Source organism: Perissodus microlepis, chromosome 3 (genome assembly GCF_051167445.1).
Source record: "Perissodus microlepis isolate ML-2025 ecotype Zambia chromosome 3, ASM5116744v1, whole genome shotgun sequence".
Classification (NCBI taxonomy): Eukaryota; Metazoa; Chordata; class Actinopteri; order Cichliformes; family Cichlidae; genus Perissodus; species Perissodus microlepis.
Window position 1 is genome coordinate 51,073,659 of NC_140463.1, and position 122,304 is coordinate 51,195,962.

A 122,304-nucleotide genomic window follows, 5' to 3' on the forward strand; every position below is an offset into this window, starting at 1 on the left:
TATAATAGAATCTCTATTCCGAATATATTTCAATAGTGATCAAATTATTATTTACAGTGGTCTAATCGTCTTTTTTTTTAAATTCCATTTTCCCACACACAAAAAAGAAAATCCAACTTCACTTGGAGCTCTCACTCTCCAGACCAAGATCCCTGTCATTAAAGGGAATATTATGGTCAAGGAAAGAATACCAAGGTAGGTTTAATTAATGTTTTTTTTGTTTTGTTTTTTTGTGGGAGAAAAGAAGACCAACTGAAAAAGATCACTACCAAATTATTTACATAAGAGGACCCACAGAGGCTTCCATTCAGCAAGACTAGAATAAATACAAAGTAACTTAAACACTCCTTTCACAAATCCTGCAGTATCAATAACTTTATTATCACACAATAGACAAGAGATAACATATTAATATCAATATGACATTAGTACTATCTAAAATTTAGCCCATAAGGAGTTCTGGTGTTCAATCTTTCGATCCACAGGTCCTCATTTCTCCTCCTCTGTCCCTCCATCCACGCTGCACAGGATTGCAATCCCAGGATGCCCAGAAAATTCGGTGGATGTGTTTGAAAATGTTGGACCAAGGGAGTTTTAAATCTGCCTTACCCAGTGCTATACAGATATTGTTTTAATCTGTCTGCAAGAGTCTTGCCCGCTTCTCCCTCATACATTGGAGAACACCTTTTGCAGATGATAGATCGCACTACATGGCTACTGGTAAGTGCGGTCTTCTCCAAAATTTGAGTTCTGGCTCCCTCGTGTGGATCAAAAAAGGTACTATCCTTTTTTTAAGAAGTAATAATTTAAACCTTGCTTCCTCTTATCCTGTTGTTCACAATACATTCTGCTTTAATCAACATAAATTAGAATTCTTATTCTGTATGCTGACCGCTGTAGCTTTAAGGTTTTAAGGCATTTTGGTTTAGAATTTTAGCCATAACTGGTCACACCAATTTGCAAATATACATTTCGCTGTATCTTGTGTCCAGTGAATATTGTCCCCAGTCGTTTTAAAATGGTCCCCGGAAAGCGGGTTCAGGACCAAAAACCGTTTTGCAGCGAAGTTATTGATGAGAGTCAGATTTCTTTGTTCTTCTTTTGGGAGGGAAGATGAAAAATTGTGATGGGAAAACTACATCAGCATTTGGGAAGACAGATTTTGCATTTTTGTATAGCATTCTTAACTGTTTGAAACTGCGTCCTGATCCGTATTGTTTATACCCACTGACAAAGCTACAAATTTGGTGTGTGGATTAACAGGCATCTTCTCCAATACCTGGAGAAAATGATAGAAAGAAGCCCCCGGATAGCTGTTGATTTGAATATGGTCATTATTGTAGGCCGGTATACGGTTTAAATTAGAGTCACGCAAAAACCAAATTGGCTTATTACCACAGAATGCCCAATCTGCAATTTTTCTGCCCTTTCTGGCTGTATGATAACTAGGACGACACCCATTTAGCGTCTGTTATTTTTCTATACCTTTTTGTCTCTCTCTCTCTCGTTCTCTACCGTATCAGGAGCGAGCCCCTGAGGGGAGGTGGATCTAACTAGAGGTGCGGCAAGGTGGCTATTTTTGGGGTCAGATGAGGTCTCCACACTTTGGTGTTCGGCCACACTGTGGTCTTCAGACCTTTTCATCATCATGTTGTTGGTTTTATTCCCCACCAGCTTTGCCTGGCCACTTGCCCTCCTTTCTCCTTTCGAGCTTTAATCCCAACCTCCATTCCCCCAGGGGGCGCCCCTGCACCGTCAGTCAGAGCTCTGGCAGCAGAAGAATGGGTCTGATTGGTGTTTTGGGGCCCGTCATTACAGGCTTGTATCTCCGGACTAACCTGGAACACTGACACATTAGAGTTACAGTTTTTCGTCTGGTGAAATGAATGACTCTTAGTCATAGTCTGCTGTCCTCTCTGTGCCTCAGGTCTAATTTGTATCTCGCTCCTATTTGCTGTATCTGTAGGTTTTCTCCAGTTTGTTCTAGAGGGAACAAAATCATCATCTATCTGAGGGATCGGAGGCCTAACTTTACCTACCCCTTGGTCTCTCCCCCTCCCCCTGTCTCAACACGGGGTGGGAGGTCAAGGAGGGACAAAGAGGAGCACGAGGGGGGCACGATGGTGAGGAGGACCTTACACCTGTCCGCTGTGGATCCCGAGCAGACCCGGTCACCTGTTCGCTGTTTCCAGGGACGATAGGAGAAATAACCCGGCTTGGTAAGTCATCTCTGACCTTATTAAACTGTGGTATTGGCGCGGGGTCATCTATCAAAGGGGTAAATTGTGAGTCCTGAGTGGTAGGGTTTTTTGTAATCTGAACTTCAGGGTATAACGATGTCTGTTTTAGTCTGTTTATTTCACTCAGAGGTGGAAATTCCTCCTCGCTTTCTAGATTTAATTCATCTGTCGTCTCTTCGTCAAAGGATTCTACAGATGCGAGGGAGCAGAGATGTGTGAGCCCTCCAAGTTTTCAGTGAGTAGAGATCTGACTGCCTCCATCGTACCTTCGGCTAACCTGGCTTTGTAACGCTTTGTCATCCAGTTTGCCGTGACCTGAAAAGCTGTATCACCCCATGTTATGTGACTGTGATGTGCCATAATCTTAGTGTAGTGTTCCTGCAGTATAGAAAGGCTATTTTGCAACCATGTCTGTGTATTTCTAGCCACTGCCTCCCCAAGTTCCTCCGTGGGGGAGGAGGGTCTGATAAATGCTGTGAGTTTTAATATCTGTCTCCTCATTCCCGTAGGGGGGATTTCGGTCAAAATAGCTTTATCAATGATGTTTTTGTGGTGTATAGCCTGCATTAATTCAAAGGGTTAGGGTTAGGGCAGGGTTAGGGTTAGGGAGGGTAAGGGGGAGGAAAAAGGAGAGGAAAAGTGTTCCGGTGTTGTGCCAAAGTAGTTACCCCCATCAAAAATTGTTTCCCCATTCACGGGAGCGCGCAAAGTAGGAGGAGCCACTTGCCCAGCTCCGTTCTGTACGCTACTTGTCACTGATCTGCAGTCGACGCAATAAAGAGTAAAAGGTGGAAAACAGCAGACTCGATGAATTTAATATTAGTTTCGTGACATTGTAATGTGCCGTGTGGAAGACAATTTACCTTAAACTGTACACTGAAATAACCTGCTGGGAATACTTTGTCTAGAAAAAGACTTTGATACTATAATACTGTAAAACCAGATGCGATCATGGAAACACGTCGCTCTCCAGTGAATTTACACTCAGTTTACACTTTGTAGCGAAGCTATCACGAATGAGTTTGTTTGCAAAATCAATCTCAGTATAACCAATAAGTACAGTAACTTTGGAGACGATTTCTTCTTCACAGCAAAAGTTATGGAGGGATACAGATTTTATCAGGCTGTGTGCCATCGGCTGCCAAAATGTGTGCCCCCCCTATCTGTAATCCATATTGTCTTTGCTATCACAAAGGGTATATTTGCCAAATAAGTCACAGTATAACCAATAAGTACAGTAACTTTGGAGACGATGTCTTATTCACAGCAAAAGTTATTGAGGGATACAGATTTTATCAGGCTGTGTGGCATCGGCTGCCAAAATGTGCCCCCCCCATCAATAATGCACCTTGGCGTTGGTATCACGAAAGAGTTTATTTGCAAAATAAATCACAGTGTAACTAATAACTACAGTAACTTTGGAGACCATTTGGTTTTTTTAGACTTCTTAATTTAACATCTACATCTATATATGTAGATATGTGTTCTCAACAATGTGTGCCATAAGAACACTAGCTGTGGACCTTTAGTGTCAATTATGTACAAGCAAAACAAATAAACACATCTTCTGGTGGTGGGCTTTTCACGCAGAGCTGGTGGAACCACCGCAAACACATCTCACACTGAATCTGTAAAAAAATACATAATTACAAATCCCAATGTTAAAATTTCATTTATGGGAATTGATCATAACATTTAGCAGTCTTTCTTGATGTCATTACCCATTTGTTGTCAGTTTCATGCTCTTCTTCCCCGCAGAAATGACAGATGTTTGTCAAGTCATCTGTTTTAAAAAGTGAAAAAATAGCACATAGAGTATACTACCTACTGCACTTATTACTTCATTCAAACAACTATATGGTTTGTTTCTACAGCCATCATGATGAAAATATTCATGATCTGAGAACGTTGAATGGTGGAAAATGAGTTGCCTGTCTCTAGGAGAAGAGTGGTGGCAATTTGCAGCCTGTGTGTGCTTATGGCCTTTTTTGTAGACGGAAAGTCTATTGACTCTTTTCGCAAGATCTTTTCAGCAAACTGAAAAAGAGATTCTAAGATGACTAAATAGGCTAATATCGTAAATGTTATTTTATAGTAATTTGTTTTCTGTGAATCAATTTCTTTCTTTTATTGTGTAATTATCTTGTATTCCTTTTCCTGTCATTAACATTTATTACAACACAACATTTCCAATATTCTCGTATATATGTATGTATTACGGTTAAGACTTGTACTTTCAATGCAAAGACTCCACATGAGGTAGCGTCCACTTGTTTTGGGTGTTTGACTGTGTCACAAGTCCATCTTGAGACTTTGCATCCTTTTTTTCGCATGAATGCCCTGAAAGACAAGTACAATAAAAACAAATAACATGTTTTAAAATTTTGGTGACACAAAAAGGTGAACAGTATGGAGAGCTTAAGTGTCTGTTGAACATCAAGTTAAGAACACTGACCACACTGTTTTGTTAAAATCATTACTTTTTAAAAGTCTACAACGCATTTCCGTGGACAATTACTTGTGCTTTTTTCCCCGTTTCCGCCCATGATATAGAAATCAATCACTTACACAGTACACTTTGAAGAGATGTGGAGGAGGAGCAAAGATGAAATTCACACATGTATAACCTATGTGAAATTATTTTAGACATTTGTCTGATGTTTTAGTGCTAAACCTCCGCAACACTTTATGCAACTACTAAACATTATTCTCCCCGTGCTGTATTTTCTAATGTAAAAACATCATCTCATACAGACATCAGGTCCTCAAATAAACATTGAAACATGGGGAGACTTCTCTTTAAAGGCAAAATTAACCCATAACACCACAATATCAGAAGGCCAACACAAAAATTTAAACCTGTTGCTGCTAGTTTTTTAATTGTGAGTACCAATTGTTTTTTAAAAAATTTTTGGATTGACATCATACTTATAATTGTCATAATAAACACAAAAATAACAACAGCAACAAAGAGTTTAATAAAGGGTCAAAATAAATTTCAACATTTATCCTTACCTTGTTGATTCCAAACAATTTTGGATACCTTGTTTAGTTTCTCCGAGTGGATCAAGATACAGTGACTTCTTTTCTTGTGGGTAAATGACCTACAGTAAAATTATGTGGAGAATTACATGTAATAATTCAAGACTTAAGATTATCTGCATGCCATGCATTTGTCTTATAAAACTGATTTGATGAATATTGTAAATGCAATTATTTTTTTACCACTAATGTCCAGTGATGATGTTCATTTACAATTCCCAGAATGACTTCATGCTCCATGGGTTTGATCTTAAATTGAAACAAAACAATAAAAATATTCACTTCAGACATAAAAAAAAGAAATGCAATAACATGTTGTTTAGAGTCCTTTTTTATTAAAGCAATTTATGATATATTATATATCATCCACTTATAAAGTACTCTGCGACAGCCATGTTTCACCCCTCATTTCTTTAACCTGTGCAAGAAGCAGGACTATCTTATATTTTTTATAAGTGGTTTTGCACATTACTTCCTCCAAGACTAATAAAGGTCTTTCTAAGGATTGTTTTTGGACATGGAGTTCATTTTCAATCATTTTCAATGCGATCCTTGTACCATCTGCAGAATAACGTTTAATGCTTTCTTAAGCCTGTTTAACAGTGACGTACTCTAATGATAAAAATTTTATTTGTGAAGAAGTTCATGAAGTCATTACTGGTTAACGTTAAAGGGATGGTTGGCTCAAAAGAGCTCTGACTGTCAGGCTGGCTACAGTGTTGAAGAGAAACCTGGGGTTGTTCTTATTTTCTTCAATCAGTGATGAATAGTAAGATGTTCTGGCTTTGCGGAGGGCTTTCTTATAAAGCAGCAAACTATTTCTCCAGGCTAAATGATGATCCTCTAAATTTGTGACACGCCATTTCCTCTCCAGATTACGAGTCATCTGCTCTAGGCTACGTGTTTGAGAATTATACCACGGAGTCAGGTACTTCTGATTTGAGACCTTAGTTTTCACAGGAGCTACAGTATCCAGACTCGTACGCAGTGAGGAGGTAAAATTATTAACAAGATAATCGACCTCTGTTGGGGTAGCGTTCAGATAGCTGCTCTGCTCTGTGTTGGTACAGGGCATTGAAGATGATAACAGTGGGTGGATTATATTCTTAAACTTAGTTACAGCGCTTTCAGAAAGACATCTACTGTGATAAAGTCTACTCTCCACCGCTGTGTAATCAATTATTGTAAATGTAAATGTTATCAGGAAATGATCAGACAGGAGAGGGTTTTCAGGAAGCACTGTTAAATGTTCATTTTCTATGCCATATGTTAAAACAAGATCTAGATTGTGATTAAAGTGGTGGGTGGGTTCTTTTACATTTTGAGTTAAACCAATTGAGTCTAATAACAGATTAAATGCCATGTTGAGGCTGTCATTTTTAGCATCTACATGGATGTTAAAATCACCCACAATAATTATTTTATCTGAGCTCAGAACTAAATCAGATAAAAAGTCTGAGAAATCAGACAGAAACTGTGTGTAAGGCCCAGGTGGATGATAGATGATAACAAGTAAGACTGGTTTCTGAGTTTCACAGCTGGGGTGGACAATGTTAAGCATCAGGCTTTCAAATGAATTAAAAGTCTGTCTTGGTCTTTCATTAATTAATAGGCTGGTGTGAAAAATTGCTGCCACACCGCCCCCTCGGCCTGTGCTTCAAGGTTTCTGGTAGTTAGAATGACTCGGGGGTGTTGATTCATTTAAACTAACATAATCATCCTGCTGCAACCAGGTTTCTGTAAGGCAGAGTAAATCGATTTGTTGATCAATTATTAAGTCATGTACTAACAGAGACTTGGAGGAGAGAGACCTAATATTTAATAATCCACATTTCACTGTTTTACTCTTTGGTTCAGATGTGGATACTGTACTGTTCTTTCTTTGTAATTGTTTATGTTTAAGTTGTTTGTTGCTGGTTTTTAGTTTGTTTTTTGTCTTTTGGAAGCTGACACAGTCACTATGGAGATGGGTTTTTGGGGGGGTAGCAGGAGGAGAGAAGCTGCAGAGAGGCGTGTAAGACTGCAACTCTGCTTCCTGGTCCCAACTCTGGATAGTCATATTTTGGGGGGTTTAATAAATTTGTCCATATTTCTAGAAATGAGAGCTGCTCCATCCAAAGTGGGATGGATGCCGTCTCTCCTAACAAGGCCAGGTTTCCTCCAGAAGGTTTGCCAATTATCTATGAAGCCCACATCGTTTCTGGGACACCACTCAGACAGCCAGCAATTTAAGGAGAACATGCGGCTAAACGTGTCACTCCTGGTCTGATTGGGGAGGGGACCAGAGAAAACTACAGAGTCCGACATTGTTTTGGCAAAGTTGCACATCGATTCAATATTGATTTTAGTGACCTCCGATTGGCGTAACCGGGTGTCATTACTGCCGACGTGAATTATGATTTTACTGAATTTACGTTTACCCTTAGCCAGCAGTTTTAAATTTCCTTCAATGTCGCCTGCTCTGGCCCCTGGAAGACAATTGACTATGGTTGCCGGTGTCTCTAGCTTCACATGTCTGAGAACAGAATCACCAATTGCCAGAGTTTGACCCCCGGCGGGTGTGTCGCCGAGTGGGGAAAAACGGTTAGACACATGAACGGGTTGGTGGTGTACCTGGGGCTTCTGTTTAGGACTATGCTTCCTCCTCACCGTCACCCAGCCGCCCTCTTTCCCCAGCTGCTTGGGGTCTGCCGGGGAACAGCTAGCGGGGCCTACGCTATCTTCGGCTGCACCAGCTACAGGGGCCTGGCTAGCTACGGGTGAATGAAGGGTGCGAAGCCGAGTCTCCAATTCAGTAATCCTGGCCTCCAGAGCTGCAAATATGCTACATTTGTTACAGATATCATTACTGCTAAAGGAGGCCGAGGAGTAACTAAACATCTGACACAATGAGCAAGAAAGTGCAGGAGGGACAGGTGAAGTAGCCATGGTGCTAACGAGTCAGCTACGAGCTAAGCTAAGCTAGCGAAACAGTACAGAGACAGTGAGTGAATACTTTGGCTATAAATTAGGTAGTGAGTACACAGAAAGTGTGCTTCGGATGAAGCACGTGAAGATTATACTATGAAAACAGAATGTATGTAAAAGTTGTTAATTTAAATTACTAAGCAAATAAGCTGAGCGAGGGAACACCAAGTGACAGCGCCACCAAGAGTGCAAAATGTTGATGAATGAATCAAGATGTTGATTCATTCAATCCTGAATCAATTTTTAATATAAATGTATTTTGCCAGAATCTCAGGTTAAAGCTTCCAAAAGTATTTCAACAACAACCAACCAGATAAAACAGTAAATGAGAGCAGCTAAACACACAAAGATGAAAACACAGAGCGTGGATCGTTCACTCGACGGCACGTACACGGACACGCCGTCGGGGCTGAAAGTGGACAGCTCACAGATCCTGAAGCTGCAGGTTTCATCTGTCTCCAACCAAAACTGACTGAACCAGCAGCAAAAGAAGATCCAAACTACGCTTTACGTTTGATGAACATCGTCATGAATTCTCTCTGACTTTGACGTTTACTTCCTGCACAGCTCTCTCTCTCTCAGTGTACTTCAAGAACAGTTTACCTTCAAAAATCTGTTTCCTGCATTGTTCACTGCTTATTACGCACCAGTCTGCTGTTGTGTTCACTGCTGTCGGCCTCCGAAAACAAAGCCTCATTTCTGCTGTTCAATACTGAAGAAATTTAAACCTTTTAAAATGATGACAGATTACAAACTCTCAGCTGTGTCTGTAATCAAACCTCTGTAACTTTGCTTCACTTCAGTAGCATCAGGTCATGTTCACATGTTGATTCATGGTTTGCTTCAGTTTTTGATCGACTGCAGAATATTTTGAAGGTTATCTGCTATAAAAAGCCAGAACAGGAAAATCTGCTTCATGTGTTTCTGTTTGATCCTCAGTGACTTTGACACAAAGGCCTCTGCTGTGATGATCACACCTCTGATCAAGTCTCACAGTGTCAGCTTTGTTTTTATACATATGGATATGTGCTGATAAATGATCAGAATTATAATATTTCCCACTGTCTGCTGTGTGCCGTGACCTTTGACCTGCTAAAGACAGTCAGCTGTGGATTATTCATTGTTGTGTCTGATACTTAGAACTGTGAGGAAGAACACTACACAGTTAATCAGGGTCCCCTCTCTCTGAATCAGGGAAGGTGGGCAGGCCGCGTGTGGGCCGCAGGCCATACGTTGAGTATCACTGTTTGAAATGTGAACATTGTTCTGGTACAGTCAATGGACTAAACCAGAGAAGAAGAAAACAGACTTTACCATGAAGATCCTCAGTGTGGATCAGTATAATATCAGCCTGATGTCTGCAGTTTAGTGTCAGGACAACTTTCACATCATATTCATCTCAGCACAACTAAAACATGCTGACTGACCTCAGAGTTTCAAGTCCACATCCTGGACTCTCCAGGAAACCACACAGATGCTTCACTCCTGAATCCTGCAGCTTGTAGTTGTTTCTCAGGTCCAGCTGTCTCAGATGGGAGGGGTTGGACTTCAGTGCTGCTGCCAGATAATCACAGCTGATCTCTGACAAACCACAGTTCATCAATCTGTATAAAGAATGAAAGGTAACATCATTTTGACTTGCTGTCACCTGGATCTGGACTAATAAACACTGAAGCTCTGAAAAGGAATACAAATCATTTTCTGCCAACTAGCGACACACCAGCAGATAATGGCTCAGAAAGCTAAAATGAGCCAATCATTTCTGTGTTTAGTTCCCCTGAAAAACAGATCTGATATCAGCAGCTCTGAGTTCATTCATCATTATTGTCCAGTGATGAGATTTCTGCTCCGTTTGGTAACAGTCAGCCAGAGGTGGGTAGTAACGAGTTACTTGAGTACGTTTTTGAAAAAAACGTACTTTTAAAGTACCTTTTTTGCACGATACTTTTTACTTTTACTTGAGTACATTTGTGAAGAAGAAACGGTACTTTTACTCCGCTACATTTGCAAAATTCGACTCGTTACTTTTAAAAAAAAAAAATTAGTTTAATGCATTAGATAAAATGCCGCCAGTGGAGTTTCCGGTAACTTTTTTACCAATGAGATGTGGCCGTACAGTCACATGACCAGTTTGAAATTGTGGCGAGCAGAGCGGCCCAAGCGTTTCAAAGTAGCGGACACACAGTAAGAAGAAACATGAAAAATGGCAGAGTCTACGCTAGAGCTGAAGAGGATGAACAGCCTTGGCCTCATATACAAAGAATGTGTCTGTGAAGGTTCTCAGTCATCCAGGTCATCGTAGTCAAAGGAGCTTGCAAAGAAAAGCGTCTGGACTTCTTTAAGTTACTTGAAGACGTTTCACCTCTCATCCGAGAAGCTTCTTCAGTTCTAAGGTCAAATGGTGGAGAGTCCCAGATATAAACCTAGTGGGAGTATCCCCCCACAGAGGGACAAAAGGACCCCCTGATGATCCTCTAATCGCCTGAGCCAAGGTGTGAAACTGGGTGTGGGTCCCAATCAGCCAGAGTTTCGGGTGTGTTCATTGTGAAAACTGGCCCCACCTTATCATGCGAATTCCTGAGGTCAGATGGCCCAGGATGTGAGTGGGCGTTAAGGCGTCTGGAAAGGGATCTCAAAACTGGATTATAGATGGCAGAGAGTTGGTGTCGTAAACCCCCGCCTCTGTTCAAAGATGGTCGCTCACAGTGGACATAGATGGCTTCTTTCACTCCTCTTTCAAACCATCTGTCCTCTCTGTCCAAAGTCAGCAAAGAGGCACAGAAAAGAAGACCAGACACCAGCGAGGGAGGATAAGAAGGACAGACGCAACAACATTGTCATCCCCTATGTAGCCGGTGTATCAGAAAAACTTAGGAGAGTTTTCTCCAAGCATGACATCCCGGTGCATTTCAGACCCAGCAACACGCTCAGACAAAAACTGGTTCACCCGAAAGACAAAACGCCAAAACACAGACTTAACAATGTGGTGTATGCTGTACAGTGCAGCGAGGAATGCCCAGACCTCTACATTGGAGAGACCAAACAGCCACTTCACAAGCGCATGGCACAACACAGAAGAGCCACCTCCACAGGACAAGACTCAGCTCAGCAGTCCATCTGCATCTTAAGGATAAAGGTCACTCTTTCGAGGATGCCAATGTTCACATTTTGGACAGAGAGGACAGATGGTTTGAAAGAGGAGTGAAAGAAGCCATCTATGTCCACTGTGAGCGACCATCTTTGAACAGAGGCGGGGGTTTACGACACCAACTCTCTGCCATCTATAATCCAGTTTTGAGATCCCTTCCCAGACGCCTTAACGCCCACTCACATCCTGGGCCATCTGACCTCAGGAATTCGCACGATAAGGTGGGGCCAGGTTTCACAATGAACACACCCGAAACTCTGGCTGATTGGGACCCACACCCAGTTTCACACCTTGGCTCAGGCGATTAGAGGATCATCAGGGGGTCCTTTTGTCCCTCTGTGGGGGGAAACTCCCACTAGGTTTATATCTGGGACTCTCCACCATTTGACCTTAGAACCGAAGAAGCTTCTCGGATGAGAGGTGAAACGTCTTCAAGTAACTTAAAGAAGTCCAGACGCTTTTCTTTGCAAGCTCCTTTGACTATACAAAGAATGTTTCGCTTAAAAGCAGTACAAAAGAACAGCTATGTCTTCAGCGTCGGTGTCTTCAGTGAGAGCCAAAACAACAACTTTTCAGCATGAAACAACTCAACTCGTGTAACCTGAGGAAACGGTAAGTTTTCTGTAAATATCTTTTTAGCTGTGGTTAGCTGGATTTCAGTCTTATGTTACAGCAGCTGTGTCAAGCTCGAGCTGCAAGTCATATTTTCGGCGCTACGTTGTAGTGAGATAAGTTTGTGGGTGTTTTGTGCAGCTTCGGCTGTCCCTTTAACTGCTCGCTGGTTAGCTAGCGTGAGCTATAAGCTAACAGCTAGCCTGGTTAATGACGCTAGAGTTCCATGCACATGCAAACAGCTCGTCTCTACTGCTTTAACTGTTAAAACAGAAGGCAATACTGCGGGTGACAGGGTTTATTATGTGAAACAGCAGCTTGTTTCGTTTAAACAGTCTGCATTAAGCCGGGCAAACACTGCGATATTATTTTATTTTTTCAGTCACGTTATTCAGCTCCTGCTCAAACTGTACAATTAAATCGCAGAGGTTAGAAGTTCATAGGTCACGATGCAGGGTCTCACACTATACGGCCTGATGCTCTGATGCGACCTGAGTGCTCAAACTGTGCGTCCATAACATGAAGCTTATCATACAAAATCTGTCCCTCGCTCTCCCTCTTTGTGTCTTTCACTCACTCACTCACACAGACACGCACACACACCATCAACTTTGCTAAATTACTAATGGAAAACATTGACCAGGCAGCTGTGATTGAGCAGCAATGTCCATCCAACTCTTTTCATGGTTGTTGTAGTCGTGATAATTTTGTGAGGCCACATTTAAAAGCCTCGGATACGGAAGCGTAGAGCTGCCTCATGTTAGTACATTATACCTTTCACGTTTGAACAATATAATATCACATTCGTACAATATACATAATTATCACGTTCGTACAATATACATATTGTTCAAACGTGAAAGGTATATTGCACGAACATGAAAAGTATATTGTTATGACAATAAACTTTTCACGTTGTAACGTGATATAGCTCTATTTTTCTTTTGCCTGGGTGGCAGCTCTACGCTTACGTACTCAGATGAGCTTGCCTCATCCTACAAGTTGTGCCTCCATCTCTTGTGTCCAGATCACACGCTGCACTGCCGTGCTGCTCCACCTTTTCTCTTTGATTTCTGTATTTGTGCGTGCGCAGTGTGAGAGGCTGCGTTGAGGGGCGACAGGATTTCAAACAGGTTTGATTATCTTGCGACCATACGATTGTTGATTGGGAGCTGGTCGTGAGGTGTTAACTGCTTTTCGTTACCCCATGTATACTATACGATGCACACATGATTAAGGCAAAACTCGGGCCGATCCCCAAAACGGTTGCACGACTGAAATCGGCTCAAAATGGGCCAAAAATCGTACAGTGTATGGCCAGCTTTTGGAGGCTAGCTCCAAACAAACATCTGCAGCTTGGCAGTGTATACAGCACTATAATGACCAGACCTAATTCTTTTGAAAACCTTACATCTTTCCACAGGTCTCCACTTCATCAGACATCACCTAGACACAGAGCTGGATGAGGCCAGCACAAACAGCGGCCTATTCGACGAAGATGATGGATCCATGGGGTCAGGAAAGCCAGAAGCAGGGGAGCTGGAGAGGTACCTTTCATGTCCATTCACTGGAAGTGTGGATCTATTGCATGGCTTTCGTCACATCAAGAAGCTGTCGATCAAAGTCAATACAGTTCTTCCTGCATCTGGAGCTTGTGAAGGACTTCTTAGTCATGCAGGACTCATGTTCACTGCTAAACAGTTACAGCTTCACAGCAAGAACCTTGAGAGCAAACTGCTGCTGAAGCTTAACTGTTATGACATGCATAGGTTCTTTCTCTTCAGCACCCTCTGCTGGTCATAGTGGGAATACTCACCAGCTTATATTTTGGTAGGATTTTTCTTTGTTCCTGTGGGTAGAGGAAACAGGAGGCTGGTCGCTTGTTAGGCTGCAGAATATGCTGTTGCTCTTTAAAACGTTTCTGCCTTGGAGAGTTATTGCTTGTGAGTATTAATGTACAACATGTTTACAAGTTTATTTGGTGCATTTCTATTACAGAGATTTGTTTAGAAACCAGTTATTTCATCTGCTATGTTTATCTTTGAGGAAGCTAAACTCGCTAAGTTGTATTGTGATCAATACTGAGTCGCTGTTGATTACACATACTATATAACAGTATAGTTCATATCCTAGAAGTGTGAGTAAAAAGGAAAAGACATCTTGTAACATTTACTTTGTGTTTGTTTTTAGTTTTACGGGAAGAAAAGGATGTCAATCATTGAACTACTGATGAAGTAAAAAGCCTTAAACTTACTTCCGCCTCCAATGTTCATTGAAACCGTTAGCTGTCTGTCAAGTTGGGTAAAGGGACGCACAATAAGGACAGAACATTAACCATCACCTCACTGAGTGAAGAAATGGCACATTTTTGCTAAAAATGCAGAAATAAATGCACACCCATACAATTTATGGTAAACTGAGCTGCCTTGTATGAACATATGTTGAAGATGCCTCGCTCTGTTTTCTCTGAGGCTGTTGTGCCATTTGGAGCAAAAATGAATATAAAGTTTACAGCATATCTTGTCACTGGAAATTGTTTGCACTGTTTATATATTTATATTATTTACTGTAGGTATTGGTGAAAAAAGCTTTATGTTGTGAAAAACTGAAATCTGGAAATTAGAATTGTTGTGCCTTATTTTGATGTCTTTACATATATTCCTTTTGAAAATAGTAAAATTTGTATATTTATTTATTTTTGTTTGTCTGATAACATTTATTTAAGAAATAAATCGGACATTTAAAACAGTTACTCGCTACTTGAGTAGTCTTTTCGCCAAGTACTTTTTTACTCTTACTTGAGTAACTTTTTTGACGACTACTTTTCACTTTTACTTGAGTAATAATATTTTAAAGTAATGCTACTCTTACTTGAGTACAATTTTTGGATACTCGACCCACCTCTGCAGTCAGCAGATTTTTTCCTGCATGTGGACGTGAACAGTCGTACCTGACAGCAGCAGGTAGCAAACAGAGATCATCTTTCCAGCTGGAACTCTTCACTGAGCTGACCTCATTCAAAATGTTCTGGAGTCAGATTCAAAATAGGAAACAGTCCAAATGTGTGTCTTCACTCTGACTCTGGATCAGATCTCACTGACAGACTGTGGACATTATGGAAGCCTAAATGTGACACCATCTTCCTCCTTCATCTGCAGATTAAAGCCAAACAAAGATTCTCATTAAAAGTCTGCAGGTCTGTATTCTCTCTCAAGTGATGTATTCTCTCTACCTGTCTAAGCGACACACACAGCATACATCCCTAGTTATACACAGACATCTATGGGTGCACTAAGGTTCGTTACATGGAATATAAATGGAGCTGGCTCCAGAGAAAAGAGGTTAAAAATATTTAACCAACTCAAAAAACTACAGGCAGATGTCCTTTTACAAGAGACCCACAGACCTCTTAGAGGTTCGAGTGAACTTAAAACACCTGAGTTTCCTAATGTGTTCTCAGCTTGTTATAATTCTAGACAAAGGGGAGTAGCAATTTTAATACATAAAAATATTAATTTCACAGTACTCGATACAGTTATAGATCCAGAGGGCAGATTCTTAATCATTAAACTATCTATACGTGATAAAAACATATGTATTGTAAGTGTATATGGTCCAAATGTTGATGATCCCTCATTCTTTCACGGTTTTTTTAGTACACTCTCTGAACACTTAGATGGCACACTTGTTCTTGGAGGCGACCTCAACCTTGGACTAAATGAAGACATGGATAGGCTCAATACAGCAGGAACTCAGCGTAATTGGCAATCCACAAATATAATCAAACAGTATATGAGCGACTTTGGTCTTTGCGATGCATGGCGCTCCCTTCACCCCACCAGTAAGGAATATACTTTTTTCTCACGTCCATCACTCCTACTCTCGTCTGGATTATTTTTTGGTCAGCTGCTCACTGCTGAGCGACATTTCAGACACTGAGATTCACCCTATAGCTGTCAGCGATCATGCTCCTGTATCTTTAACACTAATGCACAAGAATAATACTACGCCAAGTAAAAACTGGAGATTTAATACATCACTGCTTAAAGATGAAGACTTTATTAAATATTTTAAAAAAGAGTGGACTTCATATTTAGACTATAATGACACTCCCGGAACATCAGCTTCTGTTCTATGGGAAGCAAGGAAAGCTGTGATGAGAGGTAAAATAATTTCTTTCTCATCACATAAAAAGAAAAAAGAAAACAAAAATATTCAGGAATTAGAAAAAACCGTCAAATCACTAGAAGAAGCCTACGCGTCCCACCAAGATCAGGAAACATTGAACAAAATACGCAAAACAAAACTAGAATTAAATGAGATAATTGATAAAAAAAAAAAAAAAATTCTTAGTACAAAGACTACGCTTACAAAATTATGAACATGGTAATAAATCCGGTCAATTTCTAGCAAACCAGCTAAAAATAAATAAAGAAAAAACAACTATATGTGCTGTTCAAGATTCATCTGGGAACACAATATATGAACCGAAACAAATAAACAACATTTTCAGGGATTTCTATAAAACGTTGTATTCACCACAAATAAACCCATCTAAAAAGGAAATTGATCAGTTTTTGGACAACATAACGTTTCCAAAATTATTAGACACCCAAGCAACGGCACTGGATTTGCCACTGACATCAGGTGAACTCCAGGAAGCCCTGATAAGTATGCCCAATAATAAGGCTCCAGGTCCAGACGGCTTTCCTGCAGAATTCTACAAAGAATTCTGGACGATTCTAGCACCAGTTTTCTACAGAACATTGTTGGAAATCAAAGAAAAGGGCAGACTTCCATCAAATATGAATTCTACAAACATTAATCTCCTGCTAAAACCAGGCAAAGACCCTTTATATCCCTCAAGCTATCGTCCAATATCCCTTATAAATGTAGACCTTAAAATAATCTGCAAAGCTCTCTCAAAGAGATTAGAGAAAATAACCCCCCTTTTAATTCATCCTGACCAAACTGGTTTCATAAAAGGTAGGCACTCATCAACAAATACACGCAGATTACTTAATTTGATAGACTACTCATGCAGTAAAAACCTTGAAACTACAATATTTTCTTTAGATGCAGAAAAGGCATTTGACAGAGTTAACTGGAAATTTCTATTTGCAATTTTACACAAATTTGGTTTTGGATCCTCTTTCATTAACTGGTTAAAAATATTATATAATTCCCCAACAGCTTGTGTCAGAACAAATGACCAGACATCCTCCAGCTTCTGTCTCCTGAGGGGCACCAGGCAGGGATGCCCACTCTCCCCTTCACTGTTTGCAATTTTTATTGACCCACTAGCAGCAGCAATTAGACAGAATTCAGAAATTAAGGGCATAAAATGCAAGAACGTGGAACATAAAATCAGCCTTTATGCGGATGATGTGTTACTCTTTCTCCAAAATTCACAAACCAATATCTCTGGGGTGATTGAATTGATAAACTCTTTTGCAAGAATATCAGATTACTCAATTAACTGGTCAAAATCTACAGTCCTTCCAATTAATTGCTCCTTCCATAATTCCTCTTCTACACCACTGCAATAGGGAAATATAAAATATTTAGGTATTAATGTTTCTCCCAAGCTTGCAGATCTAACTAAATTAAACCATATCCCACTTTTAAAGAAAGTAGAAGGTGATCTGGCTAGGTGGAAATGTCTACCCATATCACTTATGGGAAGGGTTGCCGCTATAAAAATGATGGTTTTACCAAAAATAAATTATTTATTCTCAATGATCCCAACTAAACCGCCACAAGATTGGTACAGATCTCTAGATTCATGTATGTCCAAATTCCTTTGGAAAAATAAACCCCCACATATAAGCTTAATCAGAATCAGAATCAGAATACTTTATTAATCCCTGGGGGAAATTATTTTTTGTTACAGTGCTCCATTATAAACCAACATTAAGACAAGACAGACAATACGCTAACTAAGAATAGTACAATATATACATATATATACATACATAAGTCACTCATAAATAAATAGCTGGAAAAGAAACGTGTAGTTGTAGCAGTAACCAGTGTGTTAAGTGGATGCGTTGTACAGGGAGATGGCCACAGGCAGGAAAGATTTCCTGTGTCGTTCAGTGGTGCTTTTCGGTAGTCTCAGTCTCTCACTGAACGTGCTCCTGTGACTGACCAGCATGTCATGGAGTGGGTGGGAGGTGTTATCCAACATTGTCTTTATCTTGGACAGCATCCGCCTCTCCGACACCACCCTCAGTCGCCTCAAAAAATAGAGACGACTCTGGCCCTTCCTGTAAAGTGCTGTGGTGTTTTTAGCCCAGTCCAGTTTATTGTCAATGTGTACTCCAAGGTATTTATAGTCCTCCACAATGTCAACACTGACCCCCTGGATTGAAACAGGGGTCAAGTGTTTCCTGGTCTTCCTGAAGTCCACGATCAGTTCCTTGGTCTTTGCCACGTTGAGCTGCAGATGATTCTGCTCACACCACGTGACAAAGGAGTCGACCACAGCCCGGTACTCTGTCTCATCATCCCTGCTGATGCATCCAACCACCGCAGAGTCATCAGAAAACTTCTGAAGATGGCAGGTCTCTGTGCAGTGGCTGAAATCTGTGGTGTAGAGGGTGAAGAGGAAGGGGGAGAGGACAGTCCCCTGTGGTGCCCCTGTGTTAAAAACACTACAAAAGACCAAGGATAAAGGAGGATTAGAACTACCTAACTTTCAGCACTACTTCTTAGCCAACTGGCTTCAGTTTATCTCAGGATGGCTAAAACATACCCTCTTAGATGAACCTTGGCTAGATGTAGAGCAAGCACTTTGCAATAATCTAGAGATTTCAGATCTACCATTTATCAGCTCAAACATCCAACGACATGAATGCTTCAAAAGCATCAGCATCAGCTCTTCTCTGACAGCATGGTGGGAGTTTCTATAGTTTGAAGTTCTTAGGCACATCTGATCCGTAGATTGGGTCATGTGGCAATACTTTAGCGACTTCAGCGACTTCACGCTTTGCTCTTGATGTGCGTGTGTGTGTCTCTGCTGTGATCTTGAAGGTGTGGTCTGAAATTAGTACTGGTGCACACAGATCGTCCTCCACTCCTTGTTCCCTTGGGTGGGAGCTGGAAAAAACATGCTCAGGATCGAGACACTTGACTACCGATTTGGATTGTTCCTCAATGAAAATCAACAAGGCGCAAAATGAAGAAATCGACGCAATACACATTGTAGTGATGCAACACAGAGTCGCACTGGACATGATTCTAGCTGAAAAAGGAGGTTTGTGCGTATTGTTTAACACCACATGCTGTACATACATCCCAGACAATGTGCATTCACAAAACATGACTGACGCTCTGAACGCCTTGAGAAAGATTAAGGACGCTCAACAACAAGACTATGTCACAAGCACTGAAGATTGGTTGACATGGTTGCTAGGTGGTCCATGGAAGTCCCTACTGATTAAAGGACTTGTTTGTATTGGATTTTTGCTTTTACTATTATGTGTTTTCACAACATGTGTAATACCCTGTCTGAAGAAAATGGTGTCAAACATGGTGACGACCTCTATCAACGCTTATGTAACACTGTCTCAAATGGAAGAAGTTTTGAAAGATGATTCATATAGTGATGTCTAGTCTAATTGAACACAGGACTGTTTCATGACGTTCAAACCGAAAATGTTCAGACATGAGGTTATGAACTGAAAAATATAACAGTACTGTCATAAAAGAAATCTAAACAACAGGAGGGAATGTCAAAGGATTTTTGCTTTTAAAGGTTTTATTATTCATATAATAATCAGCTAAGAGTGTTTATATTTCTGTTTGTACTCAACCAGCTGCACAATTAACCGCTGGCTCTTTGCTCTATAACGGAAACTGTTTGCCGTCACATTATCTGTCAGCAACAGGAAACCACCACCCAAGAATAAGAAACGACCTTGTAGAGAACACAACGTTTTGAGAAGTCACACCTGCCTGGTTGACTAGATAAGCATGTTATTTTCTTTTTTGTATGCTTCATGCTGTGTATAAATAAAGGCAGAGAGCTGCTGCAGGGTGTGAGTCTCCGTTGAGCTCTCACCCGTGCACGTTAAACTGCTGAAGTGTCTGAGTGTTATTTCATTATATCTGAGTCCTTGATAAAAGAATATCTCTAACAGTAACTTACCCAACACTCATTATGATAAGATATGGTTAATTATATGACAGTTGATTGGTATATTTGGAACAATGGGACCTTGAAAAAAACCTTTTGTTAAATTCTAAGCTACCATTTGCTTTCTTTCTGCTACATCTCCTGCATCTGATCTCACCTGCAGCATGAGTCACTTACCTTTTCCGTCACCAGTGAAGCTAGTTTTTTTTACTTTTGTATTGGCGGCATTCTGGCTCTGTTTTACTCTTCTGTACCACCTTTAGGAGCCAACAACAGGTAAACACGAGCAAGACCAGGTACTTTTCTTTCAAAAAAGATGTCTAATGAAAATTTAAGTTACGGCAAGACTGTCAAAAAACTGTCTTATCCTGGCTTATCCAACTCCCCCATTGCATAAGAACATAATTACAGTGCGCCAGAAGCACAAAATACCAAAAAGTGCACTCTTATCCTCAAGAGCCTGAGTCTGCGCCTGAGTCCATTCTGTTTGACATGGAAAGAGTGGAAAACACACACAATCACACACACACAAGACAACACAGGCTGGCAGTGGGTCACAACGACTTCTGCGTGCAGCAGAGAAACGCTAAGACCACGGAATGGTTCATATGTTCTATTTGAAATCATCAACGATAAGTATGGGCAAAACAAAAACAATCTTTATAAATATCTTGCCTTTCTTTTAGCTTGTTCTCCAGGTGTTGTTTTTCTTTGATACGATGCTGAAAATGCTCTTGTGAGAAGTTTAAATGTTAATTGCTTATATTTAATTATTTTTAACAGTTCTAAATACAACCAAGTATAAAGTCCCTGCTATTTATTAATATAAATCATGAAAGCTATGCACCAGCCACGCCCAAGTCATACAGACTTCATATTTGAAAAACAGCTGTACAAATTCAAATAGCTTAAATTCATCATTCATTACTCAACATTTTCTTCCATATGACATAATTCAACTTATGAATTTATTTCTCGTTTTAACTTGATTTGAGTCATAGGGGCTATAACCTTATTGAAGTCTCATTCCAAACATTCCGGAACCATGGTGCATTCTGGAATTCCGAACATTCCGGAATTATGGCGCATTCCGGAATTCCGAACATTCCGGAACCATGGTGCATTCCGGAATTCCGAACATTCCGGAACTATGGCGCATTCCGGAATTCCGAACATTCCGGAACTATGGCGCATTCCAGAATTCCGAACATTCCGAACATTCCAGAACCATGGTGCATTCCGGAATTCCGAACATTCCGAAATTCCAGAATTCCGAACATTCCGGAACCTTGGCGCAAATAGTTACGGAATGTTCGGAATTCCGGAATGCGTTCCGGAATGTTCGGAATTCCGGGATGCGCCATAGTTCATAGTGTCACAGTTCATGTTTTTTGCCACTTCCCTCTTAGCTCTGAGTCCCCTAGTTCATAGTTGCTGCTCTGTTTTCAGCCTCTCATAGTTCATGCTCTTAGCTCCTGCTCAGCTTTTATTGATATTAACTCTCCTACAGTCCCTCTTCCCCTCCTTCTCATTTGGTACCACCACCTTGACCTTTCCGGAATGTTCGGAATTCCGGGATGCGCCAAGGTTCCGGAATGTTCGGAACTGTGACACTATGAATTATGGCACATCCCGGAATTCAGAACATTCCGGCACCTTGGCGCATCCCGGAATTCCGAACATTCCGGAACGCATTCCGGAATTCCGAACATTCCGGAACCTTGGCGCATTCCGGAATTCCGAACATTCCGGAACCATGGCGCATTCCGGAATTCCGAACATTCCGGAACGCATTCCGGAATTCCGAACATTCCGTAACTATGGCGCATCCCGGAATTCCGAACATTCCGGAACGCATTCCGGAATTCCGAACATTCCGTAACTATGGCGCATCCCGGAATTCCGAACATTCCGGAAAGGTCAAGGCCCAGCCAACATGTATATATGGGCCCCACCTGGTATTTGGGTTCTTCACATTAAACCCATATGGGCCATCCCAAGTGAGCACTTTTAGTAGGTCCTAGCTGGGTCAAACATGGGAAACACTTAACTTGGTCCAAAATGGGAAAGACATGTAGGACCCACTTGGGTTTTCCACCTGGGATAGACATGGGCAAACACAGTCATTTAAGGATAGGCTGTTGTTATGTGCCCCAGGTGGGGCAAAGTTATGTAATCAATATATGTTTTAGTATCGATGACACAGGTGGGGCCTACCTGGCCAAACTATATGGGTCACACATGGGCAAATGCAAGTCAGACCCTGAAAACATGTCTATGTGGGCCCCAAATGGGATATGTTAAATTAATATGGGCATATATTTTACATGGGCTCAAGATTGTTTAGTATATATGGGACCCACTTGGGTTTCTAACATCAAATCCATATGGGTGGGCATCCAATGTAGGTCCTAGTTGGGTCAGTGATGGTAAATGTGTACATTGGTTCAAAATGGTAGCACATGCTTATGTGAGGATTCTTCTTCTGTGAAGAGCCTGAGAAAGTGTTATTTGAATAAAGGAGGATTTATTCCAAACAAGCCCATCACAGATTGCACACAACCCAGGGAGTTCTGAAAGTCAAATTGTAAAACGAATCTCAAAAGAACGTATGAACATAACTCTCTTTTATAACCTGCAGACGGCACCCATGGGGTACCATTCTCTAACAAATCACCCTAACTTTAACATATTTGGCACAACCTCAGTCTATCACTTTTGCTACCCTTACGTACAGTCAGATGTTCTTTACCCTTCATTTTTGACCCTCTCAGTATTTAGCCTTGGCTAGCAAATGTACTCAAAGTCCACATTGAGACCTCAAGATGTTATGTGTTATCAGACACTACAACCCCGCTGTCAAGTGAGACTATAGGAACTTTAGTCTTAATTGTTTGAACAACCAGTAATCCTTAATTTGCAAATGCCAAATCTGGATTTTGTCTGTGTAATTCACTTTTATCTTCGGTTTTTTATTTGTATTTTTTGCTTTTCTTTTTTTCTACTCTTGTGTCTGTTTTAAGCACTTATTATTGCTACTGTGACAAGTGAATTTACCTAAGAAGAATCATGAAGTCCTTATTTTATCTTATCTGAGCCTCACCATGCAGCCTACCATGCAGAGCGCTGAAAGTTCACATTAAGTACTTAAAATGAAATCTAAAATTAAAAAGTAACCAGTTTCAAACCAGTTATTTGGAATAGTGTGCAGAGTGTTTTGAGTAACATTGAATGTTCAAAAACACATGTGTGTTCTAAGGTGCATTTAAAACCCAGGAGGGCATGGAGCTACCTGCCAGAGAGCAGCAGGTAAGCGCATAGCCCCTCCTGATAGCCCTCAATGTCTACGTGTATTTAAAATTGAGAGGTGGGCAACGATGCCAGGGGTGAGGTGTACACCCTGATGGTCTTTTGGAGTCCGTGTAGCGTGCCCACCCCCAAGATCCTACATGTATGTGTTACGAGAGTGTGAGTAATGTGAATGTCTAAGTTGTTAGATAAAATTGAGGCACAAGAAGCCAGAAGGGGACAGAGGGGGGGATGCCTCCCCTGCACCCTGGTGACACACCTTTACCCCAAGGCCCTGCATGTGTGGGTGATTGTGGTGGAGCGGGAAGAGGGAGGCAGCTGGAGATGGGGAGGGAAGGAAGGGAGAGGCCAGTAGCCGTAGCCAGTCTTGTTAATGATCTCACTGAGGGGATTCAGGCCTATGCAGAACAGCAGTGGAGACAGAGCATCTCCTCAATAGATCCCACACTTACTGGTGACTTGTGCTACAGGGTAGAAGTTGGCAAGTTGTGTTGTATGCCACATTCCCATTGAGTTCCTGATGAAAGCTTTTAGGGTCCCTGAAAGCCACTCCCTGTGTTTCCTCCCTGAAGTTTCTCTCTCCGTGTCTCCCTATGGATTCAGGTTTCAGTTCAGTCTCTTAGTTTTCCCAGTGTAGAGTTTCCTGAGTTTCTGCATATGCCATCTCGGCTCCTATTGTATTCTGCACTTCCTGTGAATAAATAAAGCTTGCCCTCATCACAACCTCTTCCTGCATTTGGGGTTTTACCTCCACACGGCTTGCCACGCCAGCATTGACACCTTGAGGAATCATAGCCAAAACAGTTCCTCCAGTTCTTAGATCTACTGCAGCCAGTCTTCCCAAAAAAGAGTAATCTGACTTAGTAGTATACAAAGTTTTATATGACAATGTGCATCTATTTGACTGGTTAAAAGTGATGGGCAGGAAATATAAGATAAGATATAATAACCGTTATTAGATAACCTTAATCTGTCCATGAAGCCAGATAACACACACCAATTAGTTAAACTGCAGGAATGTCTTAAAGACATAAAGACCTGGATGGCCACTAACTTTCTGCTTCTTAATTCAGATAAAACTGAGGTTATTGTACTCGGCCCTGAAAATCTTAGAAATATGGTATCTAAGCAGATTCTTACTCTGGATGGCATTACCTTGGCCTCCAGTAACGCTGTGAGGAACCTTGGAGTCATTTTTGACCAGGACATGTCCTTCAATGCACATATTAAACAAATATGTAAGACTGCTTTCTTCCATTTGTGCAACATCTCTAAAGTTAGAAATATCCTGTCTCAGAGTGACACTGAAAAACTAGTTCATGCATTTATTACTTCCAGGCTGGACGACTGTAATTCATTATTATCAGGATGTCCAAAAAACTCACTGAAAAGTCTTCAGCTAATCCAAAATGCTGCAGCAAGAGTCCTGACAGGGACTAGAAAGAGAGAGCAGATTTCTCCTGTTTTGGCTTCCCTTCATTGACTTCATGTTAAATCCAGAATTCAAAATCCTGCTGCTCACATACAAGGTTTTAAATTATCACTACTTCCTACAAATTAATAAACATGCGTGAGAACAAAAGGGACATCAAAATTAAGTGATATGAACCCATAAAAAATATAATAATTAATTAATTAATAATTGAATATAATACTGACAGCTAATTTAATTTTGAAAAACGAAATCTGTTATTTTCCTTGATTTTATTTTCAGACTTTTTAATAACCTACAGAAACCCTGGTGTATTTCTGAATAACAAATCTACTGCTTTATGCTGATGATTTTGAATAATCAAGTGTGACTTACAGAGCCTTTCTGCAGTTCCTCACAGCTGGAATCAGTCTCAGTCGTCCCCGCTCTGATGTGTTGTACTTCTGCAGGTCCAACTCATCCAGAACTTCCTCTGACATCTGCAGCATGAAGGCCAGAGCTGAGCACTGGATCTCAGAGAGTTCCTTCTCTGATCTGTTCTCTGACTTCAGGAACTCTTGGATCTCCTGAAATAATGAGAGATCGTTCATCTCCATCAGACAGTGGAAGATGTTGATGCTTCTGTCAGGAGAGATTTCATCACTGTTCATCTCCTTCAGGTTGTTGATGACTCTCTGGATGGTTCCTGGACTGATCTCTGTCTGACCCAGCAGACCTACTAAGAGTCTGTGGTTGGACTCCAGACAGAGGCCATGAAGGAAGCGAACAAACAGGTCCAGGTGCCCATTTTTACTCTGGAGGGATTTCTCCATGATTGTCTTTATGAAACCATTCAGACCAGACTCATTGTAGTCTTTACCCAAGCACTCTTGCACCACCTCTGTCTTCCTGTTGGTGAAGCAGCGGAACATGTAGACTGCAGCCAGAAACTCCAGAAGGCTCAGATGAACAAAGCAGTAGACTGGTTTCTGGAAGATCACACACTCTCTTTTGAAGATCTCTGTACAAACCCCTGAGTACACCGAGGCCTCTGTCACACCCAGACCACACTGCTCCAGGTCTTCTTGGTAGAACATGATGCTTCCTTTCTCCAGATGTTCAAACGCCAGCCTCCCCAGCTTCAGAAGAACTTCCCTGTCAGCCTCCGTCAGCTCCTGTGGACTCGTCTCATGTCCCTCATGGTACTTGTTCTTCTTCCTCTTTGTCTGAACCAGCAGGAAGTGTGAGTACATGTCAGTCAGGGTCTTGGGCAGCTCTCCTCTCTGCTCTGTAGTCAACATGTGCTCCAGAACAGTAGCAGTGATCCAGCAGAAGACTGGGATACTACACATGATGTGGAGGCTCCTGGATGTCTTCATGTGGGAGATGATTCTGCTGGACAGCTCTTCATCACTGAATCTCCTCCTGAAGTACTCCTTCTTCTGGGCGTCAGTGAAGCCTCGTACTTCTGTTAGCCTGTCAACACATGTAGGAGGGATCTGATTGGCCGCTGCAGGTCGGGAAGTTATCCAGACGAGAGCCGAGGGAAGCAGATTCCCCTGGATGAGGTTTGTCAGCAGCTGGCTGACTGATGACTTCTGTGTGACATCAGACAGCAGCTTCCTGTTGGTGAAATCCAATGAAAGTCTGCTTTCATCCAGGCCGTCAAAGATGAACAAAAGCTGAGAGACAGCCAGCTTCTCTGCTGTGACCTTCTGTAATGTTGGATGGAAAACATGGAGCAGCTCCAGAAGACTGTACTGCTCATCTCTGATCAGGTTCAGCTCCCTGAATGAAAGCAGAACCACCACACTGACATGTTGGTTCTCCAAGCCCTCTGCCCAGTCCAGAGTGAACTTCTGCACTGAGAAGGTTTTTCCAACACCAGCCACGCCGTTGGTCAGAACCACTCTGATGGGTCTCTGTTGGTCAGGTAAGGCTTTAAAGATGTCCTGGCACCTGATTGGAGCTTCATGGAGGGCGTCCATCTTGGAAGCTGTCTGCAGCTGCCTCACCTCATGTTGGGTTTGAACCTCTTCACTCTGTCCCTCTGTGATGTAGAGCTCAGTGTAGATGGTGTTGAGGAGGGTTCTACTTCCTGTTTCATCACTTCCTTCAGTCACACGTTCACATCTCCTCCTCAGACTGATCTTATGTTCATCTAAAGCCTCCTGCAGACCAACATCTGCTGAAAGAAAGAAAAACAATGAGACTAAAGAGAAAGAAAACTCTTCAATGTCTGAACAACACAAGAAGTCCAGTTTTCAAAAATGAGTCCATCAGCAGACAGATGTTCAGTCTTACTTTGTACACAGCTGCTCTGACTGGCTGTCTGCAGTCCAGCTCTGCTTCTGGATCTTTCTCCACACTGGGGACAGGAGGAGTCTCCTGATGAAGCAGACTGGTCCCAGTATGAGGAGATGCACTGTCTGCAGAACCAGTATCCACAGCTGGTAGAGACTGGATCCTTCAGATCCACAGGACAGCTGCTCCTCCTCACAGACACCGCTCCTCTTCCTCTTCCTCTCTCTGTGAACACATTTCTTTATCACTAAAATCATTTACTGACTGTTTCTATAATATCAAAATGTAAAAGATTGTGCAGAAGTTCTGATGGTCACAGAGTAAAGTGGAGATACTTTTCTGTTTGAAGGCAGCGTTCAGTCTGGAAGCAAAGTGATGCTTCATTTGATTTCATCAACACTAATGAGCTGCTTTTCCTGTCTGCCTGCCTCATTAAACACTCAGTGATCTGCCAACAGTTTTCTGTGAATACAAACTTCCTGCAAAGACTTTACAGTAAAAGCCTTCCATCAGAGGGCATCCTGAATGTTTTCCAGTCAGTGTGCAGATTAGCTTGGTTTAGTTCATTTTCATTACTTTACAGAAGTAGCTGATTAGTTACAGAAACACATCCAAGATGAGCAGGTTCCCCTCCAGCATAAACTAAGCAGCTAAAACAAAAGTGTCCCAGCTGTCAGTCAGACTGTACTCGGTGCCACATTACAGATGTGGTTTCTGACAGCTGCTCCAGCTGCAGGATCAAACACATACAAGTCCAAACATCTTTGCTGGTTCTTTATTATTGAACAACACAAGATGTAGTTCTTGTCCCAGCTGAGCATCTGTTATGAAGTCTTTAGCATTAGCATTGGAAGCATATCTGCAACAGAAAATCTTTTTTTTGGTCTTTTTTTTCTAACTTTTGAGAGGGGCCGATGAGGGAGCGAGAGGAGAAGATCGGTGTTCCCACTCTTAGTTATTACAATGAACCCACCATTGACTCTGTCACAGTCAGGGGGTCATGCAGTGGGCCAGCCCACTCCCACTCAGTCTGAGGGGAACCCACACTGTACACTGGTCCTAATGTCAAATCAAACAACAACTACAAGGAAGGAGGAGAGGTAAGAAGGACTAAGGAAAGGAAAAAAGGGAACGCTAACAAATCACCTTCTGTTCATCTCTGGGTTCTCCTGGTGACTCTATATGTCCACACTGGATCCAGCAGTTCCTTTTTATATATTTATTCATTATTTATTTATGTGCGAGATTCTTCTATTCTCATTGTCTTTATCACATCTGTATTTTCAGACTTCCTCCCTCCTTGCCTATATAAACATGGACCCTCCCCTGACCCCTCCTCTTTTAATAATACAAACCAAAGGAATAAATGGCTTTTATATAGAGATATATAACTGTGTGTCATGTTTGCCTTTATTTATGCAGACCCACTCTGAGCTGAACTGGGGGATTATTCCCATCATTCTCCAATGTAGAAAAATATCTGTGCCAGACTTTGGTAAAGTTGGAAAAATATTCACACATTAGTTTGTTCCTCGCAGGCTGTTTTGGACATTAAACAGAATTCATTTGTGGTCAGAGACACTGATAACTTTGCATGTGTCTCAGACAAGACTGAATAAAAAGCTGTTAGGATTTGGCTCCCTGAGCAGTTGGGATGGACTCTGTGGGTTTAGGGGAAAGGAATAAACAGATTCAGTGTCAATAAAACCAGTTTTAACAACTCTGTAATCTGGAGTTGGGTGCTGAGGCTAATCAGTCACCTTGCACCAGAAACAGCTCTGAGACTTGTGAGTGGGGACTACAACGTCAGCCCAGGACCACTGATGTGGTCTGATATATGTGGAGCAGGAGGAGGGCGAGGACAGGTGGAAGGAACCAAACTGACATCAAAGGGTTCATTATGCTTTTCTATGCAATTCTCTCGCTTTTGTGTTTTAATGTCAACCTGCTAGCATGTTTTGGTACCTTGCCATAGCCCTCATCCTTCCCTGTTACTTCATCCTACTCTCTTGCATGTTAAGCACTTTGGTACACCACTGGTTTTTAAATGTGCTATATAAATAAAGTTTGTTGTTGTTGTTGTTCATCTTACTAACAGCTCACCTCTCTGCAGCAGACACAGGCTGGGATTTAAAATAAATGAAGCGCTCTTCAGACCAGTCACTCCTTAAGGACACACAGCTGGGTCCAGGTTAATGTTTACGTTTAGTTCCTTGTTTCTTCCTGTGAATAATGATGGAGCAGTGATGTGAGTGCTGAGCTGTGACATGGAGAAGAGTCATGGACAGTTAGAGATGGTCATCTCACCTCTGAGCTTTGGTCTGGCTCTCATGTTCCCCACACAGAGTGGTTTTAGAGGGAGGGACTCTCTCCTCTCTGTCCTCACACTGATCCATGCTGCTCAATTCACATCAGCTCACACACACTTTCTACCTTCACCTGCAGAGGAAACACAAATCATTCATGTGCACATCAACTGAAATCCTCCTTTCCATCATGTGTGCTGTCCAAATATCAGCTGCTTCTTTCCTGCTTCATCTCAGTGTCAGCTGAATGCAGTCAGACAGCAGTGTGAGGCAGAGGAAGCTGCCATCAGCTGCTCTACTATCAGTCCACTAGATGGAGCCTGAAGCACACACGATGCATTCACTGACACACACTGATTCACTGTGACTGGAGGCTTCAGTCAGTTCAACACGTGTGAACAACATTTTAAACATTTCAGCTGATCCAGGATTCAAAGAGGATCAGCAGAGTTAAAGCTTCACACTAATTATTCCTGCTGAGTTTGCAGAGAACTGCACACACACTGATTCACTGCTAATGAGAAGCTTCTTCCATCCAGTAATTCATCATCCATCAGCTCTGCTGCTGCTCTCAGTCCTGGATTCTGATTACACACTAAAAGCAGCTTTTTAACTCCTGTCTGTAGGAACTCTTACGGTGTGTTCACACCGAACGCGATGGACGCGAACAAAAACGCCCCAAACGCCCCTAATTTGACGCGTGCACATTCGCGTCTCAACGCGTGTCCAAGAAAAATCCATCGCGTGTCAAAATATTTGACGCGCGTGAACCAGAAATGTGGGAGGAAGTTGTGCCAGACGGTATCTTTGCAAGATGGCAGCTGTCGAGCTAGCGCTTGAAGAGAGAGTCTCCATTCTCTATGTACTGTGGAGAGCAGAGCAGTGGCGTAAAAGACGTCCTCGCCGTACCTGGGTCCATCAGGTCCTCCAGAGGCGTGAGCAGTTTGGTGAGTTTCACCGTTTGCTCCAGGAGCTGCGCCTGGATGACGGCCGATTCCAGCGATATCACCGGCCAGTTTGAGGACCTGCTTTCCCGCGTCGGTCCCAGAATCGCCCGCCTAGACACCAACTACAGCCGCTCAATCCCACCTGCAGAGCGCCTGTCCATCTGCCTGAGGTTAGTAAAAGTATTTAATACGGTAGTCCTTTATTGATACCTGTGGTAATATATGCTAAACCATCCATTTATACACTGCTAACATGGATGTGCTATGCTAACAGTGAATGCTCTCGGTGTTTACTGATAGCAAACTGTGCTACGGAGACGACTGTTTATAATATTTCTAGTGATACTCAGGTCTCATCAAGTCCCGATTTAATTCGATTTATGCTGTTATCAGTGTTTGCAATGATAGCATGGCTGTGGTGTCATATCAATGTATGCGCTCGGTGTTTGCTGATATCAAACTGGTATTAGGACCACTGAGTTAACCTTTGTAGTGATACTCACTCCTTTTTATTTAGACCTGGTTTAATTCTGGTATAGTTGAATATTTGTATATAATCCCTGCAGCTGTCAGACTCTATAACAGGGGTCACCAGCCTTTATTAAAACAGTTAGATAAAACTGAACAGTTTGGTTCATCTTTAGTTACATGGTTATTTCTTTTACTAACATGGCGGCGCGTGCACACGCAGCGGCTTCTCTCTCTCCCAAACAAACTACTTTTTTGTGTCTTTCGTCCTGTAAGTTGCAGTGTTTTTGTAAGTCTCTGTCGCGTCTATCTGTGTGCAAGCGAGGATATGCCCGAACATTTCTTCTCGACATCGGCAGAAACAAACTTTTTAAGTTAAACTCTGTGGACATCGAGGAGCTGAAAGATCTGGGTCTGCTCCGAAGGCCTACTCAATCACCGACCCCCACTCCTGCACCTCGCCCACAATGGATGCGCCTCAAGCGGTGTGAGAGGAAGCAGAAGAGGGGTAAGCGCGGCGGCATCCGAGCTAGGCTAGCGGCTAGCCCACACAAACCCGCCATCCCCTCTATCGTTCTGGCCAACGTACGCTCGCTAGAAAATAAACTGGACGACATCCGACTGCTACGTTCATCTCAAAGGAATGTAAAGGACTGCTGTGCTTTTGTGTTCACGGAAACATGGCTTAGCGACAGTGTCCCGGACCGCGCCATTCAGCTCGACCAGCTAACATGCTACCGTGCTGACAGAGTCATCGTCGCGGGAGGTAAGACCCGCGGGGGAGGACTTTGTGTTTACATCAATGATGCCTGGTGTCGCGATGCTGTTGCGGTCTGTAAACACTGCTCACCAGTGCTGGAGTTTATGGTTATTAAGTGCCGGCCATTCTATCTACCGAGGGAATATACAGCCATATTACTGTGTGCTGTGTACATCCCTCCCTCCTCCAATGTCAACAACAGGAGTGAGGCACTGAATGAACTGTACCAGCACATCAGTGAGCAGCAGACAGCCCATCCTGATGCTTTTCTCATCTTGGCTGGGGATTTCAATCATGCAGACTTAAAGTGCGTATTTCCAAAAATACAACAACACATAGACTTTCCAACAAGGGGAAATAACACACTGGACTTTGTTTACACCACCGAGAGAGGAGCTTACAAAGCTTTTCCCCTCCCCCACCTTGGCGCCTCAGACCATATCACTGTCATGCTAATGCCTGCTTACAGACCGCTCGTTAAAACCACCAAACCGGTTCGTAAGCGGATACAAGTGTGGCCAGAAGAGTCTTCAGAGGCTTTACAGGACTGCTTTAACACCACAGATTGGAACATGTTTAAGCAGGCTGCCACCTATAACAACACCACTGACCTCCAGGAGTACGCGGAGACTGTTACTGCCTACATCAACAAGTGTATTGAGGATGTAACAGTCACGAAAACCATAACTGTCCGGGCAAATCAAAAACCATGGATGACAGGAGAGGTCTACAGGCTGCTGAAAGCTAGGAATGTTGCCTTCAGAGATGGAGACGAGGCGAGCCTGAGGACAGCTAGGGCCAACCTTTCCCGTGGCATCAGAGAAGCTAAGAGACAGTACTCTAGGAAAATATCTCATCACTTCAAAGACAGCAGAGACTCACGGAGCCTGTGGCGGGGCATTCAGACCATCACAGATTACAAGCCCCCACCACAGACCTGTGATAGCACTATCCCCCTGCTGAACGAGCTGAATACTTTCTTTGCTCGCTTTGAAGCCCAAAACAGCACCACTGCACAGAAGACCCCACCCCCTCCTGGTGACCAGGTGATGACTCTGTCCCCGGACAGCGTGAGGAGATCCCTCAGCAGGATCAATGCACGTAAAGCTCCGGGTCCTGACAACATTCCTGGTCGTGTACTGAGAGACTGTGCAGTGGAACTCACTGATGTCTTCACAGACATCTTCAACATATCACTCATCCAGGCTGTCGTCCCCACATGTTTTAAAGCCACCACAATCATTCCGGTTCCAAAAAAGTCATCTCCCTCCTGCTTTAATGACTACCGTCCTGTTGCACTCACTCCCATCCTGATGAAGTGCTTCGAACGACTAGTCATGCAACACATCAAGACTGTCCTGCCCCCCTCCCTGGATCCCTTCCAGTTTGCGTATCGGCCCAACCGCTCAACCGATGATGCCATCTCCACTGCACTCCACTCAGCACTCACACACCTGGAAAAAAAAGACTCATATGTTCGAATGCTGTTCATAGATTTCAGTTCAGCATTTAACACTATAATCCCCCAACAGCTCACTCAAAAACTGGTCCAGCTGGGGCTCAACATCTCACTGTGCAACTGGCTGTTGGATTTCCTCACCGGAAGACCTCAAGCAGTACGGGTCGGCAGTAATACATCCAGCACCATCATTTTAAACACGGGGGCCCCGCAGGGATGTGTGCTGAGCCCCCTCCTCTTCACTCTGCTGACCCATGACTGCACTCCATCATATAGCTCCAACCTCTTCATCAAGTTTGCGGATGACACAACGGTGGTGGGTCTCATTAGCAACAGGGATGAGACCGACTACAGAAGTGAGGTGAGACGCCTGGCCACGTGGTGTGTTGACAACAATCTCTCTCTGAATGTGGAGAAGACGAAGGAGATTGTCGTGGACTTCAGGAGAATGCACACCCAACATGCTCCTCTGACCATCGACGGAGCGTCTGTGGAGAGAGTGAGCAGCACCAAGTTCTTGGGTGTGCATATCACAGAGGATCTCTCCTGGACGCACAACACCACAGCACTGGCCAAGAAATCACAGCAGCGTCTCTTCTTTCTCCGCAAACTAAGAAGAGCAGGAGCACCAGCCCCCATCATGTACACTTTCTACAGAGGCACCATCGAGAGCATCCTGTCGAGCTGCATCACTGTGTGGTTTGGAGCCTGCAATGCGTCCTGTCATAGAACCCTCCAACGCATAGTGAGGGCTGCAGAGAGGATCATTGGTGTCTCTCTCCCTTCCCTCCAGGACATTTACAGCACCCGTCTCACTAAAAAAGCCCTTTGCATAGCGGCTGATCCCACGCACCCGATGCAAAGCTTCTTCAAGCTGCTGCCGTCAGGGAGGAGACTGCGGAGTCTCCAGGCCAGGACCAGCAGACTGAAGGACAGCTTCATCCATCAGGCTGTCAGGAAGCTTAACTCCCTTCCGATTCTGCCTCCTCTCCCCTCTTCTCCTTCATGGTCTCACTGAACTCTGTCACACACACTCACACACACACACACACACACACACTCTCTGACTTCACTCACTGGCCTGCACCAGTTACCAGTCACTTTGTGGAGCGTTGGACTGCCAGTACCTCATAAGACTTTGTTGTCATACCATCTCTTACCGTATATTACTAATCTCCATTTGCACTATTTGCTTATTTGCACTACTCTGCCTGGTTTACACTCATGGTCATTTATCCTTACTTGAATATTGTATATTGTATATTGCATAGCTTTCTTGTTATATGTAAAATTGTATTGTATTTATTTAAATTTTTATTTTTAATTATTTTATTTGCATTTTTTAATCTAGGGTTTGAGAGTAACGAAATTTCTATTCTCTGTATGTCCTGTACATGTGGCAGAATTGACAAATAAAGTTGACTTGACTTGACTTGACTATCTTGATAAGCTGTCTTATCACAGGTTAATTTTTATTAAAATATTAATGATTTAAGCAAGAAAAGGGCTACATGTCAACATCCAACTCTTTATTTCTATTAATGTCTTACTTCATTCCTACCTGATTGACATGTTTAGGAATTATGAGTGATTGGCACACTGTAGTGGAAAAAGTTGCTACCAATCAAATTATGATATGTTAAAGTTAAAACAAAACACAACTGTTTTAGATATTATCTAATATACATTTTGTAATTATCCTTATAATTACAAAATGTTTTATGTAAGATTTAAGTTTTGTGATTTAAATCTGACATCACAAAAGTATTTTGGAATTTGAATAATGTATTTTGTAACTGCAGTACACATAATACTAATTTTGAACAATTTTGTCCAGGTTCCTTGCCACCGGGGACTCCTTCAGGACCAAGCGTTCAGTTACAGAGTCGGCGTGTCCACGGTGTGCCAGATCACCCCCCAGGTAGCGACGGCCATCTGGGACTGTCTAGTGGACGACCTCATGGCTGTGCCTTCACCTGGAGACTGGCGGTCCATCACAGAGGGATTCCAGGAGCGCTGGAACTTCCCTCTCTGCTGTGGAGCTCTGGATGGGAAGCACGTCCAGACGAAGGCACCCCATATATCATATAGGAGACACACACATTGATATACACTAAATATTTATTTCTTTTTTTGTGGTGCCCAAATTTATGCACCTGCTTGATTTTGTTTAAACAATTATTGCACACTTTCTGTAAATCCAGTAAACTTCTTTTCACTTCTCAAATATCACTGTGTGTCTCCTGTATGATATATTTAACTGACATTTTTTATTGTAACAACCAACGATTTATACAGGAAAATAATGTCTATTAACAAGGTTGCCCAAACTTTTGCATCCCACTGTATTAGTATATTTTGTCATTAGTATAATATGAAATAAATTCTACATGTGTCAAGTCTAGTAGAACTGAGACATTAGTCATTATAAAAATTTATTTGAAATAATATTAAAATTCTCAAACAGAAAAACATTAAACATAAATATATAAAATATAAGTATTTACAGAGAGACAGGAATAAAAAGGACCCAGCTGCTTTCCAGAGCAGGAACAAGGCTGAGGAGGAAATGCTCCATTGGAGACTGGTGTGGACTCTTCAGGGACACCAGGATGGCCAGCTCCACCGCCGATGGACCGTCCTGGGACCCATCCCTCATCTGCCTCGGAGCTGTCCTCCTCTGTGGGCCTGTAAAACAGCACAAAACAAAGAAATGAGAAGGCTGCTACTAGATTTTAATTTCAACATTGAAAAAAACAAAAAACAAAAACAGGATATAATCAGATTGGTTGTAGATATTTAGTAAAGGTGATCACAAGGCAATCCCACCGACTAAAAAGGTATCAGTGCTGCTGTACATACCTGTGGGTGCAGCAGCAGGAGCTCAGAGACTGGGGAGCCAGGAGAAGCAACAGGGGATGCTCTGCTGCAGAATCAGTTGGCTCTATCAATACAGTATTAAATGTTAACAGGTTGAATATAATAATCAGAGAAAGTATATACAGTGGTCCCTCATTTGTTGCAGCAGGGGTTCTCAGAATAACTAGCCCCTCGCCACGCACTTTATACACTGTTTTCCCCACACACATGAACATTGGTCACAGTTCTCACAATTGATTCTCAAAGTGCAAACCTTTGTAGATTGCAAAACGTAAAAGTATTATTATGCCGCGTTTTGTCTTCATCTGCCTGCCACTTTTGTGCGCCTTTTTCCTCGCGGTGCAGGTGTGTATTTCCGAATGAGGGTCATAGTTATGGGTGTTTTTGTGCTGTTTTTTCTATTGGACGTGATGGTTATCAAAACCAAACATGATAAATTTGCCAAGCGCAGGAGACACAACACGGGGGAGATTTGTCAATCAGGCTGCAGAATGCAATGCTGTACGGTGCAAAAAAAAGAAAAGAAAAAGAAAATAAGCGAAAAAGCGAAGCAGTGACGGATGAACAGCGGGACCACTGTGTGCTGTTTATTAATAAACAAAATATATTCCTATATGACAACATGCATAAAAGCAGAACGGTATTTGTAGTCAGTGGGAAAATAGCGGTGGCTTGCTAGCTTTTGTGCGGCTTCCCCGGGTCAGAGAAAACTTTCAAAAGAGAAATGAATGAACTTACCAGGTTGCCGGATCTCTTCACATATCTTCCTCCAAGCTCGGTCCTTTATATTCCTGTCTGTACAGAAAGCAGCTGGTGTCGTACGGCTCCAGGTTGTTTGCTACAGCACTGATTAGCCTTCCCTCCATTGAAGAATGAAGGGCTTTGGCTGGATCTGCCCCTTTGACCTAGGTCACAGCCACGTCACCAGGCTCCTGATTGGTTATCGCGGCGCGATTTGACGCTGGAGTTCAGATTTTTCCAACTCGAGCGGTAGACGCAAAACGCAACACAAAAACTCACGCGCGTGGTCAAACGCGCCAGACGCGCTACACTGACGCGCGTTTCACGCGTTTTGGTGTTTTCGCGATGCAAATCTGCTTCCGAATTTTTGCGGGACCCGCAATCGCGTGTCATTGCGCTTTTCCATTGACTTTACATGTAAACCTTATGCTCTATTCGCGTCCATCGCGTTCGGTGTGAACACACCGTTAGTGTTAGCTTAGTGTTAGCTTAGCCTTAGCATGTGTGGCTAGCTGTGTGGCTAGCTTAGCGTCAGAGCTCTGCAGGTGTCTCCTGTGTAAATATTAATCACAGTGACAGTAAAGGAGGTAAAGGGCTGTGACGTCATCACGTACGCTGCGTCCTCTGTGGGCTCTGAGTGAACTCACAAAGTACAAACTCCAAGTACACAAACACGAACGTAGCTCAGAGTGGGGGCCACACTCGGCCTCGTTGGTCCAGCTGTGAGTCCGTCACCGTGAACTATGGAGCGGCAGATTTGTGCTGGAACTAAGCTGCACACAGCTGATGTTAGCCAGGAAAACATTACACACTGACTTTAATGGAGAGACCGGAAATACAAACACACACAGTTTGTTGTGTGAAGAAATCAAACATGAGCTGAACAAACAGTAAAGTTCGTAAAGACAAACTGTTAAAGGAGGAAACAAAGCAAACTTACAGTTTCTTCACACACCAACAACAAGCTCCACTCCACACCTGGACACTAAACACGGACACACAGGTGAGCTGCTTCCTGGAAGGAGGCGGGACTCCACCTGAAACTCAGCACAGGTGGGAGGGGCTCAGCTCTGTGTGTGCTGATGTGTTAACTTTAAAAATATGCCGTCTGACTGCTCAGACTGAGTCAGAGTAAAGTTCACATGATGACGTGTGGAGACATGAAACCTTGTTGTAGCTGCAGGTGTGAACACACTGATCCCAGATCAGCTCTGCTGTATTTGTAACATGAACATTTCTGCTGCAAAGCTTCAAATGTTCAGCATGTTTCTCTGTTTCCAGTCTATAGATCCAGTCACACTTTCTACCTTCACCTGTGCAGTAAAGACTGAGAGCAGAGCTGAAACCAACCGTCCAATCAGTGAGCAGCATCAACACCTGAGCTTCATTCAGACTCTGTTATTGAAGATGTTGTTGGTACAAAGTTCATCTGCTGCTCACGTGAATCCATGAAAGATTTATTTCACTGAATGTTTCTTCAAAGCTCATTTCAACCTGTTGAAGTCATGAATGAAAGTGCAGACTGAGAGTGGATCACATGATGTTTAAGGTGTGTCATGTGACATGTTCAGTATTGTCACACATGTCTAGATTGTCCCTGATATCATAACTGCTCAAACACTGATGATTATATTTGAAGAATTATTACTGATGGCAGCAAAGTTTGAATGGAGCTCTCTGTCTGTGCTGATTTGTCGCCCTCTGGAGGTCAAAGCACAAACTGCATGATGTCACTGCATGATGGAGCGGGGGGGTGGCTTACTTGGCTTAAGCCCGGGTTGTTTTTTCAGAAGCCCGGGGTCTTTTGGAGTGTAATATTTAGTTAGATGCCTGGCTGACAACTGTATAAAACAAAAAACTACACACAATATTCGAAGCACATAGTGCACACTGTGGGAATTTACGACTGTGCGTAAATCCCCCCTAATATTGGTATGATCCGAGCTCAGGCACTAAGCGGGGCGGGGCAGCTGCTGCCTGCGAGTGCGCTGTTGGAGAAACGCAGCCAGGCAGACAGAGGAGAACTGAAGTTCGAGCAGGTACCAAAGCAAATCATTCGTACTGTACAAATAATGTAAATATGATGGTGTATCACGAAAGATTGATATCAAACTGATCACTTGACCCATATTACGTTACTTGCTCTTCAAGTGAATCAACAAATGGCGAAATGAAAAGCCAAAAAACAACAATGCTGTTTCTTTAGAGAGTCTTAGCTTACATGTGTGTTTATTTCATATTTTCAGCTGTTTCCCTCCACGGCTAAATAAATTGGTTTCAGTAATGTACTGATATACAAGAATGGACATAAGGAGCTTCTTTCAAAGGAAAAACTCTGGTAGTATTTTATATATTATGCTTCGGGGTTTATGCTTCGGGGTTTGAAAGTATATTCCTTTGGATAACGCCTAATAAGAAAGTTGACCGCATTAACTATGTTCATTATAACTTGCTGAGACTCTCTAACCTTACCAGGGATGCCATGGAAGGGTTTGCAGAATAATCCGACTTCGCTGATGGGAGTGCAGAATCGAATGGCCCTTGACCTGTTGTTGGCAGAGAAAGGGGGCGTCTGTGCCATGTTCGGAGACCTATGCTGTACCTTTATCCCCAATAATACTGCCCCAGATGGCTCAGTAACCCGAGCTCTGGAGGGCCTGAAAATTTGTCTAAAACGAGGTATGAGCACTCAGGTATCGGAAACCCAGTGGAGTCCTGGGTGGCATCCGTGTTTGGATGGTGGAAAGGTTTGGCCATGTCAGCACTTTTTTCCTTGGCCATACTTTTAGGGATACTGGTCACCTGTGGTTGTTGTATCATTCCCTGTGTCAAAGGATTCTTGGTAAAAATGATGGCTAGGGTTGCGGACCCTGGACAGGTGGATTCAATCTACCTGATGAACTTGGAGGCCAGACTGTGGGCCGAGGAGTGATACGACACGAGGTGTGGTAACATTCCTTTTTTGGAATGTCAAAAGAGGGAATGTGGAGATACAGAAATTCTTTTATTGCTGCCATATAACTTGCATCATTATAATTGCATTAATAACATTCTTTACAGCATCATTTCATTTAAGAATATTTCTTACAGTATTGATATTGCATCAAAGTTGTTGATTGAAGATGTCCATTTGAGCTTCCTTACATTATGTTAACTTTTATTACAAGTACGGTTGGAAGTATTTTATACACATTGCATATCTGTGCTTATTTTGAGTTGATGTTCGGTTCATTAAGGGTCTTAAGCTTCACTGGCGTGACTGTCCAGGTGATACATGCTGAGGGAAACTAGAACATAGAAGGATAACTGCAATGCATGCTTACAACACATATAATCTTGGAATGTGTCAGGCCTGAGGCCTTAAATCATTTGGAGTCTCACTATATTTTACTCTACTTGGCAACAGATGACCAGAGTCAATAATTAGCCTCAGAGACCCTGAGGGCTTGAAGTTTATTACCTTGTATGGAAGCTGTTATAGAAAAGAGAAGGTCTATGTCTGTTTATAGCTATTAAAGATGTACAAGATGTACGATTAACTGTGACTAATGTCTGGAACCTATTTTAATCTGTCATTGACGCCATGGGGCGGGGGCGTGTACCCCACTGCTTTATAAGTATCCACAACATGTAATTTGGTCAGAAGACATATGTTGATGTTTTCTCCGGGCTGTTAATAAACTCAACGTTTGATTGCACTTTTCTGGGGCCTCTGTGGTTTGTGACACTGCTCTACATTGATCGATTTCGCGACACAATTAAGAAATACAGATAGTTTCTCTCTTTACTCTTAAAGTTAACAAATATGTTTTTTTATATTTATTAATCTAAAAAAATAAACATTTAGTCTGATTTGATGTTACAATTAAAGAAGTGTTTGTGTTTTGATCTGAAGAGTGTGTAAATATCTGGTTTTAACTGTATATTTGATGATTGTCAGCACAAAGAGGGAGAGAGAGGAACAGACAGGGAGAGAGAGGAACAGAGAGGGAGATGGCGAACGAGGACAGGTGAGACACACATGTTATGACCTTTCCGGAATGTTCGGAATTCCGGGATGCGCCATAGTTCCGGAATGTTCGGAATTCCGGAATGCGTTCCGGAATGTTCGGAATTCCGGGATGCGCCAAGGTTCCGGAATGTTCGGAATTCCGGAATGCGCCAAGGTTCCGGAATGTTCGGCATTCCGGGAAGCGCCAAGGTTCCGGAATGTTCGGAATTCCGGAATGCGTTCCGGAATGTTCGGAATTCCGGGATGCGCCATAGTTCATAGTGTCACAGTTCATGTTTTTTGCCACTTCCCTCCTAGCTGTGAGTCCCCTAGTTCATAGTTGCTGCTCTGTTTTCAGCCTCTCATAGTTCATGCTCTTAGCTCCTGCTCAGCTTTTATTGATATTAACTCTCCTACAGTCCCTCTTCCCCTCCTTCTCATTTGGTACCACCACCTTGACCTTTCCGGAATGTTCGGAATTCCGGAATGCGTTCCGGAATGTTCGGAATTCCGGGATGCGCCATAGTTCATAGTGTCACAGTTCATGTTTTTTGCCACTTCCCTCTTAGCTCTGAGTCCCCTAGTTCATAGTTGCTGCTCTGTTTTCAGCCTGTCATAGTTCATGCTCTTAGCTCCTGCTCAGCTTTTATTGATATTAACTCTCCTACAGTCCCTCTTCCCCTCCTTCTCATTTGGTACCACCACCTTGACCTTTCCGGAATGTTCGGAATTCCGGGATGCGCCATAGTTCCGGAATGTTCGGAATTCCGGAATGCGTTCCGGAATGTTTGGAATTCCGGGATGCGCCATAGTTACGGAATGTTCGGAGTTCCGGAATGCGCCAAGGTTCCGGAATGTTCGGAATTCCGGGATGCGCCATAGTTCATAGTGTCACAGTTCATGTTTTTTGCCACTTCCCTCCTAGCTCTGAGTCCCCTAGTTCATAGTTGCTGCTCTGTTTTCAGCCTCTCATAGTTCATGCTCTTAGCTCCTGCTCAGCTTTTATTGATATTAACTCTCCTACAGTCCCTCTTCCCCTCCTTCTCATTTGGTACCACCACCTTGACCTTTCCGGAATGTTCGGAATTCCGGAATGCGTTCCGGAATGTTCGGAATTCCGGGATGCGCCATAGTTCATAGTGTCACAGTTCATGTTTTTTGCCACTTCCCTCTTAGCTCTGAGTCCCCTAGTTCATAGTTGCTGCTCTGTTTTCAGCCTGTCATAGTTCATGCTCTTAGCTCCTGCTCAGCTTTTATTGATATTAACTCTCCTACAGTCCCTCTTCCCCTCCTTCTCATTTGGTACCACCACCTTGACCTTTCCGGAATGTTCGGAATTCCGGGATGCGCCATAGTTCCGGAATGTTCGGAATTCCGGAATGCGTTCCGGAATGTTTTGAATTCCGGGATGCGCCATAGTTACGGAATGTTCGGAGTTCCGGAATGCGCCAAGGTTCCGGAATGTTCGGAATTCCGGGATGCGCCAAGGTTCCGGAATGTTCGGAATTCCGGAATGCGTTCCGGAATGTTCGGAATTCCGGGATGCGCCATAGTTCATAGTGTCACAGTTCATGTTTTTTGCCACTTCCCTCCTAGCTCTGAGTCCCCTAGTTCATAGTTGCTGCTCTGTTTTCAGCCTGTCATAGTTCATGCTCTTAGCTCCTGCTCAGCTTTTATTGATATTAACTCTCCTACAGTCCCTCTTCCCCTCCTTCTCATTTGGTACCACCACCTTGACCTTTCCGGAATGTTCGGAATTCCGGGATGCGCCATAGTTCCGGAATGTTCGGAATTCCGGAATGCGTTCCGGAATGTTTTGAATTCCGGGATGCGCCATAGTTACGGAATGTTCGGAGTTCCGGAATGCGCCAAGGTTCCGGAATGTTCGGAATTCCGGGATGCGCCAAGGTTCCGGAATGTTCGGAATTCCGGAATGCGTTCCGGAATGTTCGGAATTCCGGGATGCGCCATAGTTCATAGTGTCACAGTTCATGTTCTTTGCCACTTCCCTCCTAGCTGTGAGTCCCCTAGTTCATAGTTGCTGCTCTGTTTTCAGCCTCTCATAGTTCATGCTCTTAGCTCCTGCTCAGCTTTTATTGATATTAACTCTCCTACAGTCCCTCTTCCCCTCCTTCTCATTTGGTACCACCACCTTGACCTTTCCGGAATGTTCGGAATTCCGGAATGCGTTCCGGAATGTTCGGAATTCCGGGATGCGCCATAGTTCATAGTGTCACAGTTCATGTTTTTTGCCACTTCCCTCTTAGCTCTGAGTCCCCTAGTTCATAGTTGCTGCTCTGTTTTCAGCCTGTCATAGTTCATGCTCTTAGCTCCTGCTCAGCTTTTATTGATATTAACTCTCCTACAGTCCCTCTTCCCCTCCTTCTCATTTGGTACCACCACCTTGACCTTTCCGGAATGTTCGGAATTCTGGGATGCGCCATAGTTCCGGAATGTTCGGAATTCCGGAATGCGTTCCGGAATGTTTGGAATTCCGGGATGCGCCATAGTTACGGAATGTTCGGAGTTCCGGAATGCGCCAAGGTTCCAGAATGTTCGGAATTCCGGGATGCGCCAAGGTTCCGGAATGTTCGGAATTCCGGAATGCGCCATAGTTCATAGTGTCACAGTTTATGTTTTTTGCCACTTCCCTCTTAGCTCTGAGTCCCCTAGTTCATAGTTGCTGCTCTGTTTTCAGCCTCTCATAGTTCATGCTCTTAGCTCCTGCTCAGCTTTTATTGATATTAACTCTCCTACAGTCCCTCTTCCCCTCCTTCTCATTTGGTACCACCACCTTGACCTTTCCGGAATGTTCGGAATTCCGGGATGCGCCATAGTTACGGAATGTTCCTAATTCCGGAATGCGTTCCGGAATGTTCGGAATTCCGGAATGCGCCATATTTACGGAATGTTCAGAATTCCGGAATGCGCCAAGGTTCCGGAATGTTCGGAATTCCGGAATGCGCCATAGTTCATAGTGTCACAGTTCATGTTTTTTGCCACTTCCCTCTTAGCTCTGAGTCCCCTAGTTCATAGTTGCTACTCTGTTTTCAGCCTCTCATAGTTCATGCTCTTAGCTCCTGCTCAGCTTTTATTGATATTAACTCTCCTACAGTCCCTCTTCCCCTCCTTCTCATTTGGTACCACCACCTTGACCTTTCCGGAATGTTCGGAATTCCGGGATGCGCCATAGTTACGGAATGTTCCTAATTCCGGAATGCGTTCCGGAATGTTCGGAATTCCGGAATGCGCCATATTTACGGAATGTTCAGAATTCCGGAATGCGCCAAGGTTCCGGAATGTTCGGAATTCCGGGATGCGCCAAGGTTCCGAAATGTTCGGAATTCCGGAATGCGCCAAGGTTCCGGAATGTTCGGAATTCCGGGATGCGCCATAGTTCCGGAATGTTCGGAATTCCGGGATGCGCCAAGGTTCCGGAATGTTCAGAATTCCGGAATGCGTTCCGGAATGTTCGGAATTCCGGGATGTGCCATAGTTCATAGTGTCACAGTTCATGTTTTTTGCCACTTCCCTCTTAGCTCTGAGTCCCCTAGTTCATAGTTGCTGCTCTGTTTTCAGCCTCTCATAGTTCATGCTCTTAGCTCCTGCTCAGCTTTTATTGATATTAACTCTCCTACAGTCCCTCTTCCCCTCCTTCTCATTTGGTACCACCACCCCCAGCCAACATTTATATGTGGGGCCCATATGGTTTGGAAATGGGCTGAAAAATGGGCCCCATATAGGATTGTCCGCGGGTTCCGTAATGGCCCCATATTAAATGCCCATATAGGTGTTATGTTAGGAAAATCTGGGAACTAAATGGGCCCCAACTGGGAAAAGTACACAGAAACCCACCTGGGCCCCATATTTCAAGTTTTTTGTGGGGACCATGTGGGTACCACATAGGCTAAAAAGTGGGTTTTAAGTGGGATTGTCCGCGGGTTCCATAATGGCCCCATTTTATAAGCCCATCTCGGTGTTATATTGGTAAAATCTGGGAACTAAATGTGCCCCAACTGGGCAAAGTACACAGAAACCCACCCGGGCCCCATCTTTCAAGTTTTTGTGGGTACCATGTGGGTACCACAAAGGCTAAAAAGTGGGTTTTAAGTGGGATTGTCCGCGGGCTCCATAATGGCCCCATTTTAAATGCCCATCTCGGTGTTATATTGGTAAAATCTGGGAACTAAATGTGCCCCAACTGGGCAAAGTACACAGAAACCCACCTGGGCCCCATCTTTCAAGTTTTTTGTGGGTACCATGTGGGCACCACATAGGCTAAAAAGTGGGTTTTAAGTGGGATTGTCCGCGGGTTCCATAATGGCCCCATTTAATAAGCCCATCTCGGTGTTATATTGGTAAAATCTGGGAAATAGATGGACCCCAACTGGGCAAAGTACACAGAAACCCACCCGGGCCCCACCTTTCAAGTTGTTTTGTGGGTACCATGTGGGCACCACATAGGCTAAAAAGTGGGTTTTAAGTGGGATTGTCCGCGGGTTCCATAATGGCCCCATTTAATAAGCCCATCTCGGTGTTATATTGGTAAAATCTGGGAAATAGATGGACCCCAACTGGGAAAAGTACACAGAAACCCACCCGGGCCCCACCTTTCAAGTTGTTTTGTGGGTACCATGTGGGCACCACATAGGCTAAAAAGTGGGTTTTAAGTGGGATTGTCCGCGGGTTCCATAATGGCCCCATTTTATAAGCCCATCTCGGTGTTATATTGGTAAAATCTGGGAAATAGATGGACCCCAACTGGGCAAAGTACACTGAAACCCACCTAGGCCCCCATTTTTCAAGTTCTTAGTGGGTACAACATGAGGAAAACATGAGCTAAAAAGTTGGAATGGCATTAGCAGTGGGTTCTGTATTTGCATCTTACTTCTAGTTTGAATTGACTAAGTTCTGGCACTGAGTGGGCCCCATGTAGTAAAACAGTCACAAAATCAATTTTTCAGACGGCTAATACGGGTTCTGTGACACAAACACACCAAATATATTAAAGCTGACCGCAAACAAAATCTAGTTTGTAAATAAAACCATTTCAAAAATCACGAGGGTACACAAAACAACATTTTTCACATTTATTTTGTCCAACAACTGTGATTTTACGTAACTGTATTCCAAAGTGTGTAAACGTTTAAAAACTAGAAATGTCAAACTACAGCAAAATTCCTTAGATATTTGGAACTGTAGCAACATGGGGAAAAAGTCAGATGGAAAACTCAAAAGCTTATCTTGAATCAGCAGGGTTTCTTTTTTGGTTTTTTTACAGAGCCGTAAGTCTATTTTGTACCCTTGCAGCCCTCGGTCCTCCTCTGTCTTTAGCTCCAGTGAACCACTTGGACAGAGCCTTCTCTGCTTCTTGCAAGTTGACTTTTGATGTTAAATAATTCTTCAGTGTCTCTGCAAATGAAGAAGAAGAAAAATGGGCAAGCCAAAGTAAAGTTAATCTTAGCTTACTTCATTTGGTGATGATTTGCAAAGAACAATGTTTATTTCACTTTATTGCCTCAAAAAATATATACAAATTGCATGATAACCAATCTCAGTTACACTTTATTAAAAAAGTTTAGTTTTCTAAAGTTCAAATGTCTCAAGTGAAACTAACTTACCATACACAACATTAAAAAGACGCAAATCTCTGAACGGCCAAGCATGTTGTACTCCACAGCCAGCTCAGGTGATATGAGGAATTTCATCATCCTTCCTGTGGCATCGTCTACACTTGTTTCCCCTGTATCTGCTACCATGGCAACCTGAGGGGAACATACAAAAAGGACAGATTAGATACTGGCATCTGGTTAGGATGCCTCCCTGGTGAGGTGTTTTGGGCACGTCCCACCAGGAAGAGACCCAGAACACCCAGGATATGCTGGAGGGACTATGTTTTTCGGCTGGCCTGGGAATGCCTTGGGATTCCCCCGGAAGAGCTGGGCCAAGTGCCTTGAGAGAGTGAAGTCTGGGCCTCTCTACTTAGTACCGGATTGGGTCGAGGGGCAGCAGCCTAAGCTTAAGATAATGAACCGGAATGGAGGATAAATGGATGCTTTACATATTACTTAATGTTTACTGTGTGGTGATAAAAAAAAAATATGGTAGTAAACACAAGCTAAACTAAAAAAAATTAATTGCGGTTCCTTAACCCTTTATCCCCAATAATGTTACGCAGGATAACTGGTAGGTCTGGTAGGTTTTTTCCTCTACTGTATACTATATGAATGTAATCAAGGATTAATAACAGAAAAAAAAAAAGAAATTGAAATTTTGCCATTTTTACTAAAGGCAATCAAAATGTACATGAATAAAATATTTAAATTAGTCAATTCAAATTAATAACTCTAAAACACTGAACAAAATCAAGTATTTGACCCTGTGGTTTATTTTCGGACATCTCTTTTCTTCTAAAAGTCCAGGCGTGTTGGGCCCCTGGCAGAGCTCAGGTTTGACGAGACAGGTTTGGAAAAAACCTGTCGCTGGTGACTTTTTGGGGGCTAAAGGGTTAAAATAAATAGGAATTGGCCAAAATTTGTATAAACTATGAAATAGCAGAACAAAAGTAAAAAAAAATCTTTATCTGTTATCAGAATCAAATATTTGATTAGAATAAAAAATTTAACTTTCTGGAAGATTTCTCGTTACATCTGTCATAAAAGTAACAACATCTCAGAAAAGAAACATGATAGCAACAAAAAAATATGATAGCAGTGTGATGTGATGGTCCCTGGCCAGATTTTTACACATATAAGCCCTGTGACACAAAAACCACTGAACTCTGACACGCACAGACTGTTTTCCTTTGTGCTAATGAAGAAAAATGCTGGTCTGGTATGTAAAAGGGAATTTATTCTTGCAGGACCTGAAGCTCCGTAATGCAGCCGTCCAACAGCCAAACCTATCTGTTCTCTGATTGTCTTGATGCATGCTCAATCATCCAGGTAAGTAAATCTCCAAAAGTTGATTCTGTTCATCTGGACGTAGCGCTTGCAGCATTTTCTCCCACTGAAAATGCTACGTCCAGATGAACAGAATCAACTTCTGGAGATGTTCTCTGATTGGATTGTTTAATTGGTGATTGACATGAAATTGACCAATCAGCTGAAAGGAAGAAAAATCGGGTCAAAATTTGGATGTGTAAGTATAAATCCACACACAGCCAGGAAAGCCGAGCGCAGAGTTGTTTGTAACACCAATTCAGCCAGAGTGGAGCCAGATGGATTTTCCATCCATCCACACTGTAAAGTCTATAGACCAGCAAGTGATAAATTAACAGTGTTGTTGATATTTTCTAAAACAGTTGTATGCAATAGGAATTGCTGTTTATAGTCCTCCTGTATATCTGCATGTTGCCTCCCAATTAAAACCTGTGATAATGGAGATTCAAATTCATGTCATACCTATACCAACAGTTATCAAGTATCCGGATCGACCTTTACTGATGTGCTTAAAGGAAAATTGTTATTTCCATGTATTTTCCTGTTCTGCCTTCAATTTTGAGGACTTCCCCCCACATTTCTAGTTGTGACAGTGCACCTACAACAAAAAAAATCTGCTGTGATTTACATTTGTTGAAAGAGCAATTTTGTAAAATAGTCTATTTTTGTATGCACAGTTTACAAATCTGTCCTGTACAGCATGGACTGATTGCATGCTAAAAAGTTGTTGCTTAAAAATAAAACAATAAATTTTAATTAATAACATCAGCAGAAAGCCTTGTTATTAATTAGATGTACAATTTCTATAGAATACGAAACAACTCAGTTCATTTTTGATCATATCAATACCAGCATATTACACAACTAGTGATGTTTCTTTTTAGAAAGCCGGCTCCCAACCGGCTCTTCAGGTTGTTTTGTTGCTTTAATTAATTTATTATTAACAACAATATAAAATTATGCACAGAAGGAATTACTAATGTAAAAAAAGAAACGTGGTTTTATTTATATATGTTTATATATAAATATATATGGTGGCCCCTAGAGACAAAGCATGTACAAACTCCAAAACCCATTTCTAGCGTTAACTGAACTTCCAAAACAGAGCTATCCAGATCACTTAATTTACACAATTGAAATCATATGTGTATTGTTTGTGTATTTATACACAAGCACTCATATATATTCATAAAAAATTCCAAAAAATGTTCATTTACCTGTTACTACCACACACCAAATCCGGTCGTTGGTACTTCCTGGCTTGTGTAGTGTTACGGATTCAAATATTGGGGATGGATACAAGAGGACAAACCACAATAACAACACTGGTCCGGCCGGGTTGAGTCAAACGATGATTTTAATGATCACACGCGTGGGAGATGGACACCGTACGCAGACAGCATCAGATCTCAAAATGGTGGAGCATTGATCAAACTCTTATAGCCTCTAGTGGCCCCCGCCTAATCATAAAAGCCTAAACATTCACATTCTTTCTCTCACACAGTGCCTAAGCTACAACCTTGGCTCCCTGTTTATCTGCTCCTGCTGAGATGGGGCAGAAAACTCCAGTATGTTCTGTTCTCTTCTAATCAGACAAATAAGGCGATGACTTCCTGCGAACAGTATTTCTTATAACTCAGCAGCATAATGCATCATAAAACAATATCATTCATTCACAATCAACCAGCAGTCTAATGTAATGCAAATCAGCTTAACAAATGCAATAGTTATCACCTTCTTCTAATTCAGGAGAATAATGCAAACTAAAACTACATAATAATTCACCATCTTTAATTAAGGGTCTAACATGGCATAAAATAATATTATAATCCGACACTCCCCCTTTTGTGCTCTTTAGAATAGAGAGCACACCTACACCCTGTAGTCCAATGCGGCCGGGTTCATTTCTTCTTACGCCCGAGGCCCTTTGTCCCCCTGTTGGGCGAACCATATGTGAGATGACCTCTGTGTTTGCGCAGTCCAGATGCAAGAAGAACTATTATTCCAACAGTAGCAGGTACAGATGACACTCCCCAGTTCTCCCACAGCTTTATTTTGGTGCTACCTTATACCCTTCAGACGTACTCAGACTAGAACCTCTGTCCGAGGAGCTTTTAGCCTTTCTCTTATTGCTGCAGCCACCAGTGTCTTCCAGTTGGGTGATCCACTGCTCTTCTTTCTTCAACCTCAGGGGTTAGACAACCCTTCAGTCGTTGCACAGATCAGGGGATTATTCTGCCCCGATGTCAAACAACAATCTGTGTATCCTCGGGTCCTGTGTATCCCGTGTATTCCCCAGAAAAAGGAACAGGAACGTGTCCCCCTTTTGCCCAAGAGCCTCTCGAACCTCGTTGGTCTGGTGTTCCTGGATCTCCGCCAACCCATTCATGGTTATTGCTGTGTTTATGGGATCCATCCTTTTGAGGTGACTAATCAGAGCCCAAACGCCATGATACTTGGACCCAGTTGGTGTCTCGGCAGTCACTGTGTCTGCCTCTGCTGCGAAGGATCCTCGTATATCTGTGACCTCGTCTGGTGTCTGTTCCTTTCTCTGTAAGAGACAGAAAACCAAAACACCTCTCTGCCTGGCCCTAATAATCTACTGTTGTTATCTACTGACCTTCTGGTGATTCAGAATTGGTTTAGAATATTCAGAATGTCCCAGGGACTTATTCTAATCATATCCTATGTGTGTGTAAGCGTGTTTGCATTTAGCCCTCTGCACTCAAAGTCAATACCTGCAATATATCAGTCCGGACCATCACGCCGGACGAAGCTTATGACCTTCAAAAGACCAAGTGCCAACTCATTATAAGCACATTTGCAAGGTGTGTAAGAAAATTATTAAAACCACTCATGTGTTTCCTTCCGCCCACTGTCCCACGGTTTCCTCTCCAGTGTGGTACTCAGCTTCTCGTGAACACAGGCATTTTATCTTCTAAACGCTATTCAATTCATTTCAATGATTAATGCTTAAACATGGAAAAAATGATTTATGCTTCTCACTGGTTCTCTAAAAAAAGGTCCGGAGACCTCTTGGGTCACTATTAGCTTAAGCTTTACCATACCTAAGTTATTAAAACAAATGTAGTCATAAAAATGTTCATATAACCCTTGTTTGATGTTAAAACCCAACTTCCCCCCCTTTTTTGACACATTCCAATGTGTCAAATCAACGGAGCTAGAAAATTAAAAGAAAAGGTTAGTGACCTCATCCCTCAGAAAGTATCAGACTTTCTCCTATCCAGTGTCGTAGCTCCAGTAGGCTCCGCCCGGAGCCAAGAAAAGCATGATATTTGTGTTGTGTAAGCGCGTGCGGCCTTCTATGCTCAAAGTCACTCCAGTCCATAGATCAGCCAGACATCGCGCTGACTGTAGCTTTTAACCCTTATTAACTTGAGCACAACTCTATAATGAGCAACAAACTGCAATATGTATAAAAATGATCATTTTTATACACCTGCAATGAAAGATCATACGATTATCCTGACACCTGTAAATAGAAGATTAACCTGAGGTTATGACAATCACCGGAACACAAATGTTAATATAATGTCAAAAGCTTCAATAAATCATTAATGCAATGCTTGTTATATGATTCTGATCCAATAATAATGCTGATGCTAAAATAACAGTAAAACACCCCCTTTTATCCCGTTTACCAACTTCACAAATAAACGTGTATCCATGCCTCTTTTAATTTTATTTCCCCCTGTTTTTCCCTCACTGACCACAGCAGGGGAACCTATGTTTTGATTCAGCCATGAATCCAGCTCACCTGATTCATCACTGAGCCCCATCGTCACTGGCGTCTGACAGGGTGGCGCTGCATATTCTTCCTTTAATGTCTCTATTTTCAATCTGTTAATTAGAGTGCTTAAACATGAAGTAGACTACGTCCACAACAAGTCAATACACCTGTAAATGTGGCCAATTATCAATCTATAACCAAGCAATAACGAAAAATAGCTTTTATGTTATGCATGCTTTTAGTCAACCACTCACCCAGAGGATCTTCAATCCCAGAAAATTCCTTCTCCTCATTTAATAAGTCTGTCCTCCTTCCACGCCCTGGTAACTGGTCCATCCAGAGCCATATCATCTCGAAATATACATACACCAAGCCAACCCACACCTTGGTCACACCAACCCTCTTCCGCCCTGAAGATGTCCAACGCCATCTTAGTCTGGATCAGGGTTTTAATAGATTTGCAATTTAATTAGTTTCTATTTAGTTTCGACTTCAGATTTTCAATTTTATGTCAGTTGTAATTAGTTTTTACCAATTGTTTGCTAGTTCAGCCTAGTTTTTATTTTTTTTTTAAATCCTTAGTTTCAGTTTAGTTTTGATCAGTTTCAGTTATAGTTTTAGTTGTGTTTGCAATAATTAAGTGTAACAAAATCCCAGTTTCATCATATCAGTCATGCTCTTCTGCTTATCCTTGGGTATTGAGACTATTAACTCTTGCAGCACCAGGTGTTCGCAATTTTGGTTCAAGTGAATTGATAATCTTTTTGTAGGCAATTGACTCACACAGTTATGTAGATGTCCCAGTCCTGTTGTCTTGGGATGCATCACGCTGCCTTGCATGGGGTTAGCTTCTGTTTTCTGGGGATGAGGGTTGAGTGGGGGGAGCTCTCTGAGGAGGGGGAGTGTGCTCCCCCTTACCTTTTCAAGGTAAGCTAGGTTAGCCTTCTTGTGTGAGCTCCTCAAGTGCATTTTAAGGTCTGTGGGATTTTTTCCCTTTAGAAGTGTCCCTCATAATTTGTCTCTTTTCACTACATGACACTTGCTTTATCCAAAACACAGTCATATTCAAAGTAATTCCAAATTGGACTCTGGCGCTTTCTCCCGACTTTTCCTGACATGATTCTGCGCGTGGACGGAGCAGCAACACAGACGACTCGCCTAACGTACTGCCACCTGCTGGCATAATGAGACACAGCAAGAAAAAATCTGGAAACTAAACTTCATTTTCACCCATGACTATGGTAGGACACGCACACCTCAATGAAAACTAAACACATTTTGCTATAACTTCAGTTAATTTTAGTTAGTTTTGTGAACGCTCATTACAGTTTTAGTTAGTTTTCCTTTTTTGTTCTTATTTTTATTTCTGTTAATGAAAATGTTTTTTTTTTCTTTTCACTTCTAGTTTTCGATATTTCGTTTACATGTACTCTATTTGAACAGGGATTTATCAGTGTCAAATGGGATTTTTTTAGTGTGTGTCTGTAAATGCAAATCAATTTATTTATTTATTTATTTTTCTGAAAGGCAAATATTAAACGGGCTCTAACAAATCCACTTCATTGCGTGCTCATAGATTTTCTTTTGTCAGGGTCGCTCACCCAATGTGCTTTATTTAAGCTTATTAATTCTGTCACGCTTATTAGTGGCTCATGATTGCTTAAGGCCTATGTCTGAACTTGACTACAGAGGCAGAGCATCATTCCATCCTTTCAGGGTGAAGGACTCCACTTTCTTTGTGTCAAGGCAGCTCATAATTATCTTAATAGCTTTACCTAATCAAGTTATGGCTTACCATCACTTGTGTTATAAGTATGAAGTGTCCTAAATTCATTCAAATTTTGTTTCCAATTCACTTGCAGCAGTTTAGACCGAATTATTAACGATAATAACCTTGCTCTGGACTGTCAAAGGTGACTTTAACGCTGACTGTTCCGACAATTCATTTTATAACATTTCCTGGTCAGATTAGGTAATCTCTGCACTCTGGAATCAACATAATCAACATGGTCAATATTTTTCCTGTGTGTTATTTCACCATCTTATCGATTCCAACTCTCCGTCCGCATGTGGTTTGGTACATTATATTTATCTAAAACTCCACTCTGTCTCTAAATGTTTTGAAGAATTTTTCAAGCCGGGGATCAAATTTTGAGAATTTGACCATAAGTGAAAGTTATGGTGTTATCACCCCCTTTTGGGGCTTACCTTTCCCAGTTTTGATGATATTCCTCCCTATTCTTTGCCAGTACCCCCTTTTGGTGGCGAGAAACTGTTGGTGTGGTCAAGTGGGTGCTGTAAAAACAAAAGCTCAGGACAGAACAGTCACCAGTCATGTACTTCATACAAAATTAGCATATATTTGATTTCATATTGATCCTCTGAGTGTAATGGTACATTTTAATTTGAATTTCTCAAAGCTAAACACAAAAATTTTCTTTATTTTGCTCTTGTTCTTGTGCAGCACCACCTCTCAGCACATGCCCCTGTCGGTTATATCTTTACTTTTCTGAATTATTGACTATTTCAATGAAAGGACCTAAAAGATGGGGACCAGTGTTTATCCTTACATATCTCCAGTTTGAATGTGACACGCCTATCATTCCCCTGTTATTCACAGACCTCAATAGAGTGTTTTTTTTGGCTTTTTTCTTTTCTTTTTTCCTCTATAAAAGTTAATTGACTTTAACAGTGGGCTGCTATGGTTAATAATAACATGTTCAGTCATGAGTGAAATCAAACCTTTTCTTCACTTTAGCATTTAACCTTCCCAACAATATAATGTGATACATTAATCGAAACACAGCTACTAAAACACAATTTTCTTAATGCAAACATCAGTAACTCAAAATTAGCCACCAAAGGGTTCAGTCTGCAGTTCACGCTCATGTGAAGCTACAGCCTCCCCCTTTAGTCTCTGTCATCCTTCTGTTCTTGTAAAAACAAATCAAAGCAAGACAAAACATCCACCTTTTTTTTTTATAGGCTGGGTGAATTGTTTGTGGACATTTACTAATCCTAAAGTCGGTACCGTTTTTGTCTCAGTATCAAATCAGTTAAAACTTTTAGTCGTCAGTCCATCACAGTCCAGCCACATGCATACATCCACACACATTCATACCAGAAGTTGCTGATAATGGAGTCTCACGCGCAACCTATTCGAGCCTCCCTCACCAGCAAGATGACGTCATCATTTTAAAGGAAAACAGTTCCTTGTTTTTTGACTGGACTGACTCGCTGCAATCCTTTTAGGCTCAGGACTTCTCATGTGATCAATGTCCCATATAAGTGAATTTCTCCCAAGCCCATTATAATCATGGAGAAAAACACTTTGCGACTGTTTTCAGTAAGAATATTTTATAGCGCTTTAAAGTTCAATCTCTCAGGCCTGGATTAAAGAGCTGATTTGTTAAATCAGGAACTCACAAAATACCAAAATATCACCACCGGTGGATCACACCTCTCAGATGTTCTTATTTCAGTGCACTGTAACAAAAGCAAAAACAAACGTAACCAATAAAATACTCATATAATAACAAATACTGGGGCCCATTGCAAACATGTCCAAGCATAAAACCATCTTTCTCTCTCTTAGAGAAAGAAAACAATCCAAACCTCACTGATGAAATCAACCTAGTGTTAAGCAAAACCCAAAAATCAACTAAAATTCACCAGAAAGTTTTTCTCCCTCCTGGGACAATATTGTGCAGGAATACAGGGACCGTAACTCCTTTTTGCCCTGACAAAAAACGTGTTGGATTTACTTGATTCAATAATGGACACTGGTTGCACACAAATGTTTTGCTCCGACAGAAACTTAAACAACTGAGTTAAATCAACACAACCTTTTCATATTCAGTAAACCTGTGCATTTTGTGTTCATAAAACACGATTGAAACATGTTCAGATGGAGTAAGTTGAGCTCCTGGAATATTTTGATCCTTCAATTCTGTCAGTTTATTTCAACACTATTCAATAACTTTTATTCAAATTCTACTTGGTCACTTAAATACTACATGTTGTCTTCATATTGCATACGGCTCAACAAAGTCTAGATCCTGGTTACCATAAAAATTGAATGGGTCTACAACAACTACCATCCTCCTATCTTTCTCCTGGTTGCACCAGGGCTGGGAAATAACCCTGAAGTGATAGGTTACCAGGCAGGGTACACCCCGGACAGCTGACCAGTCTATCAGATAGAAACAAACAGCCATTCACACTCACATTCATGGATAATTTAGAATCATCAATTAACCTAGCTCTAATAGCTGCATGACTTTTCACTGTGGCAGGAAACCAGAACACTCAGAGAGAAACCACTGCAAACTAGCCAGACTGTGGACCTGCACCCAAGACCTTCTTAATGTGGAGCAACAGCACCAACCAGCATGCCAACAATGTAGGAAATACAGGAAAGCTATGATTTCCGGTATTTGATGCAGAATTCTTTTGTTCTTGTCCTTGACAGGTTAATCCACAATAAATAGCAATAGCATGCATGGGGTGTGTGTGTCGTTGTCTGCCTCTTATAACTCCAGTGATTTTCCTGTAGTTTGAAATCTTATGCGGTGTTGTGGATTCCGTGAGTTCAGCAGCTAACCACTCTTATTAGATCGTATCGTGTCATCTCAATGAGAACAAATTGAGTTGTTGGATTTTATTTATTTATTTATTTTTTTTCAGTGTGTTCCTCCTTCAATTAAATCTCACTCCGTTAATTCATCATTTTCACTCTGTACCACTGCTCCTTATCAGGCTGTGTGAAGCACAGTAAACAATTCAGTCGAGGCCTTGAGCCATAAACAGACATCACGCACAGACATTGTTTTCATAACCAAACTGCTTTAGACCCTGTCCCCCAAATCTACACAAACGCCCTCTGGGTGACATGAAACACATTTAACCAATAAACAATCAATGGCTTCTTGTTGTTGTAACAGATTCTGTATTTGGACGTTTGTGTGCAGCTTTTTGCGTGTCAGCATAAGCATTTGTTAGTAAAGCATTCTTCATTGCAGCAGCGTGTGTGTGTGCATCACTCTTCATTGCACAAGCGTGTGCATGTGTGTGTGTGTGGATCACTTCTCAGTGAACTGAATCAGCATTTCGATTTGTGTGCGTGTGTGTGTGTGTGTGTGTGTGCGTCATTTCTCACTCAATTGACTCAGCGCGTGTGTGTGTGTGTTTGTCAGTGAATCAACGAGTGCATATGTGTTCATATGTGTGTTTCTCTTCATTCTGAGTCAGTGCATGTAGATGTGTGTGTTTGTGTGTGTTTGTGTGTGTTTGTGTTCATCACCTTCCTGTTCTGGTGTTCTGGGTAAACCACGGCCTGAGGCGTGCCCTGGGGTCCTGCCCTCCTCCATTTCAGTCTGTTTGCATCCATTGGTGCTGCTGCTCAAAGTTCTGTCCATACTGGTTCTGGCCCCAATTGAGGCAGTCCTTTTCTCCAGTGTCCTGCATCTTCTCCTTGTCCAGCTCCTCCTTAACTTGACCCTTTTGCTTCTGTAGCTCCTTCAGGGCTTGCTCCTGCTGTAGGAGCTTCTTGTCAGGTTTGGCGACCTCCTGCTCCAGCAAGCTCCGGCCTGGTTTCAAGTCCTGTGTCTGGGACTCTAAGCCTGACTGATGGGTTCGATTAGCAGCCAGCTCCTCCTGAGCCATGCTCAGTTTCTGCTCTGATGCCTTGAGCTCTTACTGAGGGCAGAAACCTCAGAGTCTTTTCCGTACACGTCAGATTAAAGTCCATTGATGTTTTCCTTGCTTTGCTCCACGGCCTTCTGCAGCTCTGCTGTCCGGCTCTTCTCAGAGGTCAGCTCCTGGCCGAGCCCCGACACCTGTGCCTTCAGCTTATTTTCTTCTTGTGCTTTTGTCCATTCTGAGGTGCCTCCTGACCTCAGTTACTCCTCCTGTCTCTGGCACGCCCTTTTTGCTGCCCGATCATCCGTGTTGGTCAGTCACTGTCCTGCACAGTTTTAATGCAGAGTTGTTAAGGTCAGCATTCTTTTGCTCGGCCTCACTTTTCATCTGGGCTTAATGGGCGTCTCGTCAGAGCTCTGTTAGCTGAAGCTGTCTGGAAATCTCCCCCGTGTAGTGAAACGGGCCTTGGGTTTAACGCTCTCCGTCTCCGCTGCATGAGATCGTTTTCCTGCAGCACTGTTGACATTTGCAGGTTGTTGTTGTGGGTCCAGCTGCTGTAGCATTTGGTCAGGGTCACATCAAAGATGGTAGAGGAGTGAGCAAAGACGGTAGAGGGGAGAGCAGGAGTCCAGGTCAGCCTCGGCAAAGCAGCCTGTAATCAAGCATAAAGAGAAAAAACAAAAACAAAACAAAACAAAAACAAAACAAAAACAGACGAACAGGAAAATGATGTTGTGTTGGCTGTGTTATTCAGAGAGGGGAGAAACACCGGGCCAGGCCCTGTGTCAGCCTTCTCTCCCCCTTTCTTTTGTTTTTTTTCTCACTATATAATCAACTCATAACCCACCAAGCTGACAGGACAACACAGGTACATGTTAAAATTGTTAAGATCATGTTTAAAAGCCCAAAAAGGAATTTTCTTTCATTCAGTAATCACTTGTATTAATCAATCAGCAGAAAACATGTCACAATTTGAATCTTTTACCCACTAAATTTGTCGTGTCATCACTGGTTGGTCAGACCAGTGTCTTTTTTTTTTTTTTTTTTGAAGTTAAATTGTTGTCCTGCAACCCAAAAAGTTTATTTGTTAGTAGTGGATAAACTTTATCATTCAACAACAGGTGTATGTTAAGTTTCGCTGCTTTAACCTTGCTGGAAAATCTTCGCGTGTTCATGAATGTAAGCTGTTTCTTCATTGCGTGTGTGTGCGTTTGTAGGTGGGTTATTTTAACTTTTTTCTCAAACAAGGCATTCCTCTAACACGTGCCTTTCTCATACATTTCTCTGGTTGTGTGTGTGTTTTTATTTTGTTTCCCAAATTTTGATTTCCCACCTTAAATAACAGCATTTCATGTCTACAGCCAGGAGTTAGAGCTTGCTTGTGAGATTCAGGGACACATGGTGCCAATAACAATTCAGTCAAAAACTTGCCTGCAAATTTCCAGTGATGGTAACCGATAACTGGAGGAGAAGATGTCCTTTAAGCTTCTTTTCCGGGTGGGGACAGAGTGAGGTCAAGCTGTAAACTTTTGAGCCAAAGCTTGGCCTGTCTGTCGTCCCAATTCTGTTTATGCTTTTGCCGCTGTACTCAGGTTTCCAGGTTGGGAGAAATCCACCTGTATTAACACACTAAAACATTCACTTAGTATTTCTTTTCTGAAAACATCCACTCACTTCATCTGACTAGATTTTACTCTCTCTCTCTCGGTGCATACTTCTCACAGTCCGGCCGTTGCCTTTTATGGGCATGCAGAGTTCCTGTCACACACACAGCTGAACTTCGTGCTTGATCTCACCCTATATTATGATAAAACCAACAGTAAATCAAATGTAACCGCTTATATTATTGAGCTGAACCAAGGGACACTTTAAAAATCTTATAAATCCTGCTTCACACCATAAAACTGAAACAAATCACAGCTGTATTTATCACTCAGTCTTACTCTGCCGACTGAAGTGTCGGTCTAAATCATGCACGATTTGTCTTTTCTATATCAAAACTCAGCCAAACATCAAACATTCACCGTAGTCATTCAAAACCTTATTTGTAATATTATAATCAGCAAAATCAGCATCTTATTTACAGGTCTTTAACAGTATTTGCAAATCATAATTATAACACTCAATAACACGATAAACCGGAAGCAAAACTCCTCTGTGCGCTTCACAGCAGCCACCTCATTTGCATGTTCACACCGTCTAAAAATAGCTCGCAGCGCTGCAGCGCGCTGTCGTCACACACAGCCTCGTCTCACACACAGCTCTATTATTTTATATTACAAAGACGTCTTATATTTACAACCACTGTCAGGCCTGGCAGATTTAGCGCCTACACAATTTTGACAAATTTAAGTTAACGGGTCCAACCGAAAAAGTCCAACTTTTTTGTAATCAATTAACCAGTATCAGCCTCTAACTGTATCTGGCCTAATCTCTAAAGTCCCTAACTCAATTTAACAGTGTCCAAAAAAGCGCAGACACCGTTCCAAACGGTAAAGTGGTGCAACCACTAGTTATTCTGGAGTGCCCCAAGCTCCACAGTGACCAACTGACTATCCCTCAAAGAGGACAAGGCCTAGGCGTCCCCGACCTTGGCAAGCGTTACCTCTGAGCACTGCGCTTCCTAGCAGACTCCAACTGCCGTCCTATAATAATTTATAACACTTTAAAACAACAGTCAACCCCCCAAAACAAGAGTATGACTGAGGCAGGTGCAACCTAGTGGTCAATGGGGACTCCAACCCACAAAATGACCAATTCCCTATCAAACTACTTGGGACTCCAACCCAATTTCTTAGCAGACTCTAACTGCATTTATTTCTCAGCAGACTCTAACTGCATTTATTTCTTAGCAGACTCTAACTGCATTTATTTCTTAGCAGCCTCTAACTGCATTTATTTCTCAGCAGACTCTAACTGCATTTATTTCTTAGCAGACTCTAACTGCATTTATTTCTTAGCAGACTCTAACTGCATTTATTTCTCAGCAGACTCTAACTGCATTTATTTCTCAGCAGACTCTAACTGCATTTATTTCTTAGCAGACTCTAACTGCATTTATTTCTCAGCAGACTCTAACTGCATTTATTTCTTAGCAGACTCTAACTGCATTTATTTCTCAGCAGACTCTAACTGCATTTATTTCTTAGCAGACTCTAACTGCATTTATTTCTTAGCAGACTCTAACTGCATTTATTTCTCAGCAGACTCTAACTGCATTTATTTCTTAGCAGACTCTAACTGCATTTATTTCTTAGCAGACTCTAACTGCATTTATTTCTCAGCAGACTCTAACTGCATTTATTTCTCAGCAGACTCTAACTGCATTTATTTCTTAGCAGACTCTAACTGCATTTATTTCTCAGCAGACTCTAACTGCATTTATTTCTTAGCAGACTCTAACTGCATTTATTTCTCAGCAGACTCTAACTGCATTTATTTCTCAGCAGACTCTAACTGCATTTATTTCTTAGCAGCCTCTAACTGCATTTATTTCTTAGCAGACTCTAACTGCATTTATTTCTTAGCAGACTCTAACTGCATTTATTTCTTAGCAGACTCTAACTGCATTTATTTCTCAGCAGACTCTAACTGCATTTATTTCTTAGCAGACTCTAACTGCATTTATTTCTTAGCAGACTCTAACTGCATTTATTTCTCAGCAGACTCTAACTGCATTTATTTCTTAGCAGACTCTAACTGCTTCAACTCATGAGATTTTTTCATCAAAATTAAAACCGACATTTACCAGTACTTTCAGTGAGTAGACTTCAATTTTGTCATGTCCAATTTGGCACACTTTGGAAATAATTCAACAGGTAGTGCCTTACCTTTGTATAAGCCGGCTTATGCCCACTCACGTCAGACCACTGGCTTGTGCCTGTCCGTTCGACAACCTCGGACCGTCCAAACCTCCAAAATTCCACCCCAATACCACAGGACGAGCCCCCAAACTGTTACGGATTCAAATATTGGGGATGGACACAAGAGGACAAACCACAATAACAACACTGGTCCGGCCGGGTTGAGTCAAACGATGATTTTTAATGATCACACGCGTGGGAGATGGACACCGTACGCAGACAGCATCAGATCTCAAAATGGTGGAGCATTGATCAAACTCTTATAGCCTCTAGTGGCCCCCACCTAATCATAAAAGCCTAAACATTCACATTCTTTCTCTCACACGGCGCCTAAGCTACGACCTTGGCTCCCTGTTTATCTGCTCCCGCTGAGATGGGGCAGAAAACTATAGTGTCCCTTTAATATGGTGAGCAGTTTGCTAAGTGTTAACCCATGTTTAATCTCCAACATGTCTCTTAGGGGTGTTCCTGGACTAATTACTGCTTCCACGATTTCAGTCTCCGAGTGCCCTTTTTCACTCCCATTCTCAATCTGGCGAATCAAGCTGAGATAGGATAGCTTATCCTTCTGCCCATGCTCTCCAATCTGCCCACAGATTTTAAACTCCCTCTTCAGTGTTACCTCTTGAAGAGTTCGCATTGCCTCTGGTCGGGCTCTGGGTGAGTAATCTGCAATATGTACTGGAGTAGCACATGCGGTGTTCTCAAGATCTTTCTTTTGCCCAGACTCTGTGCCATGGGGTTCCCTTTCTGACTGACTCTCCCCTTTGCTTAGTCTCTGGATGTATACAGCAATGTCTTTATAAAACTGTTTTACTTGATCCTCTTCCTCACTTTTCTCCACATCATCAAACATGCCCTCTGCCAACCTGATGAGTGTCCTCTTGGTCTTGCTGTGAGACTCTGCGCTGTCCAGGCCGGAACATTTCAGTCGCCTGCAGACATCCACAAGATGCTCTCTCTCCAACTGCCACAAGGCTGCACTCACTTCGTCACGCAGAGGTTGCAGAGTTTCCATTTCTTTTGATTGAAGGTTCGTCTCTTGGGAAAGAAGGTGGTTGGTGATGGTGTTGACTCACTAGTGCCACCTCCTGGCTGGCTCGCCAAAATATGTTACACTGCTGAAATGATGGGCCAACTCATCTCCCGTGCAACATATTTATTTTTACAGAGAAGCTGTAAAGACAGAAAAATGTCTGATTAATCAGTTCTTTCGGCGCGCGGGCCGTACACTGCCTCTTCACCACTGACACTACTTCTTCTAGTGTAGCATCAGCTACCGATGCGTACAGGACTGAGCGCCCTCTGCTGGTGGAACTTAAACAACAGTAAAACTGACATTACAGTGGCCTTACTAAAAGAAAATGTCTCTGAGCATCAAATAAAATGGGGGGCTACTATTTTCATGTCTCTGTCTTTAACATAGTGCCACACACATACTCATTCAGTGCCATCGACAGCAGGTGGAAGGTTACGAGTTTAATGTTGATTTCCGTTTCCTCAGACGGGTGTGATCCTGCAGAGTCCTGTGAGCATCCTGGAGAGGGGGGCGGAGTCGGTGGGGTCTGGATTAGCAGTGCTGGAGGGGGAGACTCTGAGCGGTCCACAATATGGCAGATGTTGTCTGTAAAAGAAATCCACACATTGCATTTTTTAAAAATATCGGGTATAATGCCAATGTCTCTCACACAGAGACAACCTACCATTTGTTTTTTTTCTTTTTTTCAGTCCTCTGGGTTTTTGATGATTTTTGGCCTGAACAGCTAACAGATCATCTGCAGAGGAATGGTTTATTTGAAGAGTTTCAGTCAGGTTTCAGAGCTCATCACAGCACAGAAACAGCTTTAGTGAAGGTTACAAATGATCTTCTTATGGCCTCTGACAGTGGACTCATCTCTGTGCTCGTCCTGCTAGACCTCAGTGCAGCGTTCGATACTGTTGACCATAATATCCTATTAGAGCGATTAGAACATGCTGTAGGTATTACAGGTACTGCGCTGCAGTGGTTTGTATCATATCTATCTAATAGACTCCAATTTGTGCATGTAAATGGAGAGTCCTCTTCACACACTGAGGTTAATTATGGAGTTCCACAGGGTTCAGTGCTAGGACCAATTCTGTTTACATTATACATGCTTCCCTTAGGCAGCATCATTAGAAGACATAGCATACATTTTCACTGCTATGCCGATGACACCCAGCTCTATCTGTCCATGAAGCCAGATAACACACACCAATGAGTTAAACTGCAGGAATGTCTTAAAGACATAAAGACCTGGATGGCCGCTAACTTTCTGCTTCTTAATTCAGATAAAACTGAGGTTATTGTACTCGGCCCTGAAAATCTTAGAAATATGGTATCTAACCAGATTCTTACTCTGGATGGCATTACCTTGGCCTCCAGTAACGCTGTGAGGAACCTTGGAGTCATTTTTGACCAGGACATGTCCTTCAACGCACATATTAAACAAATATGTAAGACTGCTTTCTTCCATTTGCGCAACATCTCTAAAATTAGAAATATCCTGTCTCAGAGTGACGCTGAAAAACTAGTTCATGCATTTATTACTTCCAGGCTGGACGACTGTAATTCATTATTATCAGGATGTCCAAAAAACTCACTGAAAAGCCTTCAGCTAATCCAAAATGCTGCAGCAAGAGTCCTGACAGGGACTAGAAGGAGAGAGCATATTTCTCCTGTTTTGGCTTCCCTTCATTGGCTTCCTGTTAAATCCAGAATTGAATTCAAAATCCTGCTCCTCACATACAAGGTCTTAAATAATCAGGCCCCATCTTATTTTAATGACCTTGTAGTACCATATCAGCCTATTAGAGCACTTCGCTCTCGCTCTGCAGGCCTACTTGTTGTTCCTAGAGTATTTAAAAGTAGAATGGGAGGCAGAGCCTTCAGTTTTCAGGCCCCTCTTCTGTTGAACCAGCTTCCAGTTTGGATTCGGGAGACAGACACTATCTCTACTTTTAAGATTAGGCTTAAAACTTTCCTTTTTGCTAAAGCATATAGTTAGGGCTGGACCAGGTGACCCTGAATCCTCCCTTAGTTATGCTGCAATAGACGTAGGCTGCCGGGGGATTCCCAAGATGCATTGAGTTTTTCCTTTCCAGTCACCTTTCTCACTCACTATGTATTAATAGACCTCTCTGCATTGAATCATATCTGTTATTAACCTCTGTCTCTCTTCCACAGCATGTCTTTTATCCTGTCTTCCTTCTCTCACCCCAACCGGTCTCAGCAGATGGCCGCCCCTCCCTGAGCCTGGTTCTGCCGGAGGTTTCTTCCTGTTAAAAGGGAGTTTTTCCTTCCCACTGTCGCCAAAGTGCTTGCTCATAGGGGGTCATATGATTGTTGGGTTTTTCTCTGTATCTATGAAGCGCCTTGAGGCGACTTTTGTTGTGATTTGGCGCTATATAAATAAAATTGAATTGAATTGAATTGAACATGGCAGAAGGTAAACCAATCTTCGGGCCATGTGCGAGCTGATCATATACAAGACGCTTCCTAATATTCTCATAAGAAGAGGTGACCTTGTCTCTCTTGATAGTCTTATCGACCTCATTAAACACCCGCTGCAGTGCTCTCCAGTCTGACCACTGAATAAAAAACAAATCCTTAAACCATGATAAACGTTCTTCAAGGGTGAGGGGGTATGGGTTCAACCTCTTTAGAGGCCCCTGTCCGCAATTACACCCTCCCTGTCTTCACACACACTAAGAAAAATGAAGTTGTCACCAGGACGATTGAAACGGTCCACTTCTACACAGTAGAGTTCAGGTCCTGTTGGACTGACCCATTGCGAAACATAAAGCATCTCCGGGAACCCCGGTTGATCCAGGTCCGGACAGACGACTGAGCGAAACGGTTTCCAATTTTTGATAGACATAGAGTGTGTCCTGCCAACTCCCCAAATCTCCCCTCACCAGAATCTACATACAGGGTCACTTTTCCATCACTATATTTAATTGAATAAACATACCCGCACACACCTCTAAACGCAAAATTAAAATCAGTCTCTGTAGACTCTTGATGGAGTGATGAAGATCGGATATCTGCAGACATACCTAGGGGGTCAGAGGCTGCTCGGATGTCTGATGTGAATGCCATAGCTGGAGGTGGAAATTCTTGCTGAAAGTGTGGTGGGTATCCCATGAAAAAGCTATAAAAACCAAACCCTTTTCTCTCCATTATATTGCTTTTTCTTTAAAACACGACCAGTAGGAGACAGAGCATGCGCAGTGGGACCGCATGGCCCGGAAGTGCCCCTTTTTCGGATGAGTGAACGCGCGTGCAAGAGAGTGCATGTGTGCGTGCTCGTACGTGCGAAAGGTGCCAGTTTTAAAGCTCGGCAAAGCTCCTCCCCCACAGAGGTGCCCTATTTATTCTTCTGGAGGGTTTTTGCAGCCTTCATCAGAGTTTCACAAGCCAATAGGTACGGTTTTTAAGTCCTATGCATTTCTTTCTATGTACTATGAGTCTGTGCTGTTATTGTATATTTATTGTGTATCAGTTAATTTCCAATTCTTTTTATATATATTGTGTGTTTTTAATGTTAGTTCGGCTGTTGCCTGTGCAAAGGCCAGACCGTGTGTGTGACTGCCCAGCAGGTAACGTTGAGGTTTCACCCGGTGCAATTGTGGCTCTTGTAACCATAAATGGTAAGTTGCTCTTTTGTCACACAGTACACACACAATAGATGTGTTTGCAGGTTTTAGTGCAAATTGTACATTACTACATTGTTTTGAATTACCCTCGGCCCGCAGTATATGTGGGCACCTGTCAAAGGTCATTTGGATTTACCAGACCGCTTTGAAAACAACATGAAATCTTCACAACATGAAAAAAATGAATGCCTTTGTTGAGCCATGACTGGATTTCTCCTTATCCTTCCTAAAGGCCGTTATAACCTTGCACTGCCAGTGGTGAGCTGCACCAGCTGTGACCTAATGTGGTCCCCCTCAGTTAAGGACTTCCAGGGTAGTGGATATTGGCCTGGCACCTTAAATTTCTGCACCCTGTTTTCAATGGATGTCTTTCAGTCTTTCTATGACATTAAGAAGCTGCACCAGGGATGTCACTTAAGGCATTTGTCAAAGTGCTGGATGAAAGAACAGCCCATTTTGGAAGGGTGAGTTTCTAAATTTGTCAAGTTTAAGGAAATTGTGCAAATCAATGTTTATGATGACTGTCCTTGAATATTCTGTTGTTTGTCCTCTACTTAAAAGACTGGCCGAATATCAGCTGATGCCTTTAGTAAAGGAACAACTGTCACTGTGTTCGTTCAGCACTTCAGAGCAGGCGAACTTTGAAGGTGTCTTCATTGAAAAAGATGAGGAAGTTGCTGAGTTTGTGAAATACATCCAGAGACACACAAATGATGTAAGATACACATATATATCAGTGCTGTTAGCGTTAATCTTGTTAAAATGACCATAACCATATACACATACGTGTGTGTGGATACATATTTGGATGGGTGGATATTTATTTTGTTTTTCTCTTGGTGTTGTCGTAATACTATTTACTTGACTTTATCTTAATGCATACTTCATTTTGTCACCATGTGTATTTAAAAAAATAAAAACATGGTTTTTATGAGGTGTTGTGTGAACGTGACTTAAGGCTAATTCAGCTAATTCTTTTGCATTTGGGAAGTTGGATGAAGAGGGCATGGAAATAGCTGTTTGTTTGCTGTTAGTCCTCCTAGCTGCATTGGACATGTTTCGAGGGGAGATCTTTGCTTACCCCCTTTTTCTCCAGAGGAAGTTGGCAGCTAGCGTCCCAGGACATATTATGTTCCTTTGCTCCGATGTGGCCTGTAAATATTTCCCATATTTAACCAACGTGGCTCAGCAGTGCCCTGAGCTGAGGAACCTCTTGTCAATGCGTCCTTTTCTCTCCGTCATGCATGCTAAAGCTCACACTTGGATATGCGAGGTATACTGCAGCTTGTAGTCTTGGATACGTTTAAGACATTTTGTTATAAGGTTGAATGAATTCAGCAGTCATGTATTGTGACCTCCTTTCTATAGATCAAATGGGGAGGTGCGTTTCAGGATGGGGCCGGTTCTACAGTTGGAGAAGAGGTGGAACAAGTAAACAGTTTCCTGTCTAGGGCGGCCATCACAACGAAGTACATGTCTAAAGCAGGTGTGTGTCTGTGTGTGAGATTCCACTCAGTCTCCTGCTCATTCATTCTTATTTGTATACTAACTGAAATGCAGGGCGAACAGACATGCTGACCCTCCTGGCTTTGGGCTGGAACAAAAGGAAAGTGGAACAACTGGGCCGCACTTTGAGCCAGAGAGATCTAAAGGTCATTTTTTCAACACCCATTTTAATGTGTGTGGTAATGGGGGAAAAACACCAGTACTCTAAAAATGTCCATATGAATGACATTTATTAATGTATTCTTAGATCATAAGGATCCTTAGAGAACAAGTGGAGAGCCTGAATGCGAGCAGAAATGAGCTGGGTGTGGATGACGACACACTGCAGCAATGGGTGGTCGATGTGCAGCAATGGGCTGAAGGTGAGTCTCAATATAATGCAGTCGTGTATAACAACAGGACCCACCATGGCCTCATTAAAGAACTTAGAATTAAGATCTTTCTGACGGTGTCAACAAACAATGAAAAATAAGCCTTGTAAAAGCAGAATTGATGGCAGAGTCGTTGCGTTTGATCAAATTGGATTGGACCTGGGTTGAAATGATGTTGTACTAGTTGGTTTTATAAACCTGAACACCAACATACTTGTTATCTCATGATAATGCAGCACATGAAGGCTCCAGATGTCTTATAATGAATATCATCAAGTCAGTGATTACAGAGTCCACTGTAGTTTGGTGACTGTTACTCATCCTGTATTCTGATTAATATTCCTCTCACTTAGAAAGTGATCAAACTGATGGCAGCCTTGGAGCGTTGCAGGCACCAATAGAGGAGCTTGTCGTCATCATCAGAGTGCGAACACAAAGTCTTTACAGACAAAATGGTGTCCCAGTTTCTTTGAAATGGACCGTTTGATGCTCAGTTTGTACAGCTTGTACAGCTACTTTGTAAACAGAATAAAATCAGATCCAGGTTTGTTTAAGCTGGATGTGATTTGTTCTAGCAAACAAATTGATGAGTGTAGATTAAAATGTAAATATATGCATTATGTGAAGGTGTTCCTTTTTTATGATTATTTACAGATAGCAACAAGAGGCGACACAGAATTCACAGGGTCATCTTAGATGAGAAGAAACGCTTGGCGGCTGCTGTTGTCGACTACAACAAGCTCGCTGAACCAACAAAGCAAATCGTATCCAGTGATGCCCTCATCCAGACCGACGTTTGGCCCTGGCAGAGCACAAGTGAACGTAAGCTCTTGATTTCTAAATATCCTTTTTAAACAAACTCCCAGTATCTGAGCAGTAGTTGAATGTTTTGTTCTTGAATCATAATATGCTACTATGTTTTCACATCTGATGTTGTTAAACTGTAGCTGCTGCTGACCTCCGGACAAAGAGAAAGGTCTTTGAGAAGGTGATGGCTGTGAGGCGCCTGAGAGAGGAGGAGATGATCCTTTGCAGGGAGATGCAGCATCACTGGACAGTGTTGCGAATGCGATCTGTGGTGTTGGGGACAATCTCCTCAGACTGTAAGCACATCTTTTATTTATTTATACATTTGGTGATGAATTGATTGAAAATAATAGCAGATGCTAAAGTCTTACTGGATCTTTTACCTATATTTGGGTTGCTAGCTGACACTGCCTTGTCCCTTAAAAAAAGTTTAATTATGATCCTAATTCCTTGTGTTTATGAGGTGAGGTTTTTGTTTGTTTGTTTGTTTGTTTTACTTATATTTAATAGGTTTGTTGTTTTTACAGCCTCCCTTGTTGGCATGTCGGAGGATGCACAGAAAGGACTCCATAGCCTGGTTTAAAAACAGCAAAGTGAACTGAAAGCTGAAACGCTCAAAGTAAAGGACGTGTACAAGAGAATCCTCAGCCACCAACCACTCCTGGAAATGGACTCAGAGGAGGAGGAGGAGGAGGAGGAGGAGGAGGACATTCCAGACGATGCCGCTGAGAGTGATTTGAGCACTTCTGATGAAGACTGATTGTGTCATCATTGATGTTATGTTTGGTAAAATAAAAAGTTAATCACATCTGTTTAATGTGATTTTTATAATGTCTGTTTTAGAAATTGCTTATCAACAGACATTTTACATGTTGAGAAGAAAAATGTAATTCCCTTGGTGCAGTTGTTTACCCTGAATCATTCTTTCCCATCTAATTTAATGACTAGTTTACATGTTCAGATACAATAACATCATTTAATTCATGGGATGCTTTCTGGGCTGCTCAAATTACCACAACATTTAAAAGCACCAGGCAGCACACTCACAAGGAAATTTTTTGTTCAGTGTTTTGTTGAAGAAATCAACAAGTACAACTGAGATGTTTGCTGTAGTGGTGTGTTTGTTAAGAAGCATGCCAGCACACTGGTGAACTGACAGTCCCAGAATGCACCCGAGCCAGTGACTCGCCCCAGAGCAAATGAAATTAATTATCTAGAAAGACAACCGTGATCAAAGACTAAGTAAAAGAGTAGGAAACAAAAGATAAGGAAAGGTACTGTGGGGTAGGAAAGAAAGGCCAGAGCTGTGCAAAATGACCTCCAGCAGGCCACAAATATGCACGTCTGTTCAAGCGGTCAGATACTGACTCCATGAGGGTGGTATGAGGGCTCGACGTCCACAGGTGGGGGTTGTGCTTACAGCCCAACATCGTGCAGGATGTTTGGCATTTGCCAGAGAACACCAAGATTGGCAACTTTGCCACTGACGCCCTGTGCTCTTCACAGATGAAAGCAAGTTCACACTAAGTACTTGTGACAGAGTCTGGAGACATATTGGAGAACCTTCTGCTGCCTGAAACATCCTCCAGCATAATGGTTGGGCAGTGGGTCACTAATGGTGTGGGGTGGCATTTCTTTGGGGGACCGCACAGCCCTCCATGTGCTCGGCAGAGGTAGCCTGACTGCCATTAGGTGCTGAAATTAGATCCTCAGACCCCTTGTGAGACTATATGCTGGTGCGGGTGGCCCCGGGTTCCTCCTAATGCAAGACAACGCTAGACCTCATGTGGCTGGAGTGTGTCAGCAGTTCCTGCAAGACGAAGGCATTGATGCTGTGGACTGGCCCGCCCATTCCCCAGACCTGAATCCATTTGAGGACATCTGGGTCATCATGTCTCACTCCATCCACCAACTGCACCACAGACTGTCCAGGAGTTGGCAGATGCTTTAGTCCTGGAGTCTGGGAGGAGATCCATCAGGAGACCATCTGCCACTTCATCAGGAGCATGCCCAGGTGTTGTAGGGAGGTCATACAGGCATGTGGAGGCCACACAGACTACAGAGCCTCATTTTGACGTGTTTGAAGGACATTACATCAAACCCGATTAATGATTCTGTATTGCACTGATCAAGGAACCAACCCAATAGGAGCTAAAGGCATCCTCTTCACATTACTTAACATAGTAAGTTTATACTATGTTTAATGTGCATTTTCTTCATCAGTTTAGAACATAACATGTTAGCGCTCCCTGGTCCTTTTTGGAGACAGGTCCTGAGACAGCAGGCAGCTTTGGAGAACTCATGCCAGCTGTGGTAATTAAGGAATACTTTGATTTAATATTGATTTCATGACAACTATCCTCAGGCACATATTCCTGGATATATACAATGACACGAGTAAACTCCCATTTTAGAATCATTGCCTTCTTTGATCTGACTCACTGCCTCAGACTTTGGACCTGTGTCCCCAAAACTACAGAGAATCCATGACACTGGGTAAGAGGCCTTGATCATGTTATAAGTGAGAGAGTTTGGTGTAACAGTGGTTGAACATGCCAAATCAATCCACAACATACTGCCATTCCCCAGCTGTAACCTGCATATGCATCAAACCAAAACCCAGTACCATAGCCACATGATAGACATACAGATGAGGGTAAAGGGCTGTGTCATGTTGCCAGATAGCTTCATCCCAAAAAAGATAAACATTCTTCAAAAACAAAAGTTTGTGAATATTTGCTGTATTGCCAGGCCTGAACCAACCTGTTAAACTTATCAAATTATTGTCATAGATATGAACCTATTGATTGAAACAGAATAATCCATTCAAGCCTCCATCATCATCCAAGATCACTGTTAGTATTCAGATTATTTTATCTCTATTTTCCTCTTTGATGATTTGAAAATCAGTATTTGATCAACAGACTTTTTAAAAGTGTATTTTGATCCTATTGTTTACGCGTGTAATTGCATTTTTATTGACATTATGACAGGAAAACCCTTAATCAAATTGTATCTTTGGTATCTAATAATAATATTAACAATAATGTTACATATGTAATATGTACACAATAATGATTGGCAAACAAACAAGAAAAATAGCAAAAAATGTCAATTTTTTTTCTAATACCCTGTATATATATATATATATATATATATATATATATATATATATATAAAAACCACATATGACCACGACTCCAAATGTGCAATTGTCACTGCATCTAAACATGACAGATGACATATTACAAAAAGGTAGAAACGTATAATATACAACATGTTGTGAAGCTGCTACTGGTGCAGTTAACTTTGCTTTAGGCTCCCATACACAGTACTGCTGACCCTAATCCCCTCATACAAGATGTTACTTACTTTACGTGCAGTGCAGTATTACTTTAACTTGCAACATGTTATAATAGCCAAGTCACTTCTATATTTATGAGCATGTAGACAATAATGTTGGCTGATATGTAAAACTATGAGATATCGAGTGCTGGGAAGATATTATTGATCGATCAGACTCATGAATGTGTTAGGTACTTAAGCCACAATTAGAGAGTGAAACAGAGACTGACACTGGTTAGAATTGTATAGTAAATATTTTATTTTGAACTTTTATGCTGAACTACAAACTGTGAACTGTGCGATCTCTGCGACCTGTGGTGCCTGGTTTACTGTGTGTAAAACTGCGCAGGTTCCCATGTGTCATCCCACACTTTGCCACTGTCAGGAGAAAAACATAACAAACAACAACCACACACACAAACTAGGATAATTTAGGTTGTGACATATGACAATTTTTTAGGACGAAATATCTTCTATATTCATGTCATGCTTTATACACCTTCATTGTAATATAAATTAATCAAATGAAGTCAGAGAGTAATAATATATGAAGCAGACGTCAAGCAGGACCACAGCAGCAGCCACGATGCTTCAGAACCTGCTGGATGAGAGAGCACAGAAACTCCAGGGAAGAAGTTTAGTTAGTAACATGCATGAACTGCATTACTGAGACATGTATGTTTACAGATGGTGGTGAGGGAGAGGGGGAGAGGTTTTAGTAAAAGGAGATGTGACTGCATCTTCAACCAATACTGAGCCTGCATAACCCTGAAAGAGACAGACAGAGAGAGGGGGGGGGGGGACACTAACCCCCAGCAGTCTGGTCCTGTGACAGCATAACTAAGGGCTGACCTGAACCAGCCCTAACTATAAGCTCTATAAAGAAGTAAAGTCTTATGCCAACTCTTAAAAGTGTTGACCACGTCCACCTCCAAAACTCATAATGAACTTTGGAGGTGGACAGCTATCAAGCTCCTCACAGAAGAGCAGCTTGACAGCTAAAAGCTCCCAATTTACTTTAGTCCAAATACATGAATTCAAATTGAGGTGATAACTATTTATCAACAATATGAATGTCTGTTCCCGTCCAACAAAGTTGTTACTACATACCATGTTGAGCAGGGCTTCCACTTGACTTTAACTTCTTCTTTTTCCTGAAAAACATGATATAAACAAACAATTAATTAAGAAAGACATGCAAGTTGCATACAAAAAGGAGCTTATAAACATTTGTGTACTATTGAATGGCTCAATATATTATACAATTAGTTTACAAAAACATAAGAACCACTACAATGCTTGTACTGCCAGCATCGAGTGCATGTCAGCAAAGCAACACTGCTTACATTGTGGCTCACAAGCAAAACTAACTGAAGCAGATGTTACTGAATGGGAAGGAGCACCTCCACATCAATCACTCCTTCTGAGCATGATGTCAGGAGGACTTTAAAGCACGTAAACATCAGGAAGGCAGCACGACCAGGTCGTATCAGGTGGTATGTTCTTATTTAATGTCCTATTTGGAGGAAAATCCTGACTCAGTGGCTGAATTAGTGTCGATTCATCAAATACAAAAGCTTATGGATAGTCAGTCAGGCACAGTTCAAATCCGGGAAGTCCAAAGACGTAAACAAGTCTGCACAGCAGCAGGCTAAATTACTTACATTTACAACTCTCCTGTCTACTATCTCTTCATATTTGAAAATCTTCTGTGTACGGTGTTTTCGGCATTCTGAAAAATAACAAATGAAATATTTACATGAGGTCTGTAAAACTGAAGAAAATGAAAGAATGAAACAAAAATGAAAAAAGAAATCTTATCAAACTTAACGAACCTGTCATGTGTTTTGTACATTTACAATAACATAACGTCTAACCTTTCCTTTTCCTTTTTTTGGTTGGGACATCCGAGGTGTTCGCCGTAGAAATTGAGGGAGATGCAGGAAGTGGAGATGGAGAGGAAGATGCAGGAGGAAGCAGAGATGGAGAGGAGGATGCAGGAGGAAGCAGAGATGAAGAGGAGGATGCAGGAGGAAGCAGAGACGGAGAGGAAGATGCAGGAGGAAGCAGAGATGAAGAGGAGGATGCAGGAGGAAGCAGAGATGAAGAGGAGGATGCAGGAGGAAGCAGAGATGAAGAGGAGGATGCAGGAGGAAGCAGAGATGGAGAGGAAGATGCAGGAGGAAGCAGAGATGAAGAGGAGGATGCAGGAGGAAGCAGAGATGCAGGAGGAGGATGCAGGAGGAAGCAGAGACAGAGAGGAGGATGCAGGAGGAAGCAGAGATGAAGAGGAGGATGCAGGAGGAAGCGGCGATGAAGAGGAGGATGCAGGAGGAAGCAGAGATGAAGAGGAGGATGCAGGAGGAAGCGGCGATGAAGAGGAGGATGCAGGAGGCTGACAGAGGGAAGATGTTGGTTCAGGCTCTAAATGAAGAATAAGTTCCTGGTTTAGAGCCTCTGGGTCTGGGACTGGTCCAGCATCCACATTGTCAGCAGAGGATGGTCCAGCTGCTGGTGTAGAACTTTTAGCAGGAGGTGAAACTTGTAATTCTGCAAAATGTTAAATACTAAATATTCATTAAAAGGGGCTGAAAATGTACAGTACACATAAACACATAATAAGTAGCATAATAAGTGTTTTCAGTTAGGTTTTTACTAAAGTTACAACTTGTAAATATTGGCATCAAATAAGGCATCTCACACCCTCACTGACCCAAATCATTCAGTACAAGTGCCCTCGGGGGTAGTGTGACATCTGTAGTGCTTTTCTACTTTGTACATTAATAAATTAATGAGTGTGACTATAAATCCAGAGAGCTAATGACTTTTATCCTCTGATGACATGACTTTCCTGACTTTGTAGTGCATAACATTTGACACTTCAACCTACTGTGACTTAAGAGTTTTGTACAGTGGTGATGCTAACGACCTCAGGGAGGTAATCAGGTGACCTCTTAAGAAGTATATAAGTGTATAAGAATCTTTGTGTTCATATTGGTAACATGTTTACATATGTATTTGTTATACTAGAAAGTCTCAAAGAGAATTATCAGGTGTGGTGTTCGAGAAGATTTGTACAATTACATTTGTATATACATGAGTGTGAAAGACCATAATATACACACACACACACACATATACAAAATTGTTAAGTCAGGTAACACCAGAGGTTCTCGATGGCTAGCTTTGGTGATGTGAACACCACATGGAGAGGTAATAAGGCAGATATAACACTATTTTCATGTTAGCCACAGGACATGTAGGGCAGCTGTCACCTCACAGCAAGAAGGTTACTGGTCTGAAACTTGGCTGAATAATAGAATAGAACAGAATAGAGTAGAGTAGAATAGAATAGCTGGTGACTCTGAACTATCCTCGTCTTCACCATCTTGTTTGTCTCTATGTACCTCGTGGTGAACTGCCTACTTATCTAGGGTGTACCATGAGTATCACCCAAAGACAGCTAGGATAGGCTACCTGATAAGGAGACCTGGTTACAGATAATGGACAAAGCATATCTTACTTCTCAGAAGGTGTTCATAAAGTTTCCTCATCTTCATGAGGATGTCACGTGCAGCACCTTCCGCTGGTTCGATGTGAGCGATCACGTCCCCTACTATACGGCCCTTACGGTCAAACTGTCCAAGAAACAGAATTGGCTGGTAGCCCAGGGCGTGTAGTTTTGAAACCTGCAAGAACAACAAAGAAAAACATGCAGCCAGTCTTTCATGTAAGCAAACGGATGTATAACAAACCTTTAAGTTTCACATCTTTGTTGTTTTATTGTTGTAGATAGTTAAAAAGTATTTATGGCGACCAAACCTGTAACTGTATGATAAAATCCATCTTGAAATGTTTTCTCTCAGTTAATAGCCGATTAAATTAAAAATCAGAAGTAGCTTAAATTAAAATAGTTGAAGTTTTTTCTAGTTTGATGTCTTTAGTGTGATGATGTTATTCTGATGTGAATAACTTTTTATTTATGCTCTTAGATAAATAAATATTTTATGTGTATATACATGTCTTGTTAGTTTCTTACTTCATGATATACAAGAAAACATTGACAACTGTGATTAATAAAGAATTGTCTAGCAGACCAACCGCTTATTAGATCAGAACTTTTAAACTTACTGACAACTGGGCTGAATTAACCACCCTGCTCACATTTCTGTTGTTTTTAACAGAGGCAGCCCAGTTGCTGTTTTTAAACTGTTCTTGTTTTTTTTCAATCCCTCCTTTACGTTCAGGCTGCCCAGGCATCCACTGCATGTCTTCCTGTTGCAGGTGTTTGGAGCCTGACAGGAAGGGCATGGTTTGGTTTTTGGCTTTGTCATTTCTGCAAATGAAAATGGAACATGTAGGGATTATTTCAGGTCTGTTTTGGTGAGATGATTACAAAAATAATTTCTGACCAAAGAAATAAATAATATAATAATAGGCAGTATTACACCATGTTTAGAAAAAAAATCAATTAAGAGATTACAGTCGTAAATATTGAGTAAATTATGAGAATAGGGTTAAAAATACTGAATTAATTACAGAAAAGATGCATTGCTAAAATAGAGCAGTACTAACGTTAGCTGGGTGGCCAAGCAAGTGACTTACACAGGAGAATATATTACAAAAGGAAACATTAAATAAACTTTTGCAGAAGTAGTTCTCTTGGTACTAGGGATGGGTATCGAAACCGGTTCTTGTTGAGAACCGGTTCCCACTGTTTCAGTTCCTTGGAATTGTTTGCCATTTTTGCAAACGATTCCCTTATCGATTCCAGTCGCCCCGAATGACGTCACCACGTTGCGGAGCGTCATTTACCTGGCAGGAAACCGGGCGCCTAAGCGGCTCAAACGCTCAAAAGTTTGATTATACTTTACGAGAACGGATGACAACAGGGCAACTTGCAATACTTGCAAAGTAGATATTTCATTTAAGGGAGGAAATATGCAAAACCATTTGCTCACAAAACACGCGCCAACCTTAAATAAATGTTGTGTTTTTAACTCGTGAATCTCAACCCAGCAGCAGCGGTAACGTTTGCACGTCCTCTCCCGTTAATGCGGCAGGTAAATAATCAACTAACAGTGCATATTATGTTAGCGCAATCTGCCTTATTACAAAACCTGCCATTACTGTGCATTTAGGTGATCATGATGAGAGAGACAGAGTCTGGCTGGCTCAGATGCTGGCAGTTCTACCAGTAGCGTCTCCTTTCAGGTCAGGATAGACGAATGTCACCGAGCAGTGATTAAGTTTGTGGTAAAAGGCTTGCACCCATTTGCCACAGCAGATGCCACACATGCTACAGAATAATTTATGTTATACTTTGTTATTTCTACAGAAGAATATTTATTTTATTATTTTACATTTACAATTTTTTTTTCTGGGGACCCTGTGACACCCCATTGAAGAGCCGTAGGCTGGATCTCTTAAGATCTCACTGTTGGGTTTGTAAGGCCATGTTACTCCTAAATTTCTATCTTGTTCAAAGAGAAGATATAAAACAAAGTTCTAAGCAAATCGACCTTAGTGTTCTCCTTTTTTAAAAAGAATCGATAAAGAATCGAATTGTTAAACAGAATCGAAAATGGAATCGGAATCGTGAAAATCTTATCAATACCCATCCCTACTTGGTACACAGACTGCTCTGTAAAAACATTTCAAGTTTGATATCAGCTGATTAATATTTTCAGTGAACATGCAAATCACCAACAGTTTATCTCAACTTACTTAGCTAGGATCTGCCTCGTTTTGAAAAACCACTTGGCAGCAGGACCGTGAGTTGAAACATACATTTACTATGACTCCCAAGATGCATTGCAGTAAAAGCCATCCAATCGCCTTGCTTAAAATCTGTTGACGTGTCGCTAAAGGCGCGCTGTAGATAAATATTGCAATTTGTAAAAAAAAAAAAAAAAAAAAAGATAATTAAAAAAAATAAAATAACCAATTTGTAATGACACCATTAAACACTGGGCCAGTTTATTTTCATATTATGATGATAATTATCGCCGGTTATTATTGTAAAGTTGGACCCAAGAAACATACGCTGGAGCAGCACAACTTTTATTTAACACTGTGGTTTTTACTGGGACACAGACACTCCCGCTCTTTCTCTGCTGTCACGTCTGCTTCCCTCCTCCGGCTGTCACTGCCAACATATAAAGAGACACAATCACTGTCAGATCCCAGCACACCTGTTCACCCCGCCCCTGCGCCGCCCCGGGAGCTCACTGCGTCACCCCTCCTCTGCAGCTGGCCAGAGACCACACCCACGCCACAATTATTTTAGAACAAATACAGGAATAACGGGTAGCGTCAAGCTGCTGATTGTCTTCATTTCCATAGCAACGGCGGTTGAGGATTATGGGTATGCAGTTATGGGATTAGTGCGCCGTTAGCGTAAATTGGTCTGATTGGTTGGAGCCGAGCGCATCCAAAACTAACAGGAATGGTGGATAAAACTATAAATGTGTTTTACGTGTGAAATAAAATAATAAACCCAACCAAGGTTTATGTACGTTAAATCTGCGCACTTTCAAATCGTGAATCAATTTTGAAAACACTGTGTGATGGCCACAACATGAAGCGATTTTATTGTTGAATTATCAGTGACACTTTCGTGTGTTTTTGTTGAGAAATGTTAACGATGTCATTAAAAGAAATTAGGGGGAAAAACACGTCAGGGGAGAGGGTCCCCGGTTCTCCAGTTAGATTGTGCTTCATGTTTCACCGTGACGGAGTTATTATTGGAGTAAATGGATGGCTGGAGCCTCTGCTCGAAGCGTGTCTTATCGCCGCGAGCGGGTTCATATTGGAATGAATTGACAACCCACAGCGTCTCATAAAAACGTGGAAGGGTACCTTTAGCGTCAGCATGAGACGTTAAGGGACGTGACAAATCGTCAGTATTTTACGCGTCAGGAGTGAGAACGGGTATAAAGCATGTAGTGAGCGGTTTTACAGTTTTAAAACAGCTACAATAATTGTAAAAAATAAAGTTTGCTACTTCCCAGATTTCACCTACCGCGGGTTATTTTTAGAACGTAACTCCTGCGATAAACGAGGGACCGCTGTATTATTAATAGTAGAGTCTGGGGCATCTAATTGATTAACATCAACATTGATTATTGTGCACTATTATTTTTGTTCAAGGACAGCAAAAAACATAAAACTCTCTCTCAGCTTGTCCGTTGCCAAAAATGAACACTTTTGTGTATGTTCACAAAATGCTGTAAAATGTATATTTATTAAAACATTTATCTACTTTTACCGACTTTAAACCGACACTTTAAATTAGCTCCAGTCCTTTTCATCAAAGCCAAAATTTGATCTACATCCTGTTTTTTACACTTTAAATCCCAGTTAGGTTATATATTACCAGTAGCTTTTCAGATAAAACAGTAATAAAGTCCTAATGGTTTCATAAATCTTCATATTTTTTTCATATAAGCATCGGGGACAAGGCTGTCTTGCAATTGTTGAGGTCACTAGTGTGCGCCCTATTTCTTCCAGGATCACTCTTCATTTGTAGGTTTTAGTGGACTCCTACTACTGTGAAGTGGTTTTCATGGGACAGGGGCTTGTATTCCAAGATCTGGGAGATTGTAGAAATGAGCAGTGATGCCCTTCTTGCCATCTTTCCAGAAATATAAGTGATCTGGAAGCTGTTAGTCTTACTTACAGCAGCAGCACTTTCTGCACCTGCAGAAACTCCAGGACACATTTACTAACAGTGTTTGTTGCTGTGTGTGCTGCAGCTGCAGATTTCAATTTTTTTTGAGAGCTAATATTTTGGCTATGGTGTCTTGTTATGAAATGTACAAGAGTAAAAGTGTTAGCATGTGTGTCAAAGCTAAGTTTGACTGGGAAACTCAAAGCTCAATAACCTGTATCAACAAAAATTCACTGCAGCCTGTGTAATATTTGATGCATCATAATTTATTCCAGTCTATCTTGCAAATACATGTTTGCGTTGCAGTGTCATGCACAAACACACACAACTATTAGATCCTTAAGATCAAACCTGCGTCATTCTTTTGGTCCACTGCAGTGTAGCAGTCAAACAAGAAGAAGAAGAAGAAGTGAAGTGGCCACAAATGGCCAGGATAGAGATCAGAGGGTTAATGCGTAAAATGTATAAAAATATTATTGATTACAGGATAATACATTAATGTTAATATCAACAATAAGCTTTTTACTCTGAAGTTATAACAATGCTGTTACATTTACACTTAAATTTTTACTATAAGTACGGAAACAAGTGAACATTTTATAATAAGTTTAACTGGAATTCTGTACACTGAAAAACAAACAACACATAAAAAACACAAACAAACAGCCAGTGCCTTCATCTGTCCATTAAATGTCAAACATCGCACTGACCCGTAGTCCCTGCTCGTCAGCACATGCTTTTAAAAAGAGCTCCATGTCCTCTGCAAACTGAAAAACAAAGAGGAAGAAGTCCCTCTACACAAAAACACTGCAGATGACAGGCCAGGCAAACATCTACTGACCTGTTTGAATGCCTCCTCATCGTCCACATATGTGGACATCACATTTTGGGTTATTTAGACCAAAATACTCAATTTTGCTCTACATGGGCCTGATATCCACTTACGAGGATGTTATACTGCCACTGTTCTATCAAAATTTTAAATGAAAATCCTCATTTGTGGCTCTCATTTTTCTTAAAAAAAAAAAAAAGGTAAAAAAAAAAATCTGGTAATTCTTTGTTTTTACATTCATTGGGCCCCAATCAGCCCAAATATCAAAGAGAAATTAAAAATCCATGTCGTGGAAGAGTTCGGGTCTTAGGAGGTTAAGGGAGTTTTCTTTACGATGGGAAAATGTTTTACTCTGTTTCTTTAAGTTCCCCAAGAAGAATGATAAATGTTTTTTATAATAAATTTGTAAATACTTTTAGCTAAATTTTTTATCCATAAATGTAAGTTTACTAATAAAATACCATATTTCAGTCATTTTTTAAGGATGTGGAATTGTACATACAATCAATATCAGACTCCACGAACAAAAAGGCTCTCAAAACAATATATATATGTGAATTTTTGCATGTATTCATATAATTATTACTTTTTTCTTTTTACCCCTGGTTTTGTGTGTTCATGTTCTATTCATTTGTATACTTCATCTGTTCGTATGTTGTATATTCATTGTTTGTTAAATAAAGTTCTTTAAAAAAAGGAAAAAAAAGTCGATGATCCATGCAGGAATGTATCTCTGCCTACTGTGGAGGTCACGTGTTTCAGGTTAGTGTGGAGGTCCCAATATGGCGCCTCCCCAGTGGCTGCAGCCAGACCCTTCTCCCTCCTGCCTCCACTTTCCCTCATCCACCTGCTGCCTCTGTGGAAGCTCCGCCATAGCCACCACCAAACAACTGACTTATTTTTACACATCGACCAGCATCCGGCCAATCCACCACCTTTCATTGTTTATACCGTTACAAGAAAAATTAAAAAAAAAACACCATCAACCTTTTGTATCTTACACTGATACTTGTCATATTTGTATCTGCGCCTAAAAGATAAAAAGTTTTCCATGCTAAAACACAGCTCCACCTCCTGCAGTTCTCCCTCTGAACCACTAGATGTCTCTGTTATCTAAATGAAGACGTGCAGCACAGCAACCACAGCAGCGCTCAGATCACACGTGTCCTGTTATTATGTATAAAAGCATGAAGCAGGTGAGACAGGTGGGATCAATATTAATGTTGTGGAAATATATGAAAAAGCAACAGAAGAGTGAAAACATTTCCTGTTTCTAGAAAGATCTTTCAGCTCATAGCTGCTCACAGACTGTATTTACAAGTGACAAACTGCAACTCTACAGTACATCTACAGTATATATCAAATATATTCTGTATTCAAATCTATTGAGTGATGTTTGAAAGTCTTTCCAGGTGAGTTTGATCCAGGAGAGTCTGAAGCCAGAGTCAGACAGAGACTGTGCAGAGACTGTAGAAGGACAGAGCAGCAGCAGAGCAGTCCAGATACACTGATGATCCTCTGTCAGATCCAGAGGGACACACAGGGATGATGCTGGACTCTACATTGTGTCTGACAGTGGAGCTGTTCTCAGAGCAGTTCACTCTGCAGCACTGACAGTCATCTGCACTTCTTCTCATTCCTCTGTCAGTCACTGCTGGATGAAGCTCTCCTCTCCACCTCCCAGTAACATGGCCCAGTCAGAGCGTCTCTACACACAAGCTGCTGCTGCTTCAACCTCTCTGGATCATCAGGACACAGCTCCTCCTCTCTCAGCACACACACCGTCCTGTTTATTGCCATGGTTCCCACCTGCAGAGAGAAGAAGGAAGAGCAGAGGAGATAAACGAGTGTTTCCAGAGACTCTTCATCAGCTGTCAGTCAGTGATGCAGCACATCCAGTATAAAGAGCAGCAGGGACTTCAGTGCTGGGACTGTACTAGGACTCATTGTTGCTTCACTTTTTCTAATCTTTGGATTTTTATTGAAGGTGATGAAAATGTTTTTCCCTCCTAGTTTGAGTTTGGACTTTCATTCATTAGAAGAACCTTGGTGTGTCCACTCTGAGCTCTGTAGGAACCCCAACAACAAGCCCAACAATCCAGATGGACGGTTCCAGCTGTTAACTGGAGGAATTCCATCCAAACATCTGCTCTCACTAAATTCTTCCTCACCTACAGACTGTGTTCTTCACGGCTTTAAACTTGGAAATGAATGCAGTCATTGGTCTGCGTGCTGCTTTGTTCAGAGAGCTGATTGGCTGTTGACAGTGTTTGATCAGAGCGTGTCAGCCGTTACTATGGTGACCATAAAGGTCAGAAACAGGAAGTGTTTGTGTCCAATCCTGAAGCCTGTCACCATTCTCCTCTCACAGCTTCACTGAGAAGCTGCAGCTTTACAGGAAACTCTGGATCTTTGTTTCATACTGACTGTGTTTAGTACAATACTGCTGACAGCACCACCCACTCACTCCATCACTATACTGACCCCAGAGTCTCCAGTCTGTAGTCTGGACTCTGCTGAAGATCAGACAGCTGCTTCACATCTGGATCCTTCAGGTTGTTTCTGTACAGGTCCAGCTCTCTCAGATGGGAGGGGTTGGACTTCAGTGCTGCTGCCAGATAATCACAGCTGATCTTTGACAAACCACAGAAACTCAATCTGTATAAAGAATGAAAGATGTAAGTTTATTAGACAAAGTGTGAGCTTGAAAGCATTCAGTGTTTCATCATCTGTTCAGAGCTGAAGAAGGTTCAGAATGTAGAAGTTTAGAAAATGGAAACTCCAAACAGCTGAAGCCAACAGGAAGCAGCTTCAAACAGGAAACTGTGCAGAGTTTCAGACTATATGTCCTGATGCAGCCAGTTGGATTTTGGAGATTTGAATCTCTGTTCTGTGACTAAGTCCTTGAATCATTTCTTCCAGTTGGTCCAACAAGACAGACTAAGTGTTGGACATGTGTTGTGGCTCCATTAGGGGAGCTTCTAAATGTGATGTGATGGCCCCTCTGGGTCTGTCAGGTCACAGGACTGAAGAGAGCTCAAACTGGGCACACAGTTGTTCCAGTCTGGACCAAAGACTCTATACTGGGACTGAGGGACTGCTTTGACAGCACCCACTGGGACTTTTTAAAGGCTCGTGTTCTCACTTAGATCATCGATTTCTACTTACATTTCTTTCTGGGGAAAATGGGGATTACTTTGAAAACAGGAAGTATTTTCCCCAATAAGCAGCCCTGGATTAGTAAATCACTCCAACATGTTCTCAGGCAGAAGAAGCTGTCTTGTTATGAGGGAGAGAAGAAAAAGATTGAGGCACAGAAACTTGTTGAAAGAGAGACAAAGCAGCTAAAATCAGGTGTAGAAGTAAAGCAGAGGATGAGCTGAATAAAGGACACTCAAGGCTGGCTTGGAAAGGAATGAAGTCCATGGTGGGGATGCAGAACAAGGAGCAAAGATGAATGTGATGCTGAATCAGCAGAAGACTTGGACTCATTTGATTCCAGCTTTGATATCATTGATTTCAATGAAGAGCTTTGTGATTGTAGCAGAGGGCTGGTAGCTCTGAGAGTCCCACTGATGAGGTGTTTGTGTGGAAATCTCTTAGTGGGACCAAAGAGAGAAAAAGCCCTGGTCCTGATGCTGTGGGAGGGAAATGATTGAAGTGTGCTGTGAGGAACTGACTGGGAGATTTTCACACATTTTCCAGTCCTCCTTGGAACAACAGGAAGTTCCCAGCATATGGAAACAAAGGTTAAGTGTCCTATGGCACTCAGTGATGATGGTGCTGTGGCCCCACCACCTCCACCTCTTTGTAAAGGAACTAACTGTAATCTGAAGCTTCAAATGGAACTAAGACTTCCTCCACTAGGTGGCAGTGTCTGATGAGAAAGTGTTAGTGGAGCTGGCCTGGAGTCAGAAACAGGAAGATGCAGGATTTGGGCTGAAATGGGGAAAAGTGGTTAGCACTAGTGCCTTAAAGCAAGAAGGTTGTAGGTTGAAGCTTGTTGGCCTTTCTGTGGAGGTTGGATGTTCTCCCACAGTCCAATGAAATGCTGCTTAGGTTCATTGGTGCTTCTAAATTGGCTGTAGGTGTGGATGTGAGAGAGTGCTTCTCTGTCTCTCTCTGTTGGCCCTGTGATGGACTGCTCACCTGTGCAGGTGGACCACGCCTCTTACCCTATGACAGCTAGGGCACAGGCTGCAGCCCTGTGAGCCTAAGCTGAATAAACAATTAGCAAAAATGATCCATAGATGGCCTGAAATCCCCCAGTTAGCAGTTTGGTAGATAGCTATGACATGCTAATCCCATCCAGCAGCTGTATTCTACCTGTAAGCTGATCCCTGCTGAGCCAAAGCACTTTTTCATATACAAATTACAACCTTTAATAGAAACCTATTGGTCAGCATCTTATTAGCCTGCTGTTAGCTTCATTCCACAGAGAACTGAGAGAAACTAACAGAGTTGATAAAGAATAAAGAGAAATGTGCTGATTTAAAGCCTTTGAAGTGCTTCAGATGATCTCTGCCCACTTCTGTCCACTCATTCATTCATGTAAGCTTTCTAATGCAGCTTTGATCTTCACAGTCTGCTTTATGAAACTCATTCTAACCCTGAATGTCAGAGTGTTCCTCCTTCTCTTTCCCATCATTCATGCTGGCAGTGGAGGAGATTTGGATGTTGGACTGTGTTTTGGATGATGTGTGTATGTTTGTGTTGGACTGCTGTCTGTAAAGCAAACGCACATTTTGCTTTGGATTTCAGTGTCAGACAGACTTTAAGGTGGAATGAAGAGTTGGAGAGTTTCACAGTGAATTATCCAGTGGAGGATTTTTCTTCTTCTTTGAAGGTTTGAAATGTGAACATTGTTCTGCTGCAGTCAATGGACTAAACCAGAGAAGAAGAAAACAGACTTTACCATGAAGATCCTCAGTGTGGATCAGTATAATATCAGCCTGATGTCTGCAGTTTAGTGTCAGCACAACTTTCACATCATATTCATCTCAGCACAACTAAAACATGCTGACTGACCTCAGAGTTTCAAGTCCACATCCTGGACTCTCCAGAAAACCACACAGATGCTTCACTCCTGAATCCTGCAGGTTGTTGTTGTTACTCAGGTCCAGCTCCTTCAGATGGGAGGGGTTGGACTTCAGTGCTGCTGCCAGGTAATCACAGCTGATCTCTGACAAACCACAGCCCCTCAATCTGTATAAAGAATGAAAGATGTAAGTTTATTAGACAAAGTGTGAGCTTGAAATCATTCAGTGTTTCATCATCTGTTCAGAGCTGAAGAAGGTTCAGAATGTAGAAGTTTAGAAAATGGAAACTCCAAACAGCTGAAGCCAACAGGAAGCAGCTTCAAACAAACACAACAAGAGAAAAAACTCTGAACGTTTCACATTAAAGTCGTACATTTATCATAAAAACAGGACAAAGACTTGAAAAAGTCGTGTTTTTCCTTCCAGGAACCACAAGGCTTCACTTTTAAAGGTGAAGTGTGAAAGAAATGGACATATTTGAAGTCCAACACCTTTTTCCAGTCACATTATTAAAGCAGACAAACTACAAGCTCATTTTCATTCCAACAAGTCATCTTCTGACCTGGACTAACAACACTGGTCTCTTTGTGCAGCTGGCTGTGAGACCAGTGCTCAGGGAGCGTCTACAAAGTGCAACACTGAAAGAACATCACACACTAATTTGCTTCCAGCACTTTCACACAAACATCTACAGTCATTATTGTCACCAAACTCTGTGGATCCTTTATTGCAAATTCAAATGGGATCAAATGGTCAGACAAAAGAGGGTTATGAGGAAATATGATGAAATGTTGTGTATTAGCTGCAAGTTATTGAATCATTTTCCTCAGAAACCAAACAAAATGATTGACAAACATGTTTTTACAAACTCAGTGTTGGACTTGGATCAGCAGGATAAGCCGATGTTTAAAGGCATTTGAGTCTCGCTGTATGAGAGTCCAGTTATTACTCAATATTTATGTCAGGGCTCTGTGTGCAGGCGGATGGAGAAGAGGATCCAAATGCGAGACTCTGAGACTGAATTGAAACTGAGAACCTTAGCTTTATTGCTGGTGATAAACGAAAACATGAACTGAACAATGACACTGAGAACTGAACACACAGGCATAATTCTGAGGGTACGACGCGACACCGAGCATGGGAAAACACAGGGCTTAAATACACAGGGTAGTAATGAGGGAATGGGCAACAGAAGGGAGACACAGCTGGGGGAGATCAGGGCTAACGAGACGGGGGAGCTAAGCTGCACACACTAACATAAGACAAAGACTTTCACAATAAGACAGGAAACAAGAATTACTAAACCAGATGCAGACATGACACTGAGAGACAGACTAGACACTGAACAGAAACTGCAATACACATGAGAACCCAAAACCTAAGAACTGATCCCTCACCAAGAATAACAGAAACAGATCCATAATGATAATAATAAACAAATCACCAGAACATCAGAAAACAATCCATAATGCAAAAATAAACCAAAACATAATAAACTCAAAACACTGGGCCCAACGGACCCAGAACCGTGACAATTTATGGATGATGTTCTTTCAGTGTTGCACTTTGTAGACGCTCCCTGAGCCTCACAGCCAGCTGCACATGGACCAGCTGACATTACCCAGCATTAGAGGCGGCTGTAAAAAAATTGATCTTCCTATTTAAATGGTTTTAATTTGAATAAAGCGATGTTGATTCATTCAATCCTTAATCGATTTTTAATATAAATGTATTTTGCCAGAATCTCAGGTTAAAGCTCCCAAAAGTATTTCAACAACAACCAAACAGATAAAACAGTAAATGAGAGCAGCTAAACACACAAAGATGGAAACACAGAGCGTGGATCGTTCACTCGACGGCACGTACACGGACACGCCGTCGGGGCTGAAAGTGGACAGCTCACAGATCCTGAAGCTGCAGGTTTCATCTGTCTCCAACCAAAACTGACTGAACCAGCAGCAAAAGAAGATCCAAACTACGCTTTACGTTTGATGAACATCGTCATGAATTCTCTCTGACTTTGACGTTTACTTCCTGCACAGCTCTCTCTCTCTCAGTGTACTTCAAGAACAGTTTACCTTCAAAAATCTGTTTTCTGCATTATTCACTGCTTATTACGCACCAGTCTGCTGTTGTGTTCACTGCTGTCGGCCTCCCAAAACAAAGCCTCATTTCTGCTGTTCAATACTGAAGAAATTTAAACCTTTTAAAATGATGACAGATTACAAACTCTCAGCTGTGTCTGTAATCAAACCTCTGTAACTTTGCTTCACTTCAGTAGCATCAGGTCATGTTCACATGTTGATTCATGGTTTGCTTCAGTTTTTGATCGACTGCAGAATATTTTGAAGGTTATCTGCTATAAAAAGCCAGAACAGGAAAATCTGCTTCATGTGTTCCTGTTTGATCCTCAGTGACTTTGACACAAAGGCCTCTGCTGTGATGATCACACCTCTGATCAAGTCTCACAGTGTCAGCTTTGTTTTTATACATATGGATATGTGCTGATAAATGATCAGAATTATAATATTTCCCACTGTCTGCTGTGTGCCGTGACCTTTGACCTGCTAAAGACAGTCAGCTGTGGATTATTCATTGTTGTGTCTGATACTTAGAACTGTGAGGAAGAACACTACACAGTTAATCAGGGTCCCCTCTCTCTGAATCAGGAAAGGTGGGCAGGCCGCGTGTGGGCCGCGGGCCATACGTTGAGTATCACTGTTTGAAATGTGAACATTGTTCTGCTGCAGTCAATGGACTAAACCAGAGAAGAAGAAAACAGACTTTACCATGAAGATCCTCAGTGTGGATCAGTATAATATCAGCCTGATGTCTGCAGTTTAGTGTCAGCACAACTTTCACATCATATTCATCTCAGCACAACTAAAACATGCTGACTGACCTCAGAGTTTCAAGTCCACATCCTGGACTCTCCAGGAAACCACACAGATGCTTCACTCCTGAATCCTGCAGCTTGTTGTTGGAGCTCAGGTCCAGCTCTCTCAGATGGGAGGGGTTGGACTTCAGCGCTGCTGCCAGATAATCACAGCTGATCTTTGACAAACCACAGCGATACAATCTGTATAAAGAATGAAAGATGTAAGTTTATTAGACAAAGTGTGAGCTTGAAATCATTCAGTGTTTCATCATCTGTTCAGAGCTGAAGAAGGTTCAGAATGTAGAAGTTTAGAAAATGGAAACTCCAAACAGCTGAAGCCAACAGGAAGCAGCTTCAAACAAACACAACAAGAGAAAAAACTCTGAATGTTTCACATTAAAGTCGTACATTTATCATAAAAACAGGACAAAGACTTGAAAAAGTCGTGTTTTTCCTTCCAGGAACCACAAGGCTTCACTTTTAAAGGTGAAGTGTGAAAGAAATGGACATATTTGAAGTCCAACACCTTTTTCCAGTCACATTATTAAAGCAGACAAACTACAAGCTCATTTTCATTCCAACAAGTCATCTTCTGACCTGGACTAACAACACTGGTCTCTATGTGCAGCTGGCTGTGAGACCAGTGCTCAGGGAGCGTCTACAAAGTGCAACACTGAAAGAACATCACACACTAATTTGCTTCCATCATCCAGCCTGAAAAGGAAACAGAGACGCCTCCCCTTCAAAGTAAAAGCTGCTCCTTTTGGACACAGTATCAAAGAAAGTCTACAGTATAACATAGAAAAGACAGAACAAAGTTTTGGTTGTTTTTAAATTGTGCAGAAATGAAACTACACTAAGCTCAATTATGTGACAGACATTTCATCCCATGTCAGTTTGGCCTCATCCTGGGCCGGATTATCCAGCACACACTCTGACCACAGGCCCAGGGGCCACGCACAGCTGGGCTCCATCCAAGAGACAGCAAACAAACCAACACAATAATAAAAAGCACCATGTGATCTTCTTACATTCAAGACAAACATAGTAAAAACATGAGCATATTTGTTTCCTGATAAAATGATGTGACAGGTAGAACAGAGTAAAGTGGTGGTGTTACAGCCTTTCTCCCCTCTGCTGCCGAGGCTGTTAGTCTCTCCCAAACTCAGCTACAGGACTTCCAAATGAATGAAAGCAGCAGAAGTGGCTTTACAAATGAAAGAGGAAGAGGAGAAGAAGAGGAGAGGGAGGCCACCCTGACCATCACTCCAGCTGAAAACATCACACTTCCATTAAAGTTGGTGAGGAAATGTTGAGCAGGATGAGCTGCTGGCTAATCTGGAGGCTGTAGCAGCAGCTCAGCGTCACAGTGGATTTCCACTCATGAAAAAGCTCTGGCTGCTTCATTTCTCATCTCATATCAGAGACTTTAATGCTTCACTGAAGCTGTACTGTGATGCTTCCATATTCCAGTGAGGCCTCCATAATGATTTCAGCTGTTCTGTACACACACTGTGTGCCCTGTATGGCTCAAAGTCTCTGCAGCCTGTTTTTATCTGCTATCATCAGATCTTCATCATCCTCATTCACATCCCTCACACACTCTACAGCCTCATCAGCACTGACTTCATCTTCACTGACTGATGGAGCACAACATGAACCTGTGGAGGCTGAAACACTGTCCTGTCAAACATCTCCCCGTCACCACTCCACTTCTGTCAGCCTTTAAATGAACCCTGCCCAAGTCTGTCACTTCTGTTTGGAGCCAAAAGGAAAAAATGTTGTTCAGTCGTTTGGAAAGACAACATTTCTGAAAGCACTCAAACGTCTTCACATTTGTCTTCAGACACATCCAGAACATTTAGGAACTAAAGAAAGTTTCAAACATCAATCAAAGACCTGAAATATAGAAAAACAACAACAGCCGCAGATCTTTGACCTCACCTCAGAGTCTCCAGTCGACAGATTGGACTCTCCAGTCCAGCACACAGAAGCTTCACTGCTGAATCCTGCTGCTTGTTCCAACTCATGTCCAGCTCTGTCAGATGGGAGGGGTTGGACTTCAGAGCTGAGGCCACAACTTCACAGTGAGACTCTGAGAGTCGACACTGAGTCAGTCTGTGATGATAGAAAATATAAATGTGTTATTATAAAAGCAGAAAATCTGCATTATAAACACAGACTGAATGTATATGAAGACAAAACAGAGTGAGGTCATAATCTGATGAATCTGCTCTTCACATCTGTGCTTCAGCTCCTCTTACTGTGTTTGACATGACACAACGATTGAGTCTCTCTCAGACCTGCAGACTTTTAATGAGAATCTTTGTTTGGCTTTAATCTGCAGATGAAGGAGGAAGATGGTGTCACATTTAGGCTTCCATAATTTCCACAGTCTGTCACTGAGATCTGATCCAGAGTCAGAGTGAAGACACACATGTGGACTGTTTCCTGTTTTGACTCCAGAACATTTTGAATGAGTTCAGCTCAGTGAAGAGTTCCAGCTGGAAAGATGATCTCTGTTTGCTACCTGCTGTCAGGTACGACTGTTCACGTCCACACGCAGGAAAAACCTGCTGACTGTTACCAAACGGAGCAGAAATCTCATCACTGGACAATAATGATGAATGAACTCAGAGCTGCTGATATCAGATCTGATTTCAGGGGAACTAAACACAGAAATGATTGGCTCATTTTAGCTTTCTGAGCCATTATCTGCTGGTGTGTTGCTAGTTGGCAGAAAATGATTTGTATTCCTGTTCAGGGCTTCAGTGTTTATGAGTCCAGATCCAGGTGACAGCAAGTCACAATGATGTTACCTGTCTGTGTCCAGCAGCAGCCTGTATTCACTTTGAATATTGTTATAACCTGACATGGATCAGTTTGTCTTTGATTGGTTTGTAAATGTCACTGTTTCCATTGGACCTGAGTGACGGTACAAAGACAGAGAGGGAGAGAAAGGAGAGAGAGGATGGAGACAGCAAAGAGAGAGCAAACACAAACAGGTGAGAGTGGACAGGTGACCAAGGTCAGCAACCAATCAGAGAGCTTCTGTTTGACCCACAGTCACTGATGATGACTGCACATAACCAAGCAGTGTGTTACTCTGATATCAAATATGGATCCTGCTCTTATAATAATGATCATCAGATGATATTATTGTGTTATTTTGTAGCTGAATACGATGTTTGTGTGATTATCAGTGAAAGAAGCAGTGAGGAGGATGGAGAGAGAGAGAGGACAGAGGGTGAAGTTAGAAACACTAAAAGGATTTTTCATGGATTTCATGGATGATTTGAGTGATTTCCAGCAGGACACTTAAACATGTCAGTGGACGTCCTAAAGAACATATTCACTGATATGAAACGTGTCACTGAACAGGATTAATATCAGTGGAAACATGGTGGAAACAGCTGTGACTGCATGGATGTGACACACTTCAAATCTGTTCTCCACTCTTGGATTTGGGATCCATGGAGCTGCTGCTGAGTCTGTACAATAAAGGAATGGTGTGGAAGGTTGCAGCGTACGGACACAAACACTTTGTGGTTACAATCTGATTTGATTTTCAAAATTAAACTACTAACCTACACTGATCAATGATGTTAATGATCACATCTGGACTCACCGAGCCTTTCTGCAGTTCCTCACAGCTGGAATCAGTCTCTGTCGTCCCCGCTCTGATGTTTTGTACTCCTGCAGGTCAAACTCATCCAGAACCTCCTCTGACATCTGCAGCATGAAGGCCAGAGCTGAGCACTGGATCTCAGAGAGTCTCTTCTTTGATCTGTTCTCTGACTTCAGGAACTCTTGGATCTCCTGATGTACTGAGAGGTCGTTCATCTCCATCAGACAGTGGAAGATGTTGATGCTTCTGTCAGGAGAGATTTCATCACTGTTCATCTCCTTCAGGTTGTTGATGACTCTCTGGATGGTTCCTGGACTGATCTCTGTCTGACCCAGCAGACCTACTAAGAGTCTCTGGTTGGACTCCAGACAGAGGCCATGAAGGAAGCGAACAAACAGGTCCAGGTGCCCATTTTCACTCTGGAGGGATTTCTCCATGACTCTCCTCAGAAATACATCAAGTGATTGGAGGTCTTTGTTATCAAAAACACTGAAAATCATCTTGGTCAAAGACTTTGGTTTAAGGAAGTTCTTCAGCACCTCTGTCTTCCTGTTGGTGACACAGTGGAACATGTAGACAGCAGCCAGAAACTCCTGGATGCTCAGATGAACAAAGCAGTAGACTGGTTTCTGGAAGATCACACTCTCTCTTTTGAAGATCTCTGTACAAACTCCTGAGTACACCGAGGCCTCTGTCACATCCAGACCACACTGCTCCAGGTCTTCTTGGTAGAACATGATGTTTCCTTTCTCCAGATGTTCAAACGCCAGCCTCCCCAGCTTCAGAAGAACTTCCCTGTCAGCCTCCGTCAGCTCCTGTGGACTCGTCTCATGTCCCTCATGGTACTTGTTCTTCTTCCTCTTTGTCTGAACCAGCAGGAAGTGTGAGTACATGTCAGTCAGGGTCTTGGGCAGCTCTCCTCTCTGCTCTGTAGTCAACATGTGCTCCAGAACTGTAGCAGTGATCCAGCAGAAGACTGGGATACTACACATGATGTGGAGGCTCCTGGATGTCTTCATGTGGGAGATGATTCTGCTGGACAGCTCTTCATCACTGAATCTCCTCCTGAAGTACTCCTCCTTCTGGGCGTCAGTGAAGCCTCGTACTTCTGTTAGCCTGTCAACACATGTAGGAGGGATCTGATTGGCTGCTGCAGGTCGGGAAGTTATCCAGACGAGAACCGAGGGAAGCAGATTCCCCTGGATGAGGTTTGTCAGCAGCTGGCTGACTGATGACTTCTGTGTGACATCAGACGGCAGCTTCCTGTTGGTGAAATCCAATGAAAGTCTGCTTTCATCCAGGCCGTCAAAGATGAACAAAAGCTGAGAGACAGCCAGCTTCTCTGCTGTGACCTTCTGTAATGTTGGATGGAAAACATGGAGCAGCTCCAGAAGACTGTACTGCTCATCTCTGATCAGGTTCAGCTCCCTGAATGAAAGCAGAACCACCACACTGACATGTTGGTTCTCCAAGCCCTCTGCCCAGTCCAGAGTGAACTTCTGCACTGAGAAGGTTTTTCCAACACCAGCCACGCCGTTGGTCAGAACCACTCTGATGGGTCTCTGTTGGTCAGGTAAGGCTTTAAAGATGTCCTGGCACCTGATTGGAGCGTCATGGAGGGCGTCCATCTTGGAAGCTGTCTCCAGCTGCCTCACCTCATGTTGGGTATGAACCTCTTCACTCTGTCCCTCTGTGATGTAGAGCTCAGTGTAGATCCTGTTGAGGAGGGTTCTACTTCCTGTTTCATCACTTCCTTCAGTCACACGTTCACATCTCCTCCTCAGACTGATCTTATGTTCATCTAAAACCTCCTGCAGTCCAACATCTGCTGAAAGAAAGAAAAACAATGAGACTAAAGAGAAAGAAAACTCTTCAATGTCTGAACAACACAAGAAGTCCAGTTTTCAGAAATGAGTCCATCAGCAGACAGATGTTCAGTCTTACTTTGTACACAGCTGCTCTGACTGGCTGTCTGCAGTCCAGCTCTGCTTCTGGATCTTTCTCCACACTGTGCAGAAGCTCTGATGGTGACACAGAAAAGTCAAAGTGGAGATACTTCTGTCCACCTTTGATTAGACTCATTATAAAAAGGAAAAGTTTGAACACAGTCATGTTTCCAGTTCACTGACTTACATTTATTCCATGGACACTCACTCTAACCTGAACCACAGCTACAACCCAACATTGTTGAGGCCTCATCTCCTCCTTTCCTGACTGTAGAGGTTAAATATGCAACAACCAACAAATAAAAGAATTTGGTTCATTTCAAAGAAATTCACACGGTGACCAAGTAAAGTAACCGTAGTAAAGGAGACAACATCCCGTTGATGGTGGGATTATTTGAAAGATTTGCTTTAGTCACGTCACCAAATGCAGTTGAACCACCCGTGGATCCATGTTTGACCATCCTACCACTCTGAGCTCTGCTTTTTAATCATTTTATTATTATCATCATTCATTTATTCATTCTTTGGAGGGGGGCTATTTCCTAATGCCGCCCTAATAAGCTGATGTTCAAGGGGAAATATAACAGAAACTCTTTCAGTGTTATTCATTAATAAATTAACAGATAAACTGTGAAGAAGAAACAAACTGAGATTTAAAGGAGAGAGTGAGAAACTTGATCATCCATCCTCATAATACATGTTTATCAGTATCTGCTGTGACCATACTGCAGTAATAACTACAAGTCTACATTTCTGTGACTGTTGATCAATCACAGCAGGAATCTGAGCTCATCTCTGCACACAGAGCAGCTTCAGCTCTGGGATAAACTGCTCGCTTCACGTCCTTCTCAGCTCACAGACACTCATCCTGATATTTTCCTTTAACATTTGATGGTATAATTCATCTGAGTTTACACTTTATCTGCATAAATACAGAAAAACAGACCCAAACACCATAAACCATCAGTTTCACCATGTAGAATATATTGTTGTTTCCTTGCTTTTAATTCAGAGAAAAACTCTGATTTTGATTTTCTCTGTTCTCTTTGCCACAGCCCATCCCAGCAGCAGCTGAAGCAGCTGACTGTCACAACACTGAATAACACTTTAGGAGGGACGTCTTGATGCATTCTCAATCATCCAGGAAAGTAAATCTCCAAAAGTTGATTCTGTTCATCTGGACGTAGAGTAAATGTGGTTATCCCAGCTGGACTTTTGTCAAAGCTGGAAAGGCTCCTAAAGAAAGCTCCAGCCGATCCAGGAGAGAAGGACAACCGCTGACTAAGTGAAAACCTGTAGCTATCCCATATGTGTCAGGAGTATCGGAGCAGTTGAGACGCATTTTTTCTAAACACCGGGTCTCTGTGGCTTTTAAACCCCAAAACACACTGCGCCAAAAATGTGTCCACCCCAAGGATCGGGTCCCTCGAAACAAACAGAGTAACATAGTGTACGCTGTTAAGTGCCAGGAGGATTGTCAGGATTTATACATCGGGGAAACCAAACAACCTCTGGCTACAACACAGAAGAGCCAGGCCAGGACTCTGCAGTCTATTTACACCTACAGGCCAGTGGACACTCTTTCAATGATGAGGATGTAACATCCTGGACAGGGAGGAACGCTGGTTTGAGGGCGGAGTCAAGGAGGCCATTTACGTGAAAAGGGAAAGACCATCTCTGAATCGAGGAGGGGGCCTCAGGGTACATCTGTCACCATCTTACAATGCTGTGATTGCAGCCATTCCCCAACTCTCTGTGAATGGGACTCATGGCCATTGATCAGTGGTTGTTGATCAGTGGTCATGAGAATTTGCATAATTAAGATTAAGGAACTGACCTCCCAGCCCATTGTTCCTTCAGTGGGCTGGTTTCAGTCATTATGCAAATGTCCTGTTTATAAGATTGAAACCTGCAGTCAGCTGAGACTGAAGGAGTCACCTGGATGAGGGATGAAACGTTTCTCCCACAAAACGCTACGAACAGATGAACAGAATCAACTTTTGGAGAAAGTTGAATCAGTATTTCAGCTTTAAGAGGGTATTTTAACACAAACATCAGTCCTTCTACTTAAGTATGTTTGCCTCTTTGTTTACGCCTAAATTAACTTTACTGTTAACGAGTTTCCATGTTTCTGTAATCCACCAGTGTGCTCATGCTTTTTTAAGTGAAAAGAGATTTTTAATGATCAAATATAATTATTTTTGTTATTTGTGGATTTTAAATTGACAGAGACAGATGATAATCATTATCCTGCACTGTGGTCTCAGGTTTGGTCGAGCTAGCACAAAGAATGGCTGGCTATGTTGAACTTCCTCCTGGGATCTACACTAAGAAGTGAGTCCAACATTAGCAGGGTCTCTTTCCTTTATCTGGATTCACTTTAGCATTCACAGTCACGTGAAGCTTGTTATTAACTCGATAAGTCAACCCAGGGTTTCAGCTGAGCGTTCACATGAAACACATGGTGTTGGCAGCATCTGATCAATCATATTCATGGAGACGTGTATCAGCAACAGAGCAGCTGAGTTTGCAGAAGGAAGTCAAACTAAACCACAGGAACAATATGAGGAGATTACACACATAATAAAATACTAGCAGTAACACAGCTGCTGCAGACAAATCAGTCGTGTGATCGTGTGTGAGAGGAGAAGGACTGTAAAGGAGTTTGGTGTTAAAAGCTCTGTATGAATGTGGGAGCATTTGAAGGGCTTTAAAAAGGCCAATATAAAATAAAAGGCAGCAAAATTGCTGACTGTGAAAGTCACCAGACTTATCAGAGCTCTGTGATTAAGACCTGTAAGAACACCTATTTGTACTTGTTGGCATTATATCAAACACACACGTATATTAAGCCTTTGTTTGAACTCTGGTTGAATTTGTTACTTTCAGACTGTGAAACATCACAGAGGCTGCAGCTGCAGATCTTTTTTTTCACCTGGAAAATTACTTTAAATGTTAGATGGAAAATGTATTGCTCAGTTTAACCAAAGTAAGAACAATAATCCATAAACCTTCATAAAGACAAACATCTCCCCAGAACATTGAGCTGCTGAAGTGTCACTGAAGGGAAAAACTATTTGTCCTCCTCCATCCAGCAACACCTGAAACACCTGAGTGGAAGCTCCTCCCTACACTGTGTTTGAAGCAAAGCACAAAGGAGACACCTGCTGGAGCAGCTGGAGTCCTACAGACACTCAGCCTCTTCACTACACAAACACCTCCTACAACATCCACTCTTTCCACTCTGACTGCTGTGTTTGTGGAAACACTCCAACACACACCGCTTCACATACCAACATAGAAATGTGTGTGAAAAAGAGCTGAGCTGATATTAAACATGAGGATTTATTCAAAAATACAGAGTCAGGAACAACATCTAGACACACATTACCTCTCAGCAGCAGAAGAACAGCCTTTAAAGTTTAGACCAACATCCTTCGACTCGTTGCTCTTTAAGGAAACACAGCTGGGTTCAGGTCCAGGAGATTCTGGCCTCTTATTGATCCTAAAAGAAAAACAATAAATGTAACAGCTTCATGAGATAGGAAGGAAAAACTGGAAATATTAAATTAAAGACATGATGAACAATCTCATAAAAATAATGTACTTACTCTTTGTCACATAACAGTCTTTTGTTAAAGTTTACAATAACATCCTTCGACTCGTTGCTCTTTAAGGAAACACAGCTGGGTTCAGGTCCAGGTTCTGGATCAGTTTTAGGGTTATGTCCAGCTGAGCCTGGTACGCCCCACAGCTCTGGGCTTTAAAACAACACACACAGAGGTATGAGTGTGAATAATGATGGAGCAGTGATGTGAGTGCTGAGCTGTGACATGGAGAAGAGTCAAGGACAGTTAGAGATGGTCATCTCACCTCTGAGCTTTGGTCTGGCTCTCATGTTCCCCACACAGAGTGCTTTTAGAGGGAGGGACTCCCTCCTCTCTGTCCTCACACTGATCCATGCTGCTGAAAACGTCCAGATGAACAGAATCAACTTTTTGGGGATTTACTGGATGATTGAGCATCAAGACACTTTTTAGTATTTTACTAATTTCTGAAGCATTTTACCAACTTTGTTCAAATTGGTCTGCTGTCATTTTATTGTTGACAAAAAGAGATTTTGAGTTTGACTGTTGACGTTTCCATGTGGGACTGTTGCTGCAACACCAGGATGTTACTACAGAATACACTTTATATTGTGTGCACTTGGATGTTAGTCCAGTGGTCCTAAACTGACACACCTGCACCTGCATTCATTCTGACCAGATTTTAACCCAACAGTTTTTCATACTTAATACATCAGACATAAACTCTGCAGCTGTCATTGTGTGCAGTGGGACACTGTGTCCTATGAGTGTTATACTACAATAAACAGAGCCTGACCGCGGGCATAAAGAGGGCAAAAACCCACTTATGCTCTAAAGATGAAGTTCTGTTTCTCTTCAAATGACCCTCAGAGCATGTGGAGGGTCATTAAACGCATCACAGATTACCTCAAGAACAACAGGCTGAAGAACATAAAAACAAACGCAGAGTTTCTGTCTGATGGTTTGAACATGAAACAGGAATTATTGAGCAAAAACGGCCAGTTTACTAATTTATGACCTAGCATCAGCGCATTCACCTACAATACACGAATGAATATCACCAGTTAAACTGAAAAAGGAAAAAACCTGCACACAAATACGACAGCAGACTAGGGGTGGGTTTTTATAATCAATTTATCGATTCTGGTTTGGATAATGTGAAATCGATTCGGTAAAATCCTGAATCGATTTTTTAATATAAATTTATTTTGGCCAAAACGCCAGAATCTCAGGTCAAACGTCACAAAATTTCAAGAACCACCAAACAGGTAAAACAGTAAATGAGAGCAGGAACACGGATTCTGCACAAAGACGTAAACACAAAGCGCGGAGCCGCCGACGCATCAGAATCAGTGAGATGTGACTTTCTCACCTGACGGCACAGACACGGTCGCTCGCTGAAAGCCGTCAGCTCGCTGATTCTGATGTTTCGGCGGGTCCGCGCTTTGTGTTTATGCCCTTTTTGCGCTGATTCTGAAGCTGCAGGTTTTATCTCTCTCCAAACAATATTGAGTAAACCAGCAGCAAAAGAAGATCCAAACTACGAAAATACATAAACATCGTCATGAATTCCCTCTGATTGTTTTGCTGCCACCAGGATAAAATCACACTTCATGCACAGCTCTCTCTCTCTCTCTCTCTGTACTTCAAGAACAGTTTCCCATCTAAAAATCTGTTTTCTGCATTATTCGCTTGCTTGTTACGCACAAGTCTACCGTTCTTACAGCCTGTCGGCTGCTGTTTTTTTTTTTTTCCTTTTACTTACTTCCGGAAAGAAAACCTAATTTCTGCCGTTCAATACTGAACAAATTTAAACTTTTTAAAATTATGCAAAATGCAAAACGCTCAGCCGTGTCTCTAATAAAACTGCTGTAAAGTAGTGATGGGTCGTTTACGAACGAAATGGCTCTTAGAGCCGGCTCCTTATCGCGAGCCATCACGTGGGTTTTTTTTTTCTCTCTCTCTCTCTCTCTCGCACTTTTTTTCTGCTTCACTCTGCACGTGAGCCTTGTGCTTTACGCTGGGCAGAGGGGGGAGGGGCGGTAGTTACACTCGCAGTAGCACAGGAACAGAGCCAGAGGGAGAGACAGAGAAAGAGAGCCAGGGACAACAACGTCACATTAGAAAGGTAGAATAATAATAAAGGATAAAGGATTCAGAAAGTTTATTCATGCAGGTCCATATGACAGAGAATATGCATGTTCTTTTTGTTTTCATATTATAATTTATATTTAATTGTGTTGTGGTTTGCAGTGTTTTGTGTTGTTTCACTTTAAATTTGTAAAAGGAAAAAGCTGAAAATTTAAATAGTTAAAAGTTGAAATGTGAATAGTTGATTTTTGTATTATATGATTTATTTATTACATTTTATGTCGAGTGAATAAATAAAAGTATATTTACGGTGGCCCCTACAGACAAATCACGTACGAACTCTGAAGCACGTACAAACCCTGAAGCACGTACAAACTCCAAAACACGTAAAAACACGTACAAACTCCAAAACACGTAAAAACACGTACAAACTCCAAAACACGTAAAAACTCTGAAGCACATAAAAACTCAAAACACGTACAAAAGACAACAGAAGTGCTCCAGGATGCTAGGGGTAGTGTTGAGCTTTTGTTACCTAGTGGCTACACAAGCCAGCAAGTACCAACGACCGGATTTGGTGTGTGGTAGTAACAGGTAAATGAACATTTTTTTAAATTATTTGAATATATATGAGTGCTTGTGTAGAAATACAGAAACAATACACATATGCTTTCAATTGTGTAATTTAAGTGATCTAGGTAGCTCTGTTTTGGAAGTTTAGTTCATGCTAGAAATGTGTTTTGAAGTTTGTACGTGTTTTGTCTCCAGGGGCCACCGCATATATTTATATATAAACATATAAATAAAACCACTTTTTTTTACGTTAGTAATTCCTTTTGTGCATGATTTTATATTATTGTTAATAATAAATTAATTAAAGCAACAAAACAACCTGAAGAGCTGGTTAGGAGCCGAAAGAGCCGGCTCTTTTTAGTGAGCCGAGCCAAAAGAGCCGGATCTCTAAAAAGAGCCGGAAATCCCATCACTACTGTAAAGTCAGAGGTAACTGTCACGGCCCAGCGGCACGAGGAAACTCAGATGGACACAAGTGCAGAAACCAAACCGGAAGCGAGACAGTAAATGAACAAAAGGTTTATTTCCCCCCCACAATACAAACAAGCGAAAACAAAACGACGCCACCACACTAGAGGCGCGCTGTATAAACTAGGTTAACAAAGGGTGACCTAGACAACTCTAGGATGTCGCTGAACAGCTGAGGCAGAGGGGAGGTGGAGGCTGACTATGAAGTGACTGGCCGGGCATTGGTTTCAGGTGGGGAAGACAGGTGGAGCGGAAGGCCCGGATGCGGTTGAGGTGAGGGGGAGGCAGGCAAGTGAGTGGCGGGCCAGTTGGCAACATCGTACCAGCAGCAGGTGGCCCAGGTCCAGGAAAGCGGGGATGAGGGCGGTGAGGCCTCCACTCCAGGAGCTACCTATGGGATAGCAGATACTCAGGCGATGATCGATTGAGTGCGCAGGTCTTATATGCTGCCGGAATAATTGCCCACAGGTGGTCAGCCAGGGAGGAGCAACCGATCTCCGCCTAAATGAGGAGGAGTCGCTGTAGGAGACCTGCAGGTAGTGATGGCCAAATGAAGCTTTCTGAAGCACTGAAGCTTGTATTGAAAAACGGTTCATTACTCAAAGCTTTTCAACACAGTCCTGTCTGGTGACATCTGGTGGCCAAAAATATGAAGAGCCGCTTGAATCCACAAAATAAAACCAACTGCTTCATTAAGATTGCCCACTCTACTCTGGAATTCTGTCTGATATTGGGCCACTGTTGTGTTGCTTTGAACATGTATTTTTTGGTGGTTACAAAAATGTGTTTTATTTGTTTAATAAATAATTTTGACCTTGTTTAAATGCACCATGGTGTGGTCTTTCTTTGCCACACCACTCCATGTACTTAATTGCTGCAATTAACCGCTAGACGGGTATATTTATAAATAATATTATTAGGGAATTTTTCCCAGACATATTTTTGACCTGGGGGTAGAATTGATTGTTAAATGGAAAGGGAAAATGCTTATGAACTTGCAAATTAAAAACATGATGCATTTAAAGTAACCTTTTTCATTTTTATTTAAGAAGAGAATTTGTTCTAGTGTGCGATGGCCGAACCTGTTCCTTTTCGTGGAGACAATTTCTCCTGCCTTAAGGAAAATCCCTTCACATGGCACAGAAGAGGCTGGAGTGCAGAGAAACTGGTAGAGATGCTGTTATACAGTCTAACTGGGCCCCACAAACTATCAGCTAAAGAGAATAAATAAATTCAATTGCTGCACATTTGGCAGACTAACATTTTCAGATTAATTAAACAATAAAATATATATTTTTACAACATTACATGTAAAGAGTCAAGTGGAAGTTTTTCTACAGTTATTTAATGATATTTATATTATGGAAGCAGATTTTTGACATTTTACCTTTTTCCCGTTTTCAGATATAATAAACACGCACAAAACAAAAGCAAACAGCCAGAAAACAAAGCTGTAAAACCCACCCGATTGACAAAAATCAACTCAAAATTCTCCCACACAACAGAACCTCCTCTATTCCTCGCTGGCTCCAAATCTCTCAGTGGAATGATCAGTGGTTCGCTATCTGTCACCATCAAAACACTCCACAAATCCCGCGAATGATTCGCTTCCTGATAAACCATTGAATCAGATACCGAAGCAGTTAGGTTATAAATGAAGCTTCGGACGTCACTGATCACGTGACTCTGGCCAAACGAATCAAGCTTCGACACAGTGCTTCTGAAGCACTGTGTTGATTTTTTTCGACACACGCACCAGAGCTTCAGCTTCAAGCGGGCCATCACTACCTGCAGGTACCTGCCCGGACCATGACAGTAACGTCCATATGTTGATTAATGGTTTTCTTTTGTTTTTGATGTACTGCAGAATATTTTTATAAAATCCCAGACCAGGAAAATCACCTTCATGTTTTTCTGTGTTTTATCTTCAGCTACGTTGACACAAAGGCATCTGCTGTGATGCTTACACCTTTGATAAAGTCTTGTGTGTGTCAGCTTCCTTTTTATAGATACAAAAATATGTAAATCTACTGATCTGAATTATAATATTTCTGACTGTCAAAATTTCCCAGATTCAAATCGAATCGAATCTAATTGAATCGATTCGAATCGAATTGTGGATCAAATCGATTCGGGACCTTGTGAATCGGAAACGAATCGATTCTAGAAATGAGTGACGACACCCAGCCCTACAGCAGACTATAGCGAGCAGAGAAAGGCATTTTATAGATGAAATGTTGGCAGCGACTTCCGAAAAGCAACTCTTAGGACACCCCTGTCTCACTGTCAGCAGTTAATGAACATCCACCTATGGGCTCAAATTGTGGTCATAAATATTTTGTATTTGTAAATCAGGATTTGTGTGTGTAAAAAGAATTTGTGCGCAGCATAAAGGTCCTTTCACATCAGACTCAGCATGTGCTGCTAATGCTAACTGCTAACTAAAAGCCAAGTGTTGTAAAGACCCACCTTTTAGCACATCCCAGCACACCCACTCACTTCACCAGATGCACCTTGTTTAGTTCTCTCACCTTTGATTGGGTGTGGTGCTTGTCCTGAATTGCACTCACCTGTCACACATTATATAAGGACTGCATTCACTTTTGGCTCACTCTTTCTTCACTCCCACACAGGGCAGCAGCAGAGGTGAGGTTGTGTTTGGGTTTTTGATTTTATGTATTGTTTAAAGTAATGAGTAACTTAAGTCTCTGTTTTCTTTCAGCATTGGCAGTCCATGTGTGTCTTTCCTTCTTTCCTTTATTGATTTGGGAATAAAAGGAGAACCCTGTAAATGATTAGATGACTGCTTATTCTCATTCTAATCGGATGAGCCCATGATGCTGATTACTTAAACCCTGAGCCTTCCTTCCTTCATAACACCAAGGATCCAGAATTTGTTGTGCTGGCTGCTGAGCTCTGTGGGTTTTTGCAGCAGCTCTACTAGATGCACCTGCTCCTTGTCGTTTCTATCTCTGACTTTGTCCTCTACAAGAGTTTTTTTTTTTTTTTTTTTTGTTGGTTCTTCAAATGTTCAATAAAAACATGTATGCTCATTCATAACGAAGAAAGCTTTGTAACTATCCCCACTAGTGAAGACTGTCATTTCCACAACACACCAATGACATTGGCCAATCAGATGAAAGGAAGAAAAATAGGGTCGTACTTGTAACTTAAAACTTGAGTGCAGAGTTTCACACGTATTTCTTAGCTAAGTCCACACACAAATCTTTTTTACACACACACAAATTCTTTTTCCACCTACGAATCCTGATTTACAAGTACAAAATATTTATGACCACAATTTGAGCCCATACATCCACAGACTGATGGAGGCAGGAGAAGCTGCCTACAGTCATCAGTCAGTGGATCCACAGTAACATCGACTCTGAGTTCAGCTGCTGATCATCAACTAACTGTTTCTGTCTCGTTCCCAGACTCTGATCTCACATAAAACGAAGCAGATTTATGCTGAAACTAAGCTGCACGCAGCTGATGTTAGCCAGGAAAACAGTACAGACTGCTAACGTTACCTTAACATGGAGACGATCAACTGCGCCACAACATTCACGAAAGTAAAAACGACGGAAGGAAACGATCAGAGAGGCGTTTGAGGGACGTTCAGAGTCAGGAACTTCAGAAACGGATCAGGCTGGAGTTTAATTCTGTTTTCATCTTTAGAAACATCTGGAAAAAGGTTAAAAATACTTAACCAACTTAAAAAATTACAGGCAGACGTTGTTTTATTACAAGAAACCCACATGCCTGTCACAGGTTTGAATAAACTCAAAACACCTGAGTTTCCTAATGTGTTCTCAGCCTGTTATAATTCTAGACAAAGAGGAGTAGCAATTCTAATACATAAAAATATTAATTTCACAGTACTCGATACAGTTATAGATCCAGAGGGCAGATTCCTAATCGTCAAACTATCTATACTTAACCAAAAGCTAGGTATTGTAAGTATATATGGTCCAAATGTTGATGACCCCTCATTCTTCCACGGTTTTTTTAGTACACTCTCCGAACACCTAGACTGCACAATTGTTCTTGGGGGAGACCTCAACCTGGGACTAAATGAAGAAATGGATAGGCTCAATACAGCAGGAACTCAGCGTAACTGGCAGTCCACAAATATAATCAAACAGTATATGAGCGACTTTGGTCTTTGCGATGCATGGCGCTCCCTTCACCCCAACAGTAAGGAATATGCTTTCTTCTCACATGTTCATCACTCCTACTCTCGTCTGGATTATTTTCTGGTCAGCAGCTCACTGCTGAGTCACATTTCAGACACTGAGATTCATCCTATAGCTGTCAGCGATCATGCTCCTGTATCTTTAACACTAATACAGATGAATAATACTACACCAAGAAAAAACTGGAGATTTAATACATCACTGCTCAAAGACGAAGAGTTTATCAAATACTTTAAAAAAGAATGGACTCTATATTTAGGCTTTAATGACATTCCTGGAACATCAGCATCTGTCCTCTGGGAAGCAGGGAAAGCCGTGATGAGAGGTAAAATAATCTCTTTCTCATCACATAAGAAGAAAGAAGAAAACAAAAAAATTCAGGAACTAGAGAAAAACATCAAATCCTTAGAAAAAGCCTATGTGTCACACCAAGATCAAGAAATATTAAACAAAATACGCAAGACAAAACTAGAATTAAATGAAATTATTAATAAAAAGACTAAATTCTTAGTACAAAGACTTCGCCTGCAAAATTATGAACACGGTAACAAATCCGGACAATTTCTTGCTAACCAGTTAAAAATCAATAAAGAAAAAACAACTATATGTGCTGTTAAAGATTTATCTGGGAATACAATATATGATCCTAAAAAAATAAATAAAATTTTTAGGGATTTCTATGAAACTTTATATACACCACAAATAAACCCATCTAAAAACGAAATTGATCAATTTCTCGACAACATAACTCTTCCAAAATTATTAGACACCCAAGCAATGGCACTGGATTCGCCACTGACGCCAGGTGAACTCCAGGAAGCTCTGATAAGTATGCCCAATAATAAGGCTCCAGGTCCAGATGGTTTTCCAACAGATTTTTACAAAGAATTCTGGACAATTCTGGCACCAGTTTTTCACAGGATGTTGCAGGAAATCAAAGAAAATGGTAGACTACCACCAAATATGAACTCTGCAAATATCAGTCTCTTACAAAAACCAGGCAAAGACCCTGTATATCCCTCAAGCTATCGTCCAATATCCCTTATTAATGTAGACCTTAAAATAATCTGCAAAGCTCTCTCAAAGAGATTAGAGAAAATAACCCCCCTTTTAATTCATCCTGACCAAACTGGTTTTATAAAAGGTAGGCACTCATCAACAAATACACGTAGATTACTTAATTTAATAGACTACTCATGCAGTAAAAACACTGAAACCATAATATTTTCTTTAGATGCAGAAAAAGCATTTGACAGAGTTAACTGGAAATTTCTATTTGCAACTTTACATAAATTTGGTTTTGGACCCTGTTTCATTAACTGGTTAAAAATATTATATAACTCCCCAACAGCTTGTGTCAGAACAAATGACCAAACATCCTCCCGCTTCTCTCTTCTGAGGGGCACCAGACAGGGATGCCCACTCTCCCCTTCACTGTTTGCAATTTTTATTGAGCCATTAGCAGCAGCAATTAGACAGGCTACAACAATTAAGGGCATAAAATGTAAGAATAAAGAACATAAAATCAGCCTTTATGCAGATGATGTGTTACTTTTTCTCCAAAACTCACAAACCAATATCTCTGGGGTAATTGCATTGATAAATTCCTTCTCAAGTGTCTCAGATTATTAAATTAACTGGTCGAAATCAACAGTTCTTCCGATTAATTGCTCCTTCCATAATTCTTCTCCTTCCCCACTGCAATGTGGAAATATAAAATATTTAGGTATTAATGTCTCTCCTAAACTTTCAGAATTAACTAAATTAAACCACATCCCACTTTTAAAGACAGTAGAAGGCGACCTGGCTAGATGGAAATCTTTACCCATATCACTCATGGGAAGGGTCGCCGCTATAAAAATGATGATCTTGCCAAAAATAAACTATTTATTTTCAATGATCCCAAATAAGCCATCACAAGATTAGTTCAGATCTCTAGACTCGTATATTTCTAAATTCCTTTGGAAAGATAAACCCCCACGTATCAGCTTAAAAACACTACAAAGGACCAAGGATAAAGGAGGATTAGATCTGCCTAACTTTAATCACTATTTTTTAGCCAACAGGCTTCAGTTCATCTCTAGATGGTTTAAACACACCCTCTTAGATGAACCTTGGATAGATGTAGAACAGGCACTATGTAATAACCTAGAAATTTCAGACCTACCATTTATCAGCTCAAACATCAAATGACATGAATGCTTTAAAAGCATCAATATTAGCTCTTCTCTGACAGCATGGTGGGAGTTTCTAAAAATGACAGAGTCTTCATTAATCCCATGCAAACGTACACCTATCTGGAACAACCCGGACATATTACAAAACAATAATATGATAAACTTTTCAGATTCGAGTTGCAAAGGAATTAAATACTTGGAACATATATTGGAAGGAACAGACTTTATTTCGTTTGACAGACTAGTTATACAATATGGGATCAACAAGAAACGATTTTTGGAATATCAACAAATTAAATCCATAGTAAAAAAGAAATTTAATCCCAGTGAAGCTGAATTACAAACACCACCAAGTGTGGTACAATTTCTTAGTCTAAAACCCCCCAAATTATTGTCTAAAATATACAGAACACTTTCTTAAATAGATGAATCAATATCCCTTCCTATTGCAAAATGGGAAGCAGATTTATCAATCAACTTAGACCCAAACCTTTGGTCTCAGATATGCTTAAAAACCTTTCAATGAATCAGAAATCCCAGTTTGCAATTAATACAATACAAAATATTACACAGAGTGCACTATACTGGTCATAGGATGTTCAAGATGGGCTATACGCCTTCCAACAACTGCTCACACTGCACAGCAAATACACCGGACAATTACATCCACGCGCTTTGGTTCTGTCCACCAGTTCAGAAATTTTGGCGTGAGATATGTGAAGACTTATCAAAGTGTCTGAAATGTAACATTCCAGCCTCCCCTTTAGTATGCTTGCTGGGCAACTTGGATGAGGTCACTGCAGAAATAAACACAGCCCACGTTGTTTTTACGGCCCTATGCATTGCCAAGAAAATGGTCCTCATTAACTGGAAAAATAAAAATAATCTTAATTCTAACCAATATAAAAACCATCTAATAGATCACATTAGTCTTGATACAACCTCTGCCATCACATTTGATCAATCCCTTTGGGCTCCTTTGATCGGCTTCATCACCTAGTGGGGGTGGGGGGTCATGGTTTGGTCCTGCCTTCGCTATTGTGGTTGATATGGGGGTAGGGACGGCCTTAGGGTGTCTGGGGAGTCCCTAGGGACGTTTCCCTAGGGGGCCTAACCTGGGGGCTGTGGCCATGACCTGGTTAGGAGCTCTGGGGGCTCTTGGATGGTGTTTTCCCTGTGGCTGCGTACAGCGGAGATGGGGGAGGGTCTGTGCTGGCGGACGTTGGTTACTGGCCTGGTAGCCTGGCTGCCCCTGGGAGGGTCCGGGACGGGCGTGGAGGCTTGGGGGTCTGGGGGTGCTCCGCCCCCCGGTCTGGGGTGCTGGCCGGGCCTTGGGGGCTTGGGTCCTGGCTGTTGTGTCGCCGGAGCAGTGGGCGGGTGGGTGCAGGGGGGCTCAGCCCCAGTGCAGGGGACCTCTGGTGCATCGGCCCAACTAGGGGGCTCTCTAACTGGTGGGGAGGTTGTTACATCTTTGCAGGTGGTCTCCTCACCACAGGAGCTCACTCTGCAGGTGGGGGGAGAGATATAGGAGAGGGGGAGAATGAACTCAACCTGGGTGTCTATTGTCTTGTGTAGTTTGGGAGATGATTGGATGATGGGGTGGGTGCAGTTTTCTCTGGGGTGGAGTCGGGTGGGCTGCCCCGGGCTCTGTGGGGCTGGGCAGTGCTGCTGCTGCGGGCCCCGGTCCGGATGGGCCTGGGCCCCCTTGCCCTGGTGGGTTCCAGAGCGTGGGGTGCCTACTGGGGTCAGCGGGGGAGCTGGCCCCAGGGAGGGGCCGCTTGCCCCTCCCTTTCTTCCCTCCCCATCCTCAGCTGCCTCCCTATTCCCGCTCTACCACACCCACCCACACACGCAGGGCTTGGGGTGCAGGTATGTCACCAGGGTGCAGGGGAGGCACTCCCCCTCTGTCCCCTTCTGGCCGCCTGTGCCTCAATTTTATTCTGCAACCTAGACATCCACATTACTCACACTCTCACATAACACATACATATAGGGCCTTGGGGGTGGGCACGTTTTACAGCATCCAGAGGATGGTCGTTGTACTCCAACCCACCTCTGGCGCTGGTGCCCTACCCTCAATTTTAAATGCATTTAGACACTGAGGGTTTTCGGGAGGAGCCGTGCTGCTCTCTGAGAGGAAGCTAGTACCATGCTCTCCTGAGTTTTAAATGCACTTTAGAACAGCACACAACAACATTACATATGAGCGGGCGTAGGGAGGTTTGAGGTCTTCACTCACCCCGGTTCTGTTAGCCGTCAGGGCTGGGGGGCTGGGAGGAGGTGCTGGCCGTCAGACTGGGGTCTGGGATGCGGGGCCTCCCTGCTACTGCAGATAAGGAGGTGGTCCGCTTGCCTCCACCCCAGAGAGAAGGGTTACATCTCCTGGGTCTAGGTGCGGCTTGCCCCTCTGGGGTCGGGGGTACCTGGACCTGGGATATAGAGTATGTTTGGGGAGTGCGACTGTCTGTGCAGTGTCTATTTGTGTCTGTCTACACGTTGGGTGAGTGCCGAGTATTTGGTTGTGCATACGGGGGTGGGAATGCACGTCTGTGTCCGCGTGTACCTGTTTGTCTGTGTCTATATGTCAGGTTGGGTCTTAGACTCAACCTCTCTGGGTACATCTCAGGCCCTCTAAAGTACGGAGGCCTATCTCCCCTCACCACACTCCCTGCCGGTGGCTGATGCCCTCAGACGATGGTGTGTTGGTGGTCCTTGTCATCTGGGGCTGGGCGCTCATGTATGTACCGGCTCACTCCTGGTGGCCGATTGGCGGGGCCGGGTGCCTGTGGCCTGGCTGGGCTCCTTCCGGGGGGTGGGATGCCCTCAGGCCTCTGGCCTCTGGGCCTGAAGCTCGGTCCTCTCTGGCACAGCTGGCTGCCGGCAGAGCCCGCGGGCACGCCACTGCAACCCCCTCTGGCCTCTGCTCCGTAGCTGCGGGGTGACCTCTCGTTTGGGGCTCTACTCAGCTCTTCTCAGGAGGGTGGCACGGTTCCCCCCCCTTTGGTGGTCCTCCTCGGGTCCTTGTACTCTGGGGCCTCTGGATATCTGGGGCCTGGATCTCCTCCATACCTGCTTCATACCCTGGTGGACGGGGCTATGGCTCCCCACACTCCCTAGCAGATCGTTACATGGAGAAACCTTTGGAATACAAGCATGCTGATCCACACAGGTATGCACACAGGTGTACACACGGGTGTACACAGACGCGGACTACACCTTTCTTGGCTGCTGCCTCAAAGCACATTGTGCGCTGTCTATCTTGCGTGCTGCACAATATCGTTTATTATTTAGTATCTACTGTTATCTACTGCTAGCTAGTTTATTGTGATGGTGCTGTTTTTATTATGTTGCTCTTTGTTGTTTGCTTTCTCTGCTGTTTTTTTTCTCCATACAGGTGATCCAGGCGTTTTGTTTGTTTGTTTGTTTGTTTTTTCCTTTCTTCCCCCCCTTCTCACCGTCTTTTCTCCCCTTTGGTTTTCTTTCTCTCCCTCTCTTTCTTTCATTCTTTCTCCCTGTCCTATCCCCCAGTCACGTCTGTCCCGTTTGTAAAAAAAAAAAAAAAAAAAAAAAAAGAAACATCTGGAAATAGTTATAAAAATGCTGCGTAATAAAGAAAAATAGTGTAGATTAGTTTGAGTTGTGTTTAGCTGAGCTGTGTCTTTAATCAAATCTAAACTGAAGAGTTCATTTTGTGGAGGAGCAGCAAGACTTTCAGTGTTACTCTCAGGAGAAAGCCTCCCAAATGTCTGTTGTCTTAATAGTGGAATTATCTGGAAAATGAACCAGTTCTTATAAGCTGCTTTTCAATATGAGCAGTCAAAGCATTTTATACAGCGTGCTTCATTCACACAAGCACTTCTTTTTCTAACAATGACACTATGATGGATGCATCGGAGAGGAAGTCGGGGTTCCATATCTTGCCCAAGGATACCGTGGCGTGCAGACTGGAGCAGCCAGGGATCAAACCTCCAACCTTCCAGTTAGTAATTCTACCTGCTGAGCTACAGTCTGTACTTCCTGAACAACACACCCTCCTTTTGTTTCTTTGTTTCCAGTAGCAACCAGGACCATAATGAACCCTGACTCCAACAGACACTCAGGATCCACCTGCCCAGTAAGTCACCCGCTAACTGTAACTATCAGAGCCCTGACCTTCTACAGAGACGACCCCCCCCCTCCCACACACACACACACACACACACACACACACCCCTTATACAAATATTAAAAAGTCTGTAACAAGATGAATTGGATCAGATTAAAGCATACTGTGCTGCCTGTCTGCACTCTACATGGACATCGTGACCTTCATGTCATTCAGATTCACTTCCTTCATGTGCCTCAACATTTAACTCTGTTAATAAACAGACCACAAAAAAAATTCCAAAACTTTGTTATAAAAACAAAAATGCTCTGTTTAAATAACTTTTAATGAGCCTTATAAAATAAACACAGTTTAAAAACATCTAGCTAGTAAATAGGGCTGGGTATTGTCACTGATTTCTAGAATCGATTCGATTCCGATTCAATTCAATTCGATTTAAATCTGGGAAATTTTGCCTCAGACAGTCAGAAATATTATAATTCAGGTCATGCATCAGTACATTTCTATACTTTTATATCTATAAAAAGAAATCTGACACTCGCAAGACTTTATCAAAGGTGTGAGCATCACAGCAGATGCCTTTGTGTCAAAGTAGCTGAGGATAAAACAGAAAAACATGAAGGTTTTCCTGGCATGGGATTTTATAAAAATATTCTGCAGTACATAAAAAAAGAAAGAAAACCATTAATCAACATATGAACATTATCTCTGAAGTTACAGCGGTTTTATTAGAGACACGGCTAAGCGTTTTGCATTTTGCATAATTTTAAAAAGTTTACATTTGTTCAGTATTGAACGGCAGAATCTAGGTTTTCTTTTCGGAAGTAAGTAAAAGAAAGAAAAAAAAAAACAGCGGCCGACAGCCAGGGGCGGATCTAGAAGGGTCGCATGGGGTGGCAAGTGCCACCCTAAAATGATCCCTTGCCACCCCAAGTGCCACCCCAGTTTTGCATATGACAGTGTTGTTTATTAAAATAAGATAGCATTAACAGTTTGAGCGTAGTGACAGTCAATACTGAATATAAATGCTAAAACTGAACATATTGCATAGTGTCGTCCCCCCCTCCACCATTAACAAATGGTTCAGCCCATAGCAGGACCCAAGCGATGTTTATGATTGTGCCAGAGCACATTTTGAACAACACCATGGGAATTTCGCTTTTTACACAGGTGGTTGGATACACTCCGGAAATGGAAGGAAGGTGAGTGTTATTAACCATCTGTGGTCCACGGACACTGCATCTCCAAATCACATGACTGATGTAAGCTGACATAGCAACAAGCTGCAGCTGCTGAGTCTCTATTTCAGCCCACATTGAAAGTTCGGACTTCAAAGTTTTTTAATTTTAATTACAGGCCAGTAAATCCAGATTTATGATAATATATATATATAAGCCACGCTTTTTTCTAAATACTGTCGTCACGTTTTTGTGTGTGTGTTTTTTTTATAGCGTTTTGTAAGGACAGCGCGAAAACAGTAAAGAAAGAAAAAAAGCCACCTCTTTCTTATTGGTGGAAAAATGTACCATGTCGACCAATTAAAAAAAATAAGTCAACACGTGGGATTTGATTGTTTAGGGGAAACTTTTGGGAGTGACGGTAACTGTTTAAGGTCTTTGTGTGATTTCAGATCAGTAATAGTACTATTAATAGTAATAGTAGTACTAATGCAGTATGTCAGTGAAAAAAACAACTAAATTCAGTTGAGCTGAAAAGATACCAAACAAGGCAAGGGGGGAAAAATAAAATGAAACAATCTGATGGTGAAATACAAACGTAAACTCAAAAGGAGTCAAAAATGGCCGGTTGTATTTCAGACCTCAGAAGGTTAATCCAACAAAACATGAAAAATTAGGTTTAAATTTTTGTTCATGACAGTGCAGATTTCTGACATTTTGTGTAATTTAACATGTAACAATGTGATTGTTTTCTAACAAAAAACAGTGAAACTTAAGTTAGATTTGTGTTTGTAAATTAACTGCCCCATGTTGTGTAGCTTTCTGGATTTTATACTTATTGGGCTACATATTTATTTATCATACAGGCTATACAGTACATAACATCAAAACTCACATGTTTTATGTAACTAAAGTGTTTAATTACCGTATTTTCCAGACTACAAAGCGCACCTGAATATTAGCCGCACAAGCTAAAATCAGGGGAAAATCCTGTTTTGTACATACATTAGCCGCACCTGACTAAAAGCCGCAGGTGTTTCAATGTTGACTTATCATATGTAAGAGAATATGCACAAAGGGAATTGTCAGGAAAGAGATGGCTGTTTGGAGACACATCACTGTTATTAATATTTTGAAAAACAAGTTATGGGTACATATTTGCATAACTTTTTAGGGTATATGTACAAGTACCGGTAATTACAAGTACGAAACATGTACTGTGCTTCATAAACGAGTAACAAATGTAGTACATAACAATAACCTACAGCACACCAGAAAAATACCTTTTAGGCTCAGGTACAGCGACACGGCTTTAACAAGAAGAAAAGTCAGTCATTCACCACCATCTTTCTCTTCTTCCTGCGCACTAAAACCACCAAAGTCCTCTTCTCCAGTGTAAGAAACGAACAGGCTCAGGATGGCTTCATCATCCACTCTCCGCTTCTCTCCTTCGTTGTCACTTTCAAAACCAAAGAAATCCTCGTTGTCAGTGTCAGAGTCGAACACCCTCTGAAGGGCCGTGGCGGTGTCCTCCTCTCCATCATGCAGCAGTCCAGCCCTTCGAAATCCGTTGGTGATCATGGATGTTTTCACACTTTTCCACGCTGTCAGAATCCACTGGTGGAGTTGAGCATAACTTGCTTTTCGCAAGTTTATCGCCGCTCGTCATCCACGCCTCCCGCTGAACGCGTAGCACTACTTTGAAGTTTGTTTTTCGCGCTACTTCGTACGGCACTACGTTGCCTGGCGGACAGACATGTGACCAACATACCACTCTTGAACCCCGATACTGTGTGTCTGATCACATGCCCTTCCGCCAGGCAACGTAGTGCCGTACAACAGCGGAACAAACAAAACAAATCCTCTTACGATATCACAAAAATCATGGACAATTACGGTATGTGGGCTACAGACAATAATTAAGTTGTAGACTATATTTATATGAAAAACGTGTATACTTACTGCATTTGAATCATTTTAACCATATGTAACCACCTGCACATGTGTTTGGGGGAAAAAAGGGGCTTCGATTTTGCCACCCCATTTGATTTCTTTGCCACCCTCATGCCACCTTAAGAAAATTTCTCTAGATCCGCCCCTGCCGACAGCGCTGTAAGAACAGTAGACTTGTGCATAACAAGCAAGCGAATAATGCAGAAAACAGATTTTTAGACAGGAAACTGTTCTTGAAGTACAGAGAGAGAGAGAGAGAGAGCTGTGCATGAAGTGTGATTTTATCCTGGTGGCAGCAAAACAATCAGAGGGAATTCATGACGATGTTTATGTGAAGCGAAGTTTGGATCTTCTTTTGCTGCTGGTTTACTCAATATTGTTTGGAGAGAGATAAAACCTGCAGCTTCAGAATCAGCGCAAAAAGGGCGTAAACACAAAGCACGGACCCGCCGAAACATCAGAATCAGCGAGCTGTCGGCTTTCAGCTCGTGTCCGTGCAGTCAGGTGAGAAAGTCACATCTCACTGATTCTGATGCGTCGGCGGCTCCGCGCTTTGTGTTTACGTCTTTGTGCAGAATCCGTGTTCCTGCTCTCATTTACTGTTTTAGCTGTTTGGTGGTTCTTGAAATTTTGTGACGTTTAACCTGAGATTCTGGCGTTTTGGCCAAAATAAATTCGATTCAGGATTTTAATGAATCGATATCACGTCAAGCCAGAATCGATTTTAATCGATAAATCGATTATCAAAACCCATCCCTACTACTAAATCAAGGGTAGCCTGAACTTAAAGTCACACTGAACACAAGTGTCCCTGCTCTCAGATACAAAATATGCCTTTAAAAGTTAAGAGTAATGAAATCAGCAGTTCTGATTCTATAATTTGTAGTATGACACACCACTTGTGCATTTTTGTTGTTTTGATTTACATACGTTGATATTCTGCTGTAAACAACTAATGAGAACATTTTATAAAAGCTTTGAGTGTCCATCAGGATCCTGTAGAAACAGCTTCCATGTCAAAGATCAATATTCTGAATTCTGTTTAGAAAGAAAAACATTTCTAGAAAATTCTCTAAAGAATTCAACATCTGTTTTCTTTTCTACTATTTTTTTAAACGTCCCTCTAGCACAGATTTCTTTAGCCACATGTCTTTCTGTGTCTTCCATACAAACATTAAACGTGCAAACACTCAACACAGCAACACTGAAAGCATTTGATTGTAAATTTCATTCAAATCAAACTTCAAATCTCTTTTTCTCTCTGAAAGAAAGTGACAGCCGACTGAGTCAAAGGCAGAAACCTTATTTAAACACCAAATATTCACCGGCTTCACTTCCTGATCCAGGATTCAAAGAGGACGTTGCACTTACTCAGCTTCTTCCCGTGAACGTCTTCACTCTGCAGCTCTGCTGTCTGGACCAGGTCTGTGTAGAAACAGAGACAATCTTCTGCTTCATCAGTCCTCTGTGTCTGCAGGCTGAAGTCACATTAAACACTTCACACCAGCAAAGAGTCTGAAACTCACAGGTCAAAGGTCAGCTGCTGCACCTTGTGTGATATTGTTTGATCAATAATTAACCTGCAGCAGGTTTCTGCTCCAACTCCAACACACTGAACAACCCTGAGAACAAATCAGATGATGTGGGTGTGTCTGCAAGCTTCAATAGTATTAAACACCTCACACCAGCAATGAGTCTGAAGCTCGCAGGTTAAAGGTCAAAGGTCAGCTGCCACACTGTATATAACATTTCAATATGTATACAACCTGACTGTGGGCGTGTGTGCAGCCATAAACAGTTTAAACATTAAACACTGAACCATAAAAGAAGCTTAAGCTGCAGCTCACAGGTCAAAGCTCAGCTGCTGCAGCCAGTTATGACTTTACATAAATCATCATGTTTTCCCTCTCAGCACTTGGGCTGTTTTGACTCAGCTACACGATGGGAAATGGCCAATGGTTCCACAGCTGTTCTTGTTCACAGCATCATCCAGTTAGAGAGGAAACTGTATAATGCAATGATGATGTTCCAGCGTCACGCTGCAGTTGTTGCTCCTCCTCCATATGCTTACCTGCCACAGTTTAACTCCGCCTCTTAAACAGTCATGTCACCTGATCTGAATGTTTTGTTGTACGATGATGTTATCTTGCTGTTGACGAGGAGGGCGAGAAAAACTAGTTTGTCCTGCAGATGGCGATCTTGCACCGTGTTCAGAGAGCCAACACTTTGATGATGCTGGTCTACTCAACTTACTTTTAGCCTGGGTTGGACTATAAATGAGCAGCTTCCACTCTGGTTTCACTGTTAAACACACTTGTTTGATTTCACTTGTAAAAGTTGGAAAATAAATATTAAATTATTTGTTGGTACATTTTTTTTAAGGGTCAAATATCTTGCTTCATTTGTTAAGGTGGAGAAATGAATCAGGTTAAAATAGTGGTCCTTTAAATCAGTGCAGATGTATAATGTAATTTAAAATGTTGATAATGCTTGTAGTGGGCTTGTAATGTAAATGTGGTCTGATTAAATGTGACATTAATGGTGACGCTGCATAAAACCTGATAAAACAGTTCTAGTAGTGGGTCTGTGTGATCAGCATCAGTGGGTTAAACACACACACACACATATTCAAGCACATGCATATACACACACATACATGAGAAGGTCTGGTTTCTTCGCCAGTTTTCAAGGAGGGTTAAGGATGGTTTCTCCACTGAAAGGAGGTTTTTCCTCCTCCGCTGAGGGCGTTGAGTGTTTGGTTTCTCCACCAATACAGGGAGTGCAGAATTATTAGGCAAGTTGTATTTTTGAGGAATAATTTTATTATTGAACAACAACCATGTTCTCAATGAACCCAAAAAACTCATTAATATCAAAGCTGAATGTTTTTGGAAGTAGTTTTTAGTTTGTTTTTAGTTTTAGCTATTTTAGGGGGATATCTGTGTGTGCAGGTGACTATTACTGTGCAAAATTATTAGGCAACTTAACAAAAAACAAATATATACCCATTTCAATTATTTATTTTTACCAGTGAAACCAATATAACATCTCCACATTCACAAATATACATTTCTGACATTCAAAAACAAAACAAAAACAAATCAGCGACCAATATAGCCACCTTTCTTTGCAAGGACACTCAAAAGCCTGCCATCCATGGATTCTGTCAGTGTTTTGATCTGTTCACCATCAACATTGCGTGCAGCAGCAACCACAGCCTCCCAGACACTGTTCAGAGAGGTGTACTGTTTTCCCTCCTTGTAAATCTCACATTTGATGATGGACCACAGGTTCTCAATGGGGTTCAGATCAGGTGAACAAGGAGGCCATGTCATTCGTTTTTCTTCTTTTATACCCTTTCTTGCCAGCCACGCTGTGGAGTACTTGGACGCGTGTGAAGGAGCATTGTCCTGCATGAAAATCATGTTTTTCTTGAAGGATGCAGACTTCTTCCTGTACCACTGCTTGAAGAAGGTGTCTTCCAGAAACCGGCAGTAGGACTGGGAGTTGAGCTTGACTCCATCCTCAACCCGAAAAGGCCCCACAAGCTCATCTTTGATGATACCAGCCCAAACCAGTACTCCACCTCCACCTTGCTGGCGTCTGAGTCGGACTGGAGCTCTCTGCCCTTTACCAATCCAGCCACGGGCCCATCCATCTGGCCCATCAAGACTCACTCTCATTTCATCAGTCCATAAAACCTTAGAAAAATCAGTCTTGAGATATTTCTTGGCCCAGTCTTGACGTTTCAGCTTGTGTGTCTTGGTCAGTGGTGGTCGTCTTTCAGCCTTTCTTACCTTGGCCATGTCTCTGAGTATTGCACACCTTGTGCTTTTGGGCACTCCAGTGATGTTGCAGCTCTGAAATATGGCCAAACTGGTGGCAAGTGGCATCTTGGCAGCTGCACGCTTGACTTTTCTCAGTTCATGGGCAGTTATTTTGCGCCTTGGTTTTTCCACACGCTTCTTGCGACCCTGTTGACTATTTTGAATGAAACGCTTGATTGTTCGATGATCACGCTTCAGAAGCTTTGCAATTTTGAGACTGCTGCATCCCTCTGCAAGATATCTCACTATTTTTGACTTTTCTGAGCCCGTAAAGTCCTTCTTTTGACCCATTTTGCCAAAGGAAAGGAAGTTGCCTAATAATTATGCACACCTGATATAGGGTGTTGATGTCATTAGACCACACCCCTTCTCATTACAGAGATGCACATCACTTAATATGCTTAATTGGTAGTTCGCTTTCGAGCCTATACAGCTTGGAGTAAGACAACATGCATGCAGAGGATGGTGTGGACAAAATACTCATTTGCCTAATAATTCTGCACTCCCTGTATTTGTTTTACATCTATACTGTCCAGTCTCTCCTGGTGGACATGGCATACAGCAGCATTGTTTTATCTCATTTGAGTCATTGTTAACCTTACCCATCTTTTTAGTCTTCTGAGAGCACTGAAGCTTCTTTCAGCCTCAGTACATGCGTTTTATCCTCAGATTGAAATTATTATTATGTGCTTGATGTGCTTCACCTTTGGCCCTGGCTCTTCCCCTCTGACTGCACTAGGACATATTGCCACCTGATAAAATAACACACTGATTCGTGCCATATAAAAAGTGAGACATGTCAATTCAGATTCTTTGTCAAATATACACTAATGAATCAGTTTACATCAGCAGCCTAACAATTGTTGTGATAATAAATACTAGTTAATCTATAGCACCAAAACATCAGTCAGTCACCTGTGACCTCGCATCTTCACCTCTGTCTGAGCTACAACATGGCAGAGCTGCCTCTGTCACCTGATGAATAACAGTGAGACATTCCGAACAAAAAATTCCAAAATGCAGTCACACATGTGCTTCAAATACAGTTATGAACCAACAAGTCATCATCCAATTTCACCTGTGATCTTGTATCACCATTGCTCTCTGAGCTTTGTGTTGGTTCTTCTGTCACCTGACAAATAGGACATACATGACAATAAGAATAAAATGTGCAGCTGCTTCAGTGTTTCTGTCAGTTTGTGCAGATCTTGACTCATCAGTAATGTTTGTACGGTGAGTGCATTTTTAAAACAATTTTTGAAAACTGCACTACAAGGTGGAATATTTGCAAAATCATGACTACCTCATGATATTTTGTCTCAAAAATTAACCCTATTAATATGTCAGTGCCATTAGAATGAAATTATTGTGTCACCAACATTTTAACGTTAGACATACAATTTTAACAGCCTCTGTAAACTAATATCCTGGCTTGCTCAAAGCTGCCGTTTTCTCTGACAGTTTCAATCAAAATTAGAAATGCTACTCTGAGACTGAGATAACTAATAGTGCTGCATGTTGTGCAGTTAGTTTCCAAAACACGTTATTCATACTTACAAACAATTTTAGCCTGATGTGGGCCAAAGCCCAGCATAGCCTGTAACGTTATTAAGACGGACACATTTTATGAGTGAACTTGGCTTTAACCCTTGTGCGCCCGCCTGTTCTCGGGGCGTGGGTCATGGTGACCCCCCGAGGGGCGTGTGTGTTATGATGATGATGATGATGGTGGTGGTGGTGATGGGGGGGGTCTTAGTGACCCCCTCGGGGCGTATGTGTTATGACGATGATGGGGGGGGTGTCGTAGTGACCCCCTCGGGGCGTATGTGTTATGACGATGATAGGGTGGGGTCGTAGTGACCCCCTCGGAGCATATGTGTTATGATGATAGGGTGTGGTTCGTAGTGACCCCCTCAGAGCATATGTGTTATGACGATGATAGGGGGTCGTAGTGACCCCCTGGGAGCATATGTGTTATGATGATAGGGTGGGGTTCGTAGTGACCCCCTCAGAGCGTATGTGTTATGACGATGATAGGGGGTCGTAGTGACCCCCTCGGAGCATATGTGTTATGATGATAGGGTGGGGTTCGTAGTGACCCCCTCAGAGCGTATGTGTTATGACGATGATAGGGGGTCGTAGTGACCCCCTCGGAGCATATGTGTTATGATGATAGGGTGGGGTTCGTAGTGACCCCCTCGGGGCATATGTGTTATGACGATAGGGTGGGGTGGGTGGTTGGGGTCGTTCGGACCCCCCGAGGGGCGCTTGTGTTACTACGATGTCGGTGGCATCTGAGAAGCAGCGGTGCGGGAAGCGGCGCAGTTGGGACAGTACTTGACGGCGCAGTTGGTGCACGGATGATCTGATATCCTCGTGTTGGTGTTGTTCCCAGACCATCATGAAAATGTTGTTCCAGGTTCAACATTGCAAGTGACCAATCACATTGTTGTGACGTTATTCTTTTGCGCGCCAAGCCATTCGTGCATTTATGAAATTCCAATGTTGCAAGGACAATATCAATTCTGCTTACTGTTTATTAAAGGGTTACGGTTAGGGTTAGGGTTAGGGTCAGGGTCCGTTGATCGGCAGACAGAGGCGGTTTCTTGCAGCTTAAGTACAGTTTTTTGTTTTACGCCGGTTTTTCCCGAAGTCGCAAAAGTATGACGTCACAACATTCTGATTGGTCACTTGCAATGTTGATCCTGGAACAACATTTAGTATGATGATCTGGGAACAACACCAACATGAGGATATCAGGTCGTGCGTTGGTGCACACGTACACTCGGCACTTGTGGCACAGGATCTTGGTCTTGACGTCTTTGCTCCTGGGACACACGCGGCACCTTCGCCTCTTGACCGGAGAGGAGTCGCGTGGCGTAGCGGTGGCAGTACGAGTAGTACGAGCATCGGCATCAGCATCATCGGCCTCAGTGGTAGTAGTACCTCGGGCCGCGACTCGGCCTCCTCCTCCTCGTGCTAACGCCCTGGCTTCGATCATGGGGCGCGCGAGCGCTTTGCCCAGTCGCTCGAGGAAGAGCCTTCGTTTGTTGAGCTTGCCCGCCATCCAGTTGGGGTGAATTTCCCTCCAGAGCACGAACGCGTTGTAGGCCGCGACGTCGACCATGTTGTGGAAAAGGGCCACAGGCCACCTGCAGGTCTTTCTCCTGCAGCTGTACGTGCTCACAACCTTGTCCAGGTTGTCGACGCCTCCCTTGGTGCGGTTGTAATGCAGCACCAAGGGAGGTTTTCCACCGCTGCCGCTGTCGCTACTGCGGCGGCTAGGCCGGGGCTCGGGGCCGGAGCGGTGGTGGTGGTAGCGAGGAGCGGTGGTGAGAAGCAGCACGTTCTTGTTCTTCTTGGCCACGTAGGAGAGGATGATCGTGTCGGGCCCTCTTCCGCCACCTCGTCCTCGTCCCGCGGAGCCACCAAGTACTACAGATTTGACGGAGCCCACGGCCCTGCCCGTGACGCAGCGCAGCTCTCTGGGGATCTCGGGTCTGTTTGATCGCAGAGTGCCCAGCACAGTGTGGCCTCTTTCGCGAAAGAGCCTGTCGGCGAGCTCGCGCGAGGTGAAAAAGTTGTCGCAGGTGACGTTGCGTCTCGGCGCCAATCCCTCGGTGAGGTCCACGACCACTTGAGTGGCCAGGTGCTTTTCGGGAGGGCCGCGCTTGTCGGGCTTGCCGGTGGAGACTTGCATCTTCCATGTGTAGCTGGAACGCGCGTCGCAAGCCACCCATATCTTGATCCCGTACCTGGCGGGTTTGCTGGGCATGTACTGTCTGAACGGACACCTTCCTGATGGCGAGAAAGAGAGAGAGAGAGACATAGAGAGAGACATAGAGGGAGATAGATAGAGAGGTGTGGGAGAGATTGGGGCAGAAACGGATGAAGAGACGTGAGTTTGACAGAGAACACACGTGCAAGAGTGGAAGATAAAGTCATGTAAAAGCACGCACACAACACGCACACAACACACACCATGTACGTACCTCTGAACGGCACCAGTCTCTCGTCGACGTTGACCTCCGGTCCCGGTCGGTACATGGCGGGCAATCTCGCGCACTACTCGTCCCACACGGCTCTGATGGGGGCCAGTTTGTCGTAGCCGCCCTCGCCGTAGCTGTGGCCGCCGCCTCGCCTAGCTTGTCTGGTCTCTCTGTCGTCGAAGCGCAGTGCGCTCAAGTAGGCTCGAAAGGTCTTGAGCGGCATCGCGGCTCTGAACACGGACCTGCCGCTCTCGGCGTCCCACAGGCTCTCGCAGGCCTCTCCCCGGGACCTGTACACGCCGGCAAGCACGAGCAGCCCCACGTAGGCCCGGAACTCGACGCGGCCCATGGGCTTCCATCCGTCGATGGCGGGCCTGCGCCTGTCCGCTTCCAGGTTGGTCATGGCGATCACCGAGTCCTCTATCTCTGGTGGAAAGTAGGCCATGAACGAGGAGGCCTCGTCTCGCGCCGCCGCCACAGCCTCTTCGGTGGGGCCTCGTCCTTGCGGGTCGAGGTCGTCGTTGTCGTCGTGGTCATCA

At 42.4% G+C, this 122,304-nt stretch overlaps 5 protein-coding genes and 2 long non-coding RNA genes across 14 annotated transcripts; 2 read left to right on the forward strand and 5 right to left on the reverse strand.

The window, feature by feature from the left end:
* Window positions 1-3,654: 3,654 nt before the first annotated feature.
* On the reverse strand, window positions 3,655-5,528 carry LOC146391816 (sentrin-specific protease 2-like). The gene is made up of 6 exons (XM_084917459.1): window positions 5,466-5,528; window positions 5,256-5,344; window positions 4,475-4,580; window positions 4,172-4,277; window positions 3,962-4,023; window positions 3,655-3,868 (listed from the first exon to the last, which is right to left on the reverse strand). Exons 1-6 carry the CDS (start codon window positions 5,520-5,522, stop codon window positions 3,776-3,778), a joined length of 513 nt encoding a protein of 170 aa, XP_084773585.1. The 5' UTR covers window positions 5,523-5,528; the 3' UTR covers window positions 3,655-3,775.
* A 4,114-nt stretch (window positions 5,529-9,642) lies between these two features.
* On the reverse strand, window positions 9,643-103,895 carry LOC146391817 (protein NLRC3-like). 8 transcript variants are annotated; one of them, XM_084915783.1, is made up of 10 exons: window positions 103,871-103,895; window positions 97,495-97,587; window positions 97,233-97,382; window positions 97,013-97,126; window positions 93,620-93,696; window positions 91,676-93,503; window positions 89,992-90,165; window positions 88,072-88,248; window positions 85,159-85,335; window positions 9,643-9,853 (listed from the first exon to the last, which is right to left on the reverse strand). In XM_084915783.1, exons 1-10 carry the CDS (start codon window positions 103,876-103,878, stop codon window positions 9,658-9,660), a joined length of 2,994 nt encoding a protein of 997 aa, XP_084771909.1. In that variant the 5' UTR covers window positions 103,879-103,895; the 3' UTR covers window positions 9,643-9,657. The 8 variants fall into 8 exon arrangements, with proteins under 8 accessions (XP_084771909.1, XP_084771919.1, XP_084771901.1 ...); XM_084915793.1 differs by having other exon boundaries at window positions 97,495-97,584; window positions 103,871-103,889; XM_084915768.1 differs by lacking the exons at window positions 9,643-9,853; window positions 103,871-103,895 and adding exons at window positions 79,544-81,939; window positions 82,615-82,788 and having other exon boundaries at window positions 97,495-97,661.
* LOC146391818 (protein NLRC3-like) lies at window positions 25,262-26,874 on the reverse strand. Its single transcript, XM_084916917.1, has one exon. The coding sequence runs from the start codon at window positions 26,855-26,857 to the stop codon at window positions 25,262-25,264; it is 1,596 nt and encodes a 531-aa protein (XP_084773043.1). The 5' UTR covers window positions 26,858-26,874.
* On the reverse strand, window positions 29,222-29,810 carry LOC146391819 (uncharacterized). Its single transcript, XR_014798952.1, has 3 exons — window positions 29,607-29,810; window positions 29,481-29,573; window positions 29,222-29,396 (listed from the first exon to the last, which is right to left on the reverse strand). It is a non-coding gene; the product is annotated as an uncharacterized LOC146391819 (long non-coding RNA).
* Window positions 66,652-67,961, forward strand: LOC146391820 (uncharacterized). The gene is made up of 5 exons (XM_084909708.1): window positions 66,652-66,870; window positions 66,966-67,083; window positions 67,158-67,249; window positions 67,351-67,465; window positions 67,828-67,961. Exons 1-5 carry the CDS (start codon window positions 66,652-66,654, stop codon window positions 67,959-67,961), a joined length of 678 nt encoding a protein of 225 aa, XP_084765834.1.
* Window positions 68,135-68,924, forward strand: LOC146391821 (uncharacterized). Its single transcript, XR_014798955.1, has 3 exons — window positions 68,135-68,296; window positions 68,422-68,577; window positions 68,809-68,924. It is a non-coding gene; the product is annotated as an uncharacterized LOC146391821 (long non-coding RNA).
* On the reverse strand, window positions 71,889-75,186 carry LOC146391822 (uncharacterized). Its single transcript, XM_084917273.1, has 6 exons — window positions 75,150-75,186; window positions 73,946-74,176; window positions 73,504-73,854; window positions 73,291-73,358; window positions 72,737-72,780; window positions 71,889-72,004 (listed from the first exon to the last, which is right to left on the reverse strand). Exons 1-6 carry the CDS (start codon window positions 75,184-75,186, stop codon window positions 71,953-71,955), a joined length of 783 nt encoding a protein of 260 aa, XP_084773399.1. The 3' UTR covers window positions 71,889-71,952.
* Window positions 103,896-122,304: the final 18,409 nt, after the last annotated feature.

Bases quoted from the DNA above. Each gene is read 5' to 3' on its own strand.
- LOC146391818 (XM_084916917.1), bottom strand. From the start codon at position 26,857: ATGGACGCCCTCCATGAAGCTCCAATCAGGTGCCAGGACATCTTTAAA.
- LOC146391816 (XM_084917459.1), bottom strand. From the start codon at position 5,522: ATGGAGCATGAAGTCATTCTGGGAATTGTAAATGAACATCATCACTGG. The intron at 5,345-5,465 runs GTAAAAAAATAA...ATTTTACTGTAG, and splicing joins ATCATCACTGGACATTAGTG to GTCATTTACCCACAAGAAAA. The intron at 4,278-4,474 runs GTACAAGTCTTA...TCTCTTTTTCAG, and splicing joins GTGGAGTCTTTGCATTGAAA to TTTGCTGAAAAGATCTTGCG.
- LOC146391817 (XM_084915760.1), bottom strand. From the start codon at position 97,646: ATGCTCAATCATCCAGTAAATCCCCAAAAAGTTGATTCTGTTCATCTG. The intron at 97,127-97,232 runs GTAAGTACATTA...TTTTTCTTTTAG, and splicing joins AGACTGTTATGTGACAAAGA to GATCAATAAGAGGCCAGAAT. The intron at 88,249-89,991 runs GTGAGGTCAAAG...TTCTTTATACAG, and splicing joins TGTCGACTGGAGACTCTGAG to ATTGTATCGCTGTGGTTTGT.
- LOC146391820 (XM_084909708.1), top strand. From the start codon at position 66,652: ATGTTTCGAGGGGAGATCTTTGCTTACCCCCTTTTTCTCCAGAGGAAG. The intron at 66,871-66,965 runs GTATACTGCAGC...TCCTTTCTATAG, and splicing joins CTCACACTTGGATATGCGAG to ATCAAATGGGGAGGTGCGTT. The intron at 67,466-67,827 runs GTGAGTCTCAAT...CCTCTCACTTAG, and splicing joins TGTGCAGCAATGGGCTGAAG to AAAGTGATCAAACTGATGGC.
- LOC146391822 (XM_084917273.1), bottom strand. From the start codon at position 75,186: ATGAAGATGAGGAAACTTTATGAACACCTTCTGAGAA. The intron at 73,359-73,503 runs GTTAGACGTTAT...GTTATTTTTCAG, and splicing joins CAAAAAAAGGAAAAGGAAAG to AATGCCGAAAACACCGTACA. The intron at 72,781-73,290 runs GTAAGTAATTTA...CATGTTTTTCAG, and splicing joins TAGACAGGAGAGTTGTAAAT to GAAAAAGAAGAAGTTAAAGT.